The sequence below is a fragment of the Taurulus bubalis genome (assembly GCF_910589615.1).
Source record: "Taurulus bubalis genome assembly, chromosome: 7".
NCBI classification, from domain to species: domain Eukaryota; kingdom Metazoa; phylum Chordata; class Actinopteri; order Perciformes; family Cottidae; genus Taurulus; species Taurulus bubalis.
Window position 1 is genome coordinate 11,051,750 of NC_136595.1, and position 121,896 is coordinate 11,173,645.

The 121,896-nt window shown below is 41.3% G+C and overlaps 2 protein-coding genes across 2 annotated transcripts in view; both read right to left on the reverse strand.

The window, feature by feature from the left end:
- The window catches only part of LOC306739104 (discs large homolog 1-like protein), a gene marked incomplete at its 3' end in the record, with an annotated part of 68,668 nt that extends 38,658 nt beyond the window's left edge, over window positions 1-30,010 (reverse strand). Inside the window, exons 1-2 of the mRNA XM_079221056.1 lie at window positions 29,837-30,010; window positions 25,847-25,969 (exon numbers count right to left, since the gene is read on the reverse strand). Coding sequence (XP_079077182.1) covers window positions 25,847-25,969; window positions 29,837-29,995 — 282 coding nt within the window. The 5' untranslated portion in view covers window positions 29,996-30,010. The remainder of the gene's footprint in view (window positions 1-25,846; window positions 25,970-29,836) is intronic.
- A 30,441-nt stretch (window positions 30,011-60,451) lies between these two features.
- Window positions 60,452-120,663, reverse strand: lrrc7 (leucine rich repeat containing 7; the record flags this gene model as incomplete). The annotated part of the gene is made up of 33 exons (XM_079221261.1): window positions 60,452-60,562; window positions 62,213-62,287; window positions 66,103-66,195; window positions 67,087-67,490; window positions 67,997-68,207; window positions 68,436-68,555; window positions 69,612-69,779; window positions 70,654-70,866; window positions 72,437-72,682; window positions 72,918-73,268; window positions 73,593-73,806; window positions 73,902-74,126; window positions 74,969-75,466; window positions 77,223-77,490; window positions 78,988-79,099; window positions 79,904-80,026; window positions 80,169-80,441; window positions 80,883-81,007; window positions 81,398-81,497; window positions 81,849-81,918; window positions 82,165-82,280; window positions 82,667-82,796; window positions 85,370-85,387; window positions 85,634-85,706; window positions 86,555-86,699; window positions 86,831-86,905; window positions 87,563-87,626; window positions 88,502-88,558; window positions 89,299-89,388; window positions 90,281-90,359; window positions 90,699-90,816; window positions 93,398-93,600; window positions 120,639-120,663. The coding sequence occupies 33 exons, from the start codon at window positions 120,661-120,663 to the stop codon at window positions 60,452-60,454; spliced, it is 5,193 nt and encodes a 1,730-aa protein (XP_079077387.1).
- Window positions 120,664-121,896: the final 1,233 nt, after the last annotated feature.

Below are 121,896 nucleotides of genomic sequence, written 5' to 3' on the forward strand. Positions count from 1 at the left end.
ACCGCACTGCAACGTAACAGACTGTTTTATAAAGCTGTTACTGTGCCTTTAAGTACTCTTACAGTCACAATTCAGTACAGCCCCACAAACCCTAGTACTCACTATACATTTTGATTGCATTCTAATGGCCTGTTTTGTACTCTACTACCCAGTACTCTCTATCATTTTGTTTGAAAACCTCATGTCCTGAATTAAATGTACAGCTCAGATCAATCTAATTTGATCAATTCCAAACATTTGCTATCTCCAATGTGCTGTCTACTCCCTCCTTCTTCTCTCAGTTCAGTCTCCTCTTTCTCCCTGGCCTCCTTCTAGCGTCCAGGTCTGGACAGTTTGGGGTTAAAGCAGTGGCGGATGATTGACATTGTCTTTCCTCTTGCTTCCTACGCGAGCACAGGCGATGCTAGAAAGAAATAGCCACAAGGTGTTTCTTTCTCCATGTATTTGTCAGATGAGCACCAGCCCCCATGTCATCAGTCCACACTTTTCTCCACCTGTCTCCACTTTCGCCCTCGTCTCGTCTCACTTTCTCCTCAGAGAATATTTAATGCTCGCCAGTCCAGCGTCTGCTGCTTGAGAGTTCTCCATCAAACCAGCAACGACCAAGCCAGTCCATGTGAAATAATCTGAAGCTCCAGCTCTTGATCTGCGCCACCCAAAAAAAAGTTCCCAAACAAACCGGCTAACCAAACATCAAACAAGCTAGCCAACCAAATGGACAGTGCTCCTAGACTTCACTTCACTGCATCAATGTGCAACAGAGCAGCAATAGCATCTATCCCTCTGAACTAATCTCTACCTCCCTCATCCCTCCTTTCCCCCTCCTTTATCTCCTCACACACACACACACACACACACACACACACACACACACACACACACACACACACACACACATTATCTCACTTCATGTCTCTCTCTCTCTCTCTCTCTCCACACCACATGTCAAACTGTCTGTCAGTCAAGCTGACAGGATGCTTGATCCCACACGGGAACAGAAAGAGAGAGAGGGGGGATCAGAGGGATTATGCTGTACGTGTGGTGGGAGGAGTCAAATGTGCCTGCTCAACAACAGCAATGTGTAGCAGAGGGTGCAGACAGACGCACCACCCAATCGCCTTAAAACCACAGACATGAGTGAAAAAGATGAAGGAATAATGGTGGGAGAAGAGACATGGAGAGAGTATCAGAGAATGAAAGAATGAATGAAAGAGGGAGGTGGGTAGATGTACTGTAGAGACAGTAGAGTTCATATTGAGGCGACAGTAAGGGTTGTTCTGTGTATATGTGTGTGTGTGTGTGTGTGTGTGTGTGTATGTGTGTGTGTGTGTGTGTGTGTGTGTGTGTGTGTGTGTGTGTGTGTGTGTGTGTGTGTGTGCTGAAGATACTGACTGTGATGCATTGAAGATGCAGCTGATGCTAACGTCACATAATATACCTTCATGCTGACTTCACAGAACAACTACCAGCCTAAAGTTAACCTGTCTGTCACTCACGGTCCATTGGCTCTTAAACTTTACATGACTCCGTCACCATCGTGACAGCAGCAATGTACAAAATACACACAACCTCTGTGTGTCTTTGTATATGTGTGTGTGTGTGTTGTGTGTGTGTGTGTGTGTGTTTGTGTGTATGTGTGTGTGTGTGTGTGTGTGTGTGTACGTGCGTGTGTGTGTGTGTGTGTCATTTACACAGCCACAAATCCAGCTGGTGATTCCATTGACACGCCATGTCAGACTGTACGCTTATGTAACGTCAATATGTGTGTGTGTGTTACATGAAAAGGCCAAAAGAACAAACGTGCAAATATAAACAAACAAGCACTCACACACAAATACACAAACAAACAAACACACACACACACACACACACACACACACACACACACACACACACACACCATTCATATCCACACAGTGTTTTGCTGCACTATGCAAGTGATTATTAGTTGTTACATGATTGCTGGTACATCAGCTGTGTGATCGTGGCACTGTGGCCTGGTTCTATAATAAGCACAGCTTAGAAAGAGTTCCAAACCACTCCTTGTTTTTTCTCATTCGACAACGAGACGAACAGGTGCTTTCATCAGGTTGCTAAGAGTGTGTGTTTGCGCAGGGTGCTAGGTCCAGCTTCTACACCATCATTATGATAATCTAATTAACAAATAACAAATTAATCTTGATTTGATGAACAGAAATCCAGAAATATCTGAATGATGCACAGGAGCAAACCACATTGTGCAGAATGTCTAAGAATATTGAAAGACTTAATTCAAAGCTTTAATTCTTCAACGTCTGACCTTACTTGGTTGAGACTTTGCTACTTTCGCTTTTTATTTAGAGCACAGAAGGGCAAATGCTAAGATGTCCATACACACAAACATACTCCACTCCTAATATCACTGTCCACTGTCTTCCTAATGTGCAGTAAAACTCCATTTGACTAATGAGCTAATCAGATGGAGCGCAACTCTAATCAAATCAGAATGGTTATGAGAATCACGCTAATCAGACTACCAAACCTGCTAAATCTGATAACTGTACAGCACAGCACAAGGACGACTCGAACAACGGTTAGTGCTGCAGGAATGAGTCCTAAACAGACATTTTTATACTTCCAGTCACCTTGTTTCAAAGTCAGTGTGTTTGAGGTAAGATGCCTGATATGCGGTCTGTGGTTAACACAAGCTCAATAGATTGCTAACTCGGATGGAAAAGTAATAAAATCCCATTGGCTATTTCGTGGAGGCAACCAGGGCAATGCTAACTTCCGATGCCGGCCGTCTTGCCTGCAGCACTCAGTTTATAGTGAGAACAGTTTATACAATACATACACCCTGTCTTGTTATTTTGTGATGTTGTCTCGATAAAACTCTCATTTAAGCCCAATCTGCTTGGTCTACTAGTTTCAAACATTTCTGAAAATTACTTTCAGCAAGGGTGAGTCCCAACATGACACTATAAATACAATGCAATTCTGTAGACAGCTCAGAGAGCAACTTTATGTTCAGAACAGCACTGAAGCACTTCAGGCTGTCAGCGCTTCACTTAAAGGGCAGTTTGTGGAATAAGTAATAGTGACACAAGTAGGAAGTGGAATACTTAGTGTTTTCTTAGTGTTTACTATGTAGACATCTCATCACATGGTGATATTGTTTGTTTGATCGAGACATTTCTCCCCTTCTCTCTTTGTCCCATCATTCCTTTAGTGTCTCATCTATCATGACAAGTATTGATTTCAGGACTACCTTGAACATTACTGAAATATGCAATCAATGTGGCTATATAGAGCGTGTGTTAAGTTTCTCAATACAGTGCTATTCTTTCTACTTTTTTGGACTGTAAGTTCTTGTCAGATGTTATGATAGTAAGGACAAATCCAACAAACACTTGAACAATTGCTAAAAGTCTAGTTATCTCCTGCCCTGCAATTATATTCTATGTTTATGTTTAGAACGATAAGGTTAGGAAAATAAGGCAAGTTTCTCACTGAGAGAAGAATTAAAGGTGACCTGTTTTTGATTTCACATGTGCAATAGGACCCTATAGCCTCAACTGACCATCACCCTGAAACTGCGTGAGGCATCTCCTTTAATGCCTGGAAAAGGTGTATGACCAAAGTGTTGATGTACATATCTTGTGCTAAAAGTGAAACATTTTCAAACTTTTAGTAGGTTATCAGGACTTAATTCCTTCATTCTGCAACAGCTCTTTTAGTATCAGAGGTGGATGCTAAATAGTTTGTTAAATTACCGCCTGCTGCTCTCTGCTAGGAGCAGTGGCCTAACACTATCTACTGTATATGCATACCATCCAGCCATCAAACCTACCTGCAGATGGGCCTGTATTTGTGGAAAGTGGTGTATAAGCGGTGCGTGTGGGGATGTTTCCAGCGAGTGTGCGGTCCAGATATACGTGTCATTGGGCCACGGCCGGCCTCCAGCCTTGCCCTTGGCTTTACTCTTTGTGGGACTCTTCTTCACACTGTCCCTAAGGTTGGGGAACTTTCCTCGGGAGCCCCTGGTGGCCAGGTTGGTTGGCAGTGTGCTCCATCCAAAACCGCCCAGCGCTGAACACAGGGGGAGCTGCGGCGAGTGAAACGGGTGGATAGACAGCGACTGGGAGGCGTGAGGAAGAGGAGAAGGGCAGTGATGGTGGTGTTGGTACTGCTGGAACAGCGAGTGGTGACTTGGTGAATGCAGCTGCATCTGCTGTTGTTGATGGTAGATCTGATGCCTCGATTGTGAAGAAAGCAGGTGACTTGGCGAGGCCGGTGGATGGTAGTGTTGTTGGCTTTGAGAATGAGGCTGCAGCTGATGGTGACTCGGTGACAGGTGAAGCTGGTGATGACTCGGTGATAGGTGAAGCTGGTGGTGGCTCGGTGATAGGTGAAGCTGATGGTGGCTTGGTGATAGGTGAAGCTGGTGGTGACTCGGTGATAGGTGAAGGTGGTGGCTCGGGGATTGAAGCAGGCGATTTGGCGATTGTGGAGCCAGCTGGTAAGTTGGAGATGGTGGAGCTAGCTGACGACTTGGAGATGGTGGTGATATGTGGTAGTAGCTGGGAGAGGGAGAAGGAAGCAGAAGTTTTGGCGTGTGGCAGCCATGTTTCGGCGAATGGAGATGCTGATTTGGTGAGTGCAGCGGTAAAGGCTGCAGCTGGTGATTTGGCGTCTGTATTTGCAGTAAATTCTGGTTGTGCTTCGTATGAGAGTGGCTCTTTCCTGACTTGGCCTTCCCTTTGCCAGATTTGCCCTTCGCCGCGCCACCGCTGGGCTTCTTGGGGCTACAGCAGAATTCATGACTGTGGAAATAAGTGGTCATAGCTACATATACATATAAAAAGAGGCCACAAAGAGATCTTTTTGTGTCGCTCTCACCACATCGTCTTCTTTACAGGGATGACAAAAGGGAGTAGCTCCTCAGAATCACTTGTGTCCGAATAATGTAGGTCATGCCTCTCCCAAACAACCAATCCTCCTCTGTGTCCGGTGCAAAGTTGGTAATCTTACCGATCCTCTTTTTCTGTGTCCAAGATCACTGGAATATCAGACAATTTAAGTATTCCTGTATAGATGTTGTTTCCATTTCCTCTCCCCTTTAGATTAGAGCATCAACTAGTCCTGGAAAGCAAAATAATCCTCCTTGGGTGTGATATCTTTAACACCACTCTTCTTGGCTTTCTCCACTTAGTAGCACATTGACCCTCATACCATCTCTCAGGTTTACAGGGTCAGCAGTAGATTAAAAGGTGTGATCCAAAGAAGAAGCGGAAGGACCACCTGGACAAGTTGAGCCTCCTTTCAGTCCTGCTTTCTCTCAGGATGTCTCTCTTTCATGCGCTCCAATGGAAGACTTGTCTTCTCCGTGATTACACTCCACTTCAATAGTCAGTCACTCAGGGTAACTCACATTGTCCACCTATGTTGTTCGCACGCCGACTTTGTATCTGAAGTGTTGGTCGCTCTGTAGACGATGCAGTTTGATTTATATATTCTCCCCCAAAAAAGTAGAACGAAAAACAGGAGTTTACTCAGGTTGGATTCCTTTGTTTGAATTCTTGTGTTTTCAGATTCATGTTCATTCTTTTCATCCAGATGGTTAGAAAAGGTTACACTTTCCGTGTTGTCCTTCTTTCATCTTGTCTTGTTTCATCTTTCTGTTATCATGATTTGATATTAGGCCACATCTCTCTATGCACAGTTCTCAGCCTCTCATCTTTCTATGCTGCCTCCCTCTCTCAGTGTCTGTCCCTCCCTCTCTCTTCAACTCTCTTCCCCCCCCCCCCCCTCTCGATCTCTCTTTCCTGGACTAGCCAATTAGGGGCTTCCCTGGACTCCTGCACATGACAGCAGCCAGGCATGACTAATCGATAGGCGACCAGGGACAGTGATACAGCGATGAGAGCTCAGTCAGTGTGTGTGTGCAATGAACAGAGAGCTGTGATTGGCGGAGGTCAGTTCCTTCCATCAACCTTTGTCTTGTTATTTTAAAGCATCCCAAGGCAGGCCGGGTCAGCTGGAATAGTGTATGAAATGCCTGCTGCTGTGTGTGTGTGTGTGTGTGTGTGTGTGTGTGTCTGTGTGTGTGTGTGTGTGTGTGTGTGTGTGTGTGTGTGTGTGTGTGCGTGTGTGTGTGTGTGTGTGTGACTATATGCATTGGCCTATTTCCTTCTGAGAATGTGTGCTTCTTTGCTTGAAGCGTCTGTCTCCAAATCTAATCTTTGTTGGGGTGGAACAGGCATTTTAATCTGCAGTTTCTAACAAGTCACCACACACACGCACACACGCACACATGCACACACACACACACACACACACACACACACACACACACACACACACACACACACACACACAGACACACACACACACACACACACACACACACACACACACTGTCCTCCACGTATAGTGTAGATCTTGTGTTGATTGGGTAAAATAAAAAAGTCTATGCAGGAGCAAAGCTGGCTTCACAGTAAACTGCAAATGTCTCTCTTCTTTTGGTTTCTATAGAAACTCAATACTTCAACCGCATTGTATCCAATATTTTTGTTCTGCTTATGTAGAAAATGCTTTAAAAATGATCATTTCTTTTAAATGTATCCTAATGAAAAAAAAAAAAATATATATATTTATTTTTTTAAACTACCAACATAATTTTTTTTAAACTCAGGTCTTGGATTGGCACTGGAAAAATAAAAATAAATAGTTAAACCATTAATGAAAAGAAATTGATTGATTTGTGACATTGACTTGTTAGTTATATTCATTCATATTCATATTATTATATGGGGGCTGTGTTTAACAACAGCAAAAATGTAACATTTTCAGTTCAAGGCAATAGGGGATGAGTAATTGGTATAACATTTTTATTTTGTGGTTGAAGTGCTCCTTTAAAACCACAAGTCATCAGAATTTCTCCAAACACTGATCAATTAATCCAGTGGTCAGGCAGCCTTTAAAGTATTTGTTCATTTAGTCACACGGAAATTACTAAAAGTGATGTGCAGAATGCTCCCTATCAATTTAATTATAGCTGTTGGCTTCTTACAGCTGGTATTTAAGAAAGAACAGTATATGCCATTGGTATATACTTAGAGCTGGACACACACACACACACACACACACACACACACACACACACACACACACACACACACACACACAGATAACTAACAGCTATGAGGTCTAAGCCTCTATAATGTCAGTAGATATATGCCACAACTCGCCCCAAACCAACCTGATAAGAGAGAGAGAGAGAGAGACAGATAGATAGACAGGCAGAGGAGGGACATTAAGAAACAGCGCCCATGTGGAGATTACAAATAGATGAAAAGATGGTGAGGGTGGTTGAGAGAAAGGCTGTTAAAGCCACCCAGTGTGTGTGTGTGTGTGTGTGTGTGTGTGTGTGTGTGTGTGTGTGTGTGTGTGTGTGTTCCCTGTGTAAAGTGCTGCTAGCGCCGCAGGCCAACCGCTCAGTCAGGAGAGGATGAGCAAGGAGAATAGGCTGTTAGCAACACAACGCTAGATGAAGCCATCACTAATATAGTGCTGCAAGGGTTGCGGTGTGGGATAGTTGAAGACGAAATGAAACAAAGATAGAGAGAATAAAAGAGTTCAGCTTCGGGTTGGAATTTTACTTGAGTAGAAGAATTCAAAATACTCAACTCTTATCAGCCAAAATCCTGATTATAATTTTAGTGGATGCTATGATTTATATATCCATATCAAAGGAGAAAACATTACCCTCAAATATTGTGATGTATGAAACCTCTGAGTCAGCGTTCCCACACCGCATCAAGCGCCACTTAGTTTTCTACCCCCACTCCCTTTTGACACGGTTCTTGGAAGAACTCTTAAGAAACACATCAAATCAGTCCATCAAGCGGGCACTCGTCAATTCTGTAAAACGGTTCGTTTAAATTCAATCCTCATTTCATGTTCAGTGTGAGACTGACCCGATGAAGTTTAAAAAAACAGGAAAAACATCTTCATTTATTGAGCCTTTTCCACTACTCCACTTTATACGTGTAATGGATTTTCAGTAGTTTAGTAAACCCAAACACATATTACATCTTTACAGGTCAGTCTGGCCTGTAAGTGAGCCCATCCCCACCCAAAAACTACACTTGTATCATGCTGTTGCCTTCATGTCTTAGTTTTTTTTTTATACATTATACATACATTTTATACATGCATCTTTTCCCAATTCCCCTGTATGCCACAAGAAAATATTGTGATGCTGAACGTCCCCAGCAGGGGGCCTCAGACTCCACAGACAGGTGGAGCACTGATGGGAGACACACACACACACACATACGTAATATCCCCTCATCATTACTGAGTTATTGGTTTCAGCTGTCTGATATCATCGGCACTGATTGCCATCATGTATGATATCGTGCAAAGATACTGCAGTACTGCATCTCACATCAATGTCTAGCAGACTCCTGGAAGGGATGACAAATGGTAGGAAATGCATGCACACAGGAGAATACGGGCTTTTAATCCAGTTTGAGCACAATCAAAACACAAAATGATGCACTATGGGATAATAATTCAATAAATCTTGAAGCTGGGGTTCGGTTAGTTGGTTGTTTCATGTTAGTATCATTTTTGATTCAGCGTGATGCTTGTTTCGGTGAACTGATGTAGAGGGAAACTGCATATTACTCTAAATATTGTAAACTACATGGTTTCACCTCTATTGATTTTTTAAAATACAAACTTAACTGTTCCTGACTGAACAAAATTAGTCATACGTAAATGGACACCGACTGACTGCATAAAGGCTGCAGATACTCTGAAGGTAAAGACCATGAAAACACTGCATTTCAACCCAGCAGAGCTCTGGTCTCCATGGATCAGACATCCGAGGTTACAGCCGGAGATGTTCATTATCATATATCACACCAGCAGCCACACACAACACGGCAGAATAAATCGCTTTTAATTTACAGCGTCTGTTATGATTATAGCAGGGATTTGTTTTGGGGGCGAGGTTGGAAGGTGATGGTGTGGTGTGAAAGGCAGCAGAACTGACATTATGATTGGAAATAATGTCAGTTTGGATCATTTACATTTAAGATGTGTTAATTCATATTCTATGTATGCGGTATTAAATATATCAGATGAGATAATGTGGTGAGAAAACAAGTCTTTTCAAAATCACTGATCCTCTGATTGTAAGACGGGCATAATAACCATTGAGCCACAGTCACAATTGATTGCAGCACTGACTTTACTAAATATATTGCCCAACTGCGAGGGAATCTGCAAAGGAGAGCCCAGGCAGGTAAACAGTGGGCTAATGTCTGAATCTTTGGTCTTTATGTTTCTAGTTTATTGAAGAAATACCTTCAAATAGGGTTTATCATCCAACAACCTTCACCAATGATTCAAACATAGAGAAATATTGTCATTATGTATGCGTTATTATGCTGTGATTTTACTGGTCCGGCCCACTTGAGATCAAAATGGGCAGCATGTGGCCCCTTAACTAAAATGAGTTTGACACCCCTGCAGTAACTTCCTTCACCACAAATACCTTCACCATAAATACTCTGCTTATCCAGCTTTTTTAAGTTTTCTTTTTTAGATGAAGGTTCGAGGAGCGCCAAGAGACTCAGAAAATATGAGTCACAGCTCATTAAGGGATTTTTGTTCAAAACAAGGTACTAAAAGAAGCAATGCTGTGTAGGGCTGCAAGATAATTTGATACATTCAAACACTTTACTGGTCCCCTGTGGAGTTTTCTTGTCATGATGTGTCACAAAAAAACTCCTACCAGACCACACAGGTCACCAAAAGCATCTGTGTAAGCACACTGTTCCCGACTGTATGCAGTCTGCCCAACTACATAAGGGCCCACAAATACCACTGTGACCACAAACTGCACCGTAGAATTGGGCGCTAAATTGTAGAACTATGTGAAAAGATTTTTAGTCTTTTTAACTTCCATAAAAAGAGCAGAATAAAAAGATCTGTGGAGTGTAGTTCTTGCAACAAAACCCAAGAACCCAAGCCTGCTCATGCTGTCCACCACCAAAGACATTCTTAGTCAATTTAACACTCATACGACTTTGTCGACTTATTGATTAGTTGATTTATTTGACATATCTGCAAAATACACACAAATAATCCCTCAAAGCACCACTGTAAATGTTGCTTTCACCAGAGATGGTCTCTGGCAACTAAATACAGAGTAGACTAAGACCCAAATGCACTTTATCACTTTAATAACAACACTTTAGTACTATATCAGGTAAAATTCCAGATGAAGTATTTTATCTGGCAAGTTTAACCTTATTTTTTGGCTTATAGGAAGTTTATCTGAAGGCCTATTATAGAAAAGACCCTTCCGATCATTTTAAGTATGTATTATGGTTCTCACCCAATTTGGTTCGCCGAATATTTTTATTTTGTACCAAAACACATGATGAATAAGTCACATTTAGTTTTTCCTGAAGTTAATATGAAGCACGTCTAAAAAAAAGAAAAGGATCTGTATGCTTGAATAGTCAATGAACTGCAATCCAATACCCTCTCTAATTATTCCAAATACCGTAAGCAGGGCAGGTATATGCTGAAATGGGATCTGCGAGTTAGCAGTGGGGTCAACAGGGGGAGTCTTCTCCGCTCCCTGGAGCCGACCTCACATTCTCTCACACTGATCAGGAAACAAGCCTGTGTGTGTGGCCTGGGGTAGGATCACTTCCTCAGGTCAGGACACTCGGTTCAACAGTAACTGAGAGAAAGTAATGCCTTGTCTGTCTTGGTGTTCTCTCTGTTAAGGGTTTGGTCTCAGTGTCTGTTACAGATGAGTTAACCACTATCTCTCTCTCTACCTCTCTATGTCTTCCAGCCTCGAGATCTCTTCCTCCACAACTTCATCTCTAACTGGTTTCAATGCTAAGAGATGCCACCCTCTTTTTAGCGCCGCTGGCAGATATCAAGGAGACGTAACCACCACTGCAACACAACAAAAACGTTTCTATTTAGACTAACTTCCAATACTGTAGGACCTAATTAAAAAGAGGTTGCTCATTAATTCCTCCTCCAGTTCTGTAAGTTATTATAATCACACAAAAGGTCATCCACAAACTCACATCACTGGTACAAACACAACAGATAAATTACAGTGATGCTAAAGGCTGCAACTAACAATTACTTTTGAATAATCTGCAGATTTTCTTATCTCTTCATAGTTTTACATAAAAAATAAAATAAAAGTTGTAAAAAATGTGCATAACAGTTTTCAGTAGTGAACAGGTACATTTGCTCATCTTATCCACACAACTGCCCAAAACCCACAGATGTTGAGTTCGTAGGCATCAAGTCCACACATTCGGGAATATGGAAGCAAATAATTGTCATTTTGCTTTTAAAAATGCTTAATTGATTATGAACACAGTTCCAGGTTTGTTTCAGCTCTAAACAATCTAAACTGCAAACAGGGAAATGTTTTCCACCACAGGTCAAAACTGAGCATGCAAGTCAAATAACAGGTTACTTATTTATTTAAGTCATAATTCCAGTAACCAGCGCTTTGTTTATCAGGTTTGTCTCAATCAGACTTTCTAACGGCAGAATGACATTCACTTGTGTCACAGGATGCCAGAGAATTAAATTAAACTTTAATATTAATCAAGAAACACACTGAGTGGCCATGGAGGAGGCACAACGATTACAGGTGAAGAGCAATAGCCTCAATTACATGGAACACAGTTTTGGTTCTCTTGTATTCTGTGTAACAATGGCTTCTCCAATTAAAATCAGTGTCTCAGACAGTAAGAGCCTCACTTACTGCAACACATCCATGTGTCACTGATATCACTCTACCTGGTTATCACACAAGCAGACAATGTTACTGTAAGATTTTAAAAAAGCTGACTCTTTTAAAGAAACAATATGTGAAAGCTTCTAATTGTTTTCATGGTGATTTATATCCCGTTATGAAGTTATCATGAGCAGCAGGGAATAGGTCAAGCCTTCAGTAGTGTCAAACAATTCCACACTAATTACTGGACGATAGATGGAGCCGTCATTATGTTGTGTTCAGCCTCATTATTTAGTGGTCCTATTAAATGATTGCTCATTGTCAGCTAATCTGAGTTGATTATATCAGAAGTGTGTGTGTGTGTGTGTGTGTGTGTGTGTGTGTGTGTGTGTGTGTGTGTGTGTGTGTGTGTGTGTGTGTGTGTGTGTGTGCGTGTGTGTATGTGTGTATGTGGGAGAGAGCTGATATGCAAGCTTCATCCCACACACAGAAGGTGATGCAACACCTCACACACTCTCAAGCACCACAAATCTAACGCACTACTCACTGCCACAACGCAACGTGTGTGTGAACAAGTGAGTTAAGATTTTAAGTTTATACTTATCTAATATTTTTCCTTTCTCCTTAACTCACACACACACACACACACACACACACACACACACACACACACACACACACACACACACACACACACACACACACACACACACGCCACGCTTTGCTTGGTGATCAGCATAACCATAAGAACAGCTGATGGTCAGCATCAGAGTAAGAAGCTCATTGGTTACCATGGGTGATGGTGGTCCAGGTTGTATACATTTGCACATCAATTTCTAAAAACTAACAGCAGCACACAACATGTAAGTTCACATGTATCAGCTGTTTGGGATCAACCAGAATGGGCAGCACACGTCACTCACAGGGTTTCAAGCAAGCCGTTGGTTTTAACCTTCAAGCTGCTCCAATATCTCTTCCCTACGATGTGAGTGCAGCAGAGGGATGAGAGAACAGGAACAAGTGTTGTGGTGAATGTTTCCCATTCCCACGTTTGCTTCTTTCTGTAAAATAAATTCATGGTACGCCTGCACTGAAGTACTGCTTGATTCCTATGCGGCCATGACGTATAGTTTCAGTTATGCGCAAAGAAGTCTGTGGGGAGGTGAAGACTCACAGCTCTGGTGTGAAGATTCACAAAAATAGAACTCTTACTTTGGTCTCCTACATACTACCCACTCAGTAACAGATGATCAATTAAAAATGTGGCAGAAGAAGTGATCGAGTTTCATAGTTTTCAGGTGCACTGGGTTGGAAGTATCCCACTCAGGACACATGCACATAAATATGACATGTTCTGCCCATGACATGACTGGAGCGACAGACCTAAAGGAAACCTACAGGTGCCCTGTGGTGTCCCATGAGGCACGGGGAGAGTGGAAAGTTTCCTTGGGCAGCAGAAGGATATAACCCACACTCTGTAGGAGCAGGCTGTGTGTTGGGGAGAGTAGGTGGACCTCGACTGAGCACTAGCACTTTGCAGTATGGGTTGATGATGGGGCTCCTGACACGTTTCCATTTTAAAAATGACCCCATACAGACTATTTTGAAGTTGTTAATGTAAACAAGAAAATGTGTCCCAGGTTTTTTTTACCTGTCCCAGTGAATGTGAAATATATCAGCTGACAAAAAGTATGGACCCAGGCTGTTGCCTCGCAATGCAATTCTGTTTAAAAGATCTATTCTATATAGTATATATAAATGGCATATCTCATTCTAGCGAAGATCGTGATATTAATACCAACTAATATGTGTAGGAGCCATTTATTTGAAATTAGTATTTAATTATTTTACTCACAAATATTGTTTAATTATTCTATATGCTTCTTTATTTAGGTTAGGTTTTTTTATATATTAGGATAGCTTTTTCCTTTGATAGTTTTTAGTTTAGTCTAATTATTTGTAGTTGTTGTTCAGGGTCACTTAGTCTTTTGGTTGTTTATTTGTTTAGTAATTGGGTAACGCTGTGGGCACCTGGGGTTTATATATAGAAGTAGGCAGGTACAGGACCAGCATGCACCTGGGTAGGCCTATGGTTTTTTACCAGCACAGGAGTGGCAGCATGGGGAGTTTCTTTGTTCTTTTGTTTGTTTGCTTGTTTTGTTTAGTCAAATAAATTATCAGAAAAACAGAACCCTGCATGGACAATACATCCTTTTGGCTACGTAATCCACATCTACACGGTGCGTCAGTGGCCCTTTGATTTATTGGCAAATGGCCACTACAATACCAAAATCTGCTGCCATACACACAGGTGAACTTTATGGTCTCCATCCAAACCTTCACATATATTTCATTTCTTTTAATGTTTTTTCAAACCTTTCCGTTGCTTTGTGGGAACATCTAACAAACTGCAGTAAAGCCAAATAGAAAATGGAAGTAGTAATACTACTTACTTACTGCCTCTGTTGTTGACACTATTAATATTCCTGTCATATCCAATCCTGCTAAAATAATCGATTAACGGCCACATAATATCAAAAGTCTCTCAGCTGACTTGATGTATGCTCTTTATGTTGATGGATACATTTTCATCAAAGCAGGTAATGTGTATGATTCATTCACATCGCCCACTTTGAGCTAATAAGCTATCAGATTTCTCTCACAGTTCTGATCAATCACTAATTGTCTCCCTGTTTTTCTTTCTCTACCTATCGATCACTCCCTCTCTCCAGCTCTGTCCATCCCTCTCTACCCCATTTCCTGTGACCACTAAACACATCTTTAAGGCTTTTAGAGCTCTTGCTGAAGAACCAGGATGGCTTTCATACCTCTTCTGTAGCACTCATCAATTATACAGAGACACAGTGGGGGCAATGGGAGAGGGAGAAGGGCCACTGAGTGTGTCCACAACAAAAACAATGGGAAACAGTTGGGTCAACTCTACGATGATTGAGAGTGATAAACTCAGGTGAAGATACATTATGAGATCGAGAAAACCCATGAATTAAATATGGTGCTTTGCTAAGATGCTCCAAGGCAACATCATGTCTGCATTTTGCTCAGCAGAGAGATGGAACAAAATCACTTTGGATCACATAACTACAATCAAACAAGTTGTACAAAGTCACAGACGAAAGTCAACACTAGAGCCACTGAAAGAGACAGCTAATAGCACAAGCCATCAGTACTATTATGGTCTGCAGGGATGAGATTTTGCAATAAAATGCTTTCCTGTGAGATAAAGTACTATCTCCAGACTCTAATATGTTCCAGATCTCTAAATGTCACACTGTTTTACAGTATATGGCTTTTGTCAGAGCTGCAGAATAATGTGATTGAAGAGTAATGGATGGATGTAAGTGTGTTTTTGTGTGTTTTTGTGTGTTAGGTGTTAGGTCAACCATCAAGATCTAATCTGACCATGACCGTGAACACTGAAATGCACACACAGTCTGAAATGCGTACTGGTATATTTTGATTAGTCTTACAAGGCCAAATCAGCACTTCCATCAAACAGTTAAAAAAAACAGTCTCTCCTGCATCCACAGGGCCAACAGCTCTGTGTGTGTGTCGTATAATGGCCCATCAGTCATGCAGTTAAGTGCCTTAGACAGGAAAATGGCAACACCTTGGGAAAACACTGGCCAACATGATTACTCAAAGGGTTGAGGGGGGCAGTTTTTCCATGGGCTGTGCTGTAAATCTGCAGACAACTGTAAAAGCGCTACAGGGTTGAACATTGTGTGGCGCCCCGTTCACTCAAGAACTTTAGATCAATAATGCAGGTTTGGATCCAGATACATTACTGCATTTTGTCATCTGCAGTACAGAAAGTATTTAATCGTTCTGTGCAACAGCAATACATCATCGTGCGTTCTATCATCCAGACAAAAACGGAGCCATTACAATAAGAGCTTTTCCATTCACCTGTTTTTATGATAATTTTTAATCTTTTTTCACACTTGGATGAGGTGGAGGAATGTATCAATAAAAGTAAAAGGCAACAGTGTGATGGATTCAGGCTATGTGAATAAATCATGACTAAGCATGTGGCATAAACGTCCCCTAAAGCTTTCGCTCCACTCAAGAAACAAAACATTGTGGCAGACAAAAAAAACATCCGTTATGAATGGCTGAAGAAAGAGACCACAATTATGCTTGAATTAATGCATTAAACAATCATGAATGCAATATTTCCATCATGTCTTCACATTGTCGTTGTTCACTTTGACGTTTTACTGGTGCTCTTTAAATTACGCTATCTCTTCGGGCCTTCTTGTTCTGCAATGGTTTATTGGCACCAGACTGGAGAATCAGTGCACCCAACGCCTCATAATCTGCATTGTCATTAGACAACTTTCTGAAGTCTCATTTAAAGTTTGTGCGACATTTGGATGGGAGGTTGAGCCATAGATCAAGGAATGCCTCCTTTTTAAAAACATTTTTGTTTTTGCTGCCACCAAAACGTCTGTTAATAAAATATATGATCTCATACTGAATTATCACCTTGTACTTATCTGTCTTTAAATATATATTTTTTAAATTCAGGATTCAAAGATTGTTATGAGGGCAGGGCAGGACTCAGTCACAGACAATCAGTGCACAGCAGCAGTTCTCCTAATAGGCTGAAATTGTCTCCTTCTGCCTCTCCTCAGATGTGCCGTGTCAGACAAAGCATCCCAAATATAAGCATTTGGTATTAACGTCAAGACCCTAACTATTCTTCCAAGTGTGGGTGGTTTGCACTTAAGAGCACGTAAAAAGTGAAAAAGGCAGAACCTGATGACATGAAACAAACCTACATGAAAGCGATTCATGTGTCTCTGTGCACAGAAATGAGCAATTGTGATGATGTCTGATGAAAAGGTTGTTTGGATTGAAGCGTCTGATAAGATAAAGCATACTTTGATGCATTATTGTCATTATGGAAGTGGTAGGGAGAGGTGTAGTGCACAACTTAAAACGGTTTACTGCAGACAGTGGCAGCAGCATCTGTCAACATCAGAGGGGCCTCATGCAGAGATCTTTATCCGGTTTAACACAAAGTAAGCTCCATCTGAGTCTGATTCTTTGGATATTAATTAAGTTATGTATGCAGGCTTCCTGTATGACAATTATTTACAATAATTACAAAAAATACCCCCCAAGGTAGGCTAGGAACTCCATTTAAATAAAGCTTATTATATCACTGTATTTTAATTGTGCCATAATTGTACATCATTCAACGCAGCCCTGCAGCAGTAGACAGGTGTATCGTTCATAATCAGGCCGTGCTATGCTTTAAATTACATTATGTGCACATCCCCTCATTACTTAGTGACACAGTGAAAACTGCTTATCGTGATCAACATTACAGGAGTCTACTGCTTATATTGATCAAAAATCTGAGGACATAATCATTCCTATACTGTGCTGTTTAAATAAGTCGCTTATTGTAATCAAGGCTACTCATGTACTTATAGATCCGTAGCAACATCAAGGCTACTTCGTCTGATTGTATTAATGTATTAATGTCTCTATGCTATCTCTATAGAGGCTGTGGCTGTAGTTACACATGAGCTGTGGAGTAGCTACGTCATCTACGCACATAGGCCCTGACAAATTGTATAAATAGTATAAATCCTGCTCAAGTATGTAAAAAATGACAACACACACAGGATTCCTATAGCTCATTGTGCCAAACAATAACAAAGGCATCATATAAGCATGTGGGGACTCCTCTCCCATCCGGTGAGCCTCACATCTTCCTTTTCCATGGTCCTGGTCTTGATTTCAATGTTTATTTAAGCGTGCAGAGCCACTGGACTACGCAGCTAAACGATGGCTTTGCCATGGCAACGCACCGGCTCTCTGGATCTCATACACTATGCCAAGGCTCATTGCCATGACAACACTATCACAAATCTCAACCATCAACAGAGAGAGCTTTAACTTCAAGTTAAAAACTCCCTGCTTCCCCCACTGCCTCCTTGGCTGAGAAACTGAAACTAGAGAATAATGGAATGACCAGCCCCATGAACGCACACACACGCACACACACACACACACACACACACACACACACACACACACACACACACACACACACACACACACACACACACACACACACACAGACCCAACAAAAACCCAGGTTAAGTTACATGCTTCCCACCCTGATCCCCTACCACCCCTCAAGCGTAAAGCACACACACACACACACACACACACACACACACACACACACACACACACACACACACACACACAAAGAGGGCGTGACATGTGTGTTACCTGGCTAGCATTGATACAGTCGGTGAAGGCACTCCTCCTGGAGAAGAACGTGAGGAGCTGCTGCCAGCGGGAGGAGGAGGTGGAGGAGGAGGAGGCGGGAGAGGAGGTGGAGGGGGAGGAGGTGTGGGGATGTGCGAGCTCCTCTGAGGAGCACCGCTTGGGCCCCGGCTTCGGTGGTTTGACTCCATGACCCCCGGAGGACCCGCCCACCCTCGCGCTGCGGGGGTACAGGGTGTTGTTTCCGAAAATATAGTTCATCGTCTCTGCTGTCGGCTGTTCCCTTAGACACGCAAGATAGAGTTCATGATGTAGCGCTCATCCCCTGCTGCTTCATCTCTAATTTCTCTCCTCTGTTGCTTCGCTTTCTCTCTCCTTCTCTGAAGCTCTGAAGGTGTTGCTGTCAAATAAAGTCCAGCACTTCATTATTAGCTGCCACCCGTTTCTGCGGAAGATTATGTTTCTATTTCCATCCTTTTCTCCATTTTCAATTGTTGTTATCTCTTTATTTTCCCTTTTGTCTTCTTTGGCTCCCTCAGGAATGAGAGAGCAGCTGGCAGATGAAAAGATTAGGAGGAGCTGGAGGAGGAGCTGGAGGAGGAGGGAGAAAGTGCCGGGCAGGTAGACAGAATCCTCTTAGAGTTTGAGCATCAGTCGGTCTGTGAAGGTCTTTGTACATCATCAATCCATCTGCAGGTCTGTGATTGTTGTCTATCCATTTGTCCATCATCCCGTCTTCTCATAACCAGGGGAAATGTCCAACATCCACATATCTGGTAGTCCAAAATCTCTCCTCTTCAACTCCTTCCTTTGCTCTCTTCAGAGAGAAAGACAGAGTGAGGGGCAGCGTGCAGGGCCAGGAAACGACAGGATATGAGGATTGATTATTTAAGGGGGTTCACTCTTTCTCTCTGTCTTTCTCCACCCCACCTCTTCCTCCCTCCCTCCCTCTTCCTCTCAAGTCCAAGGAGATGACCCGTCAATCTCCCCTCTGTCACTGAGTGTGCTCCCATTAAATATGGAGGGAAGACGGGAGGGAGGGATGGGTGGCTGGATGGATGGATGGAAGGAGAGAGGTGGAAGGATGCAGGCGAAGAGGAGAGCATCTGAAGTAGGAGGATGGTTGGAGGAATCGCTCTGCAACTCTTCTGTTTCTGCTCCCCTCCCTCCTACATCTGTGATGTCGCTCCAAGTCTCCCTCTCTCTTCAGTACAGTACATTACTCAGTCTCTCTTTCTCGTTTTCTCTACCTACCCCACACCCACTCTCTCTCTCTCTCTGCTTGTCTTTCAGCAAATTGTTTTTTCCAGTCTTTTATTGGAGCTGCAACCTGACACTTCTCTCTCTCTCTCTCACTGTCACATATCATTACTAGCACAAGCCACGCCCCTACATTCCAGACAGCCAATGGCATTAAGAGCCCCCACCTCCACTCCAAATACACACACACACACATCCATGTACACACCAACACATGCAATGCCTGTTGCAGGTTGAGTAAGATACGAGGTAGAAAACAGCTGAGTGCCACAGAAGTAGAAATTAAATGCTAGCGGTGGCTAGACAGATAACAAGATAAGTGTGTTTTGTGTGTGTAGGTGTGCGCAGGTGTATGTGTGTGTGTGTGTGTGTGTGTGTGTGTGTGTGTGTGTGTGTGTGTGTGTGTGTGTGTGTGTGTGTGTGTGTGTGTGTGAGAGAGAGGGAGAGGGACAGCAGCACGAGTGAAATAAAAAAAGGGGACGTTCACCCAGATTTACCTAGAAACAACAATTGACACTGAACCACTGTACCAACAAGAATGATTCCAGTGTGTGTGTGTGTGTGTGTGTGTGTGTGTGTGTGTGTGTGTGTGTGTGTGTGTGTGTGTGTGTGTGTGTGTGTGTGTGTGTGTGTGCGCGCGTGTGCCGGTGATTGTCAAAGTGCATTTATGCCTCAGTTGATTGGTTTACTGTTTATTTCTGTGTGTATGTGTGTGGTGGAGAGGTCTTCTCCTGAGGCTGTTTCCAGACACTGCAGCACCCTTCTCTCCCACACACTCTTGCTCACTCTCTCTCGTGCACACACAGACACACAAACATACACGCACAAAGCACTCTCTAGAATGGAAAACAACAAGCTGTTGCTGAGCATCGAGATGAAAGAATAGAGAAGACAGGGGGAAAGGAGAGGAGAAAGTACACAACCGGGCTAGCACGTGTCCTCATAGCATCCCTCAACATAAAGGCAGAGAGGCTTCAGCATGCAGCAAATAAGCTGGCATGGCCGAGCCAGACGCGAGCTAAGTTAAAAAGCAGCCAGGCATATAGCCACCTTCACCTCTGAGGGACCGTAAACGCAATTACGAGCTCACTACCATACACTAAACAGAGCTATTTGCAGCAGTATCCCTCAGTGTCAGAGGTGAGCAGCTATCATACACAGCTAGCTTAGCCTGTTTGAGGATTAGCCACAGGTGGCTGGCAGGAATCCTGTCACAAGCTTCTTCCTGTGTTTCCAAGGGAACTGTATCTATGGCAACAACTTTTGGAGTCCTGAAATACACTTAATACTGGCTGACTAATGTGTTGTTTGCAACGATCTGAATAGATAAAACACTGAGATGTCTTAATTACTTGTGTTTTGTATCAACCTTATATGAAGAAAACTGCCTCATATGTGACAAGTTTTGAAATTGAGTGGGTGGGAGAAGTGTCCCCCTAATCGGTCCTTTGCAAGAGGCGTCTGTGACTAACACTACACCACTACAGACCGACCAAACTGCTACAGTACTACAAAGGCTACAGATATTAACTGTTCTGTTTTAACCTGGAACACTTTGCTCATGTTGGGGAAACCAACACACCTGCTGGCTGAAAAACATAGATTGTGACTGGCAGCAAGGTTAATGGCAATTCCTCCCATTAACTTTAGATAGCTAGTTGGGATGTTATGACAATCAATAACACATCACAAAAATTCTTACTATCAACGATGGAACATCAACAAATAAAATCATAAATGCAAAATGAAGCAAGAATAAGTCACTAAAGCTACTTTAGTGACTCTTTGAGGCTGTATGTAGGTAGTGCTACAAGTCAAATGCTAACATCAACATGCTCACAATGCCAATGCTAACATTGATGAAGCATCTTCATGTCGGCTAACATTTGCTAACTAGCACTTAACACAAAGTAAGCTCCATCTGAAGCTGATGGAAATCAGAAGTATCCAGGTATTTGGTCATAAACCAACTATCGGAAAGATAGATGGCATGGCTAAAAAAACATTGTGTTGATTATGGTAAAATATAGGATGAATGCTTCCTAATTAACAAACTCTCTCTAAACCAAGGCATATGCGGTTGCAGAACACAGCAACCTGAACATCTCGCTTGTAATTATAAAGAACTGAGCAAGACATCAATCATGTTGCCCGCAGTGTGAACACACAGTAAGAAGCAAGCATGAATTACAACTAGAACCCTAACATTAGCTGCCAGTCACTCTCTACAGCCTATGTGTCTGCAGTTAGCCGGCATGACAAAAAATACAATAAACTGGCAAGTCAGCTGACAGCGACAATTCGGTGACACACTGGCTATATCACAACTAACCCTACCTCTCTCTCTCTCTCTCTCTCTCTCTCTCTCTCTCTCTCTCTCTCTCTCTTTCTCTCGCTTATCCTTTTTCCTTATCTCTCTCTCTCTCTCTCTCTCTCTCTCGCTTATACATTTTCCTTCTCTCTCTCTCTCTCTCTCTCTCTCTCTCTCTTTCACTCTCTCTCTCCGTCTGCAGTCAAATGTCAGCCAGTAAATATCGGCTCTATAAATATTTCAGGACCAATTAAATAATAGCACACATCATGCATATTTAATGTCTGACTGCTGAGAGAGCCAACTTTGCCCTTCCATCCCGACAGGTAAGCCGGGCTATGATAGATAGCCTATAGCATACAAATGCTGTGTTCACTCTATTTAACAAATTATTTTCTGTTCTCTTGGCCATGGTCCCATCACAGATTGACCCATTCTGGGTTCCCATTCAAGTATTTGGTGAACAAGCATTTTTTCAGTGACCAACCAAACGCAGCGTAATGTTCCATATCACATTGTGTTAGCTCACCTTTAACTTTAACATTGCTCTCAATAAATTCATAAAAACATTAACTTTGTGTTGTCAACAACACTAAAGGGCTGCTGCTGCAGCTAGAAACACTGTAGAACAGACGTCATGCAGATCTATACTGCGGTCTATTCCAGTGGTTCCTAACCATTTTGGCTCCCCCCCAACCCTTTCATTAGATCCTGTTCGGATTCTGGTAAGGACCATTTTGAAGAGCTCTGTCAAGCTCCCCTGGTAAATACTGGGGCTATAGAGGAATATACATAAAGCACTGCAAAGCACCAGCTCAATCGCCCAAAAGGTTAGATCAGATATTTCACATCTCAGATCATGTTTGGGGATGGGCTGGGTGTTTTTCTTAGCTTTACAGCGCAGGTTATTCTTTTCACACTACTTTCATAATGACAATGGATCAAATTACTTTGTGTCATGCGACGGGGTCAATTACCATCAATTTCCAGCAGCAACTTCACTGTTGTATCTGGAACAAGGTTCCTGAAAGCTGCAGGTCTGCTAAGACCCTCAGCTCCTTTAAATCCAGATTGAAGATATTTCTGTTTGCTGCTGCCTTTAATTGAACCAGATTCAATTGCTGCATCTCACTAACGCATTTTATTTCTTCAACTACACTGCAACTTTTATTCAATTTTTATTTTTTATTTAGCTTTTTGACTGTTTTAATGTTTTCTTAACTGTTTTTAAATCCTGTTTTCTCTGCATTATATTTTGATGCTTTTAATTGTTTTATGTGAAGCACTTTGAATCGCCTTGTTGTTGAAATGTGCTATACAATTAAACTTTAAATTAGCACCTTTTTATTTTGAGACAGTACAACAACTGCTCAAAGCCAAACTGCAGACAAACACAGCTAGCAAGCAGTTTAGAGTTGGTGCTGATTTAAACAGCTAAAAGGAGAGTTAATATTGGATTTACAACCACCAGGTGGACAAAAACAGTACCATACATGAAAGATAATGGTACTCTGCAACTGCTCAATGCATAGACAACTACTTTCAAACAAGTCCGCCATGTCAATATAGAATATTGTAATATGACAGTTCCCACTGACCCCAAGTGGCTAAAATATCAGTTATTGCAGGTTTAAACATTTACAAATAGTCTTCCTCCAAAGAGATGACACAAATAAAGGCATTAGCAATAATATATGCTGCACCTTCTTTGCTGTACTGTAAGGGTGATTACATATGGAAAGTTGCATATCTTAGCTCTACATATCTAAATAACTGTACGCTGCTCAGTTACCCACGAGTTAGGTCAAGCTACTTCCATGCTGTTGTTTTAGTAAACAATGGGTTCAAGTCCATCAGTGCAAGCCAGATCTCTCCCTAACTGTGGTCAAATCATTTTTTTTTTTTTAAAGACAATCAAAGTCAAGGAGAAGAGCAAAAACTAGGAGATTGATGAATGCACATGTAGCTGGTTTGATTGCTTACTCAGCCTTGTGGTTCTCCATACTGAGGCAGTCACCATACACCTGTTCAACATTACAGTAAATGCAGACTAAAGGTCTTACTAACTCTTAATGTACTGTATTAGCAGGAGGAAAACAAGATTCATTGAGGAGTGATGTGACTGACTGACAGGTTGATTAACATCCAGCAACAAATCTGCCCTCCGTCTCTGTGTCTGTCTGCCTGTAATTCTCTCTTTATTCCATCTCTTGCCGCTCCCTGACCATCTCTGTCTTTCCATCCTTCCTAATTATCTGCATTAGCTAAATGACTACAGTAAGAGCCACTAAGGTCTCTGAGTGGTCCATGTGTGCTTTACTGTCTGTGTGTTTTTTAACTGTTTCTCCTAATTCAGTCTCTGCAGGAGGTATAAATTGTGTTGGTGGAGTTATTTAAGTAAAGTCAATTATACTGCCGCAGTGTCGGCTGCATTTCTTCCTCAGTCGACCATAAACTGTGTAACGCAGATGTCGATACTGTAAACAATAAACCCTGCTATTTAATTTATTGAGCCTCTTTACCAGAACTATTCAAACATTCAGTAATAGTGCATGCTATTAAACAATTTTATTATTTTAGTTAAGTCATATCTTGATTTGTGAAGGTGCCTTGCACTATGATGGTTATTCTTCTGCCTCTACTGCCTCCTGCAGTTTACAAACTGTGACTACATCTGAACTAATACGACCAGAGGAGATGGAAGAAGACACCATCTCAGTTCTCTTCCCACTAGTATTTACTTATAAAATCCCTAGAAATACACTCAGACAGAGGACATAGAACAATTACACAAAGCCAATACGATGGTTGGTTAAAAGCTGTAAGTTTGATCCCAAAATAAATAATTTGTGATGCTTTTTCATCGTAATCAGTTCTGAGTATCAAATTAAAAAGAGATCACTCGCAGGTCTTTTCCTTGTGTAATAATCACATCCGTGTCAGACCATGTGCACAGTACACAAAGACATAAACTGTCACATCAGACAATCATATTAACACTCACAGCAGCAGCATCCTCTGTGTTTACATAGTTTAGGGAAACAAAACCAGAAAACAAACATTGTAGCTGCGTTTTGGTTCTGGCTTCAGAAGATCAGTGCGGTTATGATGATGTATAATTATGTTAAAAAAATGTAAATAAAAGCAAGATATAAGACCAAACATCTTCTTAGATGTTGTATATCGTAATACCACAATATGACACAAGTGGTGTTGTTTCCTTGTTAAAAAGCTGCAGTACATTAAAGTGATGTCATTTTCTAGCTGTGGTTTTATTTGACTTTAGCCACTATAAAGTCAGTTTAAGCACAATACTGATGATTATCAAAATTCCTACTGTGTGAACACTTTCGGAGCCGCTGTGGGGAGAGTGGTTGTTCTGAAACCACAAGGTAGCTGGTTCGATCCCTGGTCTCCCCATTGTTTGCATGTCAAAGTGTCCTTGAGCAAGACACTGAAGCCCCAGTTGCTCAGTGTGCTGCCTCACTGCAGCACACTGCTCCTTAATTACTAAGGATGGGTTAAATGCAGAGACCAATTTCCCCAAGGGAATTAATAAAGGATAATTTATTCTTAAAAGCACCAGTGGTAAACCTTACAATATCATGACAATATTGATATAATAAATGTCAGCAGCACAATGTGCATAATCAGCATATGACTGAAAGAAATGAAGGTAATAATAGCATAAACAAAGGACATGTCGCAGATATACTTTGTCTCACGTATTAATGGTATTGTTTCTCTAAATTTAAGCTTCTTGAAAAGGATATTCAACTTCCTTAAAATTCCCTTTAGTCTCTTTTCATACGAATATAAACATGTTCTGAAGATATTTTTCCTACAGTTATCATCCCTCGCACCATCTGCTAATAAGACCTCTGGCACTTTAGCCCCATTTGCATCGAGGGCGAGTTTCCTATTGAGGTTGTCTGTTTTATGAACTATTTATAAATGTTAAAATGCCACATGGAACACATGAAAAATTATGTTCTTGAAGCAACAACAACAACAACACCAACAACAACAACAACCGTGGGACAACAATTCCCACTGAGAGATATCTGCAAAACTGTCTCACAAAACAAATGAATGAATAAAATGTTTACGAAAAATCACTTCATGCTCATATACCCTGAACTTCAGACGAGTCGTGAAACGCCAAAAAACCGACATCACGTCACAAACGAACAGGATGCATGCATCGAACTCAGAGGCGGGGTTACCTGGTAGTAGGAGCGGCTTTGTGAATAGAGGGAGGAGAAAGGCGGAGCTGGGACTTCGTTTAGCCTGTCTCCCTCTGGGTGAGGCCACGCCTCGTCATCAAAGGGAGCCTCGGGTGATTCTACCTACGATGTACAGACAAAGCTCAGCATGGTGCAACACACACACATACACACATGCGCTGGGGCACACTAGTATGTAAGGCATGATTATTGCAGAGCTGGCAGCCTGAAACAGTTTATAATATAATTATTCATAACTAGTTTTACAAAGAAAAGAGAAACAACGCAGCTGCATGAGACAAAAACACACATTATGTATGTCCATAGCTTGTGTCTATGCTAATAAAAACTCTACATTTCAGGCCTTTTTTTTTGGTGCATTCATCTATTTGACTTAAATATGCACATACTAATATATAATGACTGCGAATGAAGCAGAAGAAAATAAGTCCTTAGTACACTGTTTTTGTTACATACTGTTTATATGCATAACTTATTAATAACACAAATGTGCACTTAAGATAAATTACGGAAAAGAGAGAAAGAAAAGAGAGAGAGATAAAGGGAGAGAGAGAGAAAGAGAGAGAGAGAGAGCGAAAGAAAGGAACATGTACATGGGGAGAACAAGGTGGCAGGTCCATCTGTCATACAGAAGAAAGCCAGAGCACCTGTGTTTTCACACACACATTCACACACAGAAACACACACACACACACACACACACACACACACACACCATTTGAGAGGTAGGAGTTCTCAAAATAACCTGAAGTACTCTTATACACCAGCAGCAACACACACGCTCACCGATCACAGATTATGTCATAGAGGTGATGAGCAGCTGAAACTGATCTGTTTAAATAAAGAGGGATGATGATGACGATGGGCTGGGCGAGGATATCGAAATCTCTAAGCCATGACCATAAAGCAAGTAGGACCTCGGTGCTACTACGCTTACTGGTGTCGTACAGCAAACAGAGATCAATGATGGAAAGCTGCATGGATGAATGACTGGACACAAACATAACCAAATACATTCCATTCATCGGTATTAACGCTACGTGTCCCCTCAAGTGAACTCAGTGAAATATTTATGGATCGGAAGTGATGGGAAGGTGGTGTCCCACCACAAGGTGGAGCTACACACCAGCTTCTCTCCACCACAGTGACATCCTAGTCTACAGTTATGTCAGAGGCTTTTCCAGCAGACAAACTTTGAAGCCGCTGTGACTGACAACTGACTCAGTGCAGACGAATGACAGCATATAATGACTTCAAACTAATACACACACTACTCAGCAGCAAGAGCAGGCTGCTGTAACTCACCCCAATACACACACACACACACACACACACACACACACACACACACACACACACACACACACACACACACACACACACACACACACACACACACACACACACACACACACACTCTAGTGCTGACAACATAAGAGATGATTTAATGAAAATACAACTGATGATCACTCATGCCAGCATTTTAAAAAGAGGATATATTAGTGAGGGGTGTGATACAAATTAAGAATTATAGGACATGACAGAAATGAGACATGACAATTAAAACGAGAGGAAATCAAAGAAGCAGAAGAATCCTGGGCCATTTTAAATCCTTAAATTACTGTCAAACCTCATGTAGCTTATGGCTTAAAACGTTTTTTTCTGAAGAGAATGACAGAGAATTAAGTAAAAAGACCACTGAGTTAATGGCCCTTTGATCACCACGACCATAAAATGTAATGTGTTAGCATGACTGGATATTCTTTATTTGCATTTTTGTCATTTTAATGGGTTATAGGCCGACTTTTGTAAGATCCCACAAAAGGCATACTTATGATTTACCAAACACCACTACAACCTGCAATTAATATTGCAGGTTTGACCGATAGTGGATTTTCAAAAGACAATATAACAACAATTATGGAGCAGGAAAAAGCAGATAGTGTTGCGTTATACTTCATTTGAGAGGTAACTCTCATGGGGAGAAATTAACAAGTGGGTCAGTTTAGTCATAAACTGACCCACTTGTTAATTTCAGTTTGCTGTTGTTAATTTCAGTTTGCTGTAAATTCAGATGGTGCATTGAATGTTTCCTTATGGAGTGGATAATTGTTTAATTTCAAACTATCTACATAATAAATATCTACAATAAAATTCAAATTGTGTCGTGCATTTCGATGGAGTGCCACTTCATGGGGTCTTAAACAGTTGTCCAGAGTTAATCCCGTGCACACAAATATTTCCATTATAAGTGGCCCTTATTATGTGTATTGAGCCTCCAAAACGGTGATGTACGTCCTTGCTTGACTGGCGGCGGCTGCGCGGGATGAGGCCACTATAGGAGCTCTGTTCTGCCAATGATGATAAATAACGTTTGTAAATACGTCCTGTCGGCGCCTAGTAATCAGTCAACCTCTAATATGAAGTGGAGAAACAGACATAACAAAACTCATGATGGAGCTTAATGAAGTGTGTGTATTTGTGTGTTGGTTTGGGAATAATAATGGGCAGTGTATATATATATATATATATATATATATATATATATATATATATATATATATATGTGTATGTGTGTGTGTGTGTGTGTGTGTGTGTATGTGGTCAGAGTGGTGCAGAGCAGTACAGTGATGTAAGCGCTAATCTGCAGACAGATACAGCCCAATCAACCAAAATAAAAAGATTACCCGGCCACGCTGTGCTAATATGAGTGTGTGTGAGGAAGATAAAGGGGGAGAAGAAAGAGAGACAAAGAGAGAGGGAGCCAGACCGAGACAGGCCGAGTGCAGAACAGAGATAGTAATGGGCCTCATTACTAAAAAATGGGGCAAGGATTGGACTGAATCCCTACATGCACAGTTCCCCAAAAGTATTCTCCTGGTATAAAGAAAGGCTCTGTGCGTGGAAGAACATTTAGGCCAGTATCCTTGACTTTTAAGTGCTTTTAAAAAAGACCTATCTAAGTCTGGAGCCATACTGAAACAGGTCTCCTTGCTTCTGTCCGCCTCTGCCACCATGACCAACACTGTAAAGTCATCTGCTTCTGTTTTTGAAGCCCCTAGATTGGATTTTAGACCAAACTCTGTATACATTGCAACATAATCATAATAGACGTAAAGCATAGCTCTGCGCTGTTGGCTAAAAATCTCGAACATGTCATCTTTTCAGGGACTATGACAAACAGGCTTAATTTAAGCTTGACTGCATTATAATTTTGCAATTCATCCAGTGACGTTCAAAAAAAGGTTTCAAAAGCCCCTGGTTCCCAGAGAACTGAGGAGTCATTTTAGAGCCACTTTAAAGGGAAAGGCTGTGATCAAAGTGCAAACGAAGGAGTAGCCCACAACAAAAAATGTTTCCTATAAGTTCCACTCTTGCAATAAAATACCTGTTTGAAACAAGAAAAGCACAAGAATTTAATTAAGATGAGGGAAAAATGACTTGATCTTGGTTGATTAGACAGCAGGGACTTGAAGGATGAGAAATGAAGTGTTTTTTTTAAATATTTAACTGACACCACAATATTTCCACCTAACCAAAGTGCTTTTGTTGGCTAAACATAACCACATGTGGGATGTGAACCTTCTGGTGTCACCTCAAAATGTGTGAGCACATAAATGATCCATTTGGCCTTTGAGTCAAAATATATCAAAAATAATCAAAAGGTTTTTCAGAGAACATCAGTAACATCTGCTCCCCAAATATATAGCATTTGTCAACAAATGCTATATGGATATGATATGGATTGACAGATAGACATCTTTTCTCAGATAACGTGATGTAACAGTGAGCCCTGAGCCATTTAAACAGAGACAGGCAGGTAGACAGATGATGGGGAACTGATTGACAATGCGTCAGTTTAATATCTGTGTGTGTGTGTGTGTGTGTGTGTGTGTGTGTGTGTGTGTGTGTGTGTGTGTGTGTGTGTGTGTGTGTGTGTACTGGTGACAGAGCCAAAGCCTTAGTTACCTGAGCAGGCGTGATGTGTGTGTGAGTGACGTATCCGTGAACGTGTTGAATCTGAGACAGATGCCGCTCTGCCACCTGAACCAGCTCCGCACCCCGCAGGTCACCGCGGCGACCGAGAGATCCGTCCCTCCCCAGTGACCGTTCCCTGTCTCTCTCCATGGTCCCGGGGCCCCCTCCCTCTCTCCTCCAGGTACCCCCTTCCCTCCCCTCCCTTCCCTCCCTCCCCAGGGTCCCTCCGTCTCTCCCCAGGGTCCCTCCATCTCTCCCAAGGGTGCCTCCGTCTCTCCCCAGGGTCCCTCCATCCCTCCCCAAGGTCCCTCCGTCCCTATCCAAGGTCCCTCCGTCCCTCAGCTCTCTGGCTACTCCCATTGGGTGCAGATGGCAGGGGTGTGGGTGGAGTTTTGGGGCGCCTGGCGACGCCCCTTCCTCTTCTTGATACCGATACTTCTATAGAGAGAAAAGAGGAGGTGGACGCAAGATGGTAAAGGAAAGGAAGGAAGACCGTGACAGAGAGAACGTAAAAGACAAGGAGGACAGAGATGGTTAGGAGGACGAGGTTTAGGACGGTAGGAAAGAAGCAGGGGAAAAAGACAGAAGAAGACAGTGTTAGTTCAGAAGCAGAAAACATTTAGTGAGGCTGGAAAAGGAAAAAGTGTGAAATTGCAAAGAGCATAGCAGAGTGTGTGTGTACGTGTATGGCTTTGTGTGCGCGCATGCGCGTGTAATGAATCATTTTTTGTACTAGAGCTTTTGTGTGTGTAAGCACATGGGGCCGCCCAGGTGTACACTCAGTGTGGCGGTAATTGTTTCCTGTGCTTCCTGTTCTGTACATACGCAAATGCACAAACACTCACACACAAAAACACATACACACGCTGACTTAAAAAAGACATTTTTAGGCAAAATGAGGAGCAAAACTGAACGAGGACCGTGAGCAGGAGACGAGCATGCCTCAGGGAATGACTGTTTCTTTCGCTCCTCCTCGTGTCTCTATAGCTTCATCGTGCCTCTTTCCTCTTCACATCTCACAGTCGCACTACAGTAAGTCTTGCTGCTTCCTCTCCCCTGTCTCATTCCACATTCCCATGCACTCTCCCTCGCTTCTCTTCCTCTTTAAAGAAAAATAATATTTGATGTTTCTTTCTGCTTTACTGGACAGAATAAAGTGGAGAGAGTTAGTGGAGCTGAGGGAGGAGGGCCGAAGGGTCCTTCGCCAGTTTTGAATCTGTGACATTGTGGTGACATGGTGCTCAACTAAGCACAGCTGAGCAGCTGAGAGGACGGCCCCTACGCAATGTACACTTAATGGTCCCTGCAGGAAGTACACTGATGAGGTGACTCTTTCATTTTTCTCATTTGAATATGAACCAATCGGCTTCTCGCTGATAACAAGAAGCTGATGAGTTCAAGGAGGATGTTTTAAGCTTTGAGATTTTCGTATTTTCATCAACACCGAGATAACAGTTTAATTTCAGAAAAAACACAAGCAGCTAATATAGTGAGCTCGCAAAACAGTGTAGTATAATGTAGTTACTCATGTCAGGCAATGGACTCACAGCTTGTCTTTAACCCAAGGTTAAAGGGACACTTCACTCCAAATGAAAGTGTATTGTGTGAAAAGCCCATTTAAAGGATTTGCAGCTCTCACATGCCAAGAATATTTGGCTGCATGTCACTCTCACTGCACCAAGGCCAAACACGTCCTTATATATGGAGAGATACACCAGATGAGAGGCCATTTACATCATAATGCAGATAAGCCTGGAGATGTCAAAACAAGTCACAATTGTGAGCCATGTAATAACAGGAAATGTTCTCAACATTTCTCCTGTCAAACCTGAAGTATCCTTCATTCCCAAGACGTAGTGTAGCATCTGTTGATTCAAGATGTGTGATCAATGCAAGATGCTTCTGAACTCACGCTTTAACAACTGCATGAACATCAGAGCAAAACCAATGGAACATTAAAGCACCCGCGCTACATTTGAGCCCACACTGCAGTTGGCTTATCTTGGTCAGCCACAAGATGCAAAATCTATTCTCGAAATTTTGTTTTGGGGCAGAGAGTGGGTTGCTGCTTTGCCCAGGAGAGCACGTCTGTGCAGAACAGTATCATCTAATTCCTGCAAATTCAAATAGACGTGGCTGTGTGTGCTCTCCCCCTGCCTCCCCTGCTGCATACTTGAACCTCATTTAGACCGGGATTGGGAGTAAATACTGCCCTGACAAAATGAACTGATCTGAACCCGTTCATTTTCCTCTCCGCCTCTCGGCCTGATCTTTTCATTCACTGTCAACTCGCTAATTAATCAGAAATGCCTCAAAATAATCTTGAAAGCAGCGGATGAACGGCCAGGCACTAAGACCCTGAAGAGACCCTGGCTCACACTGTTGTCACAACACTGCTGCTACTGCCCTCTGCACTCATGCACACACAAACACGCACGCACACACACACACACACACACACACACACACACACACACACACACACACACACACACACACACACACACACACACACACCTAGTCAGCCATAAACCACACTGCCGTATTTGTTGTTTAATTTTCCTATGGCACAAGAACTCCTCTGAATGAATGCATGAATGGACAGAGACACCAAATATGTCTCTTTCATCATCACAGTGTCTGCATGTGTGTGTTTCTGCGTTCTACTAGCAAAAGCAGAGTATTCCTTAATTCAGGAATGTGCCTAAAGATAGCCTGCTGAACACTAAGACTCACACTCACACTCACACACACACACACAAAAAACCACACACACACAAAAAAAAACACACACACGCGTGCACACTGTTGCTGTCATGTGTTAGTGTGTCAGCCAGTCTTGCATAGCTAGAGAAACGTGACTAGATCGGAAGCAGATTCAGCATCCTAGTACATGTCTATGTGTTAGTTTGTAGCTGTGTGTGTGTGTGTGTCCGTGTGTGTGTGTGTGTGTGTGTGTGTGTGTATGTGTGTGTGTTTGTGTCCGTGTGTGTGTGTGCATGTGTGTGTATGTGTGTGTGTGTATGTGTGCGTGTGTGTGTGTGTGAGTAGTCCCTTACGGCAGAGGATCCCCTGCTCTTTCATATCTCACCAAGCGTGACTAATGCCTGGCTTTACTCTGACACACGCGCACACAACCACACACACACACATATACACACACACACACACATACACACACACACACACTAAAACACACTAAAACACACACACGTGGCTTCATCTCTTCTCTCATGTCTTTTCATCACGCTCTTTCTCATGCTTTATTGGCATGAAGTACAAACGTACTTGAAGCCAAAGCAAGAACATCAGAAAACAGCTGATGACCGGATTCCTTTTAGCAACAAAGACAACGTGACAAATACAAATTGTTTAGTAACATAAAGTCAGCCAATCACATATCAGAGGACACATTTCGTCAAAGCAATTGCTTTTTCACAGATTGAATGAAATTGTAACAATTCAATGTCTGTACATGATAGACATATGTCTCCAGTGCATGTTTTGATTCCTTTTTTCCCCATCTCACCATCTTCTGAACCTGCCTGATACTACATGGTGATGTAATATGAACTTTTGGTTTCAGCCTGCCCTTCATCCTAGACTTGTACACCTACAGTCAGGAAGCGGGCTGGAAAGATCACTGCACACCCCTCACACCCCTCACACAAGCTGTTCCACCTCCTCCCCTCTGGTAGGCGCTACAGAGCACTGTACGCCAAAACCACCAGACACAGGAACAGCTTCTTTCCACTGGTCGTCACTCTGATGAACAACTAAACAGACACCTCCATCTGCACTGCTTTGCACTGTTTTGACTACTGTTATCTTTAATGTCTTTTTTTATATTTATCTTGTTTTTTGTATATTGTGTTTGTTAGAGCAACGTGTAACCAGAGTCAAATGCCATGTGTGTGAAAACACACATGGCCAATAAAGCTGATTCTGATATCATCGAGAAAAACAGTTAAGCATATGTTGCTTGAACGTGCTATTTGCAGTTTTCTGAAAAGCAAAACTTAGGCTTTCTGAAAACTTCACCAGTATTTTAAATGAAAATGTAAGTTAGTCTAGTTGTAAAGTGACGAACAGTAATATAAAATTGATTATTTGAAAGAAGAAGCATAAAACAACTTAAAAATAAGACATCCATCTAAATTAAAGTTAATATAAATGTAGAAATTGAAAGTCAGAAATATCCTTAATACATCTGAAACATATAATCTTAACAGTTTAAATATGTTAAATCTGTAAAGATGTGAGAAGGATAACACCTTAACTGACTCCTCCAGGGCTTCAGTCAGTAAAGTCTCTTCAGTAAAAAATAAACAGACCTGAGCAGAAATAGAGGAACAGATTCATCCATTTTGAATGTGTTGAAACACCTGACCTAGTTAAGGTGTGCTTGATTTATCTTCTCAGTCACTTATACATCCTCAGCAATGGACACATTACTGCTCAGCCTGATGTCCATAAAATGCACTCTCCTCTCTATCTGTTATGCTTTTCTCTCTTGTTGTTTCTTCCAGTACTTTCACATGTGATTTGAATCAAACTTTATGTGTTCTATGTCAATGAATGCTCACTCTACGGGCTCAGCATCCTTTTGATTTGATCAATTTTGATGACTGAATTCAGCTAATAAATTCCAGTAAAGGCTTAAAAAAGAAACCACAATGTTTCATTCAAAGGAAAAACAGAGAGAAAAATGTAAATATCTTGCCAAACATACATGCATGGTACCCACGAGTCTCCCCTTTACAGATATGCCCATGTTATGCTCATCCTATGCAGTTTTGGGCGAAAGCAATGCCGTTTTGTGCCAATGTGTTTTGCCTATTCTAAAAAAAAACTACACACTGAGCTTCATCTCAAATCATTCTTCAGGTTCCCAAATTCAGATGATGTCTCCCACTTCTACATGGATTATACTGTTGACATATCTCCTCCTAAAGATCCCAGTTGGATGTGCTTAACACGAACACAATACCAACACCTTGTTACATACGACACTATAATTTCTCCAGCAGCACTGTCTGCTGACTCAACACTAGAAGGGCATAAATACATCCTCAAGAGAGTTCAGCAGTACCTTCTTCACTACAGGCCAATTTGGGTGTAAGAGTGATACAATATTAAAAAACAGGATGTCCAGTAAATTTCACAAACTGTTATGGACACTAAACTACTTTCCTTGTTTTGACAGAGAGTTCATCTCAAATATTTGCAACTATTTTAGTGACACCATCACTATTATATTTTTTAAATTCAGCCTTGTAAAAAGAACAGTGATAATGACTTAAAGGTATGTCATCCACTCAACTGGACATGCACTAGTAGTTTTCCTTTTTCCATATTGTTAGAGCTATAGAGTTACAAGTAAATTGTTACTTTAATTGTGTTTGTGTCAATGCAAAGACAACACTTCCTGCAGCTGCCTCACATGCAAAGCTTTTCAGCAAAAACCACTGGAAGACAGACGAAGCAAATGCTACCTTGGTTTAAAGATAAGAAATTGGCTGTTAACTCCATGCAAAATAAGAATGGGTCTATGTTTACATCGATGACATGTTTCTGGACTATTTTGTCACTAAATTTGTTTTAAATATTCCAAGCAAGGCATGAACAAAAAGGTACATGCCTTGCTTGGCACGTACAGGTGAATCAAGTCAATTATTGCGTAAACCCAAGCCCTTCCTTATGTTTAAATATACAAAATATAGTGCAATGTTGAACAACACGACCATCTCTCAAAAATCTCATCTGCATCCTAAAAATCCCTGAGCAACTTCTTCTTATCCTCTGGACACACTCTGCCGTTTTCCTCTTCAGCGATACTTGTAGAGGACAACATCTCTCTCTCTCTCTCTCTCTCTCTCTCTCTCTCTCTCTCTCTCTCTCTCTCTATAGCTCCAGCCGAACAGTTGTCTCTCGGCCTGCCTCTATCTACCAGGCTGTCATGGTGAGGTGATCTGATAGGACAGAAGTGAGGTCCATACACTGTATTATGCCCTGACTGCAGAACAGGACAACAGCATACCAATGCATGCTCAGATCCACAGATACACTCAGTCCAATGGTGTATCTTCTCATATCACAGTACTGTTAGTTACAGCATTTCTGCTCACACCAGCCTCTCTAGTATAAAGATGGTCTATTTGGTTAGCAGTCAAACAAAAAATGTACATTTTATATATATATATATATCGTCTTATTCATTCGGTCGTCTCGCACTGTGATTCCCAAGCTCATGTCCAGTTTTCACGACAGCATTTAGACAAGTTTAAAAAGCCATCTATGAAGCCATCTTTTGGGTTAGCTGTGTGTTTAATGGAGATTCAAAGATGCAGCACAGTGGGTACCAACAGTTTCTCCACATCAAAGGAACAGTTCCTTCAGCGCTTGGTGGAACTTTAATATTTCATGTGTTGATTTTCCACTCAACAGTTTCAGAGTACTTTGCAAGACGATGATTGCCAATTTTAGCCGAAGCTCATTCACTTAAATCTGATGTTGTGTAATTAGTGAGTATATGCTCGTAAGGGATGTGGTGATAGTAATTTAATAATGGGTTGGAGACGCCAAAGATCTGTCGAGAGGCTACAGTTTTCACATTCATAATAGCATGACCGAATTGAAGCCAGGGAGGGAGGCAGATGTGTAGAGGAATTTTATATTTATTTAATTTAGTTTTTTTGCAACAGGGTTTCTTACATAATAACTATTGTACGTACAACGCAGAGCTTCCAACAGATCTAAACGTCCACAACCTCGGACCGTGGGAAGAAAAGCAGAGCACCAACGCTAACACAGGACGGACATGCAAACTCCACCGGCTGCAGAGTTTGAGTCGAACAGCTTCTAGTGCGACACTCAGTGCAAGACTGCCATAAACAATTCTACACAGCTAACTTGCATAATAAGAGTAAAACATCAATACTTCAGGGAATAAAAGTTTTTTAAAAGTTTTCTGTTTGCACTTTAACATAAAGTCCATTGGTGGCATATGTATACAAAACATTTAAATAACTTTAACTTGTATGTGAATTCAATTGAATGAAACATCAGATATCAAAGGGCTTACGTTGAAGATGTACAGCAAAACACAAACACATCTCTCTCTCTCTCTCTGAGCCCCTTGACAAGCTTCGTCATTACCTCTTTCCTTCTCTCTATCAGCACATTTTGCCTTAGTCAGTGTCTCTCACGCTCTCTCTCTCTCTCTCTCTCTCTCTCTCTCTCTCACACACACACACACACACACACACGCGCACACACACACACACACACACACACACACACACACACACACACACACACACACACACACACACACACACACAGTTTTCTACCTACCTTGCATCCAAACATCAGAGATATGGTGTTGTTGGTGCATGCTACTTTGCAGTGGCACAACATGTGGCTAACGTTTGCTAGCTGGTCCCACGCTGGGGGGGCATCCTAGTCCTCACACACACATTTCACACTCACACACACCCACACACACATGCACATGCATGCGTTCAATCAACCCCCCCATCCCACAATCCCCCACTCTGCCACCCCCCCCACCCACCCCCCCCACCGCCCCCTGGCCAGCCCCCCCGTCCCCCCCACCGCCTGGCTACGGTCCTCAGCTGTGGCCGGCCGACGTCCTCTCCCTCTTCACTGCTCTCATCTTCATCATCAGCTTCATCTGTGTAATCCTCATTGCTGGTCAGGATGCAGGGAGCAACATGGTCACTATCTGCGTGTGCGTCAGTGTGTGTGTGTGTGTGTGTGCGTCAGTGTGTGTGTCTGTGTGTGTGTCTGTGTGTGTGTGTGTGTTTGGATCTGTCAGCACGTGTGTTTGTGTTTTCAGTGTGTTGTTGTTGTTGAATGTATGGGTCAGTCTGTCTGTGTGTGTGCATGAATGTGTGTATATGTGTGTGCGCGCAAGTGTGTGTGTTAGTATGGATGTGGTCTCTCTTATCCTCCTCTGTAGCAGCAGTCCCAGTCCTCTATCTCCTCTCTCCCTATCTGTATGAGTGTGCCTCTCTCGTTCCATCGCTCCCCTTCTCCCTCTTCCTCTCTCTCTCCCTCTCTCTCTCTCTCTCTCTCTCTCTATCTCTGGCTTGCTCACTCTCCCTCGCTTCGCTCCACTGCCTCTCTTGGCCAGCCTCTCCACAGCAAGATCAATGAGAGAGAGAAAGAAAGATAAATAGAAGGAGAGACCTGCACACAGAGGTGGAGGGAGGATTAAACATGTATCTCTCTCTCTCTCTCTCTCTCTCTCTCTCTCTCTCTACCTGCTGCAGTGATGCTCTACCTTGTATCACTAAACACGCGCACACACACACACACACACACACACACACACACTCACATAAAGAGCGAGGAGGCGGGGAGTACCGTACAGTATTATACGGGGTAGTGAAGATTGAAGTGACCAAATATAACATTGATGAAGAGAGCCGGGTAGAGAGACATAGAGAGTGGATGAGTGAGGCAGAGACAACGTTGTTACATCATCCGGAGTCACAAGCAAGGATTTTCCACATACACACATTAATGGGGTGACTTGGTCAATTGACATTTGAACACAGTTGGTGCAGCCATTCATACCGAAAACAGCCCTGCGTTTACACTAACGCACAGGGCTGTGATGGTGGGGGGCTGTTAATATAGGTATCAGCGAGACATGAAATATGATGATGATAATATGATGATATCATGGCGGGAATTATTTTACTGCAGGTGCACAGTACACTCCACCTTAAGTTACATAGTGATCGGCCAGGCATGCATTTGATTGGCCCCTGCAAGGCCTTACAGGAGGACAGGTTCAACTTTTTTGCGAGACGACCCTGCGTTTCTTTTGCTGGAGCTTGTGTTTGCCCCCCTGCTGTGTTGCCTGGCTGGCCTAATTAAAATGAATGAGATGGTTGCCCTTTTTCAGTCAGTCTGGAATGGCCTTAGGTGTTGGCTAGTCTCTGTATCCAGCTTTTTGTAGTGTAATTGTGGAATTTAACTGTACTTAAGAGCAGCCAATGAGCCCTTTATCCAGCTGAACTAACAAGCATGGCTAATTTAACACCTGAATTATTTTTACAACAAAATAAGTTCAAGCTTAAATTAGTATACAGTCCATAAAACATGTTACTTTTTCTGGCTGTTTACTGTAAATATGGAGGTAAATGCAATAGGCTACAGTAGGGTTACTAAACTCTCAGTCAAAGAGGTTATTAAGTATTGATATATTATGACAACTACCAGAATATACGTTTGCCAAAGAAAGTCAGCATATTTGGTCAAAGCTTATCACACATTAGATTCTTACTTCAATATTTGGTCAAACATTTAACACTTTATATGGTTTAAAACCAGACCAGAGAGTGAGGAAGTTCAACTTGAGTGTGAATTTGTCCACATATTTTATTTTAGAACAGGAATGTGAGGAGAAGAGTTGAGAGGATTTATGGGAGATAAAGGGCAGAGAAAGTCAAACAAGTCAGAGCGCACACTTCAACCGAGGCTCTTGATGCTGACGGCTGGGCCATCTGGGCTATCTTACACACAAACACAGACCCAAACACGCACAGTAGTCTCTCTGTGGTTGTCTCCGACTTCTCACCTCGACTTGGAAACAAACAACACAGCATGAGCGAGACGAAGACAGAGAGAGGGGGAAACGTAGCACGAGAAAGGATGGAAGCGAGAGCGATTCTAAGGTCACCGAAGGTGAATCGTCAGGAATTGTCAAAACGTTGAATCAATGCACAACCCAAGATGACAACGCAAGTTACATTTAAAGCAGGTGATCACTACTGGTTCCAAAAGATACAAGTTAGAAGCCCGGAGGAGCCAATTAAGTCTAGAAGCTGATGCAGGTAGACAAGTCATATAAATAATGCAACGACATGAAAGGTTATTCTGAGCACGAAAAACTGCTTATGCACAAAATTACACATGTACAATTTTGTGTGTGTTCTGTGTAATGCATTAATAATTAATTAATAACTAATGTGCTGAGCATGTTGCAAAGCTTCAAATCTCTCTGTATATTGCATTTCTAGAAAGTGTTCTTTATTTACACATGAAATTCATGGAGGAACACTGTGTTTTGCATCCGTCGTTAATACGATTTCTAACAATATTTCTTGGTGTCCTGACATGTCTCATGGACGTATGTTATGGCTGTTTATGAATTTGCAATCTCTCCGAGTTAATTAAATTTGGGCGGATTTCAAACCAGTCATCCATGAGATCCTCTTTTGTGTGTGTTGGAGTTTGCTTGTTTGTTGGTGACATTTTTGGAGCTCAGTTTTTTCCCTGAACACCTTGAATATTATTACTCTTCAAACAATGAGGCCAACTACCATAGCTCCTATATTTCCTTCAAATACACATTTGCTGTGGGCCTAAGAGTTATTCCCAGGAGTGTATAAAGACTGAATCTAAGAGCTCTCATGAAATGATGAAAGTGATGGCTGAGAATTTATATATATGAACACTGATGTATTCTTCTGGAAAAAACAGGAAGTTGTTTTTATGTTTTTAAAGAGTCAGCTGTGGGTCAAGTGCCAGTTTTCCAAAAGTCTTGGCTTGTGTGATAAGCTCGCTGTCCTGAGAGTCCCTCTGTGTTTGGCAAGGAACAGATGGAGATGTACACACACACAAACACACACAAATACATTCATACATCTGGGATAGCCACAGGCGTTTTGGCTCATATGGCTCATAACATAATAATGTGAGGTTAAAGATAGAATGCTACATTTACAAAATCACACACCAAATAACTGAAAGATAGACAAAAACAAATGAAGAAAGAACAGAATAAATGAGCTAGAAATGGGAGACAGAGACATAGAGACATAGAAAGAGAGAGAGAGAGAGAGAGAGCAAGAGAGAGAGAGAGGGAGAGAGAGAGAGAGAGAGAGAGAGAGAGAGAGAGGACACAACCTCATGAGCCTAGCAGGCATGCACTACATGTTAACATTAGTAGGTCAGCCAGCACAGAAATAACTACACTGTGTGTATGTGTATGTGGTAACCTCATACACTCAATACTAGCCAATAGTGGCGGATTCTCCATCCTCCACATGAACCAATCTCCATACATCAACATTTCAAATGTGGTCATGTGATCAGCTTTAACCAGCTGTGTATTCAGCTTCCACATCAGTGAATGTTCCTCCCAATATCTCTCTTCTTCCCTCCCTGAGATGCTGTGCGGGGACACGCAGACTGCTGCTGAAACCCTGCAGCTACAAATATCTGTGCAGCTGAAGCGTTAGAGGTTTATCCTATTTATGGTAATTTATTTATTATATTAAAATTCCAAGCAAGAGACAAATAGCAAGTGTCAAGAGTGTCAAGTCTGCAGAATTACAATTTGAGCACTCAACATGTTGATGTGTTTGTCATACATACAGTGCCACTATGTGGCAAGACACAGACACAGCAGTACCTGGACAATGTTCTGTTAATATTATGTTTATCTCAATCATGTCTAATATAAACATAGATGTATTTGTTTTACTATTTTTGCCAACATTAAGAACAAAATGAAGCTTATAGCATCGCATGTTCTTCAAGAAGGTATATATGACGTATACATACAGCAGTAACACATGGCACAGTCTCTGGAATGGCTTAGCACATATATTACATGCATATTTAATATTAATATTACAGTACTATTTTGTATTAAAAAAAAGGGTTACTCGAATAGTTATTGATAAATAACAAGAGTACGGTTATAACCATATAATGTACAATTCTTTTAAAGGCTGTAAACACAGATGGTCAAAACAAGGTGACCGCAAAAAGCTACACAGACAGCTTCTCTGCTGTCAAATCATTGTTTCTACCGCAACTGTTGCATTCATACTAGCAGTACCTCAGAGCAGTCCAAAGGGGACAAGGGCAACATTTTGTAATCTTTTTGACCCACACTACACATGTAGAACACACCTGATCTTCTCTCTAAACTATCCTGACAGGCCAGGGCCATGGGTTCACAAAGCCATGGTAAGTCAAAGCTTTTTTTCACCATGAAAAATCATTAATTAGACAAAACTGAACTGAACTGAGCTAACAGCTAAATTGACTGTCTGGTTGTTTGTTTATAGGTTGGTATATTTGAATGTGCGTGCGTGCGTACCTGCGTGTGTGCGTGTGTGTGTGTGTGTGTGTGTGTGTGTGTGTGTGTGTGTGTGTGTGTGTGTGTGTCACTCCTTAGAGATTAGTCATCTGCTTAATGGGGTTAGCTGCTCTGACTGTATTCAGACATGACATGGGCTAACTATTTCATGTCGGAAATACTTTGGGGTTTTCCCGAAACATTATGCAATCTTCTGCTAATTAACTGGAAATAAAACTTTAAGAAAAGTTTAATTAAAACATAGAAAAATAAAACAATTTCACTCATGGCTAGACAGAGGTTATGAAATCTACCAATTTGCAATGAATTTTTTTTAACACAAAAAAGAAAAAACAAGGACGCTAAAATGTGATCTGGTTCTTTTGTGTCCCTTTTAAAACATAGTGACATGTTTCCATCGTGGCCAATGTTGAGGCCAATGAGTAAAGTTAGCGTTCTTTAGTGGATTTCTGATGGACTTTAGTGTTCAACTGTCGTCAGGCTGGAAAGTTCAGAGGAGTAGTTGGTTAGCCGCTTCAGGAAAGGGAGCATTAGCAGGCAGCTATCATTAATGCTAAAGTCATGATCTCTGGCTCTGGAATAATTCCTCTTAATTACATCAGCCTGCCTCGCTGATCTCTACAGTTCTGTGAAACCATGAATCAGACTCTGGATCAGTGTTTCAGAAGGATGTGACACACTTCTTATTCCAAAGTCATTTGTAAAGCACCTATAACACTGAAACTAGCTTAAATACTGTGAAAGCGAATGAGATAAACATACAGAACGATTTTTTACAATGTGTTATTTTTTATATTGAATCAAAGTGTACTTACATAAGGATCACGCAACATGTACCTTACCTATGTACACATATAGATAACATGTAAACTAACATTTTTGTTTGATTTAAAAAGTTAAAAAACTGTGCATGCAAAAACACAGAGCGAACAAAAAAGTGCACCAAACTGTAAGGGCTTTTACACACAGCACACATTAAAACAGATACCGGCCTGCTGGTCAGTCATTACTGATGTCGATTTAACCTCAGTTGACCTTGCTTCGCTCTACCGTGATTACAAGACTCATGCCAATTCCTGCAGTGAGCGACAGGTGAGTCAGACAATGACTTGAAATTAAAGTAAGTGAAGATACGTTACATTGATTGAGGAAGAAGAGTTACGATGGTCCATCTTCACATTTAGCCCTTGCACTGACCCAGTAGGTGTCAGCCCTACTACATGCAGGGATACCTAAACACCTACAGACTCAGTCCAATTCTTCACAACAGGTGTGGATCTCTCCACCTTTCGCTGAGGGTCTCGTGGAGCCAGCTAGCCAGTGACAGCAGCGCTGCAGTACATTGCTACCGCAGATGCATAGCTCTGGGCTCAATAGTCCTGCAGCTGCTTGGGAAGTTCTCTCCCTCCTCTCCTCTCATGCTTTCTCCGTTGATTAATTTGTCAGCCGTGACCCTCCTCACAGTTACATCACAGAGCCAGCTGGACAGTTGCACAGATGGATGGATCGGTGGAATGATGAAGCAGAGTTTTCTGGCAAAATCCAATAAAATAACCCAGAAATGCTAGATATACGTAAGCACGATAGAACGTAAGCACGATAGAACGTAAGCACGATAGAACGTAAGCACTCGCTCAGAGACTTGATCTCTCCTCTTTCTTTAGTCTTTGTGTGCGTCTCTTTCATTTTTTCCTCTAGTTTCTCCTCTTTGTTCCACCTGAAATGGCTCCACCTCTGTAAAGTCTATTAGCAGCCTAAGGTAAGCCTCTTAGGAGAGCCTCTTGCTCTCTCGGAGCACAAGAGGCCAGCGACACTGAGAAAGGCTAAACAGCAATCACACACTGCTGAAGCCAGGGTGGGATTTAAGACTTTATCAGAGAGGAAAAGAGGATTGGGCAAGATGGAGAAGAGAGTAATGATAGAAAGTCAAATCCTCATACGGTATTGTTTGACAACAACCAAGCATAGATACTACTGAATGTATTTGTCTGGGGTTTGAAAAGAAGAGTATTCATTATTTCAATGCTTTTGAATAAACACATCTATGAGTTTTGTTCTGTAATCTTTAAGGCTGATATGTATGTCATGAGGTGCAAGTAACCTATTAGATTTGCCTGCATCTATTTGTATGATTGCTCATATGTGAGAACTGGAAACTCACAAAATTGTGTTTAACATTACTGTTATTGTAACCAAATGCGCCTCTGATCAACCCAGGGTCTATTTTAGTGCATTCAGGTCTTGATTCTTGAATTTGTTTTTCTATTTACCCAGAATGCACATGGTAATACAGTCTAACAGGGTCAAAGATAAAGATGGGAGGAAGAAATTAATCTAGCAGGATGAAGAAGGATGTACTGAATCATCCTCCAGCAGTAATCTAGAAGTCTTGAACTCAGGGAACACCCTCTGTTCTTCAATCCATTATCGTAATGAGATAACCAAGATTAACCAGATGAATGTGTGATGGAATCCCTGAAGTCTGAGTGTGTGTGTGTGTGTGTGTGTGTGTGTGCGCGTGTGTGTGTGTGTGTGTGTGTGTGTGTGTGTGTGTGTGTGTGTGTGTGTGTGTGTGTGTGTGTGTGTGTGTGTGTGTGTGTGTGAGAATGTCTAAGTCCTCGAGCACTTTCTATCATTCATCCGATTCCTTACAAGACCATGCAGCCTTTGTTTTGAGTTTACAGTCGTATTGTTATCGGATATAATTTACATCTTTGCAGTGAGAGTTTGCCAGCAGGAGGAAAGGTCACCATGCTCCAAACAGCGAATTAGAAAGCTCAAGAACTGGCTCCGAGTCGAGGTCAAAGTGTGTGTCCTTCAAGCAGACAATGGGGTATGAACACTTAAGTAGAGTCCATGAATAAGTACAATCAAGACTGAGTCCATAATGAGATTGAGAGTGGCCCAAGACTAAGATAGGCTAGGATGTAACCACACACATTCAAAGTATTTAATTCTGTTACAGCAACTATGTATGATACAATCACAGTTATCTCACAACAAACTAAGTTTTTTGAAAGTGCAGGATCAAGTAGTGATGTGTAGATAATAAGTTTCCAGTATAGAATAACGAAATCTCTGAGATGTAGTGGAAACACAAGGCAAGCCTAATGGCCGATAAGAAGTCACAGAAAAGATGTTCAGTAAAGGCAGTATTTCTCTCACACACTCGTTCCTTTTGCTGGTTTAGTTGTTGCTTCAAACTAAGTGTTTGTAAGGTCGTCAAACAGCCGAGCCTATCCCAGCCCACACTGGGCCCGCTGCTTTTAAATGGGCCATGCATTTCTAAGCATGCACATATGTGCATAATGTATACTTACAATTATGCCAACCAAGTGCTCTCTCCTGCCTTGAGATCAGTCAACCAGCGAGTCAGTCAGCTAGCTAGTCTTTTGAAGCACGTGTCCTATCAACCCAGTTTCCTGTCTCTCTGGGTTTCACATGTTGTCAGACCAACAGCTGAGCAACAGCTCGGCATTCCCATTAGACTCGCTTCACTAGAGGACAGCCAGTTCCTGCAAGATGTCACCTAAAGCCTGCTTATTCTCAAACTACAGCACACCAATAACATCTGCCCAAAAAGCAACCTGTCACCAATTTGATATGGCTAATTGTTAGCATGTGCACTTAGCTTCCCATCATTTGCTAAACCTATATCCTGAAATGCTTCCTTTGGATGTCTTAAGTTGAATCTGCCCAAAAAGGACAGCAAGTCTTCCTCCCACTTTCAATTAAAATCAAGCTATCTTGATGACAGTAGACAATCAAACAAATCATGTCACACACAATTGCAATATAAAAAGTACAGTATTGACTGTAATTAATGAATGCCTGCCATCATGAGGGATCACAAAACTGTAATAATTTAGTAATTTAGAAAATGTATCTGAGGCTGTACATCCACACTGTCACACCCTGCTTCCTCAGTCTTGTCTGCTGTTCCCTGCTGCTCTACTCCAGTCGGCTCTCTTCCTGTGTCTCACCTTGGTAGTGAGGATGCAGATGCAGTCCATCCTCACCAGTCCGACTGACAAACTTTCATCAAAACATCTTCGAGCTGCCACTTCCACCACTCAGCCGCTTGTTGCTTTTGGTGACATCCTTCTGCCGCCTGCACCGTCTCTGTCCCCTCCTTTACACCCTCTTCTTTCATCCCTCTCCCTCTCTCTCCTCCCTTTCTCATGTCCTCTCCACCTGCCCTTCCATCGGAGCAGCCAGACAGGACTTCTCCGCTAAAACAGAGGCCGTCCTCGGAAACATGGCAGCTGTCCCGGTGCACCTCCGCCCGCCCTCTTGTTTTCCAGCTGCTGTCTTCGTTTTATGGCAGCTGGTAGACACATTTTGCCCTCAAAGAGTGCATGGCTCAGAATATATATCCGCACACACGCAGAACACACTCAACACGAAGAAAAAAAACAGAAAAAAACGGCAAACATACAGAGACAGGCACAGAAACGCACACATGGATGCACAGGCAAACGCTCATACAGACAGACGTGTATGCACAGACATAAGCACACACACGCAAATACTTGTGCTACACACACACATACACACCACTCTCTGCCGTTTTATCAGGTCAGTCTCTGGCAGGAGTGGGGGGTTAGACTGAGTGAACAGTAACAGCGATAAAGCAATGGATGCTCTACTTTCAACTTTGGGTATGGGCGAAGTTCAAGTTCAGCATTTTACCTGAAGCTTCATACACAAATAAGGGATTTCATTTCACTCACTCAGGATGCCGGGCTTTATCTAGATACACACCATCACCACAACGGATGTTGAATTTGAAATAATTTAGTGTACTGTACAAGACCAGCAGAGCAGAGAGTGAAAGTCTGTGAAAAATGTCTCATCTGCAAATGTCTTGCATGAAACAAACAGACACATAAACACAATTTTGCATTTGCCTCTGTTCCTGTCTTACTCTACTTCTGTCCAGCTCCGCCCTCCTCATGATGCTCACTGCTGCCAACAGAGAGATGACAGTCTGTCTGCACTGCTTAATGTGTGCTAAATGAACATCATTATTGGGTCTCAATTATATATTTCACAGCTTTTTTTTAAATACACCTAATCTTAGTTATTTAAAAAAAGTTAAATGATGAGTGATCAGAAAAAAAATGCATAACATGTGTTTCTCTTAAATTAAACATTTTGTGACTTAACACTGAAGTCCCTGACAAGAAAAAATCAATTAACCCCAGTTTCTAATTATTATTGTATACATTAGGAACACCTGAGCAGCACATGGTTTTACCTGGTGGTACCACCAACCCAATAATAACAAGACAATACAAGCAGTGTGTTGCTGCACATACTGTACAGCACTGGATTGAACGCTTTAGTACAAAGCAAAGGAAGTCAATATCAGCACAATTTCCTGAGACGTGGACAATCAGCAGCAGTTTAAAGCAACAAAGTGTCCAGTGTGAGACTGTGTCCAAACAGCCCAAACCACAAGAAACTATTTCAACAAGATCACCGAGACAAAACCAGTTGCACGAGCCCATCCCTGAGCTCGTTTTGCTGACTCTACTGAAGAACAAAATGTTACTGAACTGAATTGATTCTCCTTGTCATATTATGTAATGCAACGAAAGCCAATGTCCAAAACAGCCAGCCTGCATAAACGATCTGTCCATCTAATTCTGCTCTCTGCAGCCACCAGCAGCCTTTCCTTAAACTGGTTCAAGAGGAGACGTGTGAAGATTTGTCCAACCCTAATTCTGACAAAAGGATACTTGTGACAGCATGTATCTTACAAGCAATGCTTATCCGATATCAACAAATGTACTTACTAGCTGACGATAACTTCACCAAAATAAAACCCAAAATGTGACAAATGCAACAACTACATCTCTACCACTGGACCTTTTAAACGTCTATTGGGAGAATTATACATTACATCACTAAACATAAAAAGCACTCCGAGGAGAAAATGGATGCTATATTTTCATTTAAAAATAGTTAATCTCAGACTCAGGAGAGATACATAACCTCACTCCTTTTCCAGAATCGTGCAGCCCTTGCGTCATCTCAAGGTTACCAACCAACAACTAGTTTACCCAGCAATTTTGGATAGAAGGTAATACATATTAAACACTGCTACCAACTGTGGCGAGATCTCCTGTTGGCACGAAGCAATCAGAGATGTATTACCTTGGTGGGGGTCAGTGGGCCGGTAGCTGGCCTGGGGCTGGCTGGACCATGGCTTGGGCTGGTGCAGGTGATTTGTACTGGCCCGGACCTAGTTGGACTAGGAACAGAGATTAAGTAAAGGGGGAGTCTGTGAACTCTGGAAACGGTCAGTTATTATTATGTACTATTACACCTGAATTTCCAATAGCAAACAAAATACAGTGTTGTCTTATATCTTCATCTTTCATTATAAAAAGCATGCCATTTTCAGATGGCATAATTTTGTGTGTATTTTGAGGCATGAAAAATATACATTTTGAGGCATTTTAAATTAAGTAAATGCACATTGGATTAATTTAAATCAGTAAAATTCCAAGAGGTGGCAATTAACCTATATTTAATTTGTTAGTCTATTGGTTTCATCAAGAGATTGTTAAATCTGTCTAGAAATAGGTTTTGTGTTTTCAGTTTTGGTGGAAATAAATAGAAGAAATGAGTGAGATAGCATTAGTAGCTTAGCTACTGTACAATACCTGACCAAAAAAAGAAAAAGGATCACCTGTTGTTATTTAAAGGTCATCAATGGGGAATTACTGAAAAATATATCATAGTTTGTGGCATACCGTTTATTCTTCTACATCTGCCTCTATTCAAAGTATAAATAAGTGGTATTGTAAAATTGTCAGAACACTGTTTGATCAAATTGGGACCAAAGTCTTAGTTTTTTTCTTGTATCCAAATCTTTGGCTATAAATGCTAATTGCGTACTGAATTTCCCAGAAATAATTGATCCATTGAGTGTGTTAAAATGTCAGTAAACAGTTGTAAAGTTTTGCTAATGTCCCAGAATGGGAAAAAAAAAAACATACGGATCTGGAACATACCTGAGATGAGGGGTTGTGGGGCTGCGGCTGCTGAAGGTGAACTTTCCCTGTTTGGGGCTGGTTGGACTCGAGATGAGAGTGACTTTGCCCACGCCTGGGTCCTTGCTGGTTGCAGGAGCTGGAGAGACTAGAGCAGCCTCTGTGACTCTGTTGAGACCTGGGCTGGTGCTGGTGGAGGTATGATTGTCTGGAGTGGTTGGAAACACAAAGCCTTGGACGGTGGTGGAGACGAGGGCTGAGACGGTCACCAGGTTGAGGTCTGGAGAGACGGAGTCACTCTGTGGATTGGCGGAGCTGACGGAGCTTTCTGAAGAAGCATTAGAGTTGGTGGCAGTCAGGTGTGGCTTTGATCCATTCAGTGATGCTCGGAGAGGTGTTTTTATGGAGCCAGTGGGGGTTCCTACACCATTCACTGTGACTCCAGGGGATGTGGCATTGGGGAGAGAAAAAGGCACAGGAGGCTCTGACGGCAATGATTTCGAGGCTCTAGGTTGGACGGGAGGGGGAGGAGCACGGTACTTGGCCTTGCTTGGCTGTGACTCAGGTGTAATGGACTGTTCTGTAGGCGAAGATGGCTTAGGCGCGGTTCTCTCGGATGGGAGTGGAGCAGCATGGGACTTTATTGACTTGGGTTTGGGGGTCAGGGGTTTTGGCTTGGGTGATCCTCCAGGATCCTCTGGGCTCAGGGGACCAGGGGAGGCCGGTGGCTGGGCTGGGAGCTCTGTTAGCGTGTCGCTAGCCTCGGTGAGGTTACATGGAGCGCCTGTCTGGTCCCCAGAACAATTGCTGTCTGCAAGGATGGTCAACTCGTAGTACTCCTGAATGTCTGGGAGGAGAAGAGCAGAGAGTAGAGCAGAAATGAATGACTGAAGGGTAGTGGATTAATAAATGAGGTTCTGACACATTGAAGGGATGAATGAATGAACAACTGTATAAATGAAAGACAAAGTTATTGCAAAACCAAAATAATAAAGGATATATTGACTTAATATTATCAAACTGAGGCGATGTTTTCTCCAAAGGATACAGAGCAGTAGGGCTGAAACGATGAGTTGATAAGACAAAAGTTAAGCTCCGATTAAATTGATGATCAGTTAATCATTCCGGACATTTATCAATCCAAAACTAAAAACTCAAACTCAGGATTTACATATCATTGTAAACTGAGTATGTTTGGGTTGTGAACAGTTCTTTGAACAAAACAAGAAAAAATGTCACTTTGGGCAAGCTGTGATTGACATCATTGTATGACAATCTATAGACTGAACAACTGATTAATCAGATTTACCTATAGTGAAATTAATCACCCACGTTTTGTATAATCACTACTTTATATGTTACATTGTATTCAGAAGCGGGCTAATTGAACTGATCACAAAAAGGTCTCAGCTAATGCACTGTTGACCTCTAGTGGCGGCACAAGGGTACTGCCACCATAGTTACGTAGAACTTAAAAGAGGAATAGTTAATTCTACTGTCATTTCCCGTTTTAGAAGTAAGCACACTGACAGCATATTTGTGTCGGTTACACATCAGCGACTGTTATGATAAGAGGCTTCACTTCCCTCTCCGCATACATAACTGACTCCACCAACTCATACACCTGGTTGCGAACTCAGATAAGTTTGGGAGTCAAAAAAGAGATAATGAAGAGAAAGAGAAACAGATGTACAGTATGCAGGAAGAGGACATGGAATATGTATAGAGTTGGAGGGGGATGTGTAAAGAGAAAAGGAGACGAGTGAAAAGGGAATTTAGCTGTACAATTCATTAAGAAATAACAGTAATCAAGGATGTAAATTACAAAGTACAGTAACACAAAGGCCCCTCCATGGACGAACAGTAGATATTCAAACACATGATACATGAAGTCAAGATACAACTTTAAAACCAGAGACAGCTTGACTAAAGCTGAAAGTCAAACAGGAACTTATGTTTAATGAAGAGCGCACACACTAAACAGAGAAAGGAGTGTTACTGTGAGAATTAAAGGTGTGGGCGTGGCGCTAAGCAGGTGGGAGCAGGGACTCAGAACCAGTTTGTTTTCCTTCACCACAAGCTGAACAAACCAGTTACACACAGACTGTTAACTCTTGGGAGGAATTTAAAGTTGCTACACATTCTGTAAATGTATGCAGGCTTTCTACAAAGGGCCCTGTGTTTTCAGTGACAGGCTACATCCCGCCTACATGTTTGTGTTCTGATTTATATTTTCTGGTGAACAGTCATGTGATAGCACAAGCTCTTGTGGACACCCCAAAAACTAACACTCCTACAGTAAGTCCAGTGCTCTTGTCTGCTGGCCTACAAGCATGCTGTCTCACAGACAAACCCTCTAATCGTTACTTCTTCATATACAATCCCAAACGCATGATAGTGTTGCTGTGGAGAACAGCACAAGAACCAAGCTAAAGGGTAAGTTCACCCAAATCACAGAAACAACATTTACTTTAAAATGTAATCCAACATGGAACAAAGCTGATTTAAATACCTACATCTCTGGTATGTACTGCAAATTGTTACCTGGGGCAGAAATATATACAGATGTCAAATCCAAGCATCAATAAAAATGAAAGGAGTCAACAGGCTGGTTAGAAATCTCACCATGTCTTTAAAATCCACACCTCATGCTGCAATGTGAGGTGTAAATGGATGTTGAGAGGAACAGGGAACAAACAAACAGCTATCCTTACCAAGCAGAGCGCTAAAGAGCTGACTCTGGAAGACATGGATGACTCTGTCCAGAGACTGCTGCAGCTGGGAGTCTTCCTCCACGAGGCCCTGTGTGCTCCGGCTCTGGTTCTGCTGTCTCTGGTCAAGTTTGGCCCGATACTGCTGGAGAAGCTCTAGGGCTCGCTGAGCGTCTAAATACAAAATATACAGGTAAATAATGACAGAAAAGAAGAGATACAATTCTCCAGGTGCTCTTAAGTAGAGCAAGGAGATTAGTGTGCATTAAAAGCCTCTACTTAGTTGAGGATTACTATGATTAAAAACTGCGGCTGGTTCAGACCTCACAGGGTCTCCTTCAGGGTTAAGTTAATAGGAGACTGATCGATGGCTCCTTATAGTAACTTAGGAAACAAGTGTGCCAGATAATGTTTCCTTGTTTACATCTAGAATTTAACATTTGAAAGCAATTAAAAATGAAATGCTTATACAATCGTCATCAGTAATTTACGAGGATGTAACAATTGTTTGCTTTAGAAAGGTGCATTCAATTCAGTTTATTTTGTGTAGCCCAAAAAAATCACAAATACAAATTTGCCTTGGAGGGCTTTACACATGTTTGCCCTCAGCTCCTGAGGTAATATCACTATAATATAATACAACAATACAACTGAAAATGTGGCATAGTATTTTAAGTCATCTTAATTATAAGGGTAACAATGCACACTCCAGCCTATTTAGTATTCTGCGGAATAATAACAACAATTAAGTGTAATAGGCTTCTATGGCTTCATGTAAGCCTGATGCAAAAGAGCATGAGGGCAATATAGTTTATGGTGTTAAAGTCTCGACAGGACTCTGAACAGCTGATTAAACCGGAAGCACTGACAGCCTCAAAGTCTAACTAGGGAATGTCGCTTTCTTTGAATGCCATTCAACATATTGATTGTTTATGTATATCTTTTTCAAGTAGAACATGTTTCAGATATGAATCAGTTGCTCGGCCACACACTTTAATACGGCATGCAATAAACATTAGGCAGAGTTAACAATAAAAGCAATACAGTAATAAAAGTAGATGCAAAGTGAAAATACAATACCACTTGGTGGATAACTCGTGTGCCGAATTGAACTCAATGTCTGAATAACTAGTAGCATATGTTCAATAATGATCTGCGCGTTTGATGCGTGCACCAATAAACAATTCAGTGTTAAATTGCGGGTGTTTTAGGGAAGTTTCGGACGAAGAAAAGCAAACATTACAGTGTCATCGCAGCCTTCTAGAGTTGTTTTAACTGGTGCATTCGATATAGTTTATTTAACAAAACACAATACGTGCAGGGTTAGCTATATATGCCTACTACAAAGATAGAAACAGAGACACAAATACACAATGAACTTACCTTTCTGTCGCACAGGCATGCTGACACACTCGTCGGGGCTCGCGTCTAGCTGTGTGTCGCTGTGACGTATCTGTTGGTACAGATGTGTGCGTCTGTCCCGGGACAGCCTGCCTCCAAAGTGGGACACCAAAATGACACCGCCACAGTTTGCACCGACCTGTCTTCTTTTCATTGAAAGGGAAACTTCATCAAGAGTTTGATGGTCCAAGAAAAAACGTCACAGCAGCGGAGAAAAAAAAAGAAAAATGAACGTTGACGCGTGGACTTAGTACCCAGAGCTTGTTTTTGTTTTATCGCTCTCTCTCTCTCTTTCTCTTTCTCGCTCTTCTCTTTGACTCTCCCTCTGTGCCGCGTTGGTAAAACTAGTCCTCCATTTCTTCATTCAGGTGACTTGACTCCAAACGCTGTCCGACCGGTTCTTAGGCGGGATGAACACACACATACACACACGCACACACACAGTCCTAAGGACACACACACACACACACGCACACACACACACACACACACACACACACACACACACACACACACACACACACACACACACACACACACACACACACACACACACACACATTCATGTCTTCGGCTCAAAACGCCATGGTTTGGTTCTTCCTGTCTTATATAGTTATCCTATGATCGTGGTATTGTCATGTTAAACAGTTATATTGTGTGCAGTGGATAAAACCCGGTTTATTCCAGGGCCAAAAGGTCTGCTGGATCTGGGCTACATCTAATCCACTCAATGCTAGGTTTATAAACACTGATTAGTATCCCAGAGAAAGTCATGTGCAACCGCTCCTCCCATGATCCCTCTGTTTTGGGCTGCTACTGTTAAATGATAGTGCCCTACATTTGTTAACTAAATTGAATGTTGAACTGACTTGTTGGCTACTCTACTACATATATGAAACCCACATGCATGTCCAGACACTAAAATACTGCACCACAATAAAAAAAAAGCAAGGTGTAGGCTAATAGGATATCAATTGAAAAAGTCCTGCCTGTGTGACTCTGGTGGTGTTGTCATGCTAAACAGTTGTATTGTGTTGAGTAAACTAAAGGTGTGCACAGACCCATGGCAATTACCATGGCCCAAGACAATGTCTCTTAAAGGAGTAGTTCCCAATTTCCTTGAATAAAAAGTGAGATAAAAAACAAAAGTAAGTTAGTGTGTCCTTTGGGCTTCTTTGGTTAAACAATTATGGCTCTGCAGAAAATCAAAAGTTATAGTTAATGCCTTTGTGCTAGAACACAAACTAACAGCTAATCTATTTGTTGGTGATATTGGGCAATTTGTTATCTCAAACAGGATCCAGTTTGATACAATAAATACCATTTCACATATGAATAACATTTGTATGGGAGAGCCGGGTAGTTACAACAGTTCACAGCATTTTACAGTAGACTATTGAGTCCTGCCAATACAACTTTCCTGTGTTTCCAATGCATGTGCTGTTGATTTGGTTGCTTCCATAGGAAAACAATAGTTTAAGAACTAAAAGTAGCTGCTAATATTTGACTTCAATTATATGAGTCCACATAAAACCACAAATAACTAACTGTTTAGCCTAATAGTAAAATAATGGCTGATTCAAGTTTGGATAATATTTTGTTTCCCTCCTATCACTTCTCATACAGTCGCGTTTCGCTAACGTGAGCTAAGTAAACTGTGATGGAGGCTGAGAGAGGTTAAAATTAACAAAATACAACGTGATAAGGTACCTTTGAGAGGCCTTGTTAAAACCTAGGCAGTTCCACTTTTGCTGGAGTTAAGCTAACTGGTTCCTGCTTCCATCCTGGTGCTAAGCTAGGCTTAATGCATCCCTTAAATGTAACTCTACACTGGACAAACAGAGAGGAAGCTGGAATAGAAAGAAAGTAAGTTAAAGTCAGTTGATTTCCTTCATTGTGAGAGCTTACCTTTTATATAGTTGTCTCAATGACACCAGTCTATTTGATATTTTATGATACAATAGTTTATCTCCGTCACAGTGTCAGCAATCATACCCTTGGCAGCAGAGATGTTAAAGATTGTCAGAGTGGAAAGATTTAACAGCAACATTTAGGAATGCGAAAATGCTGCATGCCACACATTAGTCCCGCTTGTTGAACACTATATTGTGTATGTCTGTGTTTGTCTGTAGACAGCGGAGAGACTGTAGCGACATTTCATCTGCAAACGCACACCCACCACACAGACAGAAGCCAAATGCAGGTCATGGACTCAGTCTCTGGTATTGTTATTGATCAGGTCAAGAGCTTATTGACAGCTTTGGTGGGGGCAGAAAAACGCTCTTGTTCTGTATCCCTTTACACTCACACACACTGATGCCAGCATAAGTTATGAGCCAGCGTGGGGGAAATGTATGCATGATTGTGAAAGTGGGTTGGTCAGTCAGCACACAGAAGTATCGTTCTGGATAGACCAGTGTGTAAAAGACAGAGTCAAGAGGAAAGGGAACAAAAGGACATCATTCTGCATTTGTTTTCTCAATGTGTGTGTGAGTGTGTAGTATTATCCTCTATTGTTAATTGTTGGGCCGTCGCACAGTAAGCAGAGTTGTTCTTCAGAGGGAACCGATGCCAGGAGAATAGTGGGGAATGGTACAAGACAGACACAGGGCATAAAGTTTATAAGCCAATGATTCATTATAATGCAGTCAGGCAGCTTATGACATAGTATATCACAATAATGCAGCAGTGGCACTCAAATCCTTTACTTGAGCAATACTACAATGTAATAATCCATGACAAGTAAAAATCCTGCACACAAGTACAGACGTTGCATCAGCAATGTACATGAAGTAAAAGTACTAACTCTGCAGAAAAAAATGCTTATATGAGTTTTATAGGTCTATTTTTATTATCATTGGTTAAATGTAGAGGCTATGTTTCACTGTGTGCTGTGCTGTATACAATGTGTAACAATACAAGTTTAAATTTGAATGTGTAAGGGCATTTTACTGTAGTTACTATGGAGGCTACGTTTACTACTTTATACATTGGTTAGTCATACATAACAAAGCATCATATTTTACAAGCTGCTATCTGTCATGTAAATGTATAATTGTAGTGGAGTAAAACAAATATTTGCCTCTGAAATGTATGGAGTAGAAATATAAATAAGCATACACTTTCCTTAAATGGGTATTAATAGCTAATAATGGGGTGAATAAGGATAGCTGGGAAGTCCAGTTGGTAGAGCAATGAGGATCTCTCATCAACAGCAAAGCTTTCCATATATGGACATTACATCTGGTTTAGGTGAATGCATGAACAAGCGCCAGTTCAATTTCCAGAAAGTATCCTTATGTACTTAAAATTGGCCAAAAAGAATTTCAGTCGCATGTGCTGTGTGGATTTTTAGACATATACTTATAACACAACGGACCAAAATGTCTCTTTGAGCTGCTGAAAAATACAAACGCTTTCTATACCTTAATGAGAAAATACTGTTTGTGAGGCCGTCCCTCTGTAAGCTCAGATAAATGTCAAGAAATAGATGAGATGGACGGTTGGAGAGGGATGAAGAAGAGTCAGGCTGTTAGACTAATGGACAGCGAGACAAAGGAGCCTCTCCCGACTTTAATCCACAGAGAAGCAAAGGCGATTGTCACCAACCTCTCCTCTTTCATTTCTTGACCTCATCCCTTTTTTACAATACCTCCCTTCTTTATCCACTCTATTATTACCTACTTGATCCACTTTCACTTGATTCTCTCCTCTCATTCCTTTCCTTTACTCCTTTCTCTACTTCTGCCTCAATTCCTTTCTGTCTGTTTTATTACTACGTTCCTTTATTTATTTTCCTTATTTGGGCCCTTGACTTGGTAGTTTTCTCTTTATTTGCACTTGTTCCCATCCCAATATACTTCATTGCATCCTCTACAGCACTTCATTCTGTCATACCTTTCTTCCTTTCCCTAATTTGCCCCACACCTTCCTCTTCTTTTGTCCCATTCCCCCTTGGCTCCTTTACACCTTTCTCCCCTTCTACTGCAATAAAGATGCACACAGGAAGAGCACGAAGGAAATATCCCTAAAGACAGAGCTCAGTGCACTAGGAGGAACCCAGATTACCAATAGTGACATTTTTATTATTTGTACAATAGAGACTTTAGTACATTATTCAAAACACTTCTTATATACTGAAAAAATGGTACGTCCCAAAGCCCAAAATGGCTCAAGTATAATCGCTGCACAGCATTTTTTCAATTTTATACATATATTATTTTTTGTAAAAACTGTATCTTAAATAGTATTTACAGATAGCGTCTGCAAAATGCATTCTAAACACATGATATATATTATATATACTTCTGCAATTACATTTCTCCGCAATAATACTCAAACTTAAAACTGGAAGGATTTCAACTTGCATGTGCAAATAAATAAATAAATAAATAGTTCTGTTAAATCATCACTAAAGTCCGTCCAACTTATAACTCGACAGCGGTTCTCTCTTCGGAGGTCAAAGTACTTTTTGTCACACAACAGAAGAAGCAGCATTCAAGTTGGGTAGGTGTAGGTACTGCAGAAAGCATGAATACATTCACAATCAATATGAGTCATTTAAATTGGATTTCATTCACAGCTATGTACAGTGACACCGTCTTCAGCATTTGTTCGGCTCTTATGTAGTTTAAACACATAGAAAATGACTGTTTTTATAGTCATATACATATATATATAATATATATTTGTATAACACAAATTCACAATTACAGTAGAAATACATTTTATACAGTTTTGGATAGTACATGTGTAGGTCTCCAAGTCATACTGTGCGTACTTCCATCCATAACTTTGTTATAAGTGTCATTATTATAAAATATCACAATTTTTTTGAGCAAAGCTAAGGTATATCAATATATTTAGAAAGAATTACCTGAAACATGTAGTAAAAAATAATTATATTATCAAACTTTTTTTCTCTGTCCTCATCATAATATCTTTGATATTTCAAACTCTAAATAGGGTTGGGTGGGTACAGTGGTTAAGATGAAGTCTCTCAACCACAAGACTAAACTGTACCATTTTGTGTCTCTTATTCGGAATGAACTAAATTCTAACACTTATTAAGAGGGTTGACACAAAATGGACACAGGATGACACTGTCATGTCAAGTAAAAGCAAAGGGCAGTAAAGGATGTTGTTTTGCTCTGGATGAAACATCAGATGTTAAACAGAACAAAACAAAACTCACTGTCATGAAATGTCTTCATGTTGCATTTACACAGAGACAGAAAATGAACCTCTTCACTCTCTTTCTGTGGTCACTTCTGTCTAAGTTTCTGAAGCATGACCATGGAGGTCAGATTATAGAAGACTACATTTACATGGCTCCAGAGACCTCTCATACAATCTGTTTCTACATCTACGTCGATATTATTTTCTCTCCATATCCACAAATCTAATCTTGAACATTCACCAACCAAAAGTTGGCGAATCAACATTTCCATGTACATCTAGTGTTAGCTAGGATCTCCTCAGGTTACAAAAGTTACACTGGAATAATTTCAAGTGCAGCCAAAAGCCTTTGTGGCACAGATCAGATCTTTCCCTGATTGTCTAAAAAAGGGGACCATCTGTTTGATTGCAGATTTAACCCTGAAGATATTATTATTATTGATTCTTGTCGTGACATTTCCCCATTCCGTGATGCTTTCTGTAGGGAGGTCAAAGGTCAGACACTTTAGCAGAGTGGATGCTTGCAGGCCAGGCCAAATGTTAAAAAGCAGTTTCCCTAACCACTCAAGCCACGCTGCTGCTCTCCCATGTGTGCAGATCAGATCTGGGCCACAATGCGGTAAAGCTCTGATGTTTTGGGCCTGGGTGTGAATACAACCAGGGAGGGGCAGAGGGTCCATATGGCACCAACTCAGTGGTATAATACATCATGATTCTTCTACCAAGTAGAGAACTCTATAAGCCAACAGAAAATGGCTGGCTGAGAGTGACCAACGGTATGAAAGCATGCTGTGACTTTATCATACAACTCAAACAGCTAAAAAAGGATGTAACATCGCTGTAACAACACTAGAAAACAGAACTTCAGAATATGTCACAGATATTATAAATAATGTTACAGTGTGTGTGACTGGTTGTATTATAGCAGTTGAATTGTAAAATCAGGCTAGAATATACACAGGGCTTCATTATGAATAGTGGACAGAGCGCAACATTGCATATGTGTTGTGTGTGGGGGCACATATGTCTACTGTGTATGTGTGTGTGTGTGTGTGTGTGTGTGTGTGTGTGTGTGTGTGTGTGTGTGTGTGTGTGTGTGTGTGTGTGTTTGCCTGTTAGCTCATGTGCATGGCAGTGTGTGTAAACATTAGCATGATTTGCTCAATAGATGGCACTGTAGGACAAATTAGGCTCTGCTGGAAATCTCAATGGGCTGAGCCTCAGTAGTATTGCTTTAGCTCTTATCAGTACACCTGTGCAAGCAACAGTTTAACAGAAAAAAAGAGGAAAAAAAAAGAACAAAGAAAACAAGAAGCAGTTATGAACTATCAACACTGTTTTCTTTACAGGAAAACAAATCAGTGATATACTTTAGAAAATTGTCCATTTGAAGAAATTATCCCTGTATGTTCGTAAGAGAGAATTTATGTGGTTTATCAACAATATTTATATCAATCATAAACTTTGAGAGCTGTCTGTCCAGGCCCCAAGAAGAGTGCAGCTCCAGAAAGCTGCAGCTCCGTATATGTACACAAGGCAGAAAGTCTTACGTTTTTAATTTCTGTACACTGGAGGCAAAAATACCTGCAGAACAGAAGACAGCAGAAAAGAATAAAAGACAAGACAGTGATAAGAAGAGAAGAACAGAAGATACAAATCAAAATAAGGGAACAGAATAGAAGACGAACAATGCAATGAAGAACACAGAAAGCGAATCATGTGCTACACCAAACAAATGAATAAATATCTAACATGGAAAGCAAAATAAATGGCAGTGGAGAAAAGCTCAAATAAAAAAAAATAAAACTATTCAGACTGATCAGATGACTGCCTAATTAACAACCACAAAACCCAAACTGCAGCAGCCCTGTAGGAACTCAAAGAGTCCTCTTGTTGTCCGTCCAGACGTCGATCAGATCCCTGACCGCCGGTAGACAGAAGAGCCGATATGTTTCCTATGGTACATTTGGCACTAGTATTTGCCTTTGGTCCAGCAATAGGCAAATAAATGTCTGCGTGTTCCCCTAAAAAGGTAAAAAAAGGCGGCTCATTTTTCAGTTCCACGAGCCTCCAGCGGAGGACAGGCGGGGTGGCATGGGATGGCGATGAGCAGAGTCGAGAAGCGTTGTTGTGTTTTTTTATTTGTTTGTTATAAAACTATTTTTTAGCAAGTGCTGCTGTCTCTCAGAACCAACAAGTCCACCATCGGCTGGAAACTCTTCAGCAGAGAGACGGCTGTCTCGTGCTCCATGTGTAAAAAACTATGTCCGTTAGCCTGCAAGGCAAACACGCAGCACAGTCAACAGCAAGTGTGTGTGTGTGCATGTATGTATAGAGGTATGTGTGCTGCAGTATTTCCATACATATGTCTATGTGTGTGTGTGTGTGTGTGTGTGTGTGTGTGTGTGTGTGTGTGTGTGTGTGTGTGTGTGTATGTGTGTGGAAGGATGGAGGGCCACTGCCATCATTATCTCAGTAACACATCACTGTTGGGGAAAAGAGAGAGAAGAGGAGGAGCTACACAGTCATGCTGTAGAGAGAGAAGGGGTAAAGACAAAAAAGGGCTTTTAGATGAGTTCATCCAGCTAAACTGTACATCTGTGGAGAGAAGATGAATGGGAGGAGAGGGGGAGTAAACATGAAAGGAAGAGGGGGAAGTCAATCTGTTATGGGAAAGAGCTGGCATTGCATTTTGACTTTGCAGTACAATCCTTACGCTTCCCTTTGGAATTAACTCGAGCACTATACTTTCAAATAATAGCTACAGGAAATATGAATAAAGTCAATAATTGTGAATATTTTCAGTGTTGTGTTTATTGATTCAATTTGACTGATCTACATGGGAGGTGGAAATGTATTCAGTCGTTATTTGTTGCCCCAGGGAAAGTATCCCTGCAATCAAATGCAATTTCAGCATTAAAATAAATGTTTGAATATTGTTTTAGTGAACCTATGTTTCTTTTTGTATCAACATATATTTCAGAGGAATAATCTACTCAAAAATAACATACTGTAATTCTTACTGCTTACTGCAATGCAGAAACGTTCCCTATGTTTAGGCCCACATCATATCCAAAGTTGCTGTAGTAGAACAAGAGTTAATTGACCTGGAAATATCTAAGTGGCAACCAATACTTTTAGTATAAAGAACATCTTTATTGGCTTGTCATCAGGGTCATACAAAATCCATGTGCGAATGGTCCATTTGCTGATACATCTGTGTATGTCAACAATAGATTTTTTTACTTTTGTCTTTTTTAAACTTTTGTCATTTTTTTACTTTCATGCTTGTTATACTTAAATGTCATATGTTTTATGATGACCCTCATGACAGGTACAGGCAGAAACTCTCAATAAACTTGTGACTCTGAGCAATATCTAGGTGGTAGCCATGATTAAGACTGTTGTCCCACAGTCGTTACAACTGACACTGTATGATTACGAAGCTTAAAATTAGATAAGCCTTGATTTCCTACAAAATGGCCTTCAAATCATTTCCTCAGTCTTATAGTAAAAGTCTTAATGATAGTATAAACAACATTATTTTAGGCTACTCAAATCCTCCTGTGATCTTTGGCTTTTGGGGTTTATTCAGCTAATGATGGAAAAGAAAGAGGATTCGAGAGGAGGGTCATGCCTGATTTCAGGATCAACAGGTACACACAGAGGCAGAATATACAGGGGGGAAAATGCTGAAGTGTGACACAATGCAGATCGTGAGATGACACCGGTGGGTGAGTTTGTGCGTCTCTGTTGAATAGCTTATGTGAGAAAATGTCCAGCTGACTGTCGCATGTAAAGAGGACACAGCTTCTTACTGAATGCTCTGCCTCTGTGTTTATAAATCAAGGGAAGGCCGAAGGAGGGAGAACGGGCAGTATGTGGCTGTTTCCGGCCCTGTTGATGACGAGTGAGAGGATGTTACCTGCAGTATCTTGTCTCCGGGCTGCAGGGCGGAGGCGGCTGGCCCGTCATGCTGTACCCTAGTAACAAAGATACCCTATAAGTCAAAATGATACACCGTTAGGACGACACAGGGACACGATGGTTTAGAATCTTTGCCTTTCTCATTCTCATTTCAATATCCACCCCCCCACCCCCTCCAAAAAAAGAAAAAATCACATCATTGCCAAAAATATACAGGCAGTTCACCAATGCATTCTCTTTGTTCTAAATTTAGAGAGTCATGCAATTCATGATGAAATATAGTTGAAGTTTAAAGTATTTGGGTTTACTTACTTTTGGCATCTATCTTAGAATTTACAGATGCTGAGTGAAACATTCCTCCCAAAAAGACATAGATTACACATGTCAAAATGGTTTATCGGCTATTTAGGACTTTGCATAGATGTGAGGTTAGAAGAGAGAGAAATATATATATATAGATATATGGTAAATATACTGTATAGATAATAGGGCAAGGAGAATAGATGTGGGATGGGTACTGACTAGGGGGAAGAAGTAGGTAGCGGGAAGGGCGATAGATATTTCATCCCCCATATTTCCCTTCAATATAACCCAAGGCAGAGATTTTAAAAACACCAACATCTTTTCACTGAGAGCTGAAAGATGTTTTGGAACACAGAAAGTGTGGGACGATGCAGTTGAATCAACTCAACGCGGTTCAACAGGTTGTGCACGTGTTGAACAGTGAGCGTGACAAATAAAGTTAACAGTACAATGCAGTAGTGACAGTGCAGTTCATACCACAGTCTATGGGTGAATACAAGAACAAACATATATTGCATGTTAAAGAGGTGTATATTTTAGAAGCATTAGTTGAGTTACCAGTTATGGTAGCACTGGCATTTATACAGTGAGCCTCATATATGTACACAAGTAAATCATTTAGATTATGTGGCTTTGACATGGTTTAATCTTCTATGCAAAGTGGTGCATATATGCAATGTTTGCTAAATTCGAAAATCTGGATTATTTTTTGGATCAGGTCAGTTAATTTCACTACTTTACTACTCAGAAAGTGGAATATGGAGCTCACTGTACATGACTAATATGTGTGTTAGCAGCTGAACATTGTGTAGTGTTAGTGACAACAATTAAACAGTTAAACACACTATAAAGCATTTGCACACAACGCTGCAGTGAAAAACATTCCATCAACATTTTGAGAAATGTATTTACAGTTCAAGACAATATTGGTTTATATGAGGTTTTTTTGCAGCTCAGTGATAACATATATACAGTTTTCTGTAAAAGATGACAGTTAATACATATGTTATCAACAGCAGCTCAGTGTGCAAATACAGCATATTTAGCCACATCAGGAACAGAAAATTGGATTTTCAAACGTTAATGACCAAGATCTGATGAAAAATCCATGTTCTGCTCCTTAAAACCCTTCTTCGGATCTTAATCCGAGCCTGAGAAGGTAACACATCAAAGACCAGGATCCCACTCCTGTCAATACGGGAGCCGAGTCCCCGTCTCCACTCGCTGAATCCCAATTAGCCGAGCTGAAACTGACCCAGTGGCATGCCAAAGAGAGCCACAGCCGGTCTTTTAGGAGGGAATCTTTTGTTTGAATTTGAACAGGTTTTCCAAATCATCTGGTTATAAGGATTATTGTTAAAGTATTTGTTGCTTACAGTATATGTATGTTATAATAACAAATATACATTTACAAAGTATACACAATTAAACTAGTCTGTCAAGTTTATAAATCAAGTTTGTAAATCTGCACATTTTCGTGGTGAACTATTGATGACAGGAGAAACAACTTTTGTTGATTTTGAGTACAAATAACCGGATTTATAATTCAATTTGACAATTTGAAGCCAATTTGAAGATGATACTCCAATTGTACTACACGTGTGTTCTTCTAGCCCAAATAAATTGATGGGTGCAAACAACAAGCTAACCACAAGGGGACGCTACAGTCCTGCTGTATAGCCGTGGCTGTATTTGGCTTTTGGGATCAAAACCACAGATGTATAATTTATCAGTCATGCTGTTTTGATTCACAGTCCTTTAAACTATTTAAACTCTGGCTCAATTTGGCCTTAGGTTTTCCCATAATTTACATTCAAAGAAAAGTAATGTCTACTGTTTGATTATAATAGTCACAAATATAGATGCAGACAAACCAAAACAGTTCTCAGAAGTAGAAAAGATGATGAAAACTAAATCAAAGGATTCTGCCTTTGTTTGAGCTAAAGCTACAGACGAATCGGCCCTGAGTTGACAACCGTTGAAAAGAACACGGAAGCAACGTTCGACTGCTTCTGCAAGAAGTCTCACGAGTGTGGATGGAAGTAACAAGAGGGCCAGAATAAGAATAAGGTGATTAAATAGGGTGGAAAGGTTTTGGTGGTGACAGATGTCATCTTTTTTTGTATCATGGTAACTTTGACAGAGGGCAAATATCTTCCACAGTTCATATCACACCACGGTAGGGACATCTAAATACACATTTCACAGTAGAACATTTACATTTGAACCATACATGACATGACATTAGTGAAAATACAACATGTGTCAACTGACATCACTGCAGATACCCGCACGATCAGCAGATGACTGACATTCACTGTCACTTTATGATGGTAAAAGTAAATATCTTATGTGAAATATTGCAAAGTATTCTTCAATATCCATTAATCCATATCCAAATGGATGAATATATTATGTCTATATCTAGAACTACAGTGGACCTTGCTCCAACATATACTCTATGTATAATATAATTACTTGACAAAATATGTTGGAGAATCACTTGAGAGCATTAATAATGGACCGAGTGCAGTTGGTGAAGCTTTATGGATACAAGTAGAGTTGGGAATGATTAAATAACTGTACATGTCAGCAACTGAGTCACTACTTGTCTCCTCAAAACTTAAGTTAAATGATGAAGTGACAGTTTCTATATCGTCCCTTCACACCCCCGACTTAAATTAATTCACCATTTGTCACATGGGCTGCACGGAGGCCGACTGTTTTAAAGCACTCTTATTGTGGGCTTTCTATTTATAGACCAGCTGCCGCGTCACTTACTCAACATCTGAATAGCAGTCAGTAAAAACTGCCATGCTTTCCATCCTGAGATCAAAGTGTTGAACATCTAAAATCACCCACGGTGTCCCAGAACTAAAGCAACCTTCCTAAAATAGCTGTCAGAGCTCAGTGAGCAGCCTCGCTCCTTCAGACCGACTCCAGCAGCTTGTTTCTAGGACAGACTGCCGTGTGCAGGCGGCCTGGGGGATCTGCAACCCCAACAGGCTCACACTGACAGAATCAGTCAAACCAAGGAGTCAAAAGGATAAAAGAGTTTGGCAGTTCTTCTAATAAGACGTCATGTGTACATGTGGGCACAAATATATTTCTAAATACTGAAATATTCAAGTTTGTTGCCATGACTTAATTTTCCAAGAGATCTAATAGCGATGAGCATACTGTCAAAATAAACCAAACAAACTAGTAATATGTGCATTCATAGTGTGTGTATTAGGTATCAAAAGTGCTACTTGTACTATCATTCCTAAGAATATAGTTTACCAAACTCAGGTATCATTTTACTAAAGTATTCTATCCTGTTTGGTGAGGCTAATACAAATGTATACTATTTAGTTGTAATATATTTCTGTAGTTTAAGATCACAGACTCAAAGAGACTCGAAGAGACTCACAGAGACTCAAAGAGACTCACAGAGACTCAAAGAGACTCAAAGTTTAAGTCCACCGCTGCCTCACAGACAGACCGACAGACCAAACACTGCGGTAATGAGCAGCAGTTTCCATGGCAACTCTGAGTTAAAGCCGGGGAGGCTGTGATTGGCTGGCAGGCCGGGTCGGGTCGTACCATGTCGGAGGGTTTGAAGGGGTTCCCCTGGCCGCTGATGCCACCAGAGATACTGAAACCAAGACCAGGGTTCTTCTCTATTCTCACACACAACTACAAAGAGATAGCAGGAGGAGAAAAAGAGAGACAGAAAAGAAGGAAAGACAAGTGACAGTGAAATACAAAGATCATACCAATTTCCACACAAGCATAGAGCGTGTCGACAAGACGTACAAAGATGGGAGAGGGCTTTCATGCAGTGTGTGACACTCTTTGGCAGCTATATTGGAGGTCCTCAGTTCTCTGGCAGCCACAATTAAGCCACAAATATCCTTGTCAGAGTTTTTCTATTTGGCATCATGAAGGTTATCTCATATGAGGAAGAAAAAGCAAAACCCTGCAGAAAGATCAGCTGATCTGGGTGGAGTGACTTCATGTTCCTACCTAAACTGGTACAGTGATCTCCATCTGTGAAATGTCTGATTTAGAACTACGCCTCCGAGGCTTTTTCTCGACATGATTCTTTCTCACAAACTGTTGCCGTCAAGTGGCTAAAATTACACTAATATGTCATATTTTGTTTCCTTTAGTTGACAGCTTTGGCGTTGGCCTCATGTGGACCCTTTTTAAATCCACTTGGTAGCCATCATCACCTGATCTGGTTCGTCAGGTAACATTAAGCACAACCGTCTCTGACAACTTGGCTTGCTGGTTGGTTTTCCGACAAAGACATTTCCATCGAGGATTATCTCTCTTTTGCCGTTGTTATCTTTTGTGTGCATTAGTCTCAAATAGTTTTACTGTTTACATCTGTACTGTTTTATTCATATTTGTATTATACTGTAACTACACCCACAACACTGATATCCTTCATGTCCTTGTTATTTTGTATTGAGCATCATTTGAGCACAGCCCATTTTCAAACAGACCTCCAAGATAGTGTTGGATGTGGTGACTGAGGACAGACAGACAGACAGACAGACAGACAGACAGACAGACAGATACCTGTTCCTGGAAACCATCTGTGCTCTTCTGGCCTTTCGTCTGCAGCAGGCAGCGAGCGCTCTGAGGCCGTGGGTTGGTGTGAGTCATGACCACCTGATTACTATGGACCATGCCCTGGTTGGTATGAACCATGCCCTGGTTGGAATGAACCATCCCCTGGTTGGTATGGACCATGCCCTGGTTGCTATGGACCATGCCCTGGTTGCTATGGACCATGCCCTGGTTGCTATGGACCATGCCCTGGTTGCTATGAACCATGCCCTGGTTGCCGTGATACTGAGGGTTGGTGGCGGGCTGATGGGATGTGTGGGAGGAATGGGGGTTGTACTGGGACTGGTTCCCAGACGGAGACAGAGCCATGGGCAGGCCGGAGCCGGGGTAACCCTGTCCAGGAGAGGGGTGGCCTGGATGGGGAGAAAAAATAAGATGGTAACACTTTCATATAATAATATCTATAACTGATTCATGAGCGGGCTGTTGATTTGAGACACGTGGTGGACACACTTTATTTTATACTGACCGACCTCAGGTTTCAAGGTGGAGTGAAATTTAATTCAGCTTGTATTGCTACAGTAGCTTGAGCTGAATTTAAGACAAACAAACAAACAAACAAACAAACAAACACCAGGGTAAGCTAAGCGGCTAACGCATGCTAACGGTAATGGCCTTGGCTGTTGTTGTTTTGTGACCCTCTATTAAATCACACTTTAATTGACAGTTTATAAACGATTATGTAACATCTGTCTCCAATTTTCTACTGTGATTGGATGTGACGGCTTAATTGGATGACTGCTTGCAACCCCAATAATGAGTTATAATGTTCTACATTATAACTCAAAGGGGTATCACATTCCTTGGTCAACCCCAAAATACATATTTTGGGCTACAAATTGAATGTATTACCATTTACCTTGAGACATATTGCCTTGGTACTGCCCAGGCCCCCCAGAGGGAACCACTGACAAGGGCATGCCCGGTTGGTATTGGCCCCCTTTGGTCATCATCCCGTCGTAGCCCTGCTGCACGACTACACGGTGAGGCGTAGTGGAGGAGGAGGAGGAAGAGGAAGTGACGATCATGGTGTTGTGTGACTGGTGGGAAGGGTTGTGCGAGTGGGCACTCTGTCGACAGCGGAGGGGCACGTTAGAGACATTGAACATTCTTAAGCACACAGACACGCTTACATCCACACCAGAGGAATGGTTATTGGAGAGACGCTAATTTATTTGCATTTTAAAGACATTATTGAAGTTCCTTTCTTCCTTCCGAGCCACAAGGACCTTACCATCTTTCGGCTGGATAAAACACAGACAACTAAGACAAACAAAGGTTCACTGATCAGCTCTTACCTTTTTCATGAGGTTGTCAGGTGGGACGTCCCTCCTGCCAAGTGAGTAGGGAGCCCACTGGTTGCTCCCTGACATCCCCTCCTGATCATTATCTAGCATGGCAGCCTGCTGAGAGGGGGTCTGAAAGAGACACAGTGACCATTACTGAAAATGAACATTTACCTTAAGTCATTAACTCATGCATCAACCCTTGCCTGCCTGAGTTTGGAGAGTCTTTATGGATGTTTTGTGAGATCCTGTTGTTTTTAAGTATGAATATTGTAGAGCTGTAACACCTAAGTAAATAGAAGGTGAAGTGATATGGTGTGCAATGTTCCCACCAGCCGACATGGTGTGGTGACTGAATAATCATCTTTATTGAAACCTTCCTACACTGAGAGCTTCTCTTGAAGCTCCTGAGAACTTGGCTTAATTTCTCTGCAACAGAATCAATATTCATGATTACATAATACAACAAAATGTATTTATTCATATTTTACACACAAAGTAATAATGTGTCAAAAAGTTTCATCAGGACTGTGTGAGCGTGGTTTGATTGACCCGCCAACTGTCAACAGATTCTGATATGCCTACTTTAACTCAGTAATAGCAGCAAGAATAACACATAAATATTGAAAACTCTCATGTGAAATAACTAAAGCTGTTCGGCATACAAATATGTGTTCAGGTGGCAGCCTATAACCCGCCGTAAGAATGATGTTTGAGAAAAAGTTCTCAGGGGCTTCAAAGGTGAGTACATTCTGTATCAGTTGGCATCATAAAAAAGGTTTAAATGTAGTGTTGACATGCAATGCCCAACAGCTCCACATGTCAGACAACAAGTACATTGACAGAATACAGAAGAGTATTTTAGGATGGCGCGGACAAACGTTGGTTGGGCTGCTTCAATCCTTGTCGTTTTGGAAACCTTGAAATATGGAAAGTCCAAACTGATGAAATATGATTCTTGGGACTTGAACGCCAAAATACCCAGTTCATCAATACTCACAGCTTGCGGTGGCAGTCAAGGTAACTCTAATAACCTAGATTATCAGAGATGTAATGCCACACTTAAATAATAGTTCATGGTTGCTGTAGTTGGGTGAAGAGGCAGTAGCAGCGCGTAATTAGAGACAATAGCTAGTGTGCAGTGATAACAGCAGTACCAGGGGTTACCAGCACCAGAGGGATACTCACAGCTTTAGCAGACGGAGGAGGAGGTAGTGGCAGCCAGCGGCCAGCAGGGGGCTCATGCTTTGTGTTATTGTAAAGATTAAAGTTCAAAGTGTTGCTGCGCCCCTGGCCGTGACCCCCGCCCTGACAGAGCATGCCCAGCGTGAGCGTGTTGTGCTTTAGGACACCACTCTGATTGGAGGAGACAACATCACATGACATGGGTGAATGCAGGGGGAGGGGGGCAGAGCCCACACAGCAGGCTGCAGCGTGGTGATAAAACACTGTGAGCTCCACACACAAATAAACAACCAACAACAATGGCAAACAACAACAACAACAGTGCAGAGTTGCTGAAAGCACAGAAAAATGTTAGCTTGTGATTGGTCAATACAGACAGAGAACATTGTGTCATACAAGCAACAACTGGTGGATCAATTCATTGTAGCATTAGTGTGCACGTTTTCAAATAAGCTGCGTTGTTACATGTGTGGATATTTAAACAACCGATTAGCCCAATCCCTAATTGAAAACTGATAACAATAATGTTTTTCAATGCTTTAAGCACCATCACACAGCTATGTCCAAATGTCAATGCCAACCTTTCTCAATTTCTTGCTGAAAGTTTGATGAGAAGATTGCTAGCATTATCATGTTTATCCAGTAAATATGAAGCTGGAGCCTAGTTACACTGGATCTGTCTAAAGGCACATTACTATTCCTATGAGCACCTCTGAAGTTCCTTAAATCATTAAGGGGCCCACGATATTTTTTAAAATAATTAACTAGACTTTTCACAGGGTCCAGGGTTCTCGTCACAAAGCAGATTTTGTGTTTTTGTATATTAGGACATGTGATTTCTTCAGCACATATCCATTGGTGAGTGTACAGTAGGTCAGGCTGACAGAGCGACAGTGTGAATGGGACACACATGCAGCCGGACACATATCTGGTCAACCTTACAACACAGACTTACACAGATACAGACAGGGAGCTTCTGAATGCTGTGAGCGTGTGTGTTTCTGTGCATCTCCCTCTTCACTGTTTCTGCTTTGCATTGACATACCCTGTCCAATCGTTTGGCCTCTATGTGCCTAAGTAGCTGTTGCCTCCAATCGGCAGGCATCCTGGAGGTGATGTCGTCAGGCTTCAGTGGTACGCCAGGTCTTACTTTGATGGTGTCATCAGATGGTTTCTCAGGGCAGGTGGCCAGCGTGTAGTCAGGGGGCATTTTCTCCAGCAGGGCCGCCATAGTGGGACGAGCTGACACTGGACGCGCCTGATTACAAAAGATTAAAATTCTATAAAAACGATATGAAAAAGTTGGACTTAATCACATTAAAATTATTTCATTTAAAGCTTCCCTAATCAATATTTTTATATCAGCAGTCGGGGAAAAAAAGGACTGTGTATGGGGCAGGGATCGTTCAGAGGAACCAACCCGTGAGACCCTTCGACTCTATGGAGCGTTTCAGCATCTTTCAGCTGATTGCTTTGGTTTTAGTGCACGCAACCCTCATGTTTTGAGTCAACGGTGTCTGTCCAACATATGGCAGTACATGTGATAGTTATTCAGATAACTCGGTTTTGACCAACGTGGTGGTCTGACCGATGGATCGAGTGTTGTCATCAAAAAAGTCAAGCTGCTAGCGTGGCTAATAGCAAGTAATGTTACGCTCAGTTGAGTGACACACTAGCGTGAGAATAGTAATGCAAACACTGTTTACATAACAGGTGATGCATGTTCCAACCTTTAGCCACGAATAAGACTGCAGTCATAAGCGTTCGATATGAGTTCCCTAGTTTTCCTCCTGTGCCCTGTTCTTTTTATGCTGAAAGGTGCTTTGCCCATCTGATCAGCATGCGGCTGGACACCTCTCTGTGACTATTTTTGGAAAGTCTGACTTGAGGCAAACCCAGAACATGCTGAAGGGAATGCCGTGGGATCTAGGGGATATGGCTATGGTAAAGGACACCTGCGCTCTACTCTGCTTCGTCCGCTGCTGCAACGACCCGGACCCAGGTAATTGGCGGAAAGTGGATGGATATACATGTTTCCACTACGTAATATACATATATTGCAATGCCAAGTCCTCATACCTCTATGACAAAGATTGTTTGGAAGACTATGTTGATTGTCAGTACCTTACAAGTAGGGAAAGGTGAAGGAAGGACGGTGGTCATGGTTAAAATAAATCAAATTTACTGTTGTTCGGTGGATGAAAGCCCTCGGCCTCTAGTGTCAAATGTTTTGTACCTCAATCCTGTGATCCAGGAATACAGTGCTGCTTTTTTTCGCCTCTGTTGGTGTCTCGTTAACTTTTGCGACAGTATTACTGAACAAATATATTTACTGATTATCAGATTAATCAATACCGAAAATGATTACTAGTTGCAGCCAGGCCTGGATTTCCACTATTTCAAGAGCAAGGTCACTTGGATTTTGGTGTGGTCCTTTTATTGATGTGTTTGAAATAAAGCTATTTATTTCACAAAATAATTCATCAGTGTTTACAATACAACTATTTGTCAGTTGTTTATTATTCTTATTTTCTACTTTGCTTTGCTGTCGCCTGCAGACAAAGTTAATACCGTTAAAAGACCAGTTATGAGCGATAGCCCGGTTTTCCAGCGTTTCATACCAGGCTCAAAATTTAACCAACCTCTGGTTATGTGCCCAGGTTTTCACTCGATGTTTCCCAGTAACAATTCAGAATCTCAACAAAAGACATTGGTGTCTAAACATCGCATCAACAGGAAAGAGGCAGATGAGAGAACAGCTAAATCAGCTGGGGCAGTGTGGGTGGGGCATCAAGGCCGCTGTGGCCAGACAGTGTCAGACGGTCTACCTGAGATGCTCCATATGTCTCAGTGCTGTAGCTTCTGGCAGACAGGGGGCGGCGCTGAGTCAGGCTCTTGGTCGGATAACCAATCATTGGCTTCTTCTGTTCCTGGTAGGTGGTATAGTCGTCATCGTAGCGACCGTTTCTCTTGTTGTGCATCATCTGGCTCTGGCTGTCGGCCATGTTGGTGAGAGCAGAGTGCTCCATGGGGGTGGAGTAGGCCAGAGCCCGACCATAATGAGGGGGGTCCGCCTGAAGAGAGGAGAGTTTACAACTATCAAAGACCTCTACATTAAACCACAAAGGTATTTTTTGGACGATGTGGTGGATAGATATTTATCAGGCAGCACCTGCATGCTATTATTCATTTGATATCATATTTTTTAGACTAAAACACACACACACAAACACACACACACACACACACACACACAAAAACACACACACACACAAAGAAGCATTAGATTTCAAACAACGGATGTCTTACCTGCTGTCTGTACTGAGCTTCTTGCAGCGCCTCCTGCTGGGCTTCATGGACTCTGCGGAACAAAGCGAGCTCTGTAGAGCTCACCAATGAATCTGCTCTCCTCAAAAACCCTGGCCTGGAGCGCTGTGCGGGGATCGGCTGCTGATGCTGGCTGGGCGGACCATCCTGGCTGATTGGCGATTGGGGGAAAGAAAACATCTCCAGTGGTGGATATGCACGATACCGAGGGCTCACCAACTCCTTGGGTAATGTCTTCCCTGGTTGATTGATGTACTCCAAGGCTTTCGATGAGTGGTTTACATAATCTGGTGTGTTGGGGAAGGGGGGAGGGACCCGGCGGTCCATGGTCACCTGATTGGTTAGAACGGTTACCAGTAAGTCCATGAAAGGTTTTCAGGCATTTTTGCAGATTTGATGTGTATTTCTCTTAAAGTTAGTTATCTGAAACATACAGAGTGACTTAATATTCCCTGAAATCTGAATACCTTTTCATATGGCTGAAGTACATTTTAACATGAACTAAACGAAAGCTATTAAAAAAACAAAATTTAAAAAGAATGAAACAGCAGACAGACACAATTAGAACATAATGGAGAATTGAATGGCTAAAGAGACGGATAGTTCCCCTGCTGTAAAAACGTAATTGCAGGTTTAATAAAGAGACAAGATACTAACCTGGGGGTTGTAGTTGTGGTCAAAGTGATAGGCCTTGTGCGGGATGGCAGGTTTTTGGTTCTGTCCCGACTGTCCTGGGAACATCAACTCATCGTCTAACATGGGGGCAGATTGTGACCGAGACATGTTGGTCTGCTCCATAGAGCAGGGCAGGTCTTGACGGTCCAAACTAGTCTGTTGCTCAATGGATGTGCTGTAGCTGTCCACGGGAATGCTGTCGAAAGATAAATAAACTTTGCGGTCACTTGACCCACTGACATGATGACATGTTGATACTTCTGTTGTGAAGAAGAGTAGCAACAAACCTACCTGTAGACCTTGTAGGAGCCAATGTCGATCTCATCGATGCTCTGTGACTTCTTAAACTTGGATCTCGTCTCCCTCATCATGGGGGACAGGCGGTCCGAGCTTTTACTCATCACCACGGTTACCTTGTTGCCCCCGCTTACACTCAGCTGATCCTTCCGGTTCTGCTCCCCCTGGTTCTCGTGGTACGTCCAGCTGCCGGGCAAAGGCGCTGCGCCTTGTTCCAGCCTTGGAGCCAAAGACAAGTGTGTGTTATACTTATGTGAGCCAGAAAGATGATTTGGACTCGAGTTACAGCAGTAGAAAAGAAAAGATGAAGACGATAAAGTGAAACTGCGTCAATATGTTTGGAACAAGGTTAGTGTTAGTATCAATGAGATCAGAAATGAAGAGGGGTCCAGCAGCTTTATAACAACAGTGGATTTTGCACAAATAATATGCTCGCATATCTACAGGTTAACTACAGCCAGTTGCTTTATTATACAGCAGCCACTCCCCTCACAGTGGGACATTTGACAGAAGGGGTGCAGCTTTATAATCTTGACCATACAACCAAAACAACAAGTATACAAGTATATAAAACTAAGGAAATCAGAAAATGTTGTGCTGTCTTGCGTTACCAGAAAAGCGGAGATTTCTAAATGTAAAGTTGTTGCTAAAACAGCTGTAAGAACAGCTGCTAATAGACCTACGTGTCCTAGATTTGGATAGGCAAATTTTGGGCATTTCTGCTTGACAACAAGCATAAATGTTTGATTTATTATCTGTTGTCAACCTTTTCATTAATTAACCGATTATTTCTCAAACCTGGACAAACCTGGACACTAACTCAGAGAAACACATTATTACAGACCGTTGGATCTACTTATGTTGTCTACTATATAAATAAAAGAGCATGAAGGATTGGCAGATCCAAATACTGCACCTTCAACCAGAGAAAAGAGTACAAATGCTGCTGTAACGGTTGGCTGAAACAAAACCCCTCCAAACACAGGGGTCATGAAGCCTTTATATGAACACGTACACATATGAGGGCTAACTGTGGGACTGTCGGAGCTCCTTTTAGGTACCTTGGGTCCTTGCGGTCCGGGTTGGGGCTAGAGGTGGGCGTCAGGTCCAGTTTGGAGGGAAAAGCAGTTCGGTCCTCCAGCGGGCTGGGGGTTCTGGTCCAGTTTTGCCAGGGATTCTGGGAAGGATGTCCGGATTGTGGGTCAATGTCCGGAGTGGAGCGTTGGTTGCCGTGAAAGGGGAGCGTCTGAGTGTCAAGCTCCAGAGGTACTCCTACAATTCGCTCCTGCCTGAGGAGGGGGCGGCGACCATGTGTTGACTGGCTGCGGGGTTTGGAGCCCAAGGGCGGGTTTCCCTGACTTCCAGTAGAGGTCGGGGGATCCAGAGGAGACTCCTCAGGATCAAAACCTGTGTTGTCATAGTGAGGAGCCTCAGACCAATCAAAAGGCTCGCTCAGCGGGCGTCGATCCCCGCGCTGCTGCAGGGTTCCTGATGGAGGGGTTTCTCTCTGGGACAGCAGAGGCTTGGAGTCAATGGGTTTGGGGAAAGACTGAGCCAGTCTGCAAAGATACAAAATATTAAACACTAATTATGTTGCTGTGGAAAATTATAAAATTAACTGAATTACACTGAAGTGCCACGATTATGTGCTGTATATTTTATCAGAGCCAATGGGCACTGCAACAACATAACTTTATCTCGCTCTCTCTGGAAGATCAATTTGGCCAACAACTATGTTTGTGGTAATTCATGTTTCCGAGAGCAGCCTTCAACAGAAAACATGAATGCCTCACTGCCACTCGCAGTTTGCAAATACCACACTTTTCACAAGTACCCAGACAAAGAGACAAGAATACAGATTATGATCTGTACATCACCCCAGGGTGTGTAAAATGACAACTTAAATGTCAAAAAATACCAAAGCAAGCTTTCGACCTGCGGGGGCTCCTTAGAACGAGGAGAGGCATGGGAAGAGGGCGGAAAAGGAAATGATTGTTCACATTATTATACACATACTATTCCAGTATAAAAGGTTCCTGTTACTGTTTGAAGGTATAGCTCAGAAGGTTGATTTAAAAAAAGTGTCTAGAAAGGGATTTTTGTTCCACAACCTGGCCATTACTTTTAAAATGTGTTTTTGCATAGACCGGACCCTTATGGGTTTTTAGTTAAAAGTTGTCTGCGAAATATCCTTCATTTTTTTGCTTATGTTGCTAATTTTGATTGTAATTTAATATCTTCTCTTAATAACCTTAGCAACACAAAATATATCCCAAACTGACATCTATGCATGTATCTAAACATCAAAGATGTATAACTTGATGTATAATGCATAATCAGGGGAAGAAGAAAAATAAGCACACTCTGGCCCAAGGTGGCTAAAATAAATCAAAATGCTACCCCACGCCCCTTCCTTTTGAATTATGCCAAACATGGACAATTCAACAATAGATGCATTGCAGCTCAAAATCAGCCCAAAATGCAATTATATGTTGATGTCACGGCATGTATTATCCTTGCATTCATTACAATGTCGCTCAGTTGGTAGAGCGTGGCACCAACAATGCTGAGTTAAATTATTGCTTTTTGATATATTATTTATAAAATGAATAAATTCATAACAGGGTTAGAATCAATTTATAGTTTAAATATAAGCAAACAGTAATGCTTACAACAGCAAAGTCCCTATATAAACTCAATATCTCGCTGGCAACATCTAAAATGTACATAAAATACATAATGAGTGAAGTTTAAATAGAATGAAGAACACAGACATCAGTCAGTGTCAGTCATTCCCCTGTGTTGATGTGATTCACTGTGTTGTTTCAGACAATGTAAAAACAATGCACGTACTTTACTCTGTAAACGGTAACATTATTCTAAACTGGTTTGATAGTTTCCAGTGTGATATATAATTGTAAATCTGTAAAATGTCGTCATGAGTGCACTGCAATCTAGGTAACAACTACAGTAAAAAGACAAAGCCTCTTTATTTGATTATTTGTATGCGCTGGTGTCAAGAAATTCTCGAGATAGTACTGCGGCCTGAACTGGACAGCTCTGAAGCAGATGAGACGAGATCTGAGAGAGTCCTGAACAGAAAGTCTGCAGCATCCTTATGAGTCTCCCTGACCTTGACTGAGCGAGCAGAGAGATGAGAAAGACACAGAGAGATGGAGGAAGGAGAGGATGGATGGAGCGATTGGACAGATGGATGATAGATGAAGGAGAGTGGAGCGGGGTTGGAATGGAAAGAGGAGAAGATATGACGGATAGTCGGAGGGATGTGATGAAATTCAAGATGAGGCAGTTTACCTGTTGGTCCAGTGTGTTTGAGGGGCCTGGTCCTTGTTTGGGGCCGGAAGGGCGGGAGCATGTGGGTGCGGGTGTGGGTGTGGGTGCGGGTGTGCGTGTGCATGAGAGTGTGGGTGTGGGTGTGGGTGTGCGTGCGCGTGTGCGTGTGCGTTGCCGGGCGGGTTGGAGGAGCCAGAGGAGCCCTGTGAGGGAGAGTAGTCGGAGTAAGTGGCTGAGGAGCCGCTGTGGTTCAAACAATGGAGTTTATCCACCTCTTCATCTGTAGACTCTGGACAGAGACAGAGAGACAGAGATAGACACACAGCTCTGTTCAGTGGAAATGTCACATTCTCTTCTTCTGCTGAAGTGCCTTTGTGTCATCGTGTCTGAAAAAACCTGTCTGTATCTTATCCCCCTTGATTTGGGTCTTTATCGTGATCCCAAGGGATATTGGTTTCATTGAGGATCTAAATGGTGACTTAAACACACTTTTTTTGTTGCCATATTTAAACAGTAGTTTCTGTAACCATCTGATTGATTTCTCTACGTACAAAGTGAGCATCTCATAAGAATGAACAGACATGGCTCATCAAAGATACATTATTAATTCAAACAATCCTTAGTTGCAGCTCCTGGTGTATTTTGTGTTTGTGTCTAATGTGCAGGTTGAAGGTTGAGGGGACAAAAGGGGAAAGGCCATGAGTGAAGCTATGGCAGAGCTAATACGTCCTCCTCCTATGAAAACCAACAGATTTCACAGATGTAATCTAATGTTAAAGATAGAGACCCTTATTAGGACTAAGTAATCCTCCCAAATCCCAGCTCACTGTTTGGATATTGAAACTAAACTGTGAACTATGTTGCCAAAGCTTAAAAAGCTAATGAGATCTACTACAACATCAGAAAGTGTTGCCAGAATGATGTTGAAGCTGCATTGCATTGCAGCCTGCATACTGCATCATACAGTACATGATGAGAGGTCATAATATTGTCATCTCTCTTAACCCAGATTTCTGTAGTGTTCTCATTATATGTTTGGACAATATTGAGCACTGCACTGACGCCTGGTTATAATTTTTTTTTAAAAGACCTTAAATCAACCACACAAGCCCTATTTAAATCAAAAAGCTCTTGAAAGAAAGCATCATCAAAGCACAACAGTTGTAGTAAGACATAAGGGGCCAGTGGGCTCATGAGTCAAACCTATATTGACAAAACCAACTGACGAAAGCTTCTTAATAACTTCGCCAGAAGATCTTTCATTAATAATTTACACTCACCAGGACAGACAGGCCGTTTGAGTTTTAATCATTTCACAGCAAGTTCCCTGACAAAGGAGTAGATTACATGACGCTCTGAGCTCTGAGTTAGACAGAGCTACAGTTCGTCATAGAGATAATAAACTATTTCGTTCAGTAGACGGAATTAAGGCAGTCAATTATTTAGAAAGAATTTTTTTTTTTGATAGGGCAGTGAAATTAGCATTGGGCTCATCTGTAAAACTTTGGTATACCTCAGATGAAACTGAGACCTTCGAGGCCAAACATATAAAAAGGGGTTGAGCTAAAGGCTGAACACTTAAGAGTGGAATCTAGATTCACTCTTGAGGTTTATGATATTCCCTCCCGCTCTGTGTTATGTGCTGGAATTAATCCGCTTACCACCATGACTAATTAGTGGACAATATTACAACGTGCCCCACAGCGCTTTACAATAGCCCACATTAAATTACTGTGTCTAGATGTATGTCTCCGAGCCTCTCTGTGTCGCTGCACATATGGAGTACCTTTCTTATCCTTCCCCAGCAGAACCACCTTTGGTTTGTACATCGGCGGCTCCACCAGAGTGGGCCTCATGTCGGAGATACGGATGTCGTTGGGTGAGCCGCCCATGGAGTCCTGTGGGGAGACAGAGCCCACAGGTTCACATCAGGTAGCTACAGCACAGTAAGCTAGCAGCTAATGGGCTAATGGCCACCAAGTGGTGGATAGTGAGCAGCAGCTGGAATCATTCACTCAAAAATGTAAGCTCATACTTTTTTAACCTTATAAATAAAATATCTCTGAAGCAGGGGGATGCTTCTCCTTTCAGTCTGTGACACTAATGTCAGTTAAAGCTTGTCTAGTGGAAAGCTGTAAACTATCTAAAGAGGTGATAAGATATGCTTCAAAATTGTAAAGTCTTGTCAACTGAAGACATAACGAAGTAAAATAGATAAATAGTTAACATTTTACTATGTATTTTAGAGTTGCTGATATATTTAAACGTACCATGTTGAGTATTTCATCTCAAGCACAATGAAAAAAAAGAAAAACATGCATCTTTTAGATGTCCACCCTGCTAGAAAAACCAGCACAGTTTTTTTTTCCAGCAGGGCAACTAATAGACAATCTAGCACAACATTGAATATTTAGTTTAGGTATACATTTTATTGACATTGTCCTTAATTATTACCCTGATAACTGTACAAATAACAAGAAAATAGACACAGTGACATATAAACACATGGATATGGCTATACAAGGTGACTTGAATTGGGTAACTGCATAACAACAAGCTAAAAACACCAAATGGGGCATGGAGCCACAAATTCAGAATGCACTTTGTGTGTGTGTGTGTGTGTGTGTGTGTGTGTGTGTGTGTGTGTGTGTGTGTGTGTGTGTGTGTGTGTGTGTGTGTGTGTGTGTGTGTGTGTGACAAACCTCTGAGCTCTCCGTCAGGTCCTCTTTGTCCTTCCTCTTGGGAATGTCAATACCAGAGTTATGCATTGATCCCTGATCCATTAGCTGAGACTGAGAGAAGTCCTGCATCTCTCTATCTATCACCTGGAAAACACACACACACACACACACACACACACACACACAGCCAGATCATTTGTGATGCGTGTCTCACACACACTGATACACCGATATGTACTGTGTAGTGACACATGTGTGAGCGTGTGCATCTGTGTGTGTTTCCTACCTCTTTCGGAGGCAGGGGCCACGGTGGTTCGTACTGGTCTTTGCTGAGGTGTGTGTGTTCCATGTTGGTTCCCGCCGAGGTGGCAGTGCCTGTGCTCAGCTGGTGCTGGTGCTGATGCTGGTGCTGATGCTGATGCTGGTGCTGGTGCTGGTGTTGGTGCTGGTGCCCGTGTCCGGCGTGTATGTTTTTACCCACAAGGCTTTGCACTGACTTGACCATGTTCTTAAGGTCCTCGGGGTAGGGTGTTGGGTAGCGCTTTAGGTTTATCTCCACCTATACAACAACATGGAAATGGGTTGAGTGAACACATTGCAAATAAAGAATATACACTGAGCAAGCATTTGTTAGAAAATATGTAAAGAAGTGTGTTTGCATCTGTGCAACTTAAAAACATCTCAAACGAGACCCCGTGAATTCTGTAAAAAGGTTTCTTTCATTCATTTCTTTCATTTCATTTCTGTTATTTGTTGTCACAAATCTGAAGAGAACACAATAGCAATATGGAAAGAACTCCAGGTTTTCTCGGAATACGTTTCAAACTGTAAATTCAGTTTTTTAATATTTACTTTAAAATATAACCTTGAGGTTACAACATTACTAAAATCTCCAAGATCATTGAACAATATTTGTTTCAAGTTTTTCTTGAAGTTTGTGCAGGGAAAGGCTTTGTCGCCCCTCCAATACTGTGTTTGACATTATGCGTATCAAGCTGACCTTGACCTTCCCAGAGTTGTCTTCCTCTTCTTTCTTGTCGTCAAAGTCAAAGGCCACAGTCATCCTCTGCTGTCTCTGCTCCTCCCATAGAATAGGATTAAAGCTGTCACTGTCCGACTGGTAATCTGTACACACACACACACACACACACACACACACACACACACACACACACACACACACACACACACACACACACACACACACACACACACACACACACACACACACGTCAAGGATGAACTGCTCTTAAACTATAGGTCTAAATGTTAGACACACTTCAGTAAGTTAAATTCACAAACACACAAATAACACATGCACACGTTCATGTTACACATAACTTCAGAGCACACGGCATCTAATGGAACACATGCTATAGTTGTAACATTCTTTGGCCTTTTTTTCCTTGTCTAAACACACACAAGCACACACACACACACACACACACACACACACACACACACACACACACACACACACACACACACACACACACACATACACACAGTTTGTACCCTCATCATGTCGCGGTTGCTGAGGAAACATGTAGTTGGTCAAAACCTTCTGTTTGGTTTCAGGGTGGGCTTCTGTCTGCAGTGGGATCAGAGCCTTGGACTGCAAACACACACACAAAGACACAGACACACACACACACACACACAGACACACACACATTGGTCGAAGACACACAGAACACATACAGAGATCACTGTTTAGTTTACGTATATTACGTAAAGTTACGTAAGAATGTTTCACAATAAAAGTCTACCACCACTTGCTCAGCTGAAAGGGCTTTTAATATTAAATACGGGACTATTCATGATAAATATAAAATAATTAAATACACTGATAAAAGCGGATTACGTTGAGATGAAACCCTTATTTATGAGAAGCCTGTTTCAAGTAAAAGTCTGGTTATGTGATTGAAGCTGTGATGGATCTCTTGGTGAGAGTGTGAGGAGTCACCTGATTGTCAGAAAGCCAGAGAGCTGCCAGGTCCTTCAGCTTAGTAAAGGTAAACGGTAGATTCTTTAACCTGAGAGGGATAGACGGAGGGAGGGGCGAGAGAGAAAAGAGAGATGTTTCTTATGCCCACGCACTGTACAGCCTGCAGATCACGTAACCATGGCAACACACTCACCCATTCCCATGGCAACTGCAGGTCGTGAGAGCAGCTACAGAACCAAAACGGCCATTGAGAAAGTGTTGCTGCATGTGTGTGTGTGTGTGTGTGTTTGTGCAACTATTGTCACTACTGAGTCATCTGCGTGTGTGTGTGTACCTGTTGTCACTGAGGTTAAGAACTCGTAGTTTGGTCATCTGTCCAATCTCATCAGGAAGAAACTCCAGTTTGTTCGACCGCATTGACATTACCGTCACATTCTTACAGTTACCAATCTGAAACACACACACACACACACACCATCAGATTAACTGTCACATTACAATTAAGTCTGCTGAAATGTTCTGCTGCACAAGGGACGATATAAAACAAGCTACATTACAGGACTAGGCATTAAGAATATTAGGGCTACAATGAACAATTTCCTCTATTAATTCACTTATTGTGTCTGACCGACAGTAGAAAACCGATAGAAAATTCATTTACTGTCATAGAAAGCAAAGAAAAACACACATTTGTCTCAAATAAGAAGCTGGAAGAAATTAATTTGTGGCATTTGCTGTTCAATAACTAATGATCATAATAGTTTCATCAGCTTATTGTTTCAGGTCTAAATGAAATGAGAATGTGCATGTGTGTCCTCAGGTGTGGGTCTTCCTACCTCCCGCGGCAGCTCTGAGAGGAAGTTCTCGTCAGCAGCGAAGGTCCTCAGGTTGTGCAGGTAGCCGATAGTGGGAGGCAACGACTCCAACTCATTACAACTACAGTCCAACTCCTCCAACAGAGACAGACTGGGTGACAGGAACACAGGCAGAAAAGAGGAGATACAAAGAACATGACAGAGAAAACGTTTCATTATTCTACGGGCTGCAAAATCTCAGCTGGAACCTTAGATTACTTAGACGACTTTGGCTTTAAAGGATAAGGATGGCGCTGCTTATTATTTTTTCCTATTGCCAACAAATCCTGTGAAACGACTGAACCAAGAATGGATTCATCTCACTATTAAGCATTGTCTGTGTCGCCTGATACAAGTGATTCCTCTGCGTAACAGAGCTCCATAGTTGTCCAGAATGTATTAAAAACACATCAATGAGCCACACGTTGCACTGGATGACGTGTTCCTTCATTACCACGAACACACACTGTAGTTTATTTTGAGTCATTCCCATAAACACCAGTCTTAGGTGTACAATACTGGAGATGAAAAAAGTCCCAAACTAATGCATTATTTCCTCCAGTTTCAGTTATTTTTCAGCTGTTTGAGGAATAAACGGACTGTTATTATTTTGAGTCTTCAGGTGCCACAGACAGGGTGCTGAGAGATATACTAACACACTGCTAGTTTTAGTCCTTTTGTGGGGTTTGTTGACAATAAGAAAAATTCAGAAAGGCACCAACCTTATCCTGTAACACGAATAAAACATCATACAAATGTAAATTTGTCTTTACAGCAACAACTTAAAAGGAGAAATGTTGAGAGAAGGAAAAGATCGTCACATTGAAGAATCACTCAATAGATTTAACCAATCTGTTACCTATATTAACTTGGTCTCATTTGCTGACCACGCATTTTCTCTTTCCCACGTTATCCCCTTTGATGTCTGAAATTCTTCAACCTGGATCTCAACTTCTTCCCTCAACCAAGATTCACAGTAACATCCACGGCAGGCCCTGTACAGTCTACAGGACACCCTGACCCGCCCCGCTCCCTTTGACTGGCATCCTTGGCCGGGCAGCTCACTAACAGCAGGATAATGCTAATGAGACAACACTTTTACATTAATGTACTGTCACTGTTAACATTGCATTCGTCTGCTACTGTTATTCCCATTAGACCGGACCATCTGGGCCACCATACGGTCGGAAAGGAGAGAGGGGAGGAGAGATTTATATCGTATAAGCAGATTTAATAAGGTTACAGAGTTTGTTATTTTCTTCTCAACATTCTTTGTATTCCTACTTAAAAGAATGAAAACGTCTCCCACAAATATATGATGATTTGAATGGGTCAAATATGACTTTTTCACAGCACTCCTCAGATTCTTTTTTAGCTGCCGCCATCCAACCAACTCCATAAGCCTTTTCTAAATGGCAAGTGTTGCGAGGAAACACAGTCGCTCAGGGGTCAGACACTGTGTCACTTTAAGACACACGTTTCTACATCTCCAGAAATGCTTTCACCTGGTGCTAAGGTTGCTCAGTAAGACACTTAAACCTTGCTCCAGCTAAATGTTTTACATCAGAGTAAATCAGAAAAAGTAGTCTATGCAGCTACCTAGTGTATGTATACATGCATATTGTGGCCTAATTGTATAGATGCAATATAGTTATGGCCTTAAAACGATAACTGGACTTACTGCATTGCTTATTTATTCTATTTAAACCACTATAGGCTGTCAAAAGTACAGACAAGTACAGAAACATAGCTGATGATTCAGCTCTGTGTACATACAGTTTACAGTATATATCCACTTTATATACAATATGTATTGCACTGATGCAGCTAGAGGGACATATAATGTAGTTTTGGTTGAGGTAGAGGCATACATACTGCAGAAACATACATTTATCTGTTTAGTAATGTAAAATAATATAGTATTAAGCAATGTAGAGTTGCTCAGCTGTAGAACCAGAGGAACATGATCACATTCAAAATAAGTAAATGACACTTAAAAACTAGAGGGGTAAGAAAATGATCATTTCAGGTGTTATTGTTTTAGTCAGCGGGGAAGCAATGGATCTACAGTGCTACTTATTGAGGCTAAAACCTGGGATTTGTTCAGGAAGACCAAAGGTTTTCAGAGCGTTCTGATACAAATGTGTCTCAAAGAGTGACATTTAAGTCTTTTATATGTCACTGAATGTTAAATAGTCTGTATTAAAATGTAATCCATCACAGATGAATTGATTCGCACAATAATTAACAACATTATCCAAGTCTCTACTCAACTGTTTTAAACAGAAAAAAAAAACGAATTTTCAAAGTAATATATTGTATCACTGTGATACAATGATATAATGAAAAAAAACAACTAATTGATAAAACGTCTGAATTAAAAAATAAAATCTGCTTAATTCAGAAGCTTATTTGATTGAATCTAGACTGTGATGGATTATAATAAGAAGTATTTTAATCAAATGATTTTACATGCAATCATTTGCAACATTTTCAATTAAGAATGTATATTTTATTTCAAATATTGAAACATATTTAAGTTCATGTTTGCATGTAATTTGCATGAAGTGTCCCACAATCCCATGTAGTTATGAGCTTGTGCGTTTGTATCTGTAACGCAGTTGAACATCCATCTGTCTCTGAACGCACCCCTGGGTCCAGTAGGCTAATTTTACTAATACTCACCCTTGCTTGGGCTTCGCACTAATGCCACGGCAATGCAGCAAACACAACACACAGAACGCCCCAATCATGAGCCAGCAGAACAACACAGCAACTGACAGCAATAAACAAGGAAAACAACAACCCACCAAAGATAAACCTGCTGGGAAAATCTGACAAAATACTGTTGAAGGTGTTTTTCAAAATAAAGCAAAAGTGTACATGGCTTTATTATTCGTTTTTCTTTTTGTGCATGATTGTTTGTGCGTGTGTGTGTGTGTTTCTTACCTCCCGATGGTGTTAGGCAGTGAGGTCAGCTGGTTGTCATCTACCTTCAATGTTGTCAGCTTCTTTAACATTCCTGCACAATATGCATACACACAGACATGTTCACATTGACACACAAACACAAATATACTCTTCAAAAGAATATACACTGAGCTGTGAAATGCCCCTTCAGAAAAACAGTTATCTGACAAAAGTAGCATTTAAGTATTGAGTTGGCAATATTCACATTTGTTCCTATTGTGACCCCATTAAAAGACTAAAACAAACAATGATTGGATCATACTAATGGTTATCATCAGCGTTGCCAAAGCACAATGTAGCTTATTCCCCTTCATAATAAAGCTCCACTGTCGTCCAAAAACTATTAAAGACCCACTAATGAGCCACACGGTTGCACTGGGTGCCATGTTTTTTCATTACCAAGAAGTTTATTTTGAGACAGTCACACATACACCAATCTGCTGCACATAAATATTCCCCAGCGCAACAACATGCATATGAATCAGTCTAAAAATAGCCCAAAACAATTGTAAAATGTCTTCCTGTTTGAGTATCATTTCATAAAACGACCGTGTCCAGCTGCTATCGTAAATTCCTGAAAGTGTCTATTTATATGTGAGCTGGTTTTAGATTTACACCTTCTCATTTAGGTTTTTTTCACTGGATTTATTTCCAGTAAGAAAACAATAGAATAACACCAGCCTTATCCGTTATTACACTTTTCAGCTATCTGTGCTACATCACTCTCGCACAGCTAGAACCACTCTCACCTGGGATATTTCCAGTACAACCACAGTCCTCTGCTGCAGTCTACTGCACTGCCCGATCAGGAACTGAATAGGTGGGAATTTAAATGCTTTGCCACAGCTTCATCAACTTGAGTCTTTGTGTGTGCATGTGTGCATGTGTTTGTGTGTGTACCTATAGAGTCAGGGAGGTGCTGCAGCATGTTGGAGGACAGCAGCAGGTCTTCTAAGGACTCACAGCCGGAGATTTCCGTGTCCAACGTCTCGATGCGGTTCTTAGCTATGTCAAAGTATCGCAACTGACGAAGTTTTCCTATCGCCTGCAGCCGGGAGGGCGAGGAGAGAAAAGTACAATTGACTGACAGAGAAAAGACAGGTAAAGTGTCATTTAAATATCTCCAGGGCTGCTTTTCTTTGTCCCTGTAAGAGCTGAGAGTGTCTGTGTTCTTACCCCTGGTATACACTGGAGAGAGTTGTTATCCAGCCACAGCTCTCTTAGGTTGTGGATCTGTTCCAACACCTCCGGCTAACATGCAAACAGAAGAATCAGTATCAGCGTACCACATGGGCATCAATATGCAGTTATGCAGCTTATTGTATGAAAACAACTGAATTATTCATTCACATCAAAGGACACCGTCCCGGCACTAACGTTGTGAACATGTACAAGTCTTTGGAATACATATTTTTTTAAATGTCAGTAGAGTGGGTGAGACTGGCAATCTCTCCTACATTGGTTTCTCTCTCTCGCCAGGAAGCACACCATGTGGCCAACCTAGTCCTGTCAAAGCCAACTTCCTGTCGGACCCCTGGATGTCATATCCTGCTCACCTCCATCCAGCCCTCTCTTCCTGCATGATGTCGCTGTGCCTCATTTCAGGGTCCCACTGAAAGACAGTGGCCCAACATGCTCCTGCCTCAGTGAGACAGCCCACACAGGATTGACCATATGTGGTATTGGGTCTTGATATGTAAACTTTGAAGGCAGCGGCCCCCAAAATAGGACACAGCATCTGTGTTTCTGTTTGGAGTCATCCTTTGCTTTACTAATAAATATCTGGCAAATGACGATTAAGACATTCACATTTGAGCTTGCTGCGATCTCAAAGGATAATCTCCATGTCAAAAATATTCATTTAAACACTTAATTGATGCTTTATTTCAAAAATACAATCAGTCTCACCACTTCAGAGAATTCATTGCTACCCAGATCCAACCTCTCCAACTGTGTCAGTCTGTGGATGGACCTGAGAGGAGAGAATACACTGATTACTACTTATACTACATTGTGATAGATACATTAAAGCACATCTGTTTATTAACTGAACAATTGCACAGCCCAAAAAAAACATACAGTTTAGCATTGTATTACTTACATAACATGCATTCTGTATATATTCTTTTGACTTTGACTTTTTTTTCCCTAATATGTCTAATATATTACTTTCATTTAAACTATTTCCTGGGGAGTAATGTTTACTAAAGCTACATCCTTCCTTTTTCAGCTGTTCTATCATTGCGGTCCTTTTTTACTTTTTTACTTGAAAAAGCAATCATGGGATTCCTGAACATCTTTTAAAATCTTCGAGAAAAGCCTTTAGTAGTGATGGCCGCAGCTTTACCGGGTTTGAATTATAGTGCATTTCACATGTTGATGAGGAAGTGCCTTCACAATCAGCACTGAGCCATATTGCAATGGTTAATAGTTACTTTGGAAGTTATCTCTGTTCGTCATAAAGTTAAACAGAAGACATTTAAACCTGATAGAACCAACACATTAATGCTATAACAGGCTTTAATCAGTATTCAACACCACCTGTCAGGGATAAATATAGTTTTAATCTGGACAGCTGGGAAAGCAAGCATACACTCGGTAGTATCATGATGCATCTGTGTGTGTGTGTGTGTGTGTGTGTGTGTGTGTGTGTGTGTGTGTGTGTGTGTATGTGTGTGTGTGTGTACAGCTGCGCTCACTTGCGCATAGAGAATATCATTCAAATGATGTGTCTTAACTTTCTACTTTCTCTTTCTCTCCCTCTCTCTCACTCTCTCTCTCTCTCTCTCTCTCTCTCTCTCTCTCTTTTTCTTTTTCTCATACACACATAATGGTGGTGGTTCTTACTTTGGCATGGTTTTCAGGTGGTTCTCTCTGAGCTCCAGGATCCGTAGTTTGGAGAGTCTAAAACACATAAACAAAAACTTAATTTACTTTATACATTCTCTCTCCTTATTTCAACTTCAGAATAAGTGTTATCTCCCAAGCAGTGATAATGATGATTGATCGGTAATGTGTGATTACCAAAGATCACTCCACATTATTACTGATGAGCGTCACCATGAAAGTGTTTGAGTTTAGAGGGTTTCTTTCACGTATGAGCTTCCATATGTTTCGCAGGATTTCATTTGAAATGTATTTCATCACAAACTAACCGGTATCAGTTGTCCTCGCTCACAATAACTGACTAAAACCAGCAGAGTAACTTGTTGGAAATGGAGTATTAAGACAGCAATAAACCAAAACACAACACAGTGAACCTTACACAAATGCTAAGAAGTATATATTAATGGGATAATGAGATGAGGAAAGAATGATGTATTGGATAGAGGAATAGACTAACATTCTTTGTGAAATTAAAACACGGCCTTAACATAAAAAATGCCCCAAAGATAAATGCCCATACAAGAACTAAGCCTCAGGCCTATGAGGCATGCTCAGGATCTTTAAATAATTACACATCTTTTCATCATGTGCAGTACACTACACAGTTTAAAGGCTTTTCTTTTCATAAAGACTCTTTACAATTGATACTACCGGCACTGACTGAATTAGAGTCTGTGATGCCTGAAATATGTAAAAACACCTCATCCAACACAGTCGCACACACAAGCACACACTAACAATTACATGCATCACTTTACCTGCCAAAGTTAGCCGGCAGATACTCCAAGAAGGCATCGTTTAAGAAGAGCTGGGTCAGATTTAGGAGCTGCGTAAAACCATCTGGGAGTCTGGAAGAGAGAGAGAGAGAGAGAGAGAGAGAGAGAGAGAGAGAGAGAGAGAAATGGAGGAAAGGAATACAAAAAATATGAACATTTGCAAAAGAAGAATAAGACAGAAAAAGAAAATGTTTGTCCTTGAAGGGCCACAATGGATTAAAACATGTTCCCATAACAACCCTGTAGAAACAGTTAGCTGCTGTCAGCCTGCAGATGACTCATCTCTGACACACACACACACACACACACACACACACACACACACACACACACACACACACACACACACACACACACACATACATTAAAATAAGCATTTATGTCTGCAGTTTACTGTGTGGTTGAGTCCAGTTGTGCTTCATGGACATCACACCACCGACAGCAAAACAGCAATTACTATCACAACACCTGATGCTCCAACAGTAAACAACATCAGCACTTTATTGTAGCAATTATATTGTCTATTGTCTAGTAGGTTGAGCCAATAGGATGCATATGGTTGGATGTTAAGGGTCTGTGGATGCAGCCAACTACTGTAAAATATGAAGTGCCTCTGTAGTGCTTTAAATGCATAGATTGAAATATGTAAAAAGCAGAAAAAAAAGACTAGTGTCGGTCTCTTGACGGGGAAAACTCTGTTCAAAAAGCGAACTACGTGGCAGATGAATCAAACATCTTCAACTGAGTCCAGGTCCATTCAAACTGGTTGTTTCAATTGGTGCAACAAAACCTGGAGAACAGGGTTTAGCCCTCAATAAAACTGGTCCTCGATGAAAAGGAGACTAGATATGAGCCAAATGTTAAAAAGATGATAGTCAGTGTTGTAGATAAACATTAAAACAAATATTGAGCGGCCATAATAAGAGTAGGATGTTCTACTCCGAGGTGAGTGTTTGAGTCTTACTTGGTGATCGGGTTGACACTGGCCTCCACCACAGACAGGCCTTTACAGCATTTTATGTTGTCGGGAAACTCCTGGATACCTGGAAGAGAAACACACACAGAGATGTGTCTGTTACTTCTTTGGACTTTTTGTCGAGTGAATTTCTGTAAAGACCGGGAATTATTATCCACAGTGAACACATTCTGTCATATTTTGGTTAAGTACTTTTTGATGTGAGATTATTGGGATTATTATTTTCTTTCTGGGCTGCCTCAACCTTTTGAGATCTGTTTCCTCCTCCGCTCAACTCCATATACTGTCCCGTATCTCGCCGTGGTTGTACTTTTCATTGCAGTTGAGAAGGCCGGTAAGTTTTCAATCGGTTTTTCCTTTGTTCCGCATGAATCAGTCATATTTTCATCACAGAAAGGATTTTTACCGTTTTTACTGATGTCGAGCTCTTTGAGGTTCACCAAGCTGGCGATGGTGGTGGGCAGGTTGGACAAGTCGTTATCGGGCATGCTCAGCTTCTTCAAGGCCTGGCAGTTGAAGAGTTGCTATGGAAACACAGAGGGAAACAATGGAATATTATAGTCTGTTGGCAGAATCACACAGACCTTTAGCAGAAAGGTACAGAAGTATAGAAAGTGAGGAAGTCAGCTGGAGTCATGCACCACGTAATGTTGTGGAAAAACAGTTACATTTTATCTGCTTTTTTATGAATAACGCAGATTTAATCTCCAATATATATACGGTGGCCACAAAACCCTCGGAACAAAACCCAAACTACAGTGAAAGCAAGAAACTTTCAAAGAAATGTGCCTTTAATAGACAAATACTTCAAATGCCAAAAACATATGCAGGAGTGAAAGCACATGCAGTGCTTCGAGTACAGACAGCCTTAAAACATACTCACACAAAACTCAAACAACAAACTAAACCACTGACATGAACGGGAACGCTGTCCAAATCTGGAAATACTACAAATACAAAAGACAAACATAAGGCCAAAATGCAAAAATTAAGAATAGTGAAATGTATGTTAACATGTAAACAATCCTTGTACTCATTAATAAAGTCTCGATCCATGATTGGTGTGCAGCCCATTGCGTCACTTATCTCCACATTTAGTTCAGCAATATCAAAAATAAAATAGCACTATTTGATTACACATGTAGGATAAGATAGTTTGCACATGTCCTCGCCGAAGCCGAAAAGATAGTTTTAGCTTTAGTTGTTTTCTTTAGTGAGTGAACTTATTCTAAAGACTCCTTAATATATTACCACACTTTTATGAGCACAGGTGAGAACAACATTTTGTGAAGGGACATCATTTGGCTCCCGTTTGGTGCCTTCTGAACTCCAATTGGATGAATGGCAAACCATTAAGATCTTTAAAAGTATTTCAATGGATCATTCAGTGAACTGTTTTTCTCTTTCCATGTTTCCTAAGCTCACCTTTAAGAGCTAAACATTAAAATATACACAATATACACTGAGTGTGATTTTATGTGAACCATACTTCACACAAAGCATCAGCTATTATCTTAAATGTATGAAATTCATAATGTGTAACTTTCTCATAATTAAAAAAAATCGTAATACTCACTCCCATTCATTCCTACAGGCAATTTCCAAGCCGCCTAACTCGCACAAAGAAAATAAAACCTATGCAGACACTTAAAGACCAAAGAGCTAAACATGGTGGGGCGTGGGTCAGGTGATTCAGGCCACACACCTTGACACTTAAAGGCACAACCACTTACTCACATACACTTAAGGAGCTCTCCAACTCCCTTACATAAAGGCCAATGAATCTGGCAGCCCCGGAAGCCTTTATACAATCTTGGCACGCACATAAACATACACACTTTTTTCTGTTGAATGTAAGTTGGGCTCCCCACTTACTCAGCCCTATTAGACTGCCTCCATTCCTGCAGGTTATATTTAGAAATCCAATTCACCACCTCTGTCATTTAAACCAGGACAGGATATCAATAAAATGAGACAGCACTAGTATAAACAGCACCTGTAATTCTCCTTGAAACATTGTGAGGGCATTGTGCATCATTATTGCTCACTGAGGGTTTTCTAAGTCTCGGGTGGCTGAGGATGCTTCTCTTTCACCCCATGTGTCCTGTCACTCCATGTCTAGTATAGGATGACGTTCGTAGTATGGAAACATGAAACAACACCGCTTGTCTGAGTCTCAAGACTGTTCAAACTAAACTTTTCGACAGGGACATGTTATTTATATAGTGCAAAAATTGTGTATTTTCACAGCTGTCTAGCATGAAATATCTCAACACTTTTTGAATGGATTGACATGAAACTTTGAACAGTCATGCTGCACAAAGGAACAATCCCAATGACTTTAATATTATACAATTCGCATTCAGTTAAAACAACTGAGTACGCCTGAGGCTGATGAAGTACAATGAAGCTGCAGTGATTCTGAACTGCACAGAGGATAAACCCGTTTTTTTTCAGGACCAGCATTGCTTTGGTGCCACCCAGACACACCATTTTTGCACGGGTGGTAAAGATCTAAGAATAGCAAAGCTTTATAGCATTACTTAACTGTCAATTCCTTAAAAAGAGCATCACTGGTGCCTCTCTACGAGTAAATGAATGGGCTCACACAACAGCAAATATTCAAATATGTCAACACCTGAGGGTGCAGGTCACAGTAGCAGCCAAGAAGTGGCTTCAGAGGAGTTGGAAAAGAATAAAGTGTTGTCACGTTTGTCAAATGAATGAGGTCATAAAAACGTGCCACACATACAGAGTTCTGCAGGAATGAGTCAAAAATCATAACTGGTGTTATTTTGTGGAGAGTATCTTCCTGTACAACACGTGTATCATAAACTTGTGTTTGTTTTCGGCAATAATCCAGTGGAAAAATCCCATTGGCCTGTTAACGAGGGAACCTGTGCAACGCTAACTTCTGGGTTGGCCATAAAAAATATGTCATCCCTGAACTCTATTAGTGCATTCATTTTCACTTTGGTTTGGAGTTGACTGACTGGCCTTGGTCCAGGTTCAGGTAGTGTGTAACAATTTGGGCGTTTGAGGTTTGAGGGTAGAGACCAGATACAGCAGAAAGTGGGTTGACATGTAGGTCAGAGGCGTTGTTACCTTAGGTAGTTCCTCAATCTGGTTGGCGTCGAGGTAGAGCTCCTCCAGAGTCCTCTCAAAGCTGAAGATTTCCTTTGGGACCTGCTGCAGGCTGCAGTGGGAGTAGTCCAACACTGAGATCACTTCCTCTTCACCACGGAAACAACGGCACGGCACCAGCCGGCCAATCAGCTTCCGCTTCGTGGTCATTTCCAGACACTGCACTATAGAGGCAAGATGAGGAGACGAGAGGGGTGATGTTAGTTTGATTTCAGAGGGTCTGATGCAACTCATACACACCAACAGGCACATTGTATCTGTGCAGTCTTTACTCATTTCATCGTAAGCCTGTGTAGACTATTGTTGGTGTGACAGCACCAAGTACACGGTCTGGCTTCATCCTTAAAAGCCTGAAATATCAAACTAGCATCAAATAGGTTTCTTCAGAGATTAACGATGGAGCTGTCATTAAAATTCATGAGTGGGATTTTCTTTCAAATGTTCCAAAAATATTTTTGGGATGACAACCATGTGAGCTGCATTCATTAAATGTGACACATTTCCCTGCTTTTGATGAGTAATGCAATAAATATATAAATAAATAAAGTGTTAATTTAAGTCTGAGGATGTAAAAATGACAGTGTTAACATGACATCAGTAAATTGAAACTTAGATCAGTTCATCAGAAGAGCCTTATAATCGCCAGCAGTGGTTCTCAACCTTTTTTCAGTGATGAACCCCCTGTGAAATAGGTTTTCAGCCAAGTCCCCCCTAAGCAGCGCAAAGCATTTTGGGTTGAAAAAAAAACGATTTATGCACAGCGCATTAAATGATGCACTGATGACAGTGGCATCAGTGTCTGATTTAATATAGAATATATACAATTCAGTTTATGAATTTACACTTATATTTTTAAAGGATTTTAAATATTTTGTTTAAAAATGTCATGTACCCCCTGGAGTGCCTTCACGTGCCCCCATTTGAGAACCACTGCTCTACAGTAAGAGTTGGTGACAGTCGTGTGATAGGCTGGTGACCTCTCTAAGGTGTCTCTGCAGCGGGCAATGAAGATTATGAATGAACGGAGCGAGCAAGCAACTGTTTCATCAACAACTTTTATCTTCAACAATTCACTCTACTAATCTGTGGTCTAACTCTTGCTTATGGTATTTATTATTTTTCTGATTTCTAATCACTATCACTTAATTTGTTGTCCAATAATGTTCTCATAGTTTCGCAATTTCCTTTGGGAACAAAATTAAAATACCAGCTTGTGTCTTCAACCTTTTATTATAACTATGTTAATCATGCTGCATAAGGTAGCTGTGAGGGAAGGAGACATGTTATATGTTGTTTTACATGATATTAGAATGCATTTTCTGGGAAATAAATATTGAGCAATTGGTTTTGCCTAATTGAGCAAATAAAAGTTACAAAAGTGACATATCAACGCACTTTATCACATTGTAAAAAATGCCCAAAATCCAATTAAGCCATGAAGTTGTCTTTCTTGTTGTAATGTTGCAGCATCCAAAATGGCAACACTGTATATTCCCATGGTGTATATTGTCCACCAATCCTAGAAACAAACGTGTTTGAATTAATGCCCCTAACCTTTACAGATCGATGGCTACGGCATGATCAGGAATATGGAAAAGTCTTCATACAACATCCACCTGCCCACATTTACAGTTTTTTTTTACTGCAATTGTCGACATGATGTTGACACTAGTCAAGTAAAAAATGTCCTTTTAAATGTGTTTTTAATGAAAGAGATGGAGGACAAAATAAAAAAAGTAATAAATTAATTTGAGGCTTCAGAAGTCAGTTAGTAAAATCAAGTGCACTTTCCAAAGACTTGTTAGAACATAATTCCTTGTTTGTGTTATTATCCCCCAATTTAAAAAAGGCTGTAATTGTTTAATTCAGATGGCTAAAGCTTCATATTAACTTCTCATGAACTTTGTAAAAGCTTTCAAATGACCGCCAGGCAGGTGTAAAACCTGGAGCATCACTCGTCAACTAGCTGTTACAGCAGTATGAGGCATCACACACACACACACACACACACACACACGCACACACACACACACACACACACGCACACACACACACACACACACACACACACACACACACACACACACACACACACACACACACACACACACACACACACACAGTGACTCTCTTCAAACAACAAGCCAGAGCCTTATAATTAGACTGAATCCTTTGTAATTCTGCGACAACATCACTCCGTCAATCCATTACACGACTCCATTTAAAAAGCCAGCTGAATGTTATGAGTAGGCTAACTTCGGGTATTAAAATCCTTGTGTGAGGATTTATCATTCGGCTTTATCATTTCAAACTGATACGCTTACTACACTCAATCTACTGACAAATAAAGACATTTTAATGCCAGCCCTTTCAAACAGAACAAAGAGCGAATTTCCAGTTATCTTGACTGCTGCCTCAATTTCCTGTTTGATCTGGATGAGCCGAAAACCAGCTGTGATGAGGACAAATGGAGTAAGAGGACGACAGGAGGTGATGAGGAGCGAAGCTGAGGAGACAGAGGGGAAGCGAAAGGGGGAGATGAGGAGGAGACAAGGAGGGAGAGAACACATGAAGATGAGGAGGCGGAGAGAGAGAGAGAGAGAGAGAGACCAGGAGGCTCAGAGATAAGACCTGCAGCTTTATCTGTCCATGAACACACACACACACACACACACACACACATGTCCAGCACAGTGTGGCCAGATGAATTCAGAAGATAGACGGAGTGATCTTGAGCACTGGGAGGACCATACGTTATCTGCTCTAGTACGGCCAGTGAAATCTGATTAAAAAAGAAGACGGAGATCCTCCAGCCTGTTTATCTAAAAAGGGTTGAACCATTCAAATCAATACAGCCTTATCCACAGTCATGCTCAGAGCGGGCGTAATGAGGCGAGCAGGGATTTACTGTTTGTCTATAGCATGCGTAAACGCAGCAGTCAGCGTTTTTGATGGAGCTGACACCTTGAACCACTGCTGCTTGTCTGACCCCTCGTGTTTAGAGCGAAAATGTAAGCAAGAGTGGGGGGAAAAAATCATGAAGCATGTCATGTGTTTTACCTGTACGATGTCGATGTGGCGCACTGCCAAGCAGATGCTGCTAAAGGGCTAAAACCAGAGAAAAGAATGAGAGTAGAGTGGACTCAGTGAGAAATGTTTCAGGGTGCTACTGCAATATTGTACGTTTGATAGTGAAGTTGAGTTGTATTTAGTGTTTAGATTTTTGATAGCTCAAGGTAAAATAGTGAATATAGAGTAATTATTATATTTAGAAAAAAAGATATGATGGTGCTCAATCTTTTGTTTTTTTCTTGTATTTATAGTAATGTATATTTCTCCCGTGTGCTCACATGAATAACTGTTGGACTGTGACAGTTTAAAGAAATAGGATGCATCTCCGTTTTCAAGGTAAGAGACCCAAAATCTAATGTAATCGTGGGGAAGATTTATGCAACTCGTTTAAATTTGATGGACTTCTGTTCAGAGACTATTTTATTACTTGCAAAAAGATTAGAGAATCATCTATATCAATGTATCATATTGTGAAGTGTTGCAGTATTGTGGAATTTATTTTATGATGTATTGGTCCCTGTTGCGGATTCTGTTCCCTGTTAACAACTGAACATGCGATACAGTTTATAACTGAATATCTTTATATAACTCGGACAACAAGCAGCAACCAACTCAGCATCAACTGGCCTGGAGCACATTTACAGGCCGAGACATCCTGCAGAGATTCTCTGCACCAAAGATGGTTGAACAAAGCAACGGAAACTACGTGACCCAAGACATTCATTTATATAAATACATCCCATTTGGTAGCAGGCCTGTTCTAGACTTCTGGTAGATGTCACACACAGATTCAGTCATCTGTGTCTCTTCTCAAATGTTCGGTTTCAGTGCGGCTGTCCAATCACGCTCCGTCATATTACACATCAGAGGTAGCATTCATTGAGTGAGCAAGGAGGCAGTCTGAGTGCTAACTTGGCTGAAAGCTACATGACTCCCAAAGATGTGAAAACGGGTTAATGCCCACGGCAACCTCTAATCAAGCGCTTGACATCCCAGCCAAGAGCCAGATGGACCAGTATCATGCTCCAAAACCAGCAGCAGTGACCAGAGCTGATACGGCCTTAATGTAGAGCTCAGATTAAAGGGGAATTAAGTGTGTTATAAGTGTATTTATTTGATTTATTTTAGCGATTGTAGTTATTTCTAGTAAAATGCAAGCTACAACGTTTGTGTTCCAGACTGACGTGAAGTAACTTTGAATAACTACAGACTCTTTTAGGACCTCCAAAATGAACAAGCAAAAAAAAAAAGCGCTGAAAACTATTGTGGTTAACGATTTGGCAAAATCAATAGTATAAATATGAGCCCGCTCAACAGTCTGCTCAACACTTTGTTTTTATTTGCTACTGACACTGCAGCTGCTTGCTTATGCACTCACAGCATACTGATGTAACAGCTTAAGCATGAAAAGACAGACTAGACTAAAAATAACAGCCTTTTTGTCACAAGAGCAGAGAAAAAGAGAGCAGAGCTAATGTTACCCATTAGAATTAGGCAATGGCGGCGGGGACAGTGACAAATATTAGGAAGAAATGGGAGGTGTTTACATAGGCACAGTTCTGACTGTGGGCTTCATGACACAGTATATTCTCCAGAGGTTGATTTTACCAGAATGTGGACAAAGAGGACACACAGAACAGGATGGACATAAAGCTGCTCAGAGTCAAGTGTTTCATCGAATATAGGGATTTCTTTCCAAAAGGGAAATATTGGACAAATGACAACAAGATGACCAATTCAACACAATATACCACAATAAATAAAACAAATCAACATTCAGCTGTTTATTCATGGGTATCATGTTTTGTGAAGGAAAATGGACCCCATTTTAAAAAAACTTTTCTTTTCTTTTGTGTTTCTTTGTGTTTCTTGTGCTCTGGTTGACCCCGTCGGAACGAATGAACGTAAGAGGGGCCACTGAAGTGTATCCAGTCCTGCTCAGATCCCCATAGAGCCCCCAAAAAATAAATAAAAAAAGGTAGGGAGAGAGTCAGAGCGAGCCGGCACCAATGAAGTGAAACTAGGAAGTGAGCGTGGTTGGCAGTGTTGGCTCTCGCTGCTGCTATGGAAACAGCACGACAGAGCAGACTGACTCTGCAGAGGCACCGCTACACTAAACAAACACAGACACATTTACACGATTTAGATATGTTCATGTCAGGTCAATAATAATGACACTAAAGAAACAAAGATGTTAAGTAGTGATACATTTTCCAAGAACTGCTAACACACATCCGCCTACAAACACTACACACAAGCAGCCACCCACACACATGCACACATGTACGTACTAGCAAGCAGAGGTGGAAGAGGTGTTTAGATTATTTACTTCTTCAGTAAAAGTAGTAATAACACAATGGTGTAATACTCAAATACAAGTAAAAGTCCTGCATTCATAATCCTACTTTGCAAAACGTGCAGGAGCATTATCAGCTAAATATAGTTTCTCACATATCATAGGATAATTGTAACTGCTGCCGCATGTTAGCAGTAGTTGATTTTGGGGGGGGTGGGAATGCGCAAAACTTCCATTGAAGTTTTGCGCATTATATTCCAACCTGATTTTTATTTAAAATTAACTTTAAATGTCAAAAGAAATTCTACAAACAAGTGTCTGTATCTCAAAAGACAAAAAAACTAACTGGTTTCAGACACTAACATAAAATTGATCTCTTAAGCGTTTTACTTATTGGCATTGAAAACAGGTTGAACACATGAAAGCAGCTTTTCTTCCACTTTTTATCATAAAGGTTGCGTCTGGAATTCCATACAACAAACTATTTTAGCAAGCTAAAACAGAAAGGTCAGAAACCTCAGCATGAAACCAATTCATAAATTGCAGACTATTTCTGATGAAATATGACAGTATGCAAACACTGAACTCTACACAGGCATGAATATCCAACAATGCAATAATGTCAATATAATGTAATGTAATATCATCTCAGTAATTCTAAGATTTAACCTTGCCTGAAGAAATCTTTTATTTTTTAAATGAGTTCACAGTTTATGATTCTCACAAAACATATTATGACGTTGAACGTTCACATATTTGCTTTGCACTGTCTGCAAATGTGGACGCAGCCAGAACAGAATGAGCTAAAAGGAAACTTTCTGTTCACTAAATGACGCATAATGCAAAAGAGTAAAACATATTTCCCTCTTAATTGTAGTAAAGTGAGTATAAAGTGTTCAATCTAGCACGATAGTACATTTCCTTTGACCCACTGGAGTCATTGCTCTGGCTGTGATCTCTTTTCCTCCCTCTCCTCTCCATTGAAGTTTGTGCATGTGTGAAGGGGTGAACTCCCCGAGGTCCCGTGACAGCCATCACTTCACGTGCAGCCGTGCTGTCACCATAGTAACCGCTGCCATAGAGACCGTCTCCCAGGAGCTGGGTGTATTTTTACTCTCTCTCTTTCTCGCTCTCTCATAAAACAGAACATGCTGCACTCAGTGGGCGATCGCTCCACATTTGGTGACGCTTTACATAGACTCAAATACATCAGACACCTTCACAGCACCTGAACAAGAACAGCTTCTCCATGTCTCTCCTTCGGACTGTTTTATTTCTTTACTTTTTGTAGAGGTGTGAATGCTGCACTATGCAGAACTCACTCCAAGCTTATGCACTCTCTCTCACGCACAAGCCCAAGTGAAACACAGTCACACAAAACTCCCTTACGCATATGAACCAACGAAACACACACACACACACACACACACACACACACACACACACACACACACACACACACACACACACACACACACAGGCTCATTTAGTTCATGATTACTTTGAGACGGTGATGGCGAGAGAAAATGGAAGATCCTGTTTCATATCCCAGTGCTTCACATTGTCAAGCAAATTCGCTAATAGTGTGTCAGTAAATGTGTGTGTGTGTGTGTGTGTGTGTGTGTGTGTGTGTGTGTGTGTGTGTGTGCGCGCGTAAGAGAGACTGTGTATGTGGGAGGCAGTTAGTGAACTAGCAGCCAGGAACAGCTTGTTCTGTTTTGTTTTCTTACATTCATTAAAGCACCACTTACAGCACCTACCTGAGCCAGTGCATGCATACAAACGCACAGTTAATTGTATAAATGTGTTCTGATATTTTGTTCTGTGTTCTTATCTTTATTAGCTGCTTAAACTATAAAACCAACGTGCATCAGATTAACAAATATGGAGCAACATCTGGCCAATAATCCATGCATCTCCTGTGCCCACCTGTCCTGTTCATGGTCACACCCTGGACAGGTCTGCACTCTCACATTCACACCGATGGGCAACGGTCACCAGTTCACCTAACAGCATGTCTCGACTAAAGCTGCTACCATTGGTCCCTTAATTGATGAGTAGATTGAAAATAAATCTGTATTTATTTAGGTATCAATTACATTTTTGGGGTGATTTTTTTGTATATAATGGAACTATATGTAGTTCCATTATAAACAAGAGAAGGCAGACATCTCCTCTGCCAATTCTTCGAAAACGATGCAACTCATACCAAAAATATCTGGATTGATAAATAGACCCACAGGTAAATTATTAAATACATATGTGTTTTACTATTGTTTTTGATGGGAATCTCTCTTTTATAAGTCCCTTCAAGATCACATAAATACACATGGCATAAAGTCACATACATTGTTTGCTTATTTTTTTATTTCATTGTTTGGTGACAAGCAACAAGTGCTTGGTGCTTGTCATTTATACATATACAGTTTATATATGATATGTATGTAACACCTACTTTTTCAGTGCTTTTGTTCTCCTTGTACATCAAAAGAGATACAAAAAACTGAGTCAAATTACTCGTATGTGCACACGTAATTGGCAAATAAATATGATTGGGACTGGTGGAGACCATGCAAGGCAGCTGTTTAACAGCAACCTAGTGATTTAAGGCAGCAGCAATATCAACTTACTAGCTTTTGTCATGCAGGGATATCGGGTTTCTCAGTAGAAAATATCCATGTCATTTGTGAGTAAGTGTCTCTTGATAGAAGGTAAGAACCACGGTCACACACTTGGAACGCCCCACCACCCACCTCCAACCTTTTCTCAAAGATGTTTTTACAGCGGTGTAAAGCTTGGCTTATTCTTGCAGAAGTGACGGCAATGTGAACGCCAGAAAATGACGTCATCCCGGCCTGAGCGTAGTAAAGGTTCAGCAATTTGTCACAGCACTTGGTCGTGCACCTGAATTTTTCGAACTTGCGCCTGCTGATAATTAGCCCACTGATAAAAAAACCCTGTTAACATGTCTGAGAATTTTCCAAAAAACTTTATAAACTTTATAGACTTTATAAACGTTATAGACTTCCTGTTTCTTAAGCATCTAATAAGATGCTTAAGAAACAGGACGTCTTATACAGTAAATCTACATTTGAGTATATATTTTGCAAGCCAAATCAAAACATTTAAAGGATATTAAACCTTTATTTCTTTATAATACATTAAATACTTGACGTGTTTCTTTACAGGGCTTGTATGAAGTTAATACAGTAGTTCATAAATATGCGATCATGTGTTTACAGTTAATTAAAATTCCTCATTTTGGAGGTCGGTTTATGGCGCTTTGCCGGTAACGCTCATTGGCTTCTCGTACATTTTCTTTGTACGCCCTCTGGCGTTTCAGACAATACTGCAACGAGCAGCACGATGAGCATCACAGCCTCTGTGCGTACTCGTTGATTGGGCACCATCTGTGAAACAAAGCCTAGCAATGCCGTGACACATCCACCTATGCAACTGAGGGAAATACTCACAAAATAAAGAGCTATCACAGTCAAGAAAATGTAACCAAATGCCATTTTTAAGATATATGTCAACAAATGACCAATGCTTTCTTTTTCCTGGTGAGAACAAAGTCTCAATGAATCATGGTCCGGGGCGTTCTCACACTCGCAGTCAGTCCGATCTGTCCACCATAGTGGCTCCAGGTGGCACGTCTGTAAAGCTCAATGACCCTTACATCACAGACACTAAAAATAACAATCGACTGCAAAACACACAGCAGCTGACAGTTCACCTGCACCAAAAATGTGGGAATCAATTCTGCTCAGATGCACGACTGAGCACATACACCAAATGAGTCAAACAGTGTTACCTAAAAACGTAGGCTCCAGTCCTAGCATGACCTGGGAAACAAAGATGTTTAGACCTAGATCATAGACCTGATTTTATTTTCATAAATCAATGAATGTACAATAGAGAATAGATCACTCCCTAGTTATATATTGTTTTTTCTTTTTTGTTCTTCCTTTCGTTCTGTTTCTTTTTTGTTATTTATTATATGTTTTTCACCCCTTGTTCTATATATATGTGCATAAATAAAATGAGCATCATCTAAAAATGTGCACATGCAATGCTAATTGTCTGAAAAACATCTGTTAATGTCTAATTGATAATACTACATAAAATTTCCATTTCCCTCTGTAATGGAAAGTTAAGAACCTGACTGCACTTCGTGACATATCCCAACAAATGACAGACAAACAGTGAGATGTATAAATAGAATGCATTAAAGACAAATACACAAGCAGTCAGGCAGAGAGAGGCAGCGTGACAGAAAGTCGTGCTGACAGAAACCAACATATAGATTGTTTTCCAACATACAGTCCAGTGTTTACATCTGTCAGCTAATGAGAGTATTCCTGAAAGGATGCATGTATTCATCAATTAGCTTATTGACCCCTGTGCTCTGTTTGGGAGGCTTCCCACAGAAAATATTGGGGAAGTGGCTGTGAGCTGCACTTTATCGGAGGTGGTAAAGTACAAAAAGCCACACCGTGATGAGAATCATGCCTGATCAGAAGTGTTTTCTGTTGGTTTCGTCTTTCTAGAAAGAAGAGTCTACACCCCCTTCTCTAAACTGTGAAACTACCGTATCAGCAGAGTGCAGAGCAAACAACGTGCACAGTAGAACAGGTAGATTTTCTTCTTTAAATATTATGCCTTTATTCTCATTAAATTACACATCGGTGCATCAGTTTTTACAAGTACATTTGATTTTACTTCTTTTACTCAAGTAGGATTTTGAATGCCGGACCTTTACTTGTAAAAGAGTAGTTTTACATTAATATAATGGTAGATCTACTTAAGTATTCTGAACACTTCTTCTATCAATCAGTACCACGGGTCGTGCCTTTACTTTGAAAACAAAACATAGGATCAGTTATACAACATTGGAATTACCCATTAAATATCAGAAATATAAAACTGTATTATGTGTCAATGTTAAGTTACGTCTTTATCAACAGACAGTCAACTGGCTGTTCACAAACATTTTCAGACTGACATATTTGGTTTTTCATCTAAAGGCTTCCCTCACCCAACTGTTCGTCAGTATCTGCAAAGCTCACAGAGGAGATACTTTATTTGAGCCTCTTCTCTCCTTCTGTCGTCTCTCTCTCTCTCTCTCTCTCTCTCTCTCTCTCTCTCTCTCTCTCTTTCTCTCTCTCTCTCTCTCCTGTTTCCAGGCCAGCCTTATCTTTTTTTTCCCTTCTCTGTTCTTCCAGGGTTGTGCTCAGTGGCCCAGATCTGCCTGAGACGCCCCGGCACATCTCCTCTTTCTGTCTTCTCTCTCTTCCCTTTCAGGCGTCTCTCTCTCTCTCTCTCTCTCTCTCTCTCTCTCTCTCTCTCTCTCTCTTTCTCTCTCTCTCTCTCTCAACACTCTTGCTCCGTCTGTCTCTGTGTTTAACTTTTTCTCTTCCTCCATCCCAACCTCTACCAAGAGACAGAAAGAGAAGTCATCTTAAACCGAGCACTTTTTTTCTTCCTCTCTACGGGAGCGTTTCGATCTAAATCCATTTTTGAATTCTCGGAGGGATGCATTGGAAAGATAAAGTTATCATCTTTTGTTTGGGAACGAGGAATTCTCAGCAGATTGTGTGGTATGGTCTTAATCATCAGAGAAAAAGTAAACAATACGTTTACTTGCCATTTTGCTAAAGTTTTTTCTTTTCACGTTGACCAAACTCTCGTTTTCGAGCACATGACACAAGGTGACCTTGTTAGTGCCGTTCAATGCATAGAGGTCTAAAACTAAAATATAGACATTACTTTTATTTTATTTTAATAATAATGCATACACGTTGCGACTTGCCAGCTCACCAGCTAGTTTAGTGGTGTTTTGGATGAAAATAAATTCAAAGAAAAGTGCACTTTAGACATTTCTTTATTGCACCGTTAGATTTATTGACATAGTTCCAGATGTAAGAAAGTAAAAGAAACAAATAAACAGATACAGATAAACAAATAAAAGAGATCGGACCAATTTGTTCTGTACACAGGGCTGAGCGAGACATGTTTTGTCCGTCTGCTTCACAAATGTTACAGCGGCTTATACGTGCAGACAGGTGTGCTGAGAGCCACATCTTCAGAGGTGACCGAGACAAATAATCCAAATAAAAAGACTGAAGTATCTTCAGCATCATGCAGAAAAAGCCTTATGGTTTTGTGTGACGGTAAATTACATGTTATGACACATAAGCCATCTTATGTATATCTCTGCACCCTCTGAGGAAGACACAGTTAGGAATGAAAATAATGAACTGTTCACTGTGTTCATTTTGTTTTAACATGGATGACAATACATTATCATCACATGAAAGGGAATTGGGATTACTGTGATGACTAATCTGAAACAGAGAGGACGGACAGGCCTTTAAATTGACTCTTAATGTCAATGTCAGCCTGTGAGAGTGTTTCTGTGGGCTTGTATGAGTCTGTTTGTGTGTTATTTAGTGAGTTAAGGTCACCTTGCAGTGCTGGTGAGGCAGCTGCTTGTCCAACGCTCAGAGCCCCGAGGAGAGAAAAGCAATAGGAGACACACATATCTACTCTAGCAGTGTCATGTCTTACATATTTTGACCTCGAAGGTTTCAACTATTCATAGATCATACTAAGACCAGAGCGACACTTGTTTTTACAAGTTTTAGGTTAATTCGATTAAGCATTTGGAAGACTGAATATGAATCCTTCGTCCTCGAGGTACAACACACCTCCTGTAGAGTATGACTGATCCACATCGCTTCACAGTGTCTCCCATGTTTAACTCTCCAATCCAGATTGCACATGAGGTTTAAACCAGCGGATATCCAACGTGATTTATGACTCAGCTTTCCCCTTGTATTGTGAAATACTAGATAGTTTCACTAGTTCAGGCCTCTGAAAAGAATTCAAATCTGAAAAGGGAGCATCGCTCCCAGGTCCAACCTGTGACGCTGACATATTTTTAGCAGACAAATGCTTCCTGTATTTACCCCACTAGCCCTTGTGACTTTGTGTTTCTGTTCATTCAAGTTCAACATTCTCTCTCTAGTAGCTCCGTTTTAGTCTCCTGGGGGAGAATGCTCCACTATCTTCACTTGGTGCTGGGCAGGCACCGAACAGTGTGGTTTAAAAAAAAAAACACCACAATTTAGTGGTGGTTTTAATTCTAAACCAAGGCTGCACCCTAATGTAACTTAAAGACCGGTTCTCTTCCCTTCCAGCGTGATGAATACAGAACACACAGCAGCCTGATTGCAATAGAACGGTTCACCTTCACCTGAAAAACTCTCTCTGTACACACTGTGAGACCTGCTGCTATCTGGAACAACCTCTCTATCTTTCTGTCATCTCTCTCTCTCTCTCACTCTCTCTCTCTCTCACTCTCTCTCTCTCTCTCTCTCTCTCGCGACCTGGCGAGGAGTCAATCTCTCTTTTTTACTGCCAGCTGATAGCTGTGCATGACTGTCTGGATCTCTATTCATGCGTTCGCTCCATCTATCACCTGCTGCTGCCTCTGTCGTCCCTCTATCGTCTCCTCCCTTCTTCTTCCTCCCCTCTCTGCCTCTTTTCTAAATGAAAACAGATAAGATGCTGTGGCTGTTCATCTCTGCATTGATATCTTTCACCTCATGCCCTTGTCCTTAGTGCGTGAGGTCACTTCAACACTGAAGCACACTATCTGCTGAAAGGAATTGAACCCGTGAAGAAGAAACAACTCAGCCGCTCCTGAAGCGAACTCTGGGTTTTTGCTAGTTTGCAGGGTTTTCTCACTGCACAAGAGCCCCCATTTGCATAAACACCCTTTAGTAAGTTTTTATCCTTAAAGCCTTTCCTAACAGTCCGTGGAAATTGCACTGTGAGCAGTTGCCATGGTAACCGGGGACTCGATTGCACAAAATTACCATAAAACACTAATTAAAAAAGCTTGGCTAAGAGCACCATTTTGACAGCTTTATGCAGCGCTGCTGAACCAGTCCCTCAGGTGAGGGAAATGGACTGGGAATTATTTCAACAGCCACTGCACAACATTTTATAATTCAGTGGACTGACAACGTAGTGAGTCCTGGGTGTAAAATGTGTCTGTTAGGATATGTCAGCTGAGTCGTTGTGATGTGTCAGGTTTGGGGCTTTGTGGTTTGGACCATTTTTAATGAATCAATTTAGTTTTTTGCCTGACTTTGACAAAGGATATTCTATTTGTATTTGTTTTAAATCTTTTATTACTCCCACAAGGGGAAATTTATGCTCTGCATTTTAACCCATCTTTAGTAATTAAGAGCAGTGTGCTGCTGTGAAGCTCAAGGACACTTCGACATGCAAACTATGGGGAGACCAGGAATCGAAGCAGCTACCTTGTGGTTTCAGGACGACCACTCCCCATGAGCTACAGCTGCCACGCGTTCTCTTACACAAGTTGCACAGCTACCAGCATACCAGCAGTGATGCATACACTGATGGCCATAGCCCACACTTAACCTTGCATATGGAGAGAAGTAGTAGTGAAAGTGGTAGCTGGGATGTGCTGAACTAAACAGCAAATGTTTAGATCAGCCGTTTCTGGAGTATTGACGGGATTTGGGACAATCAGTGGATGTCCTGGTGGCTTCGGGGTTTAAGATGCTGACCATTTAATCTCAACATGGGGTCCTGATGGAGACTTTTGCTGCATGTCATGTCTCCTCTCACTACACATTGTCAGTCATCTCTCAACATCAGGCAAAGAGGCCTGAAAAAAGAAAAGAAAACAAAAAACAAAAAGGACAATGGCATGTCTTTTGATGTGTGTCAACCTGCAAAGTCACATGTCAAGATGCCACCCGTGTCTGTTGCCTTTTTGACCCCATCTGTTTTTCACACAGACATTCATTTCTTGTCCTGGTTCAAATGTCTTCTTTCCAAGTTTGATGTAGTTGATCTATCCAGTACTGCTATAATGGCAGAGGATATTATTTATTGACATGGGAAGGCCTTCAAATTATTCTCTTTTTTGACCACCATTCTCATAGATAAATGGGCCCAACCCGACCAGCATAGTTTAGCTAACAACAAACAACTTGCACAGCATGTACATATTCATCTCCACTCCTCTAGTCTATAAGAAAAATACAGATTCACCTGGAGGGCAGTCACAGCTACACCACTTGTCTGATTTTGATGAACAGACCACAGACACAACAGACCAGACACCTTTCCTGTCTGGACAGAGAAAGAGAGAGAGAGAGAGAGAGAGAGAGAGAGAGAGAGAGAGAGAGAGAGAGACAGGAGGACCCCTGTCGAGGCGAGGAGGCGGCTCCATGACAACACACTGGTGTTAAACAAACTAGTCACGACACTAAAGGCGCTCTGGAAAATGTCTAAACACGATGCCATCGCTACGGCGACGTGGGCATCCCAAGACAAATTCAGGCCAGTCTGTCAAGGGTGAGACACTTCACTCCCACATACCTGGGCACCACCGAACCTCACCATCACGATTCAGAGCGCTTTAATAAGCAACACAAACAATGCATTGTCCTTGTAGAACCATTAGTCAAACTAATGAGGGATGAAGTTTGTGTTACTGCAGAGACATTAATTCTGAATCTTCACACTTAAGTTGCAAATATTCTCATAATCAAAAAGGAGCAATACGTCATTGCCACGAATGCAGTTTGAGACTGTCTAGTTGCTGTGTGTCACTCCCCCGCCCTTCCACCTCTCTCTGTTTCTCTGTCTTCCTCTCTCTAACGCTGGCGCTTCCCTATATGTGGTTCAGACTTGTAAACCAACTACCTCAATGGAGAATTAATGGCAATGTGGAGTAACTTATACCTAAATGATAAAAAGATAAAAGATCATTGTGATGACTTTTCCAGAGATGTATTCATAAATCCCTGGGCATTGCTATGGTATCTGATAAGCCTTCAAGCTTTTGTGAAACTAAATATTTCAGATAAAAGCTCCCAATCTATTATGAAACAATTTAAACCAATATGTATCCTCATGCTTCCATCTGTCCGTTCATCTATACATAATCCATTTCTATGCCAATCTTTATCCCATTCAGTGACACTGTACAAACGGATAATAGCAGGGTATTACACCAGCAAAAAACAACAGAAAATGTAATAGAAATTTGTATTTATCAACCAACATTAAAATATTCTGTAACGGTTGTTTCCAACTTAGGGGTTGTGACCCCTAAAAAAGGGACACAAGATGAATAATAGGAACTCATTGTTCAAAGACATGAGATCCCTGAGTGAACACTATCTAGTGTACGGTAGGTGAACAGTCAACAGGCAATGAGCCCTGAAGACTGCATGCTCGAGGCCGCAGGACAGGATGCCATGCTATAGCTGCCATGCAGGCAGCGAAATGGACACCTATAGAGCCCATAAGACATATACTGATGAGATATATAGGCCCAATCCTAATCTCCATGCTCACAGACTTTAGGCGTGAGGGTTTAGTTCTCTCGCAGACATTTTAAGCCCTTCCTGAACCCTTTCCCTAAGTCCGCATTTCTGCAGACTTTGCTCAAGGGAATTACCCACAATTCACTTCAATGTGACGTTAAACACGGGGTCACCGGTGGAAGCAAAAAAGGAAAACAAAGTGGACGGCACATGGGTGCTCAGCCTGGCAAATTACATTTACTCAGAATCATTAAGGATTAAAGATGGAACATTAAAACACATGAACATCGGAGGAATGGAAAGCAGAGATTATATGACACCGATTTATTCATCAAACATTTAATTTAGTCTTTGAAGCTGTTTGACAAAAACAAGTAAATGGATTATTTGAAATTACCTTTCATTTTGAGAGGAAAGAGCCTAGACGATGTTCAAATCAGATACAAAGTATCAAATAAATACCCACAGTTGGACATCATATTTCTTGACGTTGTCATTGTAACGGGATATGTTGCATTCAAGTGTTGTCCCATTCATATTTACATAATTTCAAGCCCTCACAGCCTCTCACACTCTCATACTCACACAGTAAATCCATGAGGGTTCAGGGTTTAAGGTAGGGGGGACACTGGGATTGGGCCATATTCTATACGGGCCGAAGGTCAACAAGAGGAGTAAAGTAGGCAATGAAGAAAAAGAAGAAGAAGAAGAAGAAGAAGAAGAAGAAGAAGAAGAAGAAGAAGAAGAAGAAGAAGAAGAAATGAAGAGGAAGAAGAAGAAGAAGAAGAAGAAGAAGAAGAAGAAGAAGAAGAAATGAAGAGGAAGTCAATGATGCATTAAACAGTGATGCTTTGGACACACACACACACATATAGTCACATGCTGCGCTACACACTCATGGATGGGCACACACACACACTCAGTGACACAGTATGTTACACACACACTGGTCTAATGGTCTCACGTGTCGTGGAGTGGTCTATTAACATTCTCCACACATCGGTGCCTACAGTGAGCTTGGGGACTTTGCTCTCAAACGTAAAGAAAAAACATTGTCAAACAAAATTACCGCACCGCATCTCATCCCGGAGATGAACTCACGAAAGGAAGAGAATCATCAAATGGAGCATCGTTCAGATCGTGTTCACTGAGAGAAAATTAGGCTCATCTTGTCGTGTCTCACAGCACTTTCACATTGTATGCTTTCTGCTCGTAATATTATAGTAATGACTGTTTGACCTGCTGTACTAAACTCTAAGCCAAAAAGCGTTGTGTGGTGCCAAAAATATTATTAAAATGGCATGTATCATCATAAAGCATTATCTTCTTTTCTCTAAGATAACAGTACACCCTTTTGACATTAAAACATAACAATAGAAGATTCTCTGGCAGTCACTTGTCAAAGCAAGAAAAGCACAAGTGGGACCAATAACTTTAATGACGGCTCTGTTCCATTAGTGTTATTAGTCACACCTGAGGGTTTCTTGTTATGACAAATCAAAATGCATACTGTGAGAAAGGTCCATTATTACTGTTTACTTGTGGGGGAGGCCTTTCTTCTTCTTTCTTTCAGGGAAAAGTAAGTGGTTTGAGGAGTTCCTTACTGCCAGTCAAATCATTCATTACTGACTGCTACTAAAGACAGGGGGGAAATACATTTCCTTCCTCTGAGCCTAAAAGGTGGCATCGTGCAAAATCACCATTTCGTCTTCTGATGCTGCTGGTGGAAGCAGCTCAGTTTTAGCAAAGCAGATAACTCGCTCCTCGTCTTATACTAAGCAGTGGTGGACTACCACTGTCAGCGAGACAAAATCCTTATGAATGCAATTTTAAAGAATCATAATGCAAAAAAACAGCCGCAATAAGTATTTTCTGGGTATTAAAGCCTGACATATCTTATTCCCCTGTGCCATAGTTGTCCAAAACACATATTAAAAACACATCAACAAGCCACATTGTTGCACTGCGTGACATGTTCCTTCATTATTAAAAACACACACAGTTTATTTTAAGTCGACCAAATATGCAGCTGAAAATAGTCCCCAATGTGTAACGTTTGCTCCAAACTCCGGCTTGTTTTCGAAAGTTATCTAGCCTTCATGAAAGATTTAACTATATAATTGTGAGCTATTAATCAGTGTTGGAAAGTAATTAGGGCTGCATGGCGGTGTAGTGGCTCACCTTGCAAGAGTAGTTCTTCTTGCAAACTCACACTCTATGTGGACACTTTGCATGTTCCCCCCGTGTCAGCGTGGGTTCTCTCTGGGTTCTCAGGTTTCCTCCCACAGTACAAAAATGTGCAGTTTATGTTAATTGATTACTGTGTCAGTCCTGCGACAGTGTGGCAACCTGTCTACTTATAATTTATGAAACATAATTAAAAGGTTAAGCAGCAGCAGATGAAGCTCAGAGGAAGTTGCTGGCAACAGCTGTCAATTTAGACAAAATCATGGCGGCCCTCTTCCAACCCATTCAGCTACAGTCATCATATCCAGCACCCAGATTGAGCTCATCAGATGTCCACTCATCAAATCTTCAGCGTTCTCTTCATCTCATCACCACTGCGAGAGTCTCGACTCAATGGGAGGGTTTCCTATTCTACTCATGGCTTCATCACCCCCGGAAAATAGATGACGTCACGATGGGGTCACATTATTGTCCTTTGTTCAGTCAGAATAAAGTCTCTACTGATGAACATAACATAATTAAATTAGCCCCACTTTTACCAGCTGTGACATGAAAGTGATGTACACATGATTGCATAAATAATGACTGTACAACCCAATAATATAACATATATTATTCTGAAATGAGCCATTCTGCATGAGTAGTTTTACTTTTGGTACTTAAATATATTTTGATGCTAATACTTTTGTACTTTTTTAATGATTTTTCACTTAACAAAGTATATCCAAACTGTGCTATTGTTACCTTTACTTCAGTACAATATTTGAGTACTTATTTTACTAGTGCCATTAATAATGTTTTTAGTAGGAGTGAATGGGTTGGGACTGAGAGCAACAGGCTGTTGTTTTTTGGTCTTGTCCAGGGATTTGTTGACAGTAACAAAACGGTATACACAAATGGCAAACTTCCCCTTTAAGCCAGAACCTAAACACATAAACAAAGAGAGATGGTGATCACAGAGGGAAAAGCTGTCCTTTTGAGATGATGGAATGGCGGAGAGCAGCGAACCCCGGCTCATATTGAGACGAGCCATCTCTCACGTCTCTTCCTGTCTGATAGCCAATGACAGCTGAGGCGAGACAGACAGAGCAGGACAGGAGGCAGATGCTGTGGATTTGGAGCGATTACTCTCCTGCTCTCGACCCGTTCTTCTTCACTGCCTGACTTTGTCTCTCTGTTCACTCCGCTCTTCTTTTTCTCGAATTATCCCAAAAGGATAAGCATAACAGAGGATGCTACTAATTCTAAACACATGTGCATCACAGTCACATGCGTCTCTGTGTTTCTGCTTTTCTTTCCATCTCATCTGTGCTTTTTCATTTATGGAGGCTGAGGCTATTTCTGCTACAATAACATGGGCATTATTAATAGACTCAATAGCTTCAAATTACCTCCATGATAAAAGCTGTGACGGATGAGAGGATCTTAAAGACTCTAACAGACGCTCGGGGGTCGCTCTCTGTCTCCCTTCTCGTTGAAGGGAGACCTTAGACCAGAGGCCTTTGTCTCATTAAGAAGAGACTGGGTCGCCCTCGGCAACACGTGGACCAATCCGCAAAGGATGCAGGCAGACCTGTGAGATGGTCACACTTTGCATCCCATTTCCAGGAATCATTGGTTCAGTTCGACTTGGCACATGTTTTGGGAAAGCCAACAAAGTCATACTTACATCAGAAGTAGTAGGAGTAGGTGCTTTAGGAGAAGTACTGACTTTTTACATAATTTAAAGCATCTGTAGTGGGCATCCTGACAGCTAAGATGCTTTCAATGGATTATGACTAAAACGTCAAATCTAAGAGTGGACAGCTGTGCTCTACAAGGGACTGACTTTTTAAACATTACAGTCAGCTACAGTATTTTTCCGCTGTATAAACACATTTGCAATGGAACAAATATGATTTAATTTACTCACTTTGTTTCAATGTTGTCTTTGAGCTTATTTTAGAGCTTTGATATAAGTTACTTTGATACGGATCTTGTGGTTTCTGTCAAACAGAAATTTGGAATAAGAACACAACTAATCAAAGCTAAGTGTCAGGATCCCTGTCTGACCCATGATGTGTTAAACCCGTTTCCTCCAAATCTCCTCTCCTCTTGTGTCTGTCTTTCCTCTGTTTGTTTTGTGTGCCATGTGTTTGTGTTCTCGGGCCCGCCTCCTGAGACCTCCCATGGGTGCACCCTTGATTGGCACACAGCTGCAGACAATCTGGCTCGTCACCTGCAGTATATCAACCCTGGTCCTGCAGGCCTGGGTTGTCAGTCTGTTTCGTCTTCTGCCCTGGTAGTCGCCGCCACGCCGTAAGTTCGCTGCATTTCGTTGTCCATGGACTAAACCCTGTATTCTCTCCGGTCTAGGTATTCCTCCTCCTGTGTGTAGTCACAGGACTCACATCGTGACCTGGCCGCCTTGTCCTCCTCCGGTGTCTAGTCACGGGACTCGCACCGTAACCTGCCTGCCCTGCCTTCCTTCGGTGTCGAGCCACAGGACTCACACCACGGGCTCCCCACACACCCACATACATTTTGTTTAGATGTTCTGCAAATCTATGCGTTAAAGACTTCTTGTTCAGGAGACTTGATTGTCCTTCCAAATTTTGTCTTGAGTAACATTTATTTGATTCAACTTCCTGTCACTATGAACTCTAAACTACTGCCTTTTGTGAAAAAGTAAAACTAAAACAGATTTCCCAACCTATAAGATCATATAGGCTACATGCCCTCTACTTGAAGTGACATTCATATGCACAAACAGGACAGTACATACTGACAACAGAATAAGATGCCCAACTAGAGTCACATAACTATTTGATTTCTCCCTGAGTGGGGCATTCAAAATGGGTTTGTGGGTGGAAAGAGAAACCTTGTCCTGTAGGCAAGTTCCCAACAGAGCAAGCAAGACACATGGAGGTAAATAAAACTGCATACACACACACACACCTTGCAGACTCAGCAGAAATGCTGGGTCACACTGTGCGACACATTGGACAAGTGTGAAAGACTCAGCTATGCACACACTGAGTGTTCAACACCTTACTACTGTCCTGTCAGGTTGTTTAACAACTGCATGGTTACCCAATGGTTTCTGCCAAACTGTTAATGTGTCCATTATCAACATACAAGTGAACAATATGCTGCTGCCACATCATGTGAATCCCAGCAGCAGCTCCTTTTATGTTCTATATCAAACAGTAGTGAGTCACATATGTTGCCGTGCTGCCCCACCACTGTCCCCTGAAGAGCTGCATGATCTCAAAGATAAATAGACCCCTATTTGGCACACATATGATAATATAAATCATTATGTGCTGTAGATATTCTTCATTTCATTATTCTTATGTCTATAAGAGTTCAGGTTGTGCGAGGTTAGTTGAACAAATATTGTAATAAGTGTCTGAGAAACGTCCGGTGGTCTGTCCCTCAAGGTTCCACGCTTTGCACTACAACACCCACACATGTTATCAGTATACTGACATTAGGGAAGCAGACTGGTCGTCGCACGTCCCAGTCTTGTGAGAAAAGATGAGGACACGATTCTCCTCTTTTTGGACGGGTTAGAGCCAATTAAATGTAAGATGTTCATGACGGAAAACCGTGTATTAAAGAGACGAACTTCCGGCTGTTCGGGAGTGTTTTGGTTGGTCAACCTGCGTGTTGACTGGACGACTCCCTGCTATCGCGATTGCATGCTTGCTACTTTGCTTGTGATCAAAGAAAATAAATCAGAGAGAAGTTGTCAAACTAAATTCTTCCCGAGGCTACACCAGGCATCCAAAATGATTACACGCTAACACATAGCTACAATATCCATGCCTGGGTTTCTCCTTGTCAGTGACAGGTCATTTTGGGCATTCTTGTAGCTGTCACTGTGGATAAGGAAATACTTTTTGTGTGACAGAGAAGAACAAGGAGCTCTGTGACCTGTCCCGTCACTGTTTCATAGAAAAGATGCCCGGTGAGCAACAGCTGTGGACACGTAAAACTTGAAGTAAAGCCGGAGGAATCACATGACACTGTTGCAACGGGCATTTCAAACTTCAGGGTACAACTTTGGCTCGCAACCACTCAAAACAAAGGAGAAACAAATGTATTAAAATAACAATGACAATGTAGGAGAGTTAAAAGACAAACAATGCTGCAGAAATAACATCTCCGGTTCGTATCCTAGTTCAAATTAAACTTTAAGTTGAGCTATGATGCACCATATGAGGAATTAATCAATTAAAATGCAATGCAAACTGGTAAAATGAATATAAGAAATAGGGCTGCACTTATATTAATACTAATATTATATACTTAATACTTATATTAATTATATTATATATTAATATTTTTATTTTCTTCTGTTCATTTATTAATTGACTGATTGTTTTGGTTATAAAATATCAGAACATGTGTGATATGTTCCCAGGGCCCAAGATGATATCTTCATCTTTTTTTTTATCAGACCAACAACAACAAAAGTAACAAAACATCCACTGAAACCTGAAATCTCTGAATTATCGATACCCATTATTGAGTATGGGTATACTCTGATGGAGGGGTGTAGCGAAAGCTTAATTAAGGGTATAGATCTCACGCCCGCGCAACGCTGCCTGCGTGAGCAACACTTGACGGCTCCCTCAAGGAACTGCTGTGGCTCGCAAACGTGGGTTTCTGCTGCTGCTGTCATTTATTTCTACATAGAAGCTCTATGTAGAAATAAATGGCCATTTAATTTGATTATAAACATAATGCATATTCATGTTAGACATTAAATAGTTAAGAAGCGTATTATCATTTGTACATAATAAAAATAATGTTCCACAGTTAAAAGCTGGTACTCTATTAATTTATGGAGCCGTACAAGTCGCTGCATTTTCTACAACATTGTACTGCAAATAATTCAGGAATAAGAGTCTGGTGTATTAACAAATGGGGTCCTTTACACAGAAACACTTTTCTAAAGGTTTAAATGGTTTATTTGATAAGGGGACAGTGCACATTAATAAAAACATTTAAGTAAATGCGCCAGAGTTATCCTGCGTTCACACCAAACGTTGCGATTTTGACGCGCCAGTAGATTACATGCAAAGTCAATGCACAGATGCGAATGACGCACATTTCTGCCGGGCGGCGTGAATGACGCGAATAACGCGCCGCGAATAATTCGCCTCTTTCGCGAGAGTTTAAATTGTTCAACTCGGGCGAAAAATGTGCGTGGCGTAAGGCAATGAGCGTTGAGAAGCTCCGTCCGTCATCACCGCCATCCTGTCGCTGCTGAATCAAACTGTTGCTGGTCCGCCTGAAGTAGCGCTGGTAGCGGCTTCATTCAGACGCTGTTGTGGGACTACAGATAATATTATGAACCCAGACACGATGGAGTTTGATGTTCCAACGTATGTGGAATTTACACACCAAGTATAAAGCAGAACCAGTTGTTATTTTCATGGTGGATGGCAGAAACGGTAACTGTTTTTACGAAGATAAGCCACAGAGATAAGCCACGCCCCCTTCCAAGCGTGGGTAACTTCGCGACACGCTTGGTGTGAACACAGCATTATTGTCGAGCAAGTAAACTGACGCGAGTAACGCGTCGTGAATATTTACAACGCGTTTGGTTTGAACGCAGCATTAGCCAAGAGCCTATTTTTCATCTGTAGTCCCGAGGCAGATGTTAAAAAAGCAAACCATGAAACTGAAATAAGATTAAATATACAAGGTTATAAAATGTTCACGCTTTTACAATGGGTGCACAAAGTGAGAATATTAAAATACATTGTATCCTCATTCAAGAGACATTTTCCAGTACTAACAAGACAACACAGAGGCTCACAAATTCAACACACACAAAGCAAATGAAAAAAAAAAAAGCACACAATTCAGAATTGTAACTGATCGAAACCCGCAAAATCTGACTACTTAAAGGAATACATGATGTAATATAGAAATAGCAGATTCCTCCAGTTCGACTGTACGGGGCTGTACTGAATCTCTTATTCGAGCCAAAGAATTATGTCACCTTGGAGAGAACAATGTGCATGATGCAACCATGGCAACATTGTCACTGAGACTGGAGAAGGGACAGAACGGATGCTCTCACATGAATCTGGACTCGCAAGAAAGACAAAATCACATTAAAACCGTCTAAATTAACAAAATGGATGAGATGAATTCATCCAGTGAGCCTGTGTGAACCTACAGTACAGTATGTGCCGTGACCAAGAGGATAACGCTTCTGTCTGCTTCTCCTCCTCCTCTCCTCTGTGCTTCTCTAAAAATCCTGCAAAGGTTCCTCCACATGGATTTGGCGGTTTTAGAGTCTTCAAGTCCATACTCCAAAATCTGATAAAAATGCAGTTGCCATAGGCTTAAAAGGTGGCTGTAAAATGTTTGCAGCTTTGGTCAGTTTGAACTCCAGTTACAAAGGACTTATGACATATATAATAGAATATCACAATGTCTTCTCAGAAGAAATGATGAAAGTTGGAACGTGAGCTTTAGTTTTCAGCATAATTGAATGTTGAATCAGAAAATACTGAAAATATCCATAAAAATGCTCAAGTAGATGCCTTGACATATCTTCTTTAGTCCAGCCACAGGTCAAAAAAACGAATATATTCAGTTTATGATGATATGAAACAGGGAAAAGGCTGAAAACCTTAATATTGGAAAAGAAGGAATTACATTATTTTTAAAATGTATTGCTGAAGTTAATTAGCCGATGGTTGCAGCATGTGCGTGAAGATATCCTATTTGCTTCCACGTTGAGCTGTCTCACTCTTTGAAGCTCCAAAGAGCATTTATTGATCACATTTTGGCAAAGATGCGATAGTCAAAGACTGTTTTTGTGGCTTCATTAATCCAATGAGACTCTTCATCAGCCTCTTCAGCCCCAACACATCACAACCACCACAACCATCACACCCCCAGAAACATCACAATCCATCCTCATCATCTGCAGAGGAACTCTCTGTCCCCCCTTTCCCTCACTGGGTCTCTTTCCCTTGGCCCGTAACCATGACGATGGGAGCCGGTTCCATGGATACAGTCACTAGGCAACCGGCAGCATCAGCAGCAGCAGGAGCAGCAGCGTCCTGTCAGAGCTACAGCGGAGCGGCACAGAGAGCTGCCTGCAAGTTTGCTCTTTGAAGAGGAAATGTTAATGCATTTATCGTGTCTTGCATCTGAAGCCTTTTACATTCCACTCAGCACGAGAGGTGCCGACTGCAATTTAGAATAAGTCACAAGAGGACTTGATGAGAAAGTAGAACTATAGCCGGACTAAAATGGGTTCAGTGTGTGTTAAATAATATACATACTTTATAACTATACAGTACTTTCACCATCATTACTCTGCTTCCCTGCTTCTTAATATCACTGAAGGCGTGTATCTCACATAAAAGACATCAACTAAAGATATAAGAGCAATTGCATCTTACTTTCATTATTATTTTCTTGATCATTTAATAATTAGTTTGCTCTATAAAATGTCATAAAATGCTGAAAAGTCACAATGTTACCTTAAAACAAGTGCAGTGGGGTGGAAGAAACTCAGTGTCTTCCATGTACACCCAAGTACATTCAATTGGAGTAAAAGCACAGAAGTATAATCAGCAAATGTACTTAAAGTATAGAGTAAAATAAATTGACCAAACGCTGTTATGTATAGATCTTTTATATTAATATGTTTTATAAAAAGACATTCTGTAAAAGATTAACTCCTAAAAAACGCAAGAATATGTATTTTACTTAAAGCGACTTATTTAAAATATGATCAAAGCATGAGTGTCTATATTTTGAATCAAGAGAGACCAAAGCGCCATTGCTGCCCTTAAATTATGAAAAAGTTTCTAAAAATCTTGAAACAAGTTGAAGGAACTAAAACCTTAGGGACTCAATTTCAGACTGAAATAACTTGATAAGAGGGATATTTTAACCAGAGATGAATGAACTGTGGTGGAGTAGACGTTTGAAGTAGCACACAATGAAAATAACCACATAAAGCACCTCAGAACTTTACCGTGCTTGAGTAAATGTACCTGGTTGCATCGCCACTGGAGCACACTTCTACCAGGTAATTCAATACTTTTTTTAGCACAGTTACAGTATCAATTTAGCAACCTGGACCTCTGGGCTCCTTGATGCCAGTGAAAGAGACCAAAAACTAATGACACATCACGGCCCGTTCGTAAAATGATACAAAATAAGGCGATTAGCAGTGGCTGCAAACCCCTGCTCATCTCATTGGCAACACAGACAGAGACGCTTTGAAAAAGGTTGCATTGAAGATTGTGATTAAATATTCCCTTTGATTAGAAGAAGCTCTTTTTTGCATGTTGCTTTAGTGCCCCGGCTGCAAGTGAGAAAGACACTCGGTATGTGTGCAGGTTAGCGATAAGGCTGCAGTGGAAAAACATTACAGCACATAACTACAGAAATTATGATCCACACAATAAACGTGTTCAACCTTGTACAGGTGTATTACAGCAGCAATAAAGCATTTAGCCGAATGGTTCACAAGCCTTTGTCATTACGAGCGTGACTGATACAGCTAAATAATGGGCAAGATAGGCTAATAAGCTACAATACCTCAGGCTGCAGGATTTAACAGGTGTGTGTGTGTGTGTGTGTGTGTGTGTGTGTGTGTGTGTGTGTGTGTGTGTGTGTGTGTGTGTGTGTTAATGTCTTATATGGAAGCATAAAGCTATCATAGCTGAATGGCTGGGGGCTACATGTCAAGATAGGAGGGTATATGACACTGCACCATATATCATCCTTATACACACACACACACACACACACACACACACACACACACACACACACACACACACACACACACACACACACACACACACACTCCCCGCTCTCTCCCTCTCTTCCTGCAGTCATGGCTGTTTCATTAGCTCATCACAGAGCTCGAGAGGCCCGTAGATGAAGGTCTATGAAATGATGTGGGGAGCATTTTTATAAAAATAAAAGTGAGAAAAAAAATATATAAATTATTATATAGCCTACAATCTACAGTGAAATGAGTTGTTCCAAATATGAAATAATGTCATTATTTGTCGCATGATATCAGCCTAATTAAACATTAATGGTCAGGAGAAAATCATGTGTATATGACAGAAATGTATAGAATAAAAAAATGGCATTTTATGCAATGAGGTCAGGATGAAGAACCACAGATTCCTCATATGTCGATATGAATGAGATTATTATTTAGGGATCATTAACACAGACTGAATGACGAGTACTGCAGCAGGTAGAGTCAATCTGGTTGCCTTACGTTGAAGAGTAGAGTAGTTATCCATCTGGCAAGCTGCTGGTGGCGGATCCGGGTTTTTTCTTCTTCTTTTTTTCTTTTTTTTGTTGTCCTTAAATCACTCTGCTTGCCCCCGTGGACGCCGCAGCACCGGACAGGATCAGTCTACCGGGGCGAACCGAGCCGGTGTAAAACCAGAGCAGGTACCCGCGCGACCAGCCGCATCTTCAGTCACCCCGAGGCCAGAAAACGGAGGAGGAGAGCGCATCAAGCCGGGCAGCGAGACTCATGTCCGGATCGCTCGGTACGGTTTTAAATCCAAGTCGGTTCCACACCGTTTTCAGTCAGATCTCCTCAGTGGGTTTCGTTGCAAGATACCTCGCTCCGCCTCCAAAAAAAAAAAAAGAAGCCAAGATGCGGGCACTCCGGGAGAGAGAAAGGTCAGTGTACGGTTATGAAAATCACACCAGGTGAACGGATCCGTGACCGAGAGAGGAGCGGTGCTGCCCTTCTTCTTCCTCTTCTTCCTCCTCTCCGTTACCGTAAACCCCGCTGCAGGGAAAACACATTCAGCAGGAGCGTCTCCTCCCATCTATCCCCCGTAGAGAGAGAGAGAGAGAGAGAGAGAGAGGGGAGAGAGGAAGGGAGAGAGGAAGGGAGAGAGAGAGATGGATGAAGATGGAACGAGGACGCCGGAGTAGGTGCGTTTGCGCGTGCGCATGAATGTGCGCGCCAACGTGTTGTAAACCTAATTGTGCACGGGTATGTGTGTATGTGTGTGAAAAAGAAGTCATCTCCTTAGCTCATTGTGCTACCTCACACACGCACGCACGCAAACACACACACGCACGCACACGCACGCAAACACACACAAACACACACACACACACACACGCACACACACACACACACACAAACACACACAGAGCCTTGGCCCTGAGACTGTTGCCATGCTGCCTCCATCTTTTCCTGTGAGAAAAAAAAAATCTATGTACAAAGATAGCTCAATGTTGGAAAAAGTTTATTTAAAATGACACTTTTTTTCATGACTGGTTATGGTTGTTGGATATTTTATGAGACTTCTTCGTTATTCTAAACATATAGTGGGGCTATCCAAGGTGAAGTCAGTTTACTACCCCATACATTTGAGAAACTTACACAGGAGAATGTCTGGATGTTTAATTGCTGATTCATTTTATGTCGATTGATCAGTTAATCAAGTTATTGTTGCAGATAAGTTCTTGATAATGTCTTGTTTTCCAGCCTCCTCTTCAACATATTT